Source organism: Mustelus asterias, chromosome 26, assembly GCF_964213995.1.
Source record: "Mustelus asterias chromosome 26, sMusAst1.hap1.1, whole genome shotgun sequence".
NCBI lineage: Eukaryota > Metazoa > Chordata > Chondrichthyes > Carcharhiniformes > Triakidae > Mustelus > Mustelus asterias.
The window spans coordinates 9,149,752-9,262,074 of NC_135826.1; the positions used below are offsets into that span (position 1 = coordinate 9,149,752).

The 112,323-nt window shown below is 42.1% G+C and overlaps 2 protein-coding genes and 1 pseudogene across 2 annotated transcripts; 2 read left to right on the forward strand and 1 right to left on the reverse strand.

Annotated features, from left to right (window-relative positions):
- Window positions 1-1,230: 1,230 nt before the first annotated feature.
- On the forward strand, window positions 1,231-5,775 carry LOC144479385 (perilipin-2-like). The gene is made up of 7 exons (XM_078198006.1): window positions 1,231-1,293; window positions 2,538-2,727; window positions 3,140-3,222; window positions 3,516-3,732; window positions 3,950-4,137; window positions 4,405-4,548; window positions 5,419-5,775. The coding sequence occupies exons 1-7, from the start codon at window positions 1,231-1,233 to the stop codon at window positions 5,773-5,775; spliced, it is 1,242 nt and encodes a 413-aa protein (XP_078054132.1).
- Window positions 5,776-22,409: 16,634 nt separating this feature from the next.
- On the reverse strand, window positions 22,410-90,233 carry hdgfl2 (HDGF like 2). The gene is made up of 16 exons (XM_078198150.1): window positions 90,014-90,233; window positions 72,870-72,946; window positions 72,146-72,284; window positions 58,572-58,718; window positions 52,722-52,841; window positions 51,783-51,854; window positions 47,641-47,851; window positions 47,172-47,250; window positions 46,476-46,785; window positions 44,802-44,917; window positions 44,032-44,102; window positions 42,750-42,820; window positions 40,134-40,235; window positions 28,826-29,033; window positions 27,147-27,306; window positions 22,410-23,792 (listed from the first exon to the last, which is right to left on the reverse strand). The coding sequence occupies exons 1-16, from the start codon at window positions 90,083-90,085 to the stop codon at window positions 23,696-23,698; spliced, it is 2,052 nt and encodes a 683-aa protein (XP_078054276.1). The 5' UTR covers window positions 90,086-90,233; the 3' UTR covers window positions 22,410-23,695.
- LOC144479781 (U2 spliceosomal RNA) lies at window positions 81,402-81,568 on the forward strand (annotated as a pseudogene).
- Window positions 90,234-112,323: the final 22,090 nt, after the last annotated feature.

A 112,323-nucleotide genomic window follows, 5' to 3' on the forward strand; every position in this document is an offset into this window, starting at 1 on the left:
TTAACTTAGGGACAAAGTAAAAGGGGCAGCTCCCCAAAAGGAAGGGGGGAACAGCCCGAACCAAAAACAAAGTCGAAAGGAAACTTAAAACGTCAAACCAAAAGGTGATTATCGAGGTCGATAATACACCCCAGCCCCTGCGGCGCCCAGCGGTCGCGGAAGGCGTCAACCGCGCCCGTGGACACCGCATGCTCCCTCTCCAGAGACACCTGGCCGCGAATGTAGCCGCGGTAGAGGGGCAGACAATCGGGATGGACGGCCCCGTCGATCGCCCGCTGCCTGGACCTATTGATGGCGCGTCTCGCCAGGCCCAGGAGCAGGTTCACGAGGAGGTCGGCATCCCGACCCGCCCCTCTCCGCACCAGGTGCCCGTAGATCAGGAGCGTGGGACTGAAGTGCAAACAAAACATCAATAAGAGGTGTTTGAGGAAACCAAAAAGGGTGTGCAGCCTAAAACACAGAACGTAGACATGGTCCACGGACTACACGAGGCCACAGAAAGGGCAGTCTCGGGAGCCCGTGAACCGGAAAAACCTACGGTTGCACGGCACTGCTGCGTGCAGCACCCTCCACCCCAGGTCCCGAGATAATTGGGGGAGATCCCTCCGTAGAGGGACCTCCACTGGGGACCTCCGCCGCTCGGCGGCAACAAGGCCCGCCAAGGTGTATCCGGGCGACGGGCAAGGACGCGGTAGTGAAAGGTGTGCAGCAGCAGCCCGTACAGGAGCAGTATTTCTTATATTTTCACTTGCTTGAAATGCCTCTTAATAATCCAATGAATTTTATTGGAAAAGTCTGTGTGTGATTAGTATGTGATTAAAAACCCTATTTGTGATACTCACTGCAATTATTAACTGCAAGATTGGTTGTTCTATTATGTGAATTTCAATTGGTTAGTTTAACAAAGTGCCTTCGCAAGCTGATCGGATCAGGTGTATAAAAGCATTGCATATGCCACTGATTGGAAGGCAGATCAAGTTTGTAGGAAGTAAGGGTGTTTCAATGGCTTTAATTCAGTGTGGGAAACTGAAGGCGAGCTTTAATATTGTTAAATTTCTGCTAGATTGAGGCTTAGTTTTTTTAAAGTATGTTGTAGCTATTGTTCTGATAGGTACATTGTAGATCAGTTTGTTTAAATTTCTAGGCTGTAGTAGTTTTGGGGGATTGGAGTTGCAGTAAATTTGAGAAATGGTTGTCTCTTTCTTTCTAAGTAGATTTTTGCAGCTCATCATGGCATCAACAACAGCAAATGTTGCCAACACTACAGAGGGCCAGGAAAATGGAAGCCAACAGGTACAGCCTGTGTAGAGAGTATTAGCTTGTTTAATCAGTCAGTAAAGCTGTTTCTCTAAGTATAAGCATGTTAGCAAAATTGCAATGCTAGTTTCAGTAATACTCAATTCTTGACCTCCCCGAGGTGTATAAACTGACTGACTTCTGCCAAATTTTGATTCTATTGGTAGCCCCACAATCTTCTGCCTGATTACCCTCCCTATATTTATTTAAAAGAAATAATAAATGCAGCTGTGTAACTCACTAGCTTGTGCATTTGTCTTTGATTGGAGGTAACTTGGGATGATTGCAAGTCAGTTGATTTTTAACTAAGGAGGTGGTGTTGCCAGTGGACTGGTAATCCAAGGAATCTTCTGGAGACCTGAGTTTGAATCTTTCCATAGTAAAATGTCTGGAGTTAAGTCTTGTCAGTTAGATTCGGAGGTTTACAGCATGGAAACAGGCCCTTCAGCCCAACTTGTCCATGCTGTCTTTTCAACTAGGCTAGTCCCAATTGCCTGCATTTGGCCCATATCTCTCTATACCCATGTGACTGTCTAAATGCTTTTTTAAAAGACAACTTTACCCACTGCTACTACCTCTGGCAGCTTGTTGCAGACACTCACCACCCTCTGGAAAAAATTGCCCCTCTGGACCCTGTTGTATCTCTCCCCTCGCCTTAAACCTATGCCCACGAGTTTTGGTCTGCCCCACCTTTGGGGGGGGGGGAGAAGTGAGCCTTATCTATGCCCCTCGTTGTTTTATAGACCTCTAAGTCTCCTATGCTCCGGGGGGAAAAAAAGTCCCAGCCTCTCCTTGTGGCTCAAACCAAGGCCCAGTAGCATCCTAGTATATCTCGTGCAGTCTTTCTAGTTTTAATAATATCTTAATTGTTTTTTAAAACCCATCTTGTTCACTAATGTCCTTTTTTTGGGGAAGGAAATCTGCTGTTCTGGTCTACATCTGACTCCAGAGCCACAGCAACATAATTGACTCTAAATGCCCCTGGAGATGGGCAATAAATGCTGGCCAAGCCAGTGATGTGCCGTGCCTCCCCTCCCCTCCCCTCTCATTCCACAAATGTATTAAAAAGACTTATTTGATGTTTGCCTTGCTGTCAGAATTGAATAGTGGTGGTCCATGTTTTTGTAGAAGCCATTTTTCCAAGCAAAATCATCTGTTTTCAAATCCTGGCTAGATTTCTGCTAAATGGTCATCATTAATGGAGGCCAAAGCTAATTTTTTTGAACAACCCTATATTTCAGAATGTGGTTGATCGAGTGACGAGTCTGCCACTTGTGAGCTCTGCATGTGAGCAAGTATCTGCTGCATATGTGAGCACCAAGGAGAGCTCTCCTGCTGTGAAGGCCATCTGTGATATGGCTGAGCAGGGAGTGAAGACCATCTCTGCTGTGGCTGGTGCTAAACCAATTCTCAACAAGCTGGAACCTCAAAGTAAGATGAGTCGGGGTTTTGGAAATACTAGGCTTGCTGTCCAAATATTGCAGCACAAAGTGGTACAGTGAGTGTGCAGTTGCTAATGCCTGCATTCTCTTGTAACTATTTTAGGATGTTTCTAACAAGTAAAGCTACTGGACAGTTTTGAGAAATCTAGTGTTAACTACCTGGTCATGACTGCAACCGAGTAGACTTGATGGGTCAGCTGCCTGTCAATATTTTGTATGTTTCTGGGTACACCTTGCTTAAGTAAAGTAGACTGTTTAAAGTCACTAGTTCTTGGCTCTAGATATATCATGTGATTCATGGGCAGCACTCTTGGCCAAATTGCGAGCTAGCATGGAAGACTATTATTCCTTCCTGATCCAAGAGCAATATAATAACACCATTGATCATGTTCTACGTTCAGTTGCAGTAGCTAATGAATATGCCTGCAAAGGCTTGGATAAGTTGGAGGAGAAACTTCCAATCCTTCATCAAGCTACCGATCAGGTTAGTGCTATGATTCACCAGAGGGAAAATACTCCCCATAAGGAGCTGACAATGTTAGTCTCAATTCACTATTTTAGTATCATTCTATATTTAGATACTATTAATGTTAAATCTACCTGTGTTTATTAGCTTCTAGTCTTTTGAAGGATAGCAAGTGCCCCTGGTCCCAAGCCATCTTGGCTTCTAGTAAAAGATGGCGCCTCTACTGTAAACATAAAGGTTCTGGAATTTTGCCTGAGATGACAAATGCTCTTTGTAATCTAAGGGAAAGTAAACTTGTTGACCTCTTGCAGGTCCTTGCTGAAACCAAGGAGCTTGTGACATCTAAGATGACTGATGTTAAAGAATCGGTGATGGGGGTTGTTGACATGACGACCACTGCAGTGCAAGGCAACCTGGAAAAAACTAAAGCTGCTGTGGGTCAACTTGTGGCTACTGGTGTGGATACCTCTTTCCTCAAATCTGAGGAGCTGGTTGATTACTACCTTCCTATGACCAAAGAAGAACTAGGTAATATAACGGTTATATAAATGTTGTCTATTGGCTTCAGTGAGCCTAATGCCAGATTGAAAACTGATCTAATAAATATACATTTTCCAGAAACCCTTGGGGCAGCCCTTTGGGTTTTCTGCTGTCCCTTCTATTGGCTTTACAATATCCTACTAGCTGAAATTGCAGGTGGGAGAAAAGTAGTTACTGCAGCCTGAGATGTTCACTTTTCTTTCAGCTAAAGTGGCTGCTTCCACTGAAGGCTCTGCCTCTGCAGCAGCACAAGAGCAGAGTTATTATGTACGTTTGGGATCTTTATCATCTAAAGTTCGTAATCGTGCATACCAGTATTCCATCACCAAGATGCATAGAGCTAAGCAGAATGGCCAGGAGACCCTTTCTCATCTCCACAATCTTGTAAACCTGGTAAGGAAACAACAGATTTCTGGATGCTGTATTGGCTGTACTCTTCAGATCAATATTGTGAAGCAATCAATTTCTGTTTCTAGTCTCCAACCCTGGATATGTTTGCTTTTATGATTCCTGACAGCTTCCCCCGCACCCCCCCCCCCCCACCCCACTGGAAATGTTCACATCTTCGCAAAATTTACTTAGTCACTAAGCACACTTCACCCCCTAGAATACTTTTGACATTAATTCACTTTATTCTCTATATAAATTGTGCTGTTTTAGATTGAGATGGCAAAAAGAAGCACTGAATCTGCACACCTAAAACTTGAGGATGTTCGAGCAACTTTAAATCCGATCCTGTCTGAATGGAGAAAGCAGCAACCTGAGCAAGGCCGAGCAAAAGAGGAACTATCTGAAAAATCTGAAGTAAGTGCCCCAGTATACAGTCTGCCATAATGTGTCCACTTCCATCCCCCTCCATCACTCAGCATTCACTTTTTTGTGAAGAAATGATATTCCTACCTGCAACTGCGTCTGTTGGGCACCACAGGGGTTGGGGTGCGTTATTGACCCTGACAATCACATTTTAATTTGATGTTTTTAAGTTTCCTTTCTACTTTGATTTCTGTTCGGGCTGTTTTTCTCTTCTTCTCCCCCCCCCCCCCCCCTCCTCCTTTTGGGGAGCTGCCCCTTTTTGCTTTGTCCTGACTTAATCTGAGTTTGTTTATTTGGTTTCCTCTAAAGAGGACAATTGCCTACCTATGACCTGTTCATCCTTAACTCTTGCTATGACACTCACCCCTACCTGTGACATTTCACCCCTTGGAATCTATCTAACTGATTGGAATTTTCTTTAGAGCACTAGAAGCAAAAAGACATCCTCAGAATTTCCTGTCTTAAATGAATGACCCCTTTGCCAGAGCTCTAAATTGCCCACAGAACATTCTCCCACATATCCAACGTTTTTTTTCTGATCGATGTTAAGTCAACTGGTCTGTACTTGTTTTGTCTCCTTTCCTGCTCAAATTTCCTGAAATGCCTTGGGACCCATTCTGCTCCATCATAAACTAGACAAAATTCAATAGTATACCTTTGCCATCATTGATTTATTGTACCATATATTAGGCATTAACTGACTTAAATGATCTCAGACCTTTATACCTGACTTTTCTGACAACTTCAAAATTCCTAAATTATAAATGCAAACAATTTTAGTATTTTCTGTTCCCTTCTGCTTGCCAATGGACAAATACTGGCTGAAATGGGTCTGGACTAAACTAGTTTTCTTTATTCCAGCAAATTGAATCTGAAACACTGGCTGTGACTCAGAATTTCTCTGATCAACTCCAAACCATCTGCCGAACGCTGGCTTCAAATGTTCGTGGTTTGCCTCAGAATATTGAGGATCAAGTGCAGCATGTGTGTAAACTGGCACAAGAGATCTACAGCACTCTTTCGTCAGCCACCTCTTTCCAAGATCTCTCCACACAATTCCTGACCCAGAGTAAAGAGCAAATGCTGAAGATCCGTGAGGGACTGGATGGGGTGATGGATTACCTGCTTCACACCATCCCTCTTAACTGGCTGGTGGGACCCTTCATCCCCCAGGTCACTGAAGATCAGGAGCATCTGGGTTCAACTGAAATGCAGTAATCTGCTATTGATGTAACTTAATAGGTTGTGGAGTTTCACTGCTCATCTAAATTATTTGTTACCACTTATTGTAGAACACACTTGTATCTTGAGCCATAAATGCTGCCTTTAATTAGTGGTGACAACTTGGAATGTATTTTTGTAATAAACAATTGCATATTTAAAACCAATTCAGCACTGACTGTTATTTGCACTGGTAGCAGCCTATGTTGGCCACAAGATCTTGAAGGTTGCTTGCACTCCCAAATATTCAGTGGGTGGGGGGATTTGTCGTGTGTGTATATAACTGTTGTCCTATTTTGCTTTAGTACCATCTTTCCTACAGGATAATCAACTAATACAAACCTTGCATAACATTTTAGCTCAGTACACAAATTTGAGGTTCACTCCCTAAATTAGTGTAAATGCTTGGCTGAAGACTTGAACATCCACATTGTAGAATTTAGATTGAGCTGGGGAGAGAATACCTTCAGGCAGTACCACTGAGTTTTGAGACACAAACTGTCATAGCACAACTAACTAGACAATAGAATTGATACAAAAACAATGTTGGAAAATCTCAACAGGTCTGTGGGGAGAGAATAGCATTCTGGTCCATTAAAGACCAAAAAGTGGACAAGGACAGATGTGGGAATGGTTCATGAATCCAGCCTTCTCCAAGGGGGGGTCAAGTGTCCTGTGTGTAACTAGCCTCAAGATTATAATTATTGCCTTGTGCATGAGTGCACAAATGTTCCTTTGCCCTCCTTGGGGAGGACTGCGTGTCTAATACTAAGTCATTAGCTTAGTCTGAGATCACTGAAGGGAGCCAAAGGTTGTCTAATTTAGCGAAGTATATTTGGGTTTTGTCCAGTTTTTTTTTAGTACTATGGGTTATTTCAGGTGCTGAGAGATGGCACTTCTGCCAGAGAGTAGTGTAGTCCTAGGCCTCATGTGTACATTCAGTGAAGCATAATTAAAAATTTTAGCAACCTATATTTGAAGAATTTGACACTGACCCAGTAGAAAGTCTGTTTGGAAATGATCCTGCACCCTGTTCTATTTTTGCACTTAACCACAGGACTGGCACAAGTTGAGGGGGCGAAACCACATGCCAAAGATTTGTTCAGCTTGTACATGATAGCTACCAGTTGGCAGTTCTGTAAATAGAAACCTGATTCACTTAGAGCTGTAAAATTCATTTGGTAGCTGTGCTGTATGCAATCTTTGCCTTAACTGTTCATTCAAAGCACAATCTCTTTAAACAGGGATTTAAAAGTAGCAGCTGTTTCCTACATTGGTAATTGCAGCTGATAAACATTATCTCTATCAAGAGAAATGGAGAGACAGCCCTGCTCTTGGATCTTTCATGGTTATTTAACAAGCAGGTAGTTTTGAACAACTGAGGTCAACACGTGTGCACATTACAGCAATGCACTCCCTCCTTATTCAAGTTCTGGAGTAAAGCTTTAACTTAGCTTCCTGTCACAAACAACCCTGATGTTACAGGTATGGGTGTCCCAAATTGAAAGTTGTTTGGGGTGGTGCATAATCTTTTTGGAATATTGAGATGTGTAAAAGCCCAGTGAGGAACCAGTCCAATCATTGCATAAATTATTAAAGAATATTTATTAACTGGGAAACATGCACCACAAAAGGGATTAGATACTCAAGACACAGGTACATGAATAACAAAACACATAGTTTATGTATGTTCCAAAATATATCTACAATCCTGAACTCACTATGACTTCCCTTTCCTAGATGTCCAAATTAAATCATTCTATAGTTACCATACAATACAGGGCCGATGATCCAAGTTGGGAAATGTCTTTTCCTCATTCAACAAAGATATTTAAAACTGCCTTCATTCAGTTTTCTGCAATATCCTGACTCTAAGATGGGGATACAACACTATAACATCTCAGAAGTAAACAATATCACAGGACCCTTTGGCTGTGAAATGGGTCCTAGTCTCCTGGCTGAGTGCCGGACTGGCTTCTGGCTGTGAGGTGTAGACTGGCCTGTCTGCTTCTGAGGTAAGATGGAAGTTTGGTGGTGGGTGGGGGGGCCTTGGGGGGTCTACCTGTTACTGTTTCCCCTTTCGTTATTTCAAACTCAAGGGTTGGCTGTCTACAGATCTCAAATTGTTCCCTTTTGTGGAGTTAAGCATTTCTATAGCCCTGAGTGATCCAGTTTTTTAGGTAATCCTGTTTCTGCCTGGGGAACTTAACGTTTCTATAGCAGTCATCTAAGTAATCTGTTTCTACTCCTAGAGCAATTCACAACTGATCATCTTTAGATGCTCTCATGCCTTTGGAATGCACTTTCAGAGGCTTGCCTGCCCCTGGAAATGCTGGCTGTTACTGTTGTTAGGCAGATTTATATCTTTCAGGCCTTTTTAAATTCTTGTTCCTGTTGCTAGGCAGATCCCTGGCATTCCAAACAATAATGTTACCAACTAGATTTGAGAGGAACGGATGCACAACTAAACCTTGAGACAAAGTTTGTTCAAGTAAAATTTTACACTTGAAGGCAATGAGAGAGAGAAGATTTCCGAACCAAAGAAGTTTGAGTACTGAATTAACCTTTATATCATCACATATGTTAATGACATTAAGGCAATGATGGCATTTAGAATCACCCCAGGTCAAATGGCAACAACTCTCGAGCAGTATGGCTCTGAAAGGGTCAATATAGTTGTTGAGGACACAAGGATTACAGTTGCCCAATGATGACTATTAAACCAAATATCCAGTGCTAGTTATTTTACAGAACTTCAATTCCCATCAGTAAATTTTAACTCAACTATAGAGGATTGAGCACATTCATCTGTTTTGTGTATTGGATCCTAATATACTAACTCTTAATCTGCTAAAATCTAAAGATTTCTCTCCCGCTCGCTCAATGCGCTGCTACCAAACCTTATTTTCAGCTAAACTGTGTGCACAATGCAGGAGTGGAATTTGAGTTTAACATCATTATAAATTTTTATGACAGTATGTGCTTCTATTTGTGGGAACACAAAGATCAAACTTAAAAGCGGGTTTTTTTTAGCTATTATCTCACAATCCTAGCAGTTTTGCAAGGTAGTAGAATAAGTATTTAACTTTGCTGCCTTGGTCCAAAGTGCTGGGTGGCAGGTGAAGCAACAGTGACTATCAGATGACAACTTTTTCAATCCCTGAAGGATTTAAAAAAGCATTACGTTAGCTACATTTAAACTGCATTTAAACTTGGGTGGCATGGTGGCATAGTGGTTAGCACTGCTACCTCACAGCGCCAGGGACCTGGATTCGATTCCCGGCTTAAGTCACTGTCTGTATGGAGTCTGCACGTTCTCACCATGTCTGCGTGGGTTTCCTCCGTGTGCCCCGGTTTCCTCCCACAGTCTGAAAGATGTGCTGGTTGGGTGCATTGGCCATGGTAAATTCTCCCTCAGTGTGTCCGAACAGGCACCGGAGTGTGGCGAGTTGGGGAATTTCACAGTAACTTCACTGCAGTGTTAATGTAAGCCTACCTGTGACTAATAAATAAAACTTTAAATAAACACACATTATGCGTGAATGTGTATCATCTTTGATTGTACTGTTGGACCTGCCCATATTGTATTTTAATTTCATAGAAAACAACTGAGTTGCCTCGCAATTGTTCAGTAATGTATCTTAAAACAAGGAATTCAATGCATCAACAGGAATGAATTATAGAATCATAGAATTCCTACAGTGCAGAAGGAGGCCATTCAGCCCATTAAGCCTGCACTGACAACAATCCCACCCAGGCCCTATCCCTGTAACCCCATGTATTTACAGTGCTCATCCCCCTGACACTAATGGGCAATTTAGCATGGTCAATCAACCTAACCCACACATTTTTGGAGTGTGGAAGGAAACCGGAGCACCCAGAGGAAACCCACGCAGACATGGAGAGAATGTGCAGATCCACACAGACCCAAACCAGGAATTGAACCTGGGTCCCTGGCACTGTGAGGCAGGAGTGCTAACCACTGTGCCATCGTGCCACCCTAAAGTGGAACTGGTCAAGAGCCTCAAGTTTCTAGGTGTCCAGATCACTAACAACCTGTCCTGGTCCCTCCATGCCGAAGCTACAGTTAAGAAAGCCCACCAATGACTCTACTTTCTCAGGAAGCTTGTGACACTAATAAATAAACTTTAAACTGTTAACTAGCAATGTAGACAGGAGATAGGCCAATGTCACTGCTGCTTATTTTTTTATTAAACTGAGGCATACCGATCAGTGTCCTCGACTTTACTAAATACTTTAGCCATATCCTTTGACTCCCGACCCACAGTATTCAAACCAGCATCCATTAAATGGCTGCTGGTTACACCGCCTACATTTCTGGCAGAAGGGCGAGATTAGAGAACATTCGTGTAAGAAGTAACGTTGCCTTCATTAGAGCATCATTCAATGTGTACAGTTCTGGTCACCCTAAATAAAGAAAGGATATTATAAACTAGAAAGAATGCACAAAAGATTTACTAGGATGCTACCTGGATTTGATGGTTTGAGTTATAAGGAGGGGCTGGATAGACTGGGACTTTTTTCTCTGGAGCGTAGAAGGCTGAGGGGTGATCTTATAGAGATCTACAAAATAATGAGAGGCACAGATCAGCTTGAGAGTCAATATATTTTCTCAAAGGTAGGGGAGTCTAAAACTAGAGGGCATAGGTTTAAGGTGAGAGGAGGGGGGGATACAAAAGTGTCCAGAGGGGCAATTTTTTCACACAGCGGGTGGTGAGTGTCTGGAACAAGCTGCCAGAGGTAGTAGTAGAGGCAGGTACAATTTTGTCTTTTAAAAAGCATTTAGACAGTTACATGGGTAAAATGGGTATAGAGGGATATGGGCCAAATGTGGGCAATTGGGACTAGCTTAGGGGTTTAAAAAAAAAGGGCAGCATGGACATATTGGGCCGAAGGGCCTGTTTCCATGCTGTAAACCTCTATGATTCTATGACTCTAATGCTTGCTGTGTAGCGAATAGCTAACCTAACTTTAAGGCCAGGAATCTTTTGGTACAGATTTTGTGCCAGTTCCTGTTTTGCACTTGATGGGCACACTGGGTATCACTTGGCAGAATGCTTCAAGTAAGCATGTGCCCTCTGCATAATTAAGTACATTGAACAGCTGCGCCTGCATTATTGGCAACAGTTTTAAATTGGCCTTTTACATAGGAATTTGTTGTTGAGTCCAGAACCCCTGGCCTGTCTCTGGCTTCAGGCCAAATAATTATAGCAACAAGGGCAATCTAAATTTAAACATGTCTCTAGAACTCTGCTATCAATCCAACCCACTAGATATTTCACACACTGATGCAGCATAGGGAATGGCTGTGCAGGATTCATTGTGCTCTTGCTGCTGCTAATAGTGTAGCTATCCAATTAACACCAATTTCTGCACATAGCCCTTTCTTTAAAAAATCCCTTCAACTATTAATCCAATGCTACTATTGAATTTGATTCCTCCACCTTTCAGGTAGTGGATTATCTCACTGTTTATTTTTTTTTAAGCTTGCCTCGTGTTGCCTCTTGTTCAACAATCAAAGTAAATCGGCGTTCTCTGGTTGCTGACTTTAACTGAAAACAGTTTTGCTTTGTTTACTTCATCAAAACCCTGAGGGTGGAATTTTCCAGACCTAAGTTTAAGTTTATTTATTAGTGTCACAAGTAGGCTTACATTAACACTGCAATGAAGTTACTGTGAAAACCCCCTACTCACCACACTCCAGCGCCTGTATATTGAGGGAGAATTTACCATGGCCAATGCACCTAGCCAGCACATCTTTCAGACTGGGAGAAAACCAGAGCATCGGGAGGAAACCCATGCAGACACAGGGAGAACATGCAAACTCCACACAGACAGTGACCCAAGCCAGGAATCGAACCAAGGTCCCTGGCGCTGTGAGGCAGTGTTGTGAGGCAGCAGTGCTAACCATTGTGCCACAAACCCCCAGTTCTCTGGCAGTTGGGCAGACGAGCTGTACAAAATGCCATTGACTTCAGTGAGACTGGAAGATCATGCTGGCAGCTAACGGTGAGCCGTCCCTGTCATTGGAAAACATGCTGCAAGGGCCGGGGGGGCAGAAAATACCTGGCCTCTGTGATTTTGAGTACCTCTATCAAATCTCTAAACCTCTAAACATGACTTAAGTGAAATGGATGTTTTCCAAGGAGAACCACCCACATCCATTTCACTTAAGTCCTTCATCCCTGGTTACATTCCAGTAAATCTTTTCTGCACTCTCTTCATGGCCTCAACACTCTTCCTAATGGGACTGGCCCAGAATTGAACCATCTGAGATTTAACCAATTTTTAAAAAATTCTTTCATGGGATGTGGGCATCACTGGCGCAGCCAGCATTTATTAAACGAGTGTCTCACAGCCATTTCAGAGGGCATTGCTGTGGGTCTGGAGTCACATGTAGGCCTGACCAGGTAAGGACAGCAGATTTCCTTCCCTAAAGGACATTATTTTAAAAAGGTTTAGCTAAATTGCAATTGTACTCTTTCTAAATTAAAGTCAAAGACTCCATGTGCTTTTTTTGAAATCTTAACTTGTCCTTTCACCTTCAAAGGTTTGTGTATGTGCATCCCTAGCTGAGTCTGTCCTTTACTGCATCCTCTTTAGAATTATCATCTTAGTTTATGTTGCCTCTCTGCATCTTTCCGCTCAAAGTGCACCACTTCACACCAATTTTCATATGTTGATGTCCTTCTTGAGTCTTACTGTCTGCTTCATCGCTTATTATACTTAGTGTGTTTTGTATCGTCTGCACATATTTTTTAAAGATTCAGAGTTACAGATCATCACAACATGTAGTAAACATCGAAACCAACCTTCATGGAGTCTTTTATGCAGTTGCTGCCACTCCCTTTAATTAGTTGAATCTCTTTCCCTGGTTGACACTAGTGTGTTAGAGCCGGTTACAATGAGTGACTGGGCTACTCCCATCGTACCTGTCAAGAAACCAGATGTTTCAGTTTGTATTTGTGGTGATTTTAAAACAACCATAAATCCAGTGCTGTGTACAGATCAATATCCGCTTCCTTCAATTGGGGATTTGTTTGCTGGGTTATCAGGTGGGCCGAAACTCAGCACGACGGATCTTTTACAAGCATACTTACAGATGAATGTAGCTGCTGAATCTCAATCATTGCTTACCAGCATTACTCATAACGGTTTATTTCATTATAAAAGATTGTCTTTTGGAATAACATCTGCACCAGCCCTATTCCAAAGATTGATGGATCAGAATATGGATGATATTCTAACTACAGGGTCTAGTGAACAGGAGCACTTGAGTATTAAGTTTTTAAAATTTGCTTATTAGTATCACAAGTAGTCTTACATTAACGCTGCAATGAAGTTACTGTGAAAATCCCCTAGTCGCCAAACTTTGGCGCCTGTTCGGGTACACTGAGGGATAATGTAGCATGGCCAATGCACCTAACCAGCACGTCTTTCAAACTGTGGGAGGAAACCAGAGCACCCGGAGGAAACCCACGCAGACATGGGAGAATGTGCAAACTCCTCACAGACAGTGACCCAAGCCGGGAATCAAACCCAGGTCCCTGGCATTGTAAGGCAGCAGTGCTAAACACTGTGCCACCAAGCTACCCACGGTGAATATAGAATATATAGAATATAGAATAATATTTAATATAGAAGAAACATGAGAACATCTTCATGCACATGGTCTGCGTATCAAGAAAAAAAAGATATTTTTCCAGACTTCAGTCCAGTATTTAAGTTACATTATTGATAGTAAAGGCCTTCATAAAGCACCTAAAAAGACGGACATTATTTGAGAAGCACCACATCTGATGAATGTGGTGCAATTGAGGTCCTTTCTAGCATTAGTAAGTTATTATGGTAAGTTTGTTCCTAACTTAACTACATTATTGAAGCTCTTACATAATTTACTGTGTGTGAAACAGTCATGGGACTGGACAACAGACTGTGAAAAAGCAAACAAGGATGTCAAAGATTCTTTGCAGAAGTCTGAAGTATTGGTTCATTTTAATCTGAGGCTACCAAACTGCTTGCTTGTGCTGCTTCATCTTATGGAGTGGGGCAGTCATTTCACAAATGTGCCTTCAGGAGAAGAACAACCAATAGCTTTTGCTTTTCGTACTCTGACTAGTGCTGAATCTAACTATGCTCAGCTAGAAAAAGAAGCATTTAGTATAATTTTTGGCTTACAAAGGTTTCATCATTTATATGGTCATCATTTCACAATATTGACTAATCATTGGCCCTTAAGTACTATTTTTGGGCCATATAAAGGCATACCTTCGTTAACTGCGAGTCGATTACAAAGATGATCACTTACCTGCATATTCCTACCATACAAAGTATCACCAATCAGAGTGTCATGCTAATACCGATACGTTATTATGCTTACCTTTACCTATTGAGCACACGCCACCAACTAGTTTTGCTAATATTCTTCATTTTTCGCTAGTAGATCATTTGCCTGTGACAGCTTCTCACATTTAGACACATTCCAGCAATGATTCCATGATGGAGAAGGTGATGGATATGGTATTGAAAGGAACGATAGCTGGAACACATCATCTGCACCCTGATTTGAAACCATGTGTGTAAGAAAGTTTGAGTTGACCATCCAAGGTGGGTGTCTATTGTGGGGAAACCGAGTGATCGTTCTTCCTAGTCTACATGGAAGAGTTCTTGAACAACTACATGAAGGACATCCTGGTATAGTCTGGATGAAGGAATTAGCACACAGTTATTTTTGGTGGCCAGGTCTGGATGCTCAGATTGAATAGTGGGAGAGTGTCAATCCTTTCCATGTATAAGAAATACACCATCATTTCCTCCTTTACACCCTTGGAAGTGGCCTGAAATGCCATGGCAACAATTCAAGGGTTGCATATTTTTAGTCATAATTGATGCACAATCAAAGTGGCCAGGAGTTGTCATCATGAGATTTGGTAAACCAGAATAGATTGTTAGGGATATTGGTTCACAGTTTAAGTCAAAAGAGTTTGAGGATTATTTCAAAATAAATGATATGCAGCATATAAAATCTGCACCTTCTTCTCCATCAACCAACACATTAGCTGATTCCTACAATGCTTGAAACATTATTTTAAAATGTCAAAAGAGCAAGGTCCGTGATCACACTGTGTGAATAGCTTTTTGGAATCTTGTAGAAACACTACTCATGTGACTACCCAAAGTTCACCTGCATTACTACTCTTAAAGAGAGAATTGTGAACTATGTTTCATTTGTTATTACCTCCATAAACTTCACAGATAAGTGGAGAGACAACAACAATCTCAAGTTGCTAGACGAGAAGTGAGGGCAAAGCAACATTTCAACAAAGAGATTATGTGTTGGTGGGTAATTATGCCATGTGTGAGAAATGGGTACCAGCCATAGTTTTAGCAAAAACAGTCCAATTTCTTACACGGTTCAAACCGAAGGTAAACTAGTTTAGTGACGCTGTGCTGTCCAATTGTTGTCCTCTTGAAATGATTTCTCAGAATCATTTCCAGGAGTGCCGACATCTTAGTCCCTAGTGTTGTGAATGCTATTCAGAAGACTCAGCTGAATCTGAGTTGCCTGATGATTGAGTCATTGAGAATTATAAAATCATAGAATCCTACAGTACAGAAGGAAGCTATCCAGCCGATTGAGTCTGCACCGACCACAATCCCATCCAGGCCTTATCCACATAACCCCATGCATTTACCATAGCTAGTCCCCTGATACTAAGGGCAATTTAGAATGGCCAATCTACCTAACCCGCACATCTTTGGACTGTGGAGGAAGCTGGAGCACTTGGAGGAAACCCCGCAGTCACGGGGAAAATGTGCAAACTCCACACAGACAGTGGCCCAAGCCAGGAATTGAACCCGGGTCCCTGACGCTTTGAGGCAGCAGCGCTAACTACTGTGCCACCGTGCCGCCCTTGCCTTAGTTACTATACCAATTGAGAATCTGTTCCAAGAGAAGTGTGTACTGATATTACAAATCATACCTCTAGGGCCAAGAACAGCCAGATTCTAGAACATTGTATACAACCAAAGAGGAAGAGATGTCCTCCAGATTAACTTTCTTATTGACTGTGTATAATGATTAATGATGCATGGTACTGTGTCTACAATATTAGTGATTCTTTGTATAATATTGTATAGAACCCCTACAGTGCAGAAGGAGGTCATTCGGTCTATCGAGTTTGCACCGTCTCTCCAAAAGAGCACCTTACCCAAGCCCTATCCCTGCAACCCCATGTATTTATCCCACTAATCCCCCTCACCTACACATCTTGGGGCACTAAGGGGCAATTTAGCATGGCCAATCTTGCACATCTTTGGACCAAGAGGAAACCCACACGAACACGGGGAGAATGCAAACTCCACAGACAGTTACCCAAGGCTGGAATCAAAAGCAGGGTCCCTGGCACTGTGAGACAACAGTGCTAACCACTGTGTCAAGGCCACAGAAGTAAAGGAGGGATCTTATATATTTAAAGGCATTGCATGATTGCTTTAAGTGCTGATCACATGGTTTGATGGTGATGTCATTAGAGTGTTGCAGAGGCTGCTCTTTTACTTTCAATTTGTAATCTGCAGTTCAGAGAATATCTCTTTCAATAAATCTGTTGTTAGTTTCAATCTACGTGTGCAATCCAAATCTTTTCTTTTTGCCAGGGACCTGGGTTCGGTTTTTCTGGCACCAACTTGATCCACATGGATCTATCCAGCCAATTGAGCCAGCCGACCTTCAAGGAGTCATAGTTGCTGTGGGAATGTACACGTTTAGATCAGACCACATCTGGAGTACTGTGAAGTTTTTTGCCCCCTCATTTAAAAAAGGGTACAATTACATCAGAAGCAGTTCACAGAAGGTTCACTTGACTCATTCCTGGGATGAAGATCTTATTTTATGAAGAAAGGGTGACCAGGTTGGGCCTATACCTGTTGGAGTTGAGAACCGGCCTCTCCAAGGGCTGGCCTGAAGATGAGAATTGGCCTGTGAGGTGGAATGATACAGCCTACCAGACATTGGACTTAGCACTGAAGATTTAATTGATCCCGATTTGAAAAATGCTATGCAGAGCAATGTGTGGTGATTGCAGGGACTGGAGCAGCTGCAGCGGGATGGAGGCAAGTTGGGCCTTGGAGTAACTTTGAGTGGGGGATAATCTCAAAATTTGGGCAGGGCCCTGATACAGCATGTGGGGTGGATGGGGATGGGTTGGGATGTGCAGGGCAAGGGCTGCAAGGGAGGGGGGGGAGGGTCACAAGACCCCTAATCAGGCACTGCCATTGCTATAAGGGAGGTTGATAGAATACTATATACTGAGAATGTTACCCATGTCTACAATGTGTACATTTTCTTACTCCTTGAAGAGCTCATTTCACTTGCACTTACTCGTTTCAGTCCATGTATTTGTCTAGTAACAACCAGATCCAGAATTAATAAAGGGAATTATGGGATGTAATCCACTGAGCAACTGGGGAAAAAATGCTTGACAATAGCAGTAGCCCCCATTCAAAGGGGCTGATGAGATGCATTCTTTTTCCAGTAACAAGGTTAGCAGACACCTTGGTAAAATCAGATATAAATAGCCCTATCATCAGCGAGTTTACCAAAATGGTTGTGAGATCAGAAGAGGCATACAGATATTAATTTTCAAGAATAAAGAAATGTAGTCAAGACAAATGGCCCAAAATACAGTGAGCAGAATCAAGCGAGCCAGCGGGATAATTTGTAACTCCTGCGGAATCAGGGAGGCTAGTTTAGCATCTCATTGAAAGACCAGGGTACCTTGTTTAAAGTGGATGTTGTTTGGGGAAAGGGATATTCTTACTGAGTTCAGGTATCGTAGATATAGTTTAGAACAAGGGGTATTTTGAGATAAAACTGTGTGTATTTGCATTATTCCACTGTTCGTGCTTTATAGAATTATAGTCCTGTTCATGTCTTTTCTTTCAATTACTAAATAGCTTTTAGTAATTGGTACACTACAACTGGGCTGCTTATTTTCACGAGTGGTTTCACGTGGCTCCTCACACCATTTCAAAAACAATAATATACACAACAAACCGGTGTCTTAATGTTGAGATGTCCTTGCAGATTATACTTGCATGTCACAAGAGTGATCTTGAGAAGTAAGATTTATACTCCAGGCCTGGAAATTATCTCCATTAACCACCCAGAATACTTATCAATTGATAATGGTGAGCCCCTCAGGACCCCTGAGCAAGAAGAGGTGGATTGAATTGGAAGGCCGAGTCTTTGAAGGTTCCTGGACTGGTAACCTCTTCATTATTGAGCACCATGGGGGTGAGAAGAAGATAGCTGTTTACAAGGAGTGCAATACCAAGCGTCATTATTTTGTACAAAACATGTTGGCAGATTTGACAGCTTCAGAGGTCAGGTGAGAATCACCAATTGAACTTGTTGAAGCAAAGCATCATCAGGCAGCAATCTCTCTTGAAGGCTGCAAACCTTCAATCTCTCTTGAAGGCTGCATAAACCAGAGTTTATCTCTCATAACCAGAGTTATGAGATAGTATCCAAGGTCACTTGCTTGGTAGTTGATGCAATAGCCAAGTGAGGGGAGTAATTGGTCAATGGGGAATTTATGAAAGACTGCTTGGACCTGTTTGTATCTGTGGTATTCTCTGATAAACAGTCAGTGGTGGAGGGAACCAGCCTTTCACACCAGAGCATTGACAACCCTAGCAGCCAATATTTAGAATTCTCTAATCAAATGACTGAATGTCTTTGAGTTTTACAATCTATGACTCGATGACAGCAGATGATACAGCTGAACTCTCAATCTCTGCAACAGGAGTCACAAAAATCTTTGGAGTTTTTAAGGACGACCTCTGCCCAATGAAAGGCATGACAACAGAGCAAGACATCTTCACTGAAGTGCCTGACAACTGATGGAGTTCCTTTGATGCCAGGCAAACACAATAGTTTTGTCAGTCTGATGCTCAAATCAGTGCCTCAGGGAGTCATCACACATCATTCACCAAGATAAGCTATGTGCAAAGACCCTGAAGAGGAGACATATGAGGGACAAGGTTCGCTCAACTGACAATTTTATACAGTGCAAAGGGCTTAATCAGACAGTTATGAACCTTCCTTGCAGATGCAGGCTCACAGCATAAGAGGCTTCATTTACTTCAGCCAGGTGCACCAGCTAAGGAAGGCGGCCACACAATTTGAAGGTGAAACTCCAAGGATCAGTTTGTCAACAGACTGCACGAGCATGTCCATGTGTTCACTGAGAAGTTAGAACCACACCAGAAACAATTGGCCAGGAAGAGAGCTGTCCATCTCGCAACATTGTCATCAGAGCATGCTGAGCTAGTGAACCATGAGAAATATGCTGCACTGATTGGTGGCTTGAGAGTTAAATTCAAGCACAGGTTTGTGCATTTCAGGAAGCACTTTGGAACTGATGCTACTGATGTGTTTCAGATGGAACTAACACAGATGGAGATGACAGTGATCTGAAGGGTGCTTTTGCAGACCATAACCATCTTGACATTTTACAGGCATTATGTTCCCACTGAATCACCCAAACCTGTTAAGATATGCTGGTTGCTTCATTGCAAGCAGCCTTTTTCATGAATAGAGTATCAAGTCAAAATCAAGATCACTGTTGACAGACAGACATCGACCTGGAATACTCTGCATCGTCTAAAGTGTGCAGGTAGACATTGACTCCTTGCGCAAGCAATAGCATTGCCAGATGGGATGGGGTTACTGTGCTGTGGATAAAGTGATAAATTAGTCCCCTCATGTCGACCTTACACGTGAAGATACAGATTTTTGTTGCGCGAGATAAATTTCAAATCATGTGGTTGTTTCCCTTTCCTCCCAGACCTTGTACATGGGGCCTCCTGCAAGCGAGGAAAGAATGGGAATGTGGTCCCTCACAAGAAGAGGATGGACAAGAATAGTGAATTAGGATCGTTCCTGACAGATGGGAATCTGGTCTGGGATATGTCATGGTGTTACATCAAGGACATGTGAAGACATTAACATCTTGTAGCAGGGAAAAACAAGGTCAGATGTCTCACTGAATCAGTACTCAATGGACAGAAGTTGAGGCAATAAATTAGTGTTCTCATCTGCAGTTTGTTTATAGAGATGCAAATTGGTATTGCTTGGAGTAACAAGATAAATTTCCATTCCTCTGAGCCAGCTTCCTTTTCTTCCCAAGCATTGTTTCATCTCCCCACCAAAAAAAGTTAGACAAGCCTGTTTTAGAAGAATGAGGGGCGATCTTATTGAAACATAGAAGATCCTGAGGGTACACGAGAGGGTGGATACTGAGAGGATGTTTCCTCTTGTGGGGAGACTATAACTAGGGACACGTTATGATCCTAGGCCAGGTATAAATTGGTAAGATTAGGTCTGCTTTGAATCTTAATTCTTAGGGTGTATGTATGTTCATTTGTATCTCTGTTATCAATGTCACAATGCTTGTTTGCATAACTCAATTGATTTCAAGTGCTTGGACTTTGTGAAACTTCAAAGGGCCTGGATGATTGACATTTTATTATCTTTCAGTCCTAACCTTTCATGGAGAAATCTATCAATGGAGTATATTTTTTCAAAGCTTTTGTTTAAAAAACACATCTAATTTTAGACAGTGATGTTAATTGGTTCTAGAAAATAACAATGGGTCAGTTAGCACGGAGCTTGGTATAGGGGGCATGGGTGGAATATCAGACTGGCATTGGTGACATGAGGGGATCTTTTGAACTTGCCTTGTAAAAGATCCCCTCAGGCACAGTACGATTCACAGTTCCCCTAAGGAGCCATGAGCCAGGAGTCTTTAAAAACCTGACCCACCTCAATGAAAATTGCAGGAGGAGATATCTATCTCTGCAGTAGCTGGCCAGGTTGGGAGTGCCAGGTGCGGGCTCCTGGCAGGAAGCAGCCCACATCCTTTAAAGGCACACCCAAAAACCAAGCTGCCCAAGAATGGGGTCAGGAACCTCGGGAATCAGGATCCACACGCTATTATTAAAGGGCTCCCGAGTCAACCCGACTCTGAAAATCCAGGCCATTGTTCCAGAACAAACGGTTTTCCATTTAAGACTGAGAAGGAGAAATTTTCTTTTCTCAGAAGTTTGTGAATCTTTGGAATTCTCTAGCACAGAAAGTTGTGGAGCCGGAGTCATTGACTATATTCAAGGCTGAATTGCAACAGAGTCAAGGGTTATAGATACAAGCAGGAAACTGAGGCCAACACACTGTACATTTTCAAGAAGTAGTTAGATGTAGCTCTTGGGGCTAAAGGGATCAAAAGGTATGTGGGGGAAAGCAGGAACAGGTTACTGAGTTTGATAATCAGCCATGATCATAATGAATAGCAGAGCAGGCTCGAATGGCCAACTCCTGCTCCTATTTTCTATGTTTCTATGATGTTGAGACCAATATCAGAGCAGCCTGGATCTTGAAGGATGCAGAAGTTTAATGGGACCGAATGGCATACTCCTGCTCCTATTTCTTATGTTTGCGTCCACAGCCTCATTGACCAAAAACCTAAATTTTTTTTAAAAATCGATGTTCTGTAATGTTTCAACAACTCCATCAACAATTTAAAGCAAATAATATATAAAAATATAGAGAACCTCCAACATACCAAAACTATATACATGTCCTTTTCTTTCTTCCTCCCTCGCAATCATATTTCCCGAGTGGAAGGGTGTGACTATTTCACTTTTTCTGTGCATCGTCATCTATTCAGAGCTTTCTGGTCCATACAGACCAATTACAAATTACCCTTTGTTACTGAGCCCTCAGAGGGGCATGGGCATTGTTGGCATCCTTGAAAAACTGGCGCCGCTATTGTGTCCAAAGTGATTGCGGGTTTCTTACAATTGCCACAGCAGTTAGCACTGCTGCCTCACAGCACCAGGGACCTGGGCTCGATTCCTGGCTTGGGTAACTGTATGTGCGGAGTCTGCATGTTCGCCCCACATCTGTGTGGGTTTCCTCTGGGTGCTCCAGTTTCCTCCCACAGTCCGAAAGACGTGCTGATTAGGTACATTGGCCATGCTAAATTCTCCCTCAGTGTACCCGAACAGGCGCCGGAGTGTGGCGACTAGGACATTTTCACAGTAACTTCATTGTAGTGTTAATGCAAGCCTACTTGAGATGCTAATATAATAAACTTTAAACTTTAGGGAGCTAGCACTTTGATACAGTAACCTCTCAGCTGAAGCAAATTTGAGATACAGATAGGGAATTATCGGACCCTGAACAATCAGTTTTTCCTAGTACTTCAAATGTCTATACATGATTTATGTAGTGAGGAGTTTCCATTATGGACAATAGCTTTTTAAAAGATTTTAAAAATATATACTGTGATCTGTTTTCTGGTCCATATCTCAACTGCAGCAAAATACATTCATTTGAAATTTTATTTGTTGTTTGAGCTCAGGTAGTAAGCTGAAATGGTCACAAAGTATGTGTTTCAGAGCACTACTATAACATTTCTAAGATGGGCAAAAGCAGTCACCAAGACAAATAGTCAAGTTAAGAGTCTTCAAATTTCCACAGAGGTCAGATTGATGTTATTCATTAATCTTTGATAACTAGTAGGAAACAAACTCAAAAGAATACTCCACACAAAATGTTTTTTTTAATATATAAAAGTTTGCATTTTAAAACTTTCTAGATTAACCTGCTAAAGGCCATTTTTCCTTGGTGGTCTTTTACAACAGATTTGATTTTTCTCTCCTTTAAATTATTAACAAACAAAAGCCAGAGGTCAAGGCTCACAGTGCAGACCACCACAGTTAAGACGAAAAGCAACGATGAGGTCGATCAAGACGTAGAAGTTAGGCAATGTCAAAATGGAGATTTACAAGTATCTGGATTAACTGAGGAACGGAAGACAAAGAATGATAAGGAGTCCCACAGTTTTGAGGTCATGTGGAAGAATTAGAGTCGGAGATGATGTGACAAGTGTTGATTTCAATATAGCAAGGACGAAGAGTACACAGAATGGCATATTTGGAATTTAGAAGGAATGAGAGGGGAAGACATTCAGAGGATCAACATCCGTAAGGAGTTGCTGCTCTTCCCTGCAGTGCTACTCTCTCGCGCCCTATTCTTAACAAAGTAACTTGAGAAGGAAGCTCACTACATCTGTATCAACATCACATTAAAAACTCCCACAAGGTCAAACTTTAATAACTGGTACTGATAACAAAGTTGCACTTTACAATGACAAAACTGCAATCTCTACATAGTCATTCTTCCCGTAAAAAAAAAATTAGGTTAAATGCTGAGAAATTAGCTATTTGGGGAAATCATGTAATGTAACATTGCAGCTGGAAGAGGTTAAAGAAGAAAATGAAAGAAAACGCACTTTCTTTGTCTAATTCTGTGAGCCAACCCATCATGGAGAACATACTTCAGACTGACAGAAACTTTAAACAAATAACTTCATGAGAAGTGAAAGAAAATATACGCTCTGAAGTAAAGCATCCGCCATTAATTTCCTCGAGTGCTCTCCCAATTGGCCACTGCAGCAAAAACCTGCGTACATGTCTATCCAGGATTTCCGCTAGTCAGGAGAACCCGGAGGAAATTCCTGGTGATAAATTTAATCCACCAAAAAGCAGCCATTTCTGCACTTTGCGCCTCATTCACTTCCTCTCTCTGCTCAAGGTCAGAAAAAAAGATACATTTAATGTGCAGATCTATATTTTTGTTTTTCTTTTTTTTCAAAAAAAATGAAGAAATACAGAGTTCTGCAAAGTAAGTGACCTCATTCAGCTTCTTCACGTGGGCAGACAACAAAACCAGTCTTTACTAGGTTCTAGGACGATTCAAGTGACAAGTGTTCTTCTTTGAAAGCAACCCAGATTTTAAAACGTGTCCCATAGTTGATTATGGCTCAAAGCCTTAGCTCTCATTAGCTGATTCCATCTCCATTGGAACGGTCTCTGTATTGGTGGTGTGTTGATCATCTGATTGAAGCACTGCAGATATGTATGGAGCACTGCAAGAGTAAAACACACAACCTCATGATTTCAATTCTACGCAATGTTAAACTCATTGGAACATGCCTGAATCTTCCAAACTTAATCGCTTCATAAATCTAGCATCTTGTAGCAATAAGCACTTCTGCTTATTTATTTTCAATGACTTGTAATTTCAAAAACTGATTACCAAAACATTATCAATGCTAAAATGGGTGGCTTTATCAGTGATGGGCTGCTGATCTATACAAAATAGGGATGTTCATGATTTGATCTTCAGTATGTTAGTTATTCTCAACCTAGAAGGCAGCAACAGGGCACGACAATTAGTTTCCTTTGGGTCACATGAGGTGGAGGAAAGGAAATCAGTTAGACTGCCCAAATATTAATTACTATTGACTGACTGACCTTAATTCTAACAGGGTTAGACTGGGTAGATTCAGAAAGAATGTGCCTGATGGTGGCGGACTCCAGAACTTAGGGGTCATAGTTTGAGGATGAGGGGTAAACCTTTTGGAACTGAGGTGAGGAGAAATTTCTTTACCCAGAGATGGTGAATGTGTGGAATTCACTAACACAGAATATAGTTGAGGCCAAAACATTGTGTGATTTCAAGAAGAAAATAGATACAGCTCTTGGGGCTAAAGGGATCAAGGGATATGGGGGGAAGGGGGGAAATCAGGATATTGAATTCGATGATCAGCCATGATTATAATGAATTGGCGGAGCAGGCTTGAAGGGCTGAACAGCCTACTCTTGCTTCTAGTTTCTATGACTTGTGCTGACCAGTATCTCAAACAGTTGAGAGAGCTACCAACATCAACTTTGGGTCTCTTCCCCTGCAAACATTTTCCTCGGCAGATAGGTTTGTAGCAGATACCTGTCTCTAGTTTGAGAGGGCATTATCTCTACTGTACGATTCACATAATTCCCTTTGCATGAGTAGGTTTAGAGGAAACTTGAGGAATGGGAAAAAAGTGACAAGACGTAAATGAAAGTTACAGGTAAAAAGTCAAGGCTGAAAACGAAACAAAAGATTGGCCCATTTAAAGTCCAATATAATCCAAACTAACAATTTATTAAAAGGTTGGCAACCCATGAATTGCTTAACAATTAGAGAAACTGGTGATATAGTTTGATGCAAATCAACTAGTGATGCTCTTGTGCCTTTTCACACACAAAAGAGAATTGGGAAGTGAAATGCAATAAGAGACAAACTGGAAGAAACAGATTACTGACAAAAAGTAAATACAAATGATTTAAACCCAGAATCTGCCAAAAATAACCAGAGAAAGTGTAGAAAAAAGTACAATCACTTGTCGAATAAATTAATTGTTTACTACATTTGATCAAGTGAGTTTACCTACCTAAATGGGGTTACTGCATTCTGGAAATAATTCACCTGAAGCATCATGAAACATCTCAACCACATAAAAAGGCAGTTAATACAATTAAAGACATTTCCGGCTTAATCAGATGGAATCCAGTCATGTAACCAATCAGCTCCAGTGAAGGGAGGCAAATGTACCGGTTCAATCAGAAACACCCTTCTGAAGTTCAGCACCCACCCCTTAGTTCCAGTGGCCTTCGGACCTCCCTCCCGAGACCCTGATCGTGCTACATTCAGGCCTTCCCAACCTTCCCTACCCTGGGACTCCATGAACTTCCCTGGGCCTCCGGTGTCCTCGAGCAATTCTTTTTCTATCCACTGAACCCCTGTTGCTGCAGGGACTGGAGAGCTGCTGCCCAATCAGACTGGCCCGCAGCTCTCGAAGATGGGACTTCCTCCTGAATGAGCTGCGGGAGGCCCGTCTGCAGGCACTTAATGTGCTTTTGAGTGTGAAACGGCTGCGCAACATTCTGAATCGGCGGGGATGTGTTCCCAATCAACTCCTTGGATAGTGGAAAGCGAGATCCTGCCATCTGAAAAATTCAGGCCACGGTGGCATGGAACATTATTTCAGTTACACAAATACCAACACTGAAGACATGTTTAATGCATTTTTAATTAGGGAGGGAAATCATGTAGATTTAATTAATTAGGGGGAAGCAATGGCCGATCGGTATTATCGCTAGATTATTAATCCAGAAACTCAGCTAATGCTCTGGGGGCCCGGGTTGAAATCACGCCACGGCAGATGGTGGAATTTGGATTCAATAAAAATAATGTCTGGAATTAAGAATCTACTGGTGACAATGAAACACATTGTCGATTGTCGGAAAAACCCATCTGGTTCGCTAATGTCCTTTAGGGAAGGAAATCTGCCGTCCTTACCTGGTCTGGCCTACATGTGACTCCAGAGCCACAGCAATGTGGTTGACTCTCAACTGCCCTCAGGCAACTAGGGATGGGCAATAAATGCTGGCCAGATAGTGATGCCCATGCCTGAAGAATTGTTGCTCAGCACCAGTAACAAGTTTCACATTATGTAAAACAAAAATAGTAAATACATGTTCAATTGTATAACTAATTTTCACAAAGAAAAAATAATTGTGTTTTGGGGATCAGTGAAATTTCATTTTTGATCGTGGGACCTTGCTCATTTCCCCACAACTATGACTATAATTTAAAACCACTCCATTGGCTGTAAAGCACTTTGGATCTCCTGAGATGTTATCGAAATTCAGTAAAAGGCTCCTTCAGTTACACTTTCTACATTGTTTTGACACCTAAATCCCTAACCTAACTCTAGCAATATCTCAAAAGGTCTTCTGCCCAACAAGGCTTATTTTGAACACTTTCTGATGCATGTTCTACATTAGGCTCATACCTCAACTGGTATGGATTTTGCCTTTCAGGGTCCCCTGCAAAAGCTGAAATTGATATAGATCTTTGGTCTCCAGTGGAATGGTCTATATTCCGTACTGACTTGAACAAAAGAATGAAAAAACACAGTATTTATTTGCATCAGTGCCACATCTTCAAAAAAGATGTCCCAACAAATTTTGTAACTGATTAACTACCTTTGAAGTGCAGTCATTGCTATGCAGGGAAATGCACCAGACCATTTCGTGCACAAGGACCCAGATAGCAAATGAAATGAACAACGAGTTAATTTGTTTTTGACGGTGGTGATGTTTTTTGCGTGGGGATCATTGGCCAAAACACGGTGAGAACTCTTCAAGTAATGCTACAGGATGGTTTGTGTCGTCAAACAGGACAGTTTCAAAAGCACAATACTCCCTCACTATTGTAATGGTTAGCCTAGGTTGTGGGCTCAAGTCCACAATGAGACTTGGTTCTACATACACCTGGCACAAAGTTTGATATTTACCAACTAAGCTGAGCTGATTGGAACTGCTCATGGTTCACGTGCAATGCAGTGTCAAGTGTGTGGATGAATCACTTGCTGTTGCTTATTCAGAACACTCACCTATTCGGTTTGCCAACCAATATTTCCTCAGCATTCTTCTCCTTCTCTGTCTGTGACTGATCCTGTTCTTGGTTTTCTGGAAGTATTTCATTCTTCTGGTTCTCTGGAAGTATTTCATCCTTCTGAGATGCTGTCTCTCCATTTACTGCGGTAGAGGAATCTGCAGATCGTTTATCAGGGAAAACAGAACAGATTAACTGTAGATCTTTTTTCCCCCAAATGAACCTAGCTCAGGGATAAACTATCAATAATCTAATAGATATCATCTTGGGTGTCCACATATTCAGATATTCTCTTTTAGAACAAACAGCTAGCAGGTTAGTTAACCACAGTCGGCAACAAAGTAAGGTCTGATCTGTCCTTGAAATAAACACAAACAGTGACTTTCCAGTATGGGCTGTTGGCGGGGGGCGGGGGGGGGAGAGAAGAGGTGAGCTGTGAGGAGGATGCAGAGATACTTCACGTGATTTGGATAGGCTGAGTGTTATTCACTTTGGTATCAATAATAGGAAGACAGATTATTATTTAAATGGGTGTAAACTGAGAGAGGTGGATACTCAGCAAGTCCTTGGTATCCTCATGCATCAGTTGCTGAAACTAATATGCAAGTAGAGCAGGCAGTAAAGAAGGCAAATGGTATGTTGGCCTTCATAGTGAGAGGATTTGAGTGTAGGAATAGGAATGTTTTACTGCAATTGAATAGGGTGTTGCTGAGGCCACACCTGGAATATTGTGTGCAGTTTTGGTGTCCTTATCTGAGGAAGGATGTCCTTGCTATAGAGGGAGTACAGCAAAGGTTTACCAGGCTAATTCCTGAGATGGCAGGTCTGTTATATGAAGAGAGACTAAGTCATTTGGGGTTATTTTCATTGGCGTTTAGAAGAGTGAGAGAGGATCTCATAGAAACTCATAAATTTCTAACAGGGTTAGACAGGGTAGATTCAGAAAGAATGTTCGCGATGGTGGTGAGTCCAGAACTAGGGGTCACAGTTTGAGGATAAGGGCTAAACCTATTAGAACTGCAGTGAGGAGAATTCTTTTCACCCAGAGAGTGGTGAATGTGTGGAATTCACTACCACAGAAAGTAGTTGAGGCCAAAACATTGTATGATTTCAAGAAGAAATAAGATACAGCTTTCGGAGCTAAAGGGATCAAGGGATATGGGGGTAAGGGGGATCAGAATATTGAATTCTATGATCAGCCCTGATCATACCGAATGGCAGAGCAGGCTCAGAGGGCCGAATGCCCTACTCTTGCTTCTAGTTTCTATCACCCTCTCCTTCCAAAACCCAACTGCACTGCCCCAACTGCTGGTGACCAGATAACACACAAACACGAGGACTTTGATCCGTGCGACTCAGTGCCAAATCAAAGAATACAATTTTACCACTGAGCAAAGATACAAACTTTTAAAATTACATTCACAGTGAACTGCAATCCATGCCGAAATTATGACCACCAGAACATTAATGAATTGTACAAGTTAATGGCTGTAAGTGATATGGTGAGCCCCAACAAATTGTATTTATATGGAGCTTTCAACATAAAAATATCTCCCCAAAACATACAAAGAGACAGAGAAATGAACACTAAGTCACGGAAAGAGATTAGATGGCTAATGGACATCATTGAAGCCAGCTGTAGTCTGCACCACCGTATCCCACCTAAAGAATGCTCACCAGAATCCTGCTTCTCCTCCTTCATGCTGTTCTCAGCTTCTTTCTCCTCCTCTTTGGTTTTGTTATTTTGCTGCTGCTCCTGGTCTGAAGGAGTCTTCTTCAGTGTACTATTGCCAGAATCATCTCCTCCCATAAACATGGACTTTAAATGACTGTAGATCTCACCCGCTTTTGCCATGACTTCCTGACTGGCTTTATAGCGGCGTATCTAGAAAACATTGCCAACAATATGTAGACACATGAGTTATAGCGGTCTTACATATGAAGGACAACATTTCATGTACTTCTTAGGGTGGTCTCAGAGTTCTCACTGAGGAGATGGGGAATGGTGCAGGACAACACCTCCCAGTTCTCACAACACTCCTTTCAGCACTCAGCTTCATTCTATGACTGTTCAAACAGCTTGGGTGAATTCAGGAAAAATAAGATTACAAGGGAGAACTGTGGACAAAAGTGAAGCGTAATTTCTTGCTGTGGCTTCGTATAGGTTCTTTAATTCAACTCAGAAGGAATTTTTTAAAAAAGGTTAGAATTTTGTCTCAAGTTTAAATTAAAAGCTAATTTGTCAGATGTTATATCAGTTGTTTATAGCCCTTGAGGGAAGATCCAAATGACTTTGTTATTTGCTTGCTTATTTGCATAATTGTCACTTACTTTTTAAACGTGATCAATAGCTATTCAAATGCAGGAATTTCCAGTAACCATTTACAGGACTTCAGCTCTATTGGTTGGAGAGAGTCAATTTTGAATTTCCAAGCGATATAGTTCAGACTAACAAAGCTCCCAAAGTGATTTATGGAATGTAAGAAATACATTGCCCGTAAAAGTTATCAGCAAAGTTATTCGTTTAGCACTGAGATGGTGTGACATTAAAGTACCTTTAAGAATTTTTTAAAAAAAATCATGTTCTCTGCAGTTGTAAGCAGACTTTTTCAGTTATTTTTTCTCATTGTTGCCAGGCCATCTGCTAGAAGTCCTTTTATTGCTACTTCAATGGCTTAAATGGAGTTTTGTTTATTATTACGCTGGGATCTTTTATGTATTCTAAGAGGGAAGATTGGCTGACAAGTCAAAGTCAGGTGGTTCCTCCCCAGGGAAAGATCTAAGGATTCATTTTCAATTTTTAGTTTAGAAGAGAGTGGCCATCAGACTGGAAAGCAGTGTCTTTCTCTCTCTCTCTCCCCCTCGTATGCTGGCTAACTGTAAGCAAGGTTCTTGTCCTCCCTGGAGTGGAAAATCTGATGTTGGTGGTTAGCTTGCCAAGAGTCTCTCCCTGATGTTTTGGGAAGCTGTTCTGACTCCAAGCTTGTCTGCGTGTGCCAAGAGAACTGTAGCATTCAACCAAAAGACTAACTTCCAGTATCAGGTGAGCATTAGTCTTTGCTGTATCAAACCTGTGGCAACGGTTCTGTTTATGGGATTTGTTTCGTTGGAACTGTGTTTAGCTGCTAAGGTTTACATGTTTGTTTTTTTCTTGTTTGTAATTGGTAAAAGGTATTGCTAATTTTCGTTCTATACATATTACCTTGGGTATACTTAAATAAACTTTGTTTGATGAAAGCTCCTTAGTGGATCAGTTGAATCATACCTGAAGTGAAAAATCTCATGCTCACCCTAGCCAAATTCAAAGTGCAAAACTTATGATCCAGGCGGGTTTCATGAAACACTTTGGAGTTTCTCACCTGAATTATAACAATGGCAATCTTTTGTGTTGAACAAGGACATCTTGTAATCTTACGATTGTATAGACTTGCGCTAAATCTTCAAAACAAATCCTTTCCAACACCATTTACTTCCAGTTTCTCAACAGAATCAGCTCTTAGCCCATCCAATGCTGAAACACTTTGGAATATTGTCACTTCTAGATTTGACTATTCTACTGAGCCCTTTACTGGCCTTCCATCCTCCTAAAACTCTAACTTGCTCAAAACTGGGCCCACTTATCAAGATAACTCTATCTTCACTAATTTACTCTGGCTCACAATCTTTGAATGCATTACATTTAAATTCCTTACTTGCATTTATAAATCTCTTCATGGTTTAGTCCACTCTAGTTCTGCAATTTTCTCCAATGCAGCAGCTCTTATCAAATACTCTGACCTTCTGGTGATTCCCAACACTGTTGTAAGTATGTAAACCCCTCTGCCACATTACCTTAAAAAGAACCACAAGCTTGCCAAGCTTTCAGTCACTTAAGCCTCTCCTTTCTGGCTCACCATCTGTTTTCTTAATACTTATTTCTTAAACACTTTGGAACATTTTGTGTGTTAAGGTGCCATACAAATACAACTTGTTTTCCTCGATTAGAGTTACTTTGAAGGATTTTTCTCTCTCACTTCATAGATATTTTACTTTATTTGTTACATTCATAATTCACTGAATTGCTAAATATTTCATTGTTCAGCACAATTCTCAGTGACATGGCTCAAGATAAAACCTTTATTCATACTCAAACAGTAAGTACATGTACGATATCACCCAACTATCTTCAACACTTTAAATCAAATGCACAAGTATTTTATAGAAATGAATAACATTTATATGACATAGTTGTATCTCTTATGTTGTGCCAGTTCATATACAATAACTTACATCTCAAGCACAGTCCAGTATGATTTTTGTAAACAAACCTATGCTGTTGGCCAGGACATTGGGAAATATAATGATATGGGATCGTTTACAGCCATCCGTGGCACTCCAAAAGCCACACAAGATTCCAATTTAGTTTCTCAACTGAACAGCAGCATCTCTAACTAACTGTGCAGCACACTCTTGTATATCAGATTGGAATGTCAGCAAAGATTAATGCTCAGGTCCCAGAACGGGCTTTAAGGCTACAATCATTTACAGTCAACTCACACCGTTTGCGACCCACTCTATTACGAATTTGTTTACCCGCACAAAAAAGTGTTTGTAGACCTGATGGTGGTTCGCGAACCCAAACTTTCGCCCAACTGAGATTTAATATTTAAAACTTCTCACCTAAACATGTGTTGGTCCTGAAATAAATAAAAGACTGAATTTCGAGGCCATGAAAAAGTGATTGTTCAGTGTTGAGTTACCCACATAGAAAATGTGCACTGCGCATGGTTTGTTGTGATTTACAGGATACAGTTAACTCCCAACCAGTATTTTGGGAGTACAGGTACAGTACAACACTTTACTAAAATTTAGCAAGTCAGCACCAAGCCTCAGGAAAGCAATGACACTTGAACAAAAAGTCACAACTTTAGATAGGCTGAAAAATATTGCAAATGCCACCAAAGGAATAGTTTGTCAATGAATCCACAATCAGGTGCATTAGGCAGTCTGAAGGAAAAATAAGGGACGGTGTTAGTGTTTCTGGTAGTGGTACTGCGAGGTTAACTTTTGTGAGCAGGAGAGGAAATGGAGAAGTTGCTCAATAATTGATAGAGCACCAGCATCAAAGGAGGACCCCAGTTAATGGTCTAGTTATGTGAAACAAACCACTTGAATTGTACCAGCAGATAAAGAGTAGTAAAGAAGGTAGTGCTGGTGTCACCAGTGATGATGAAGGTGGTGTGAAAGTACCTCTGCTTCGACTTTGAAAGGATTCTCAGCCAGCACAGGGTGGTTTGATCATTTTAAAAAGCGTTTTGACTTGCATAATGTGAAGTTGGTGGGGAGGCTGTTTCAGCTGACCGTGCAGCTGCAGGACAGTTTTCCAAGGTGCTGCAGGAATACATTGAGGAAAGTGGCTACCAGGCAGAGCAAGTCTTCAACAGAGACAAAGCTGGCCTGTTCTGGAAGATGATGCCAAAAAGTATCTACATTTTGAAAAAAGGTGGCAGCTCCTGGTTTTACAGCAACAAGAAACAGGTTGATGCTTCTACGATGAGCTAATGTGACTGCCTTTAAATGTAAATCAATGCTGGTTTATAGGTCAGAAAACCCTTGAACTTTTAAAGGGTAAAATAAATCTCATCTGCCAGTCTTTTAGAAGGGTATTAGCAGTGCCTGGGAAGGGTTATAGCAGCAGTCTTTGAAGACTAGTTTGCCAATTACTTTCTGCTGGAGGTTAGTGCTTATCTTTCAAGCTCCGTTTAATCCTCGATCATGTACCGGACATCTGCACTCTCTCACGTATAGCCATCCAGCTGTTGACATTTTACTTTTACCCCCAAATATGACCTCATTTATCCAACCAATGGACCAGGCAATCGCTGCCTCATTCAAGGCTTACTACACATGAAGTTTCAGCCACATCCTTCATATGATGGAAACAGACCCTTCAACCACAATCCATCATTGCTGGAAGCAATTCAACATCCTCTTAACAATAGACATACTTACAGACTCCTGGGATGAATTTAGAGCTTAAATCATAAATGCCTGCTGGAAAAAAGTTTGACCTGAGGATGTGATTTATTTCATAGAATTCCCCAATGTTGATGCTGAGCCATAGAAAAATTACGGTGCAGAAAAAGGCCATTCAGCCCACTGCACTAGTCAGTCAAAAAGTAAAGGAAAAAATAAACTAGCCGCTCATTTTAATCCCATTTTCCAGCACCATAGCCTTGCAGGTTATAGCAGTTCAGATACAGATCCAGGTATCTCTTAAATAAGTTGAGTGTTTCAGCCTCAATCACCAACTTAGTCAGTGATTTCCAGATGCCCAGCACCCTCGGAGTGAAATGTTTTTCCTCACATTCCCTCTAATCCTTCTACCAATCATTTAAATCTATGCCCCCCTGGTAACTGAGCCCTCAATTAGGGGAAATGAGTCTTTCCTGTCTACTCTATCAAGACCCCTCATAACTTTGTACACCTCAATTAGGTCTCCCCTCAGCCTCCTCTGTTATATGGTTTAGGTGTCCAGATCACCAACAACCTGTCCTGGTCCCCCCATGCTGACACTATAGTTAAGAAAGCCCACCAACACCTCTACTTTCTCAGAAGATTAAGGAAATTTGGCCTGTCAGCTACGACTCTCATCAACTTTTACAGATGCACCACAGAAAGCATTCTTTCTGGTTGTATCACAGCTTGGTATGGCTCCTGCTCTGCCCAAGACCGCAAGGAACTACAAAAGGTCGTGAATGTAGTCCAATCCATCATGCAAACCAGCCTCCCATCCATTGACTCTGTCTACACTTCCTGCTGTCTCGGCAAAGCAGCCAGCATAATTAAGGACCCCACGCACCCCGGACATTCTCTCTTCCACCTTCTTCCATCGGGAAAAGATACAAAAGTCTGAGGTCACGTACCAACTGACTCAAGAACAGCTTCTTCCCTGCTGCTGTCATGAATGGACTTACCTTGCATTAAGTTGATCTTTCTCTACACCCTAGCTATGACTATAACACTACATTCTCCACTCTCTCGTTTCCTTCTCTATGAACGGTATGTTTTGTCTGTATAGCGCGCAAGAAAAAATACTTTTCACTGTATGTTAATACATGCAACAATAATAAATCAAATCAAATCAAATATAAGTAAAACAACCATAGCCCATCCAAACATCAGGATGGCCAGGATTATTGACTTGGCAAACAATTTGGGGGGGGAGGGGTGCGAAGACCTGACTACAGATGAGTTGCTTTGATCTCATCAAGAGGAACTGTCTGTACAGGAGTTGGTTGAACTGATGAAATTAAACGAATCTAAACAGGAGTAGGGAGAAGAAACTCTATTCGCAACTATCATGGTAGATCTCATAAGACCAGCTGAAGATGTGAAAAAAATAGATGGCAGATCATGCCAAAAGCATGGAAAGAACTATTGTCTTTGTAGAACAATTGACATTGTTATTTCTCCTTACCAATAACTTTACAAAATTGAAAAGCAAAAGGCAAAGCAGTCAGCAATATCAATCTTTTCATCCACATCAATGCCTGCATCAATCATGTCACCCACTCCCTCTACCTCCACTCTCAAGTATCTGCACTGTACAGAAATGTAATGTAACTTAACAATACCATAATTGACAAATCCTATATTGCTCTCATTTTCTTGGTTGTCAAACAATTTCTGCAGTAAAATTGTCATTAATTTACTCAAAAACGTAGTTTTTATGTTCTCTTTTCCTTTAAAAACGTCAAATTTTGGGATAGCTGGAACCTATCTAATTCACTCCCATTATTAAACATATTCAATTTCACACTTTGCAAAATTCCACGGGAAGTAACCCCCTTGAATGGCGGGACTTGACCGTAACTCAAAGACAAACTATCAACTAAACTCAGCTGACAGGATACAAAGTGGATTCGATTTTGCTTCTACAGAAAATACATCAGAATTTAATCATAGCACCATCGCTCACTCCCGAGCTACATTTAATGCAAGTGCAATTTTGCACCTGCTGTGCAACTGGTCTGAAGGAAATATTGGATTTTTAAGTAGTATTCACACATTAATTTTATGAAGTCACATTACATTGACTACTCATTGTTGGTGAGAGGAATACGTGTCAATATATCAGGTTTTTTTGGCTGTACTTGCACCAAGGAAAATGTGGATTAGCACATTCAGGTAGCTCGTTTGGATTTAGTTTCCAGAGGTTAATTAGACCCAGAGTTGAAGGAGGAGGTCTTGAATTCTAGTGCTACATTACTGTCATTCAGTCATATATCTGTTATTGATGTTACTGTTTAAAAATAAGGAGTCACTATTTAACACAGGGATGAGGAGAAATTTTTTATTTCAGAGGACCATGAGTCTTTGGAACTCTCTTTCTCAAAAGGCAGTGGAAGCAATCTTTAAACATTTTTAAGGCAGAGGTAGATAGATTCTTGATAAGCAAGGAAGAATCATAGAAACCCTACAGTGCAGAAAGAGGCCATTTGGCCCATCAAGTCTGCACCGACCACAATCCCACCCAGGCCCTACGCCCATATCCCTACATATTTACCCACTAATCCCACTAACCTATGCATCTCAGGACAATAAGGGGCAATTTTAGCATGGCCAATCAACCTAACCCGCACATCTTTGGACTGTGGGAGGAAACCGGAGCACCCGGAGGAAACCCACGCAGGCACGAGGAGAATGTGCAAACTCCACACAGACAGTGATCCAAGCCGGGAATCGAACCCAGGTCCCTGGAGCTGTGAAGCAGCAGTGCTAACCACTGTGCTACCGTGCCGCCCAGTGAAAGGTTATTGGGGGTAGGTGGCAATGGGGAGTTAAGGTTACAATTATATCAGCCATGATCTCATTGAATGGCAGTGCAGGTTCGAGGGGAAGAGTTGTCTATTCCTGCTCCTAATTGGTATGTTCACATATATTAAATAATCAGACACAAAACAGGATCTAATATTATGATACCACTAAGAGCACAGCTGATGGTAAACAGCAGGGTTTTCCTCAGGGTTTTCCAAATCCCAGAAGGGAAACTTCAAACACCTGCTCTCATCTGTATTTTGTCAATTTGGTGTAAAATGAAGAAATATATGAAAATCAGAGGAGGGTGTCCCAGACGTCTTTCTGATGCTTTCAAACAAAATAAATGTTTATTAAACAATGAAATACATAAACAATAAAGTTAACTAGAAATACACTTTACAAACTCAATGGCTATACACTGTATCCCTAAATTTACCCAGTTCCAAATCCCTTTATTCCCCTAACTTCAGAGCAAATCCTCCCCAAACAACGTCCTATAAGTTTTGAAAAAAAAAGTAGACAAAATCCAGCAATAGTTACCACACCAGGCACTTTTATCTTTGAGGATTACTTCTGGTGTAGGGCAGAACAACTCGTTATTCAAATAGGCTTTTCTACAGACAGAGCTTGCTGGGAGTTCACGCAGCTATTCCTGCTATGGGCTGAGTTCTCAAAACAGCCAACTTGCATAGGTTAAAATTGCTCCTGATTTATCATTTTTCCTTTTGATCTTCCCTTACCTGAGCTAACCTCCTCAGAAGCCACACTTAATTATCTTTATTTCATCAGTCCACATTTAGAATGTAATTGTAAAATTCACACCTTGTCTGCTTTGAACTTCTAACTATTGCTCTAACCCCTTGACATTCTATTCTTGTTACCCACTTGTCTCAGGTAAACATCTATTTACAGGGTTGCAAGGCTTATCAGTATATAAAAAGCACTAGTTCCAACAATCGAACACAGCTATCTCTGCTACACTGGGGCAATCTTGAGCCTGCGCTCACTGACGAGATTACGATTTCCAATTTTTGCCACCCGTCACTGGCGAGGTAATCAGGTTCACACCTAAAATGGGCGTGAACCTGATTTTAATATCTTTTAATAAATTTAAACATAATTAAAGACCCTCCCCCTCACCACATATTTCCCCCAGGCATATTTTCAAATCTTGCCGACGTGACTTTAGAACAGGGGCACCCAGACGTGAACCTGCCGTGGGCATCTCTTCCACCCCCCCCCCACCAACCCCAAAGGTGTAAAGATCAGTAAACCCCCCAGGGATGTAAAGGTAAGTATAGCCCCCGGGGGAAAGGGACATGGTCAGACAGTGCCCTGGCACTGCCCCCAGGCACAGGTTGGCACTGCCAGGTTGCACCATGCCAACCTAGTGCCAGACTGGCAGCGTCAACCTGTGCCAGGGAACAGTGCTTGAGGCGGACACCAGTGGGAGCTTCATGGGGGCCTAATTTATTTGGGGTGATGAGGGGCGGGGGGGAGCGGTTGGAAAAGCGGACATGGGGGGTGGGGAAGCAGATGTGGGAGCTGGGGCTGCCGGTCTGGGGGGGTTCAATGCCGGTGATATTTGATAATTGGGGGGGGGGGGGGGGGGGGGGGAGGAGATAGGTCAGTTGCCTCGACGTTCAGGGGGAAGGGGGGTGTTGGCATTGACTATTTGGGGTGGGGGTGGGGTGTAGAGCCCTTGATACCTCCGTGATGGGGTGAGGGAGGGAGGTTTTTTCCCTCTGATCGGGACGCCTTTTAAACAAAGGGTCAGAAGCTCTGGAGAAAAAACCGGTCTGTTTGCCTGGAGAAACAAACTGGTTTTCAGTCAGACCCTGACACTTTAACATTTTTTGGTAAGATTCCGTCCCCCCAGATTACATTTTAAAATATATTTTTTTTAAAAGCATACAATGAGCAGAAAATATTCCCAATTACTGGGTCTTCTTGATTTTTCATATTATCACAATTTCCTGACAATACTTTGTGTCATAAACATGAGACCACCCCCTCCCTCACCTCTCCCTCAACTAATTCTAGTAGCTAAGGAAAAGTTCTTCTGTTTATAATCCTGGGAATGGTACCAGAAGCTCATCTCGAAATCAAGTCCAGTGAAGTTGCTCCTGAAGGCACAGGGACTTGATACTCACCTTTGATAGTGATCCCAGAGGATCTACTTCTCGCAGAGGGTATTGAATTTGTGGAACTAGCTGCCCCATAGTGCAGTGAGGTCTGAATCGTTCAATGGTTTCAAGAAGGAGATAGGATATATTTCTAATTTTAAAAAAAGGATAAGGGGATATGGGGAACAGGTGGGGAGGTGGATTGGAGACCAGGGATAGATCAGCCAAGATCTGATTGAATGAGCAGGTTTGAAGGACTGAATTTACCTACTTCTGCTCCTAATTGCTAATGTTCCTATATGGATACAGATGTTATAAAAATGTAGAGCAAGAAGAATAGAAAAAGACCAAATAACATAAAGGGCACAATTGAGTTTTAATTGTCTTTGAATGCCACTAGCAAGAAGAAGAAAAAAATTCCCCACTCCAAATTTTCTCCTCCCCTCGAAGGTGGTGACTCTTGCTGGGGTGTAGTACTACAGATTTCAACTGCCTCCTGGTGTTGGGGATAAAATCCTAATAGGTTAGTGAAGATTTTAAATCATTAGACGTTTGACAGAACTACCAGCATCAAGGTAAATGATTTTAAAATCAGACTTATAAGCAAACGAGGGAGCAGTCTGCACACATATGAAATGCAGTAAGAAATTTAAACAAGTGATGATGGTTTAAAAACATATATGTTGATATTTTGGAATGTATTAAATTACTTTATAATGTATTTTATAAAGATCATTGTTCACTTTAGCCAAAGGCAGATTGCCGCAAGGTATGATGGTAAAGGGCATTCAGACAGAACCACATTCTAACGGAATAATGAAACCGTGAAAATATGTAAGTTTTATCAGCAGAGTTTCTAATGGTGGAACACTCAGGGCAACTTTATGAATAGCTTTATTCACTGTCCAGATAAGATGGATGCATGATAATGTGTTAGTCTGACTTGACAACGACCTGGAGGGAAATTTGTGGGAATGTTAACTTTGAACTTAGTGGCCAGGCTTCCGGTTACTAAGGGATACAGGATGTTGAGTTAGCCAAAATGGAAAGATACATCCAATTTTATGGACAAATGAAATACCATTATGCCAGAAGATAAGGTGCAACTGGCTGGAGTATATGACAGGTATTATTGTTAATTTATGTATATCGAAGATGATTGATTCAAAACTAATGAAAGGCGGATGTATCTGATTCTAAAGTGTATAATTGATCCATCTTGAACTGAATATGCCAGGACTTACTGGAGATGTCTGGCTGCTCTACATCTGGATGGGCCTAGGACTCTTGGATAATTTCTCCCCATGATCGTTTGTCAAATAAAGTTATATCTAACTGAGACACTGGCTTTCATGAGTCTTGTATTGTCTAAAGTTTCGGCAATACCTGGCTACCTCGCAAACCCTGCAACACCTGTTTTTTTTTTCAAATGACAATTCTTTGTATTTAAATTAATTAACCGAGGTAGGAACAGTCCACAATGTGGTTCTGCATATGATGGTGCCATTCTACACAAGACCTCTTGGCACCCAGTACTTTGCCTCTTTGACATATTTTGCAATTACTCTATTAAAAAAACAACTGCAACCATAAGAGGCATGTTATTCTTTTTTTCACTTTTACCTGGGCTGAACAAACTGTTCTCCATTCCCTATACCAGAGAGCACCCCGGTTTTGCTTTGAGACTCACAGCTCAGGCTGAGAACTAAGTAGTCGTGGTACAACCTCTAGCACCACCTCGTTCCATCAAAATCTTATCCCCTATTCATTATCTTGTAAACTTCCAAAATCAAGCTGTCCATCTTAAATGTAAGGCAGCAATGTTGGAGACATTATTGTACAAGTAGCCCACCCACTACTCTAGAACATTGAGATGGAATCAAAAATTTAAATCAAATGCATCAGCAATGCCAAGTAAGCACTATAAATAAAGTTATTTGATTATTTAGCCTAAACTTTCAAACAATTTAACACACATTACTAGACAATGACAGACTGACCTGAATTAGGATCAAGCACTATAGACATCAATAGAAAGCACAGTAAAGCAAACGTACCTTTTTTAATGTTGCAACCAGATCACTGTGTTTCTGCAAGAGTTGTGTAGTGACTTGCAGTGTTCGCAGTTCTTCAAGTGCCTCCACACACTTCTTGACATCCTACAAAACAGCAGCCATTAAAGCATCTGGCAACAGTCTAGCCTCTGTATATTGTTTGCTTAGCTTTCAATTACTTTTCAGCGGAATCTTTGCATTCCTCTTTAAGATCCTAAGAAATAAGAGCAGGATTAAACCATTCAGCTCATTGAGCCCGCTCCCCTTTTCAGCAAGTTCATCTGATGGTGGCCTTAAGTCCCACTTTCCCAACCTGTCCTCTGTAGTCCTCAACTCCCTTGTCAATCAAAAATCTTTCTATCTCAGCTATAAATGTATTCCATCACCAGAGAGAATAAATTCCATCTCCATCCGAAAAGAGGGTCATTTTATTTTTAAACTGCATCTTCTGGTTCTAGATGCCCCCACGAGAAGAAACATCCTCTTAGCATCTACCCTATCTTTGTTGAGAGTCATGAAATAGTTCCTTAAACTGAAATTCTAATGTGTTATGATCACTCTTACCTAGAGGATCGTTTACTAAGAGGTTATTAATTGATCCCGTTTCATTATCCATTACCATGTCTAAAATAGCCTGGTAGGTTCCAGATCATTTTGTTCCAAAAAAATTGTTCCAAATACACTCCATGAACTTATTCTCGAGGCTACCTTTGCCAATTTGATTCATCCAATCTATTTGAAGATTAAGATCGCTCATGATTGTTATCTTACAGGCCCTTGTTATTTCTTGATTCATAATCCACTTTTGTCCAAATGCTAAGCATCACAAGCTGTTATGCATCTCTAGATTCAAAGATTGTCGACTTCCTTGATATTTTTCATTCAGTTCTTTTCACACATAACTGTACCTAGCAATATATAAATGATATTTTCTACTACTTCCTAAGCAAGACCAGCCATGCCTGTGACTTTCATACACAAAACCAGAACAATGGTGCCATCCAGTGACTTGCTATAAACTGTGTATCTGAATGGCCTGAACATCAAAACTTTCACATCCAATAGTGAAGTCATTTGTTCTGTTCTCAATCTTCTCCAAGAAAATAATTGCCTTCTTTCCATATAACAATGGATAGTGCAGTAGCAATGTTTAATGTTACATTTCACTTGCACAGCTTCAAAGCTATTTCCTACCTAATTTTCATTTTTATGTTGTAAGTTCTGTGTTTGATAAGGCGAATGATACTACTTCCACAGAAATGGTGCAGGAGGGAGGTGTCAGTGGTGGTGGAGGAGTCTCAGTGCTGAAGCACAACTCTTGTCTTTCTGCATCAGGAACTTGCTCTCTGCAAATTTTGGGTTTGCACTGTACAATATAGTGCTTTGGGTTCAGCATTTTGCAGTATATTCCTCTGGGTTCACTTCTGTGTAATTGGATCACCACTGAACATGCATGTGAATGGGATCCCGCAATCTTGTATAAGTCCCTCTATTTTCTGGAAGGCACCTGCATGTTCCAAGCAAGGTCAATTGCGAAACAATTTAGCATGGCCAATCAACCTAACTTGCACATCTTTGGAGTGTGGGAGGAAATTGGAGCACCCGGAGGAAACCCACGTGGATGAAGAGAGTAGTTATTACAATGATTTTAAATAACTTTCTTAATAGTTCTCTTAACATAGGGACTCCACATTTAGTGGGCTAAATGTTTTCTAATTAGCATTCACCCAGCGTCTAGTCGTACTAGATCTAAAATGAAACTCTCTTTTTCTTATTTACTTCCTTACTCTTGCAGACCGTCATTTCACTCACTGTGCTTCCTTAATGGGGCGTGAAGCAGAATCTCTGACCCTTATTGTCACTATCCGAGGCATCAGTTTCCTGGGCATTATTTTCACCACACCCACTCGACCCCCCCCACCACCCCAATCCTTATTGTGCCCACATGAATAAAGCCATTGAGCATCACACTCAATTTTCTGCAAGACGCACTGGAATAATCTAATTTTCTCAAACTAATGTGGTAGTTGAAATACATTCTGGACAGGCACCAATTCTAATTCTTTATGTGCTGAATGATAATCCACAGTTTCAAAAGTTGCAAGTTGTGAACCTAACCTCACTCAACTGCATATACAGCAGAACATATTACTAGATGTTACCTGAAATTCCTCCAGTATTAAATCATTCCCAAAATAAGTTATTTGGTTAACTGGGAGTCTCACCTTTTGTGTGGTGGGCCTCCCTTGGGGGTCTCACTTAGTTAGCTTGACATATGAATTTGTCCCAATTCAAGTGATTGGATATTCTTGGTTCAAGACATTGGATCTTAAAATAGGATTTATTTTTCCTAATCTGAATTGATATAAATAAATGCAAGCATAAACTATGAAGTGCGTGGGCTGGAAAATAAATTCAGCACAATCAAAAAAAACTATTAAATGGAATAAAGAAAAGCTTTACATGAACTGGTTTCCACTTTGAAATTGCTAGAATCTTTGAAGTGCTTGGAATTAAAAACAAATTATTTTAAATTCTATACAAGCTACATATCAGCCCCAACTTCCCTAAGGGAAATACGAAGCCTGGCCTTCAACGCGAATCTTTACTGATACTCACAGGACTGTCAACCTTTAGAGCATGTTTAATGTCTGTGTGTATCTTCTGAAGCTTCTGTTCTGCGGTCATCTCTGTTAAATAAAAGAAATGTGTTGGACCTTCCACAATAATCCTTTATAAACCACAAGAGGGAGACAGCATGAAGACAGCAGGCCTGCCAAATTATCAACTCAGTCTCTATCATTCAAGCTGTAGGGTTGATGTGTGCACATCACAGATCCTACTTCAGCCTTTGTAAAGAATGCTGCTTTTTCTCCATTAGGTTCAGGAGACATAGTCCACGGGTTAATGGTCTGGATAGAACCATAGAATTCATACAGTGCAGAAGGAGGCCATTCAGCCCATCGAGACTGCACCAACAACAATCCCACCCAAGCCCTATCCCCGTAACTCCATATATTTACCCTGCTGGTCTCCCTGACACTAAGGGACAATTTAGCATGGTCAATCAACCTAACTTGCACATCTTTGGAGTGTGGGAGGAAACTCACGCAGACAAGGGGAGAACGTGCAAACTGCACACAGTCACCCGAGGCCGGAACTGAACCTAGGTCCCTGGCGCTGAGAGGCAGCAAAGCTAACCTCTGTGCCACCGTTTTATTTTGGTTACTTAAAGGGAGCAAGGTGAGTTTGATATTTTGATACCATCCTGCATTCAGGTACGAAAACAAGCCTCTGCAACAACAATCAGATCCACAGATGCTCTATACAGTCTACTCCACCACAAAATATTTGCAGTTTTAATGACAATGATATTATTAGCGTTTAGCATCATTAACCTGGGCCTGAACTCTACCACCTCGCCTGCCACAGAATCGGCGCGGGCGAGGGTCCGTCAATGGAAATCTCCATTGACCTTGTGGGAATTTCCTGTCTCGCCCGAGCGAGGCCATAAAATCTTGCCCCAGGTATCTTCACATCTCAATTTTTATTTTGCTTGTAAAATCATAGAAAGAGAACTGTAAAGCCTGATTGTTACTTCCTGGTTTGCTGACTATGAGAATGCTTCAAGATGATTGGCTGCTTAGCCTGCTTGACAACATAATTCTTCCTTGATGCCAAAAGTTCTCACGAGGGTAAAATTCACATTGGGGAAGATGAAATCCATGCCAGACAGATCACCAGATCTTGTGGGCAGCTTTTTTAAAATTTAAAACAAAGGTCAGAGGGGAGGTGCTGTCACTTCAAGCTGACTGCCAAATCTGGGCTATCATATTCCCTTTAGATTGCGTGGTTAAGTTGTTTGTTTCCAACAGGAACTTAAACCCCACGAGGTACGTACCTTTTTTCTTCTCTAGTTTCCGAGCTTGCAACTTTTCTTCTTTCTTCTTTTCCTTTTCTGCTTTGGCTGCCCTGCAGAAAAATGAATTACTTAAACATGAGAAAAGAAAGACTCTTCGATCAGTAACTTCAATCCTGTGTTTTCAGGAGTGGTATATTTCTTCTCTTAAACAATAAAGGGAAAGACTTGCATTTGTGAAGCACCTTTCTTGACCTCAGGGCATTGCAAAGTGCTTTGCGGCCAATTAAGTACTTTATTGAAGTGCTCTAACTGGTCCAGTGTAGGAAATGTGGCAGCCACTATGCACAGATCAAGGTCCCACAGTCAGAGATGTGATAATGACCGATTTTAATTTGCTGAGGGATAAATATTGACCAGGAGCACTCCCTTGTGACTCTTTATAATATGATAGTGTCACCTTTCATGTCCGACCAAGGATTTGGCTTTAATTTGAAGTCTCAGGAACTTCTTACGGGCTGTGGTTGCATTGCACTGACAGCCCGCCAGCAGATTTTTTTTTGTGAGATAAGCGGATTCTTAGTCAAGGATATTACATTCAAGTTGAATACTATTTTTAGCTGAGGCACTGCAAGTGCACTGGGTTATGACTGCTGTGAGGACTGATTTTGCCCTCCTTAGCCCAGGGAATTATGCAATTGCTTCTTTGAGATCAGTCATGGACGACTTCCTTCAAGAATGAGAAAGCAGCATTTATTGAAAAATTGGATAATTAACAGATTCTTGTTATACCACAACAAAACACAACTCGCCTTTCTTTGTGACGTTCTTCCAGCTTACGTTTTCTTTCTTTTTGTTCTTTCTCTTTTTTCTGTTGATTCTGTTTATTTGTGGGCTCGGGATGTGGTTTCTTGGACTTTTTCTTCACCTGTAAACAATAATGTGACATGTATTCGCTTTTGTTTAACTGCAAAACAGAAAACCAAACCATGCCCACTTATATGTATCCTGGTTTTCCTAAATTTTCCTCATTTCCATACATTTTAACCTTCCGTAAGAACGGTTCGATTTTTCTGGTACAGAGAGATGTTCTGCTGACTAACTTGCAGATAAAAATCCTGCTCTATCAGTGCATCAACTCCCTCTCTTCTCTCCAGGTGTACCCCACAACCAATACAAATATATATTCATAACCAAAGCATCCTAGACTGCATTTATTCTACAATTTAGCATCAATTCAGACAGTTTGAAGTGTAAATCCAGAATCCGAGCCCAAACTGAAGGTAGACAAAAGGGGACTCAGATCCGTTCTACGGTGTGAGGTAGAGACAGTGCAAGACTTTCTCGGCCAGAGTGCACAGTCAATGCAATGTCAAACCAGGTTAAAAAGTCCACAGTTCTTCAACTTGCATACAATTAATTTAAATGTTTAGAGAGTGGTGACACTGCCTAATTAAACATTCAAAATTTAACTGCATATATTTGCAAGCACACGTCTTCAAGCATGAGCAGCAGAATTTAAGTTTCAACCAGGCAATGTAAACAGAGTATGACCAAAACAAAAGCTGAAGCTATCAGACTCAAACAGATAGCTGGAGTGAAACTGCTCCGCCCAAGTTAGGGTTGTGCTAATTCTTTTCACTGGGCAGCACAATCCAAAGGCTGGTTAGTAATATATTTCTATTATTTTCTTGCTTCTCCCTGAATGCATCTCTGCATCAAAAACTCAACAGCATAGCAAGTTCCATAATTAACCAGCTGTCTATTATAATTCTCAATGTTGAACCTTGTAGTTGTGTCAACAGTTATTGCATACATATTAACTGATGCATCTCTGTACCTTGCTATCTTTGATGAACTAGCTCATTTGTAATGTGGTGTGCTTTGTTGTGATCAGTACAGTTCACGGAATATCATTTTGACTGGGTAACAAACAATACAGTTACATGGGAAGCCTAAATTTTGTAATCTAAATATTGATGGATATTATTCATATGGACTTGCAGAAGGCATTTGACAAAGTCCCTCTTATGAGACTTAGCTAAAGTCAAAGCTCATGAAATTGAAGACTCCTGGCTGGGAAATTGGCCAAGTGACAGGAGAAAGTGCGAGGATATTAGGCAAGTATTTTAATTGGCAGAGTGTGACCTAGTAGTGTCCTGCAAAAATGATCTTATTGTGTGGCTGATCAGGCTCGAAATACTAAATGGCTTGCCCGGTCCTATGGTGTCTAAAGGGACATTTTGCTTACACAATGTACAAGGTGACAGTTCCCATCATTATTATTACCCAGTCAAACAGCTTGCTAACATTCACACTGTGGACGCATATATTAAGTATAGCAACTTGGATGCGTATCAGTTGGCAGCTAATGGCCATAAAATGGCACCCCAAAACGAGTTTGCACCTTCAACAATGTTAGCAGGATCATTTAAACAAAAAAATATTTTAAAACTAAAGAATAATGAATATGAGAAGACAGTCACCTCCTTTTCCACCTCCGAGTCGGAGTCAGAGGCATATTTCAACTTATTCCGATTTTTTTTCGTCTTCTTTGAATCTTTCTTCTTTATTTCATCTACTTCATCAAGTATTTTGTCCTGTTCCTCCTCTTTTTCTTTCTCTTCTTTCCGTTTCCTCTTCTCTTCCTCCTCCTCCTCCCTTTCCTTTTCTCTCAACTTTCTCAGCTCTTCTTCCTGCTGCTTCTTCCTCCTTTCCTCTATCTCTTTCTTTCGTTCCTCATCTCGTTTTTTCCAGTCACTGACCTTGGCTTCAGTACCGCTGTCACTGTCACTGCTAAAATTAGATACTAGATGTAAGGTACATTTGTCTTTTCATAGGGAAATTCTAAATAACTAGCACAGGCGCAATGGGCCAAGTACAGAAGCTGTAATTGCAACAATTATAAAAATACAAGTGGTGTTTTACCAATTCATGGATTTACTAATCAATTTGTGTTCTTCAACACAAGTCATTGATCCTTTTGTATTTATTATTCTGCTCATATCAAGATAAGCTACAAGACAATAATAAGCAAACTTAGTCTTTATGCGGATAACTCGATATGATTTCCACCAGTTATTTTCCTTTAACACATTAATATACTTCATTCTATTGCAGTAAGTGTGGAAATCCAGTTGGGCCTATTTGGAAAACCAAATATTTTTGGCCATTTTGCTAACCTGAGGCTGCTAGAGACAGATGGTAACCTTTCAATCTTTGGCTTCCTCCCGCGGGGTTTTGGAGTCTTCTTTTGTGCTGCTGAATAGAAAGAAGACAATGGAGGAGGTCCTCTCTAAATCGGGCTTGTGGTTAATCTGAGATTCACAACTTATTTGTCGGTTGTACTAAGCTCTGTATTTTCAACATAATAAACTAATCACGTTATAGTATCTTTGGAAAGTTACAGACATTGTAAGCCTCAAAATAGCAAGCTAAATAATTCATTTTGTCTAATTAGCCCATCATAGGAAAGATAGGTTACAAATGCTAATAATACTTGTGACAAATCATAAATTGATTAATGTTTAATTGTAAGTACATAAATAATGAAACCAATAATGAACTCGGCCATTCCCCAATGCTTGGACATTACCAGTGGCTATGAAAATGAATGCCAAATGCAGAAATGATTGTCTCTCATTGTAATACCTGGTTTCCTGCCTCTGGCAGGTTTCTTTATAGAGTCATCAGAGTCAGATTCTCTCTTATATTCTTCATCGTCATCCTCATCATCTTCTTGCTTAGCTGGTTCCTGCTTCTTCTGTTCCTCCTCCTCTTCCTCCTCCTTATCATCATCTTCATCCTCTTGCTTCTCATCTTCTTCCTCCTCCTCCTCCTCTTCCTCTTCAGAATCATACTTCTAGAAAAGTTTATAGAGAAAATAAATAATTTGTCTCTTAATCTGGGGTGGGGGAGGGGGGGGTGGAGGGGAAAGAGAGATAAAGAGCAGGGGCAAACTGTACAAAATCTGAGTGATTGATAAGTCATCCAAAAATTGGATGGCTGCTTGCAAATCACTCAACAATAAATTACATTTGCATATAGCACTCTTAACTAATAAGATGTCCCAAAATGCTTCACACACTGAGAAAGCCAAATTAAAATAAAAGTTTTGAGGAGATTTTTAAAGGCAGAGAGGGAAGTAATACAAAGAGGTTTAGGACGCAAGTTCCAAAAGTGGTGAAGACTGTGCCACCAATGGTAAAGCAAAGGGAGGGATTGAGGGAAGATGCATAAGAGGCCACAGATGAAGGAATCAGAGGGCGAGAGAGAGAGAGAAAGGATTGCAGAGAGATGGTGGAGCACGTTTATGGAAATGATGATGTCGTGATAATGTCACTGGACCAGTCTAGAAGATTAATCCAGAAGCTCAGGGCAATGCTCTGGGGCTATGGGTTCAAATTCCACCACAGCAACTGGTGGGATTTAAATTGATAAAACAATGAAATTAATATCAATCTGGAAATGAAAGCTAGTCTCAGTAATGATAACCATAAAACTATCAATGAATGTCATAAAGACCTATCTAGTTCACTAATGCCCTTTAGTGAAAGAAATCTGCCGTCCTTACCTGATCTGACCTAGATATGACTCCAGGCCCACAGCACTATGACTGACTCTTAACTGCCCTCTGAAATGGCTGAGCAAGCCACTGAGTTCAAGGACAAATTAGGGAAGGGCAACAAATGCTGACCCTTCCAGCGACACCCACATCCCATGGAAGAATAGAACGATTGCTGCACGGGTTACAGGGAGCCAGTTGAGGTCAGTAAGAACTTAGTGTGGGTTAGGAAACAAGCACAGGATTTTGAAACAGCCGTGCAACAAAGTAAGAATAAAGGATAGGAATACAGGTAGACAATATTGTGACAGTGCTAAGTCTTCGTTATGGACAGAGTACAGGATTGAAACTCAAATCAAGGTCAAAGAGGTCATCTGTGTTGCATCGCATGTTTCAACCTCACCACTGTGGGTAAAGAATCACAGAACTGTTACAGCGCAGAAAGAGGCCATTTGGCCCATCATGTCTGCACTGGCTCTCCAAACAAGCATCAAGGCTTGGTGTCATTCCTCTGCCTTTCTCATGGCCCTGCGCATTGTTTCTATTCAAGTAATCATCTAATGCCCTCTTGAATGCCTCGACTGAACCTGCCTCTCCCACACTTCCAGGCTGTGCATTCCAGACCCAAACCACTTGTTGTCTAAAAGTTTTTTTCTCACATCATATTTGTTTCTTTTGCAAACTGTGGCACAATCGTTAGCACTGCTGCCTCACAGCTCCAGGGACCTCGGTTCGATTCCCGGCTTGGGTCACTGTCTGTGTGGAGTTTGCACATTCTCCCCGTGTCTTTGTGGGTTTTCTCCGGGTGCTCCGGTTTCCTTCCACAGTCCAAAGATGTACAGGTTAGGTTGATTGGCCATGCAAAATTGCCCCTTAGTGTCCTGGGATGCATATGTTAGAGGGATTAGCAGGGTAAATACGTGGGGTTTCAGGGATAGGGCCTAGGTGGGATTGTGATCGGTGCAGACTTGATGGGCCAAATGGCCTCCTTCTGCACTGTAGGGATTCTATGATCATCTTCTAAATCACTTTAAATCTGTGCCCTTTTGTTTTTGGTCCTTTTATGAGTGGGAACTTTTCACCCCATCTACTCTGTGCAGCCCTTTCATGATTTGAACATCTTTATCAAATCTCTTCTTAGCCTTCTTCTCTCCAAGGAGAACAGACCCAATCTCTCTAAACTATCCTTATAACTGAAGTTTTGAACCATTCTTGTAAACCTCTTTTGCACATCCTTCCTCTAGTGTGGCGCCCAGAATTATGCACAATATTCCAGCTGAGATCTAACCAGAGTTTCACCAATACGGAGACTCATTTTATATTCCAGAATTATTAATTAATTGAGTTTTGGTTCAACCAGCTGCCAAGGTAGGATTTGAACCAATGTCCCCAGACTATTAATCTGGATTTTGGATTGGTTGAGCCACCATCTCTCGTAAAACAATCCAGCATTTAACTTTACATACATGTCTGTAGGTTAAAGCTTCTTCTGAAATTCTCATCCCACATCTTGGTGACTAATCTGATTTTGTTAGTCTCTAGCTCCTCCTTACAAATAGAAACACTTTCTCAGTGTCTACTTAATCAAACATTTTCATAATTTTAAAGATCTCTATTATCCCTTAGCCTGCTCTTTTCATGTGAAGAGACCCGATATGTTCGATCTTTTCCAATAAGTGTAACCTCACAGTTTTGGTGTCATTGTGAGTCTTATTGGCACTCTCTCCAGTGCCTCTGCATCCTTTTTATATGATATCCATTTCTATACATAATACTCTAGTGCAATCAAGGTTCAATGCAAGTTTAGCATAACTTCTCCACTTTTCAATTCTATCCCTTTAGAAAATGAATCCGAGTATTTAAGCTTGGTTTTATTATTGACCTGCATTCCTTTGCGATGTGTATTTGTACACCCAGATCCCTAACCACCCAGATTCTCATCTTCCAAGTAATATGTGACCCCTTTATTTTTCTTACTAGAATGCAATTCTTCACTTATGTTGATATTCAATTGTCAATTATACGTCCGTTGTGCAAATTTATTGTAATTTGTGCAGCCCTCCTCGGTGTTGACTATTCCTCTCAATCAGAGTTACCCACAATTTTAGAAATTCTGCTTCTAATTCAAAGTCTAAATTGTAGCGGCCCACTGCATTGATCTTTGCAAGTCACCATTTCCTGCCTTCTGCCACTCTGATGAACTAATCTTTATAGGAGATTGAGAGATGATCAGACAGAGGTGTTTAAAATGTTAAAAACATTTAATAGGGAAAATATGCAGAAACTATTTTCTCTTGTGGGGGGGGGGGGGGGGGGGGTGGAGCGGCATGGAAAGAGAATTGAGAATAAGAGGACATAATTGTAAAACTAAAATTAGGCCATTCAGAAGCGAATCAGGGAGAACTACTTCACACAAAGGATAGGAGAAACACGGAATTCTTTTCTCCCTCCCTTTTCCCTACTCCAACCCCCCACCAAAAGCTAGTGGTCAAGTAGCAATTTGAATGTAGAGAGAGAGATAGGTATGCTGCGAAAGGATATGGAGAAAAGGTGGGAGAATGGAGTTGTGGTGCAGATCATCTATGATCTAACATTACAGCTGAGTAAGACTGAATAATCTGACCGTCTTGCAATGTTTCAAAAAGCAAATGGAGAAAAGCCTTGGCTCATATTTGGTGAAAAATGTGAAATAAATATTTTAAAAGAGGGCTAGATAGTAAATATATTGGGTGGGAGGAGGAGGGAGGACTGAACATCCATTTAATGGATGGATCTAGTTGCAACTAATCCATCTAGTTGCATGCATTTGCATACCAAAACTTAATGCATGGCATTGGTGCCTTGTTTGGGTGTTTCAGAACCCAAATCCATCATCAAGAGTGTTTACTTCCATGAAAATATTCTATCCCTTAATAACACTCTCTTAATCTCATAATAGAAATCCACTCTGGCTTCTCAAGTTCTGCTCTATAAGCAAAAAGCCTTTGCATATACTGGTAGAAATGTAGGTGGCTAAATGGCAAATAAATACATTCCTTTACTTTATATTTCAGAGCTTAAACGTATAAAGATTGGGACTTGGAATTGACTCATTATACAGAAAAATTACACCTTTGGGTCATTAATCAATCAGGGATTTGCCAATCTTCATAAGAGAACTCAGTTGTTCTGTCACAAACAGACACTAATAAAGCACAATTCAAGTATCCAAGTTGAAAATGCTGATTACCTTTTTCTTCCTTCCAGCTGCAGGGCCGCGCCGAGGCGTTCTGGAAATTACTTTCTTTTCTAGCGTGAATTCCTAAAGGGAAAAACGTGAAACAAATCAAAAATATTTATCACAGAATCCCTATAGTGCAGAAGGAGGCTTTTCGGCCCATCGAGTCTGCACCAACCACAACCCCACCCAGGCCCTATCCCCGTAACCCCACGCATTTACCCTGTGAATCCCCCTGACACTAGGGTCAATTTAGCACGGCCAATCAACCTAACCCGCACATCTTTGGATTGTGGGAGAAAACCGGAGCACCCGGAGGAAACCCACGCAGACACGAGGAGAATGTGCAAACTCCATACAGACAGTGACCCGAGGCCAGAATTGAACCCGGATCCCTGGCGCTGTGAGGCAGCAGTGCCAACCATTGCACCACTGTGCTGCCTTCCCTGGGGAATTGTCCGTGGCTGCTGTGCATTCAACGTGGGCAGATTCTTTCTCACTAACTCAGAAGCACCAAGTATCATCGCAGTAGCAGTCAGTTAATTTACCACAAACTGGGACAAATTGGAGCCCTCTCTGGTCTATAAAGCTTAACTATTCGCTGGATAAACTCAATGGACCATCAAGAGATATAGATTGAAATGGTGAGGGAAGCGAGGGTGAGGTGGGGAGGGCCAGAGTGCGAAGACTGTCAATGGATGTTCCCGAGACTGTCAAGACTGAGATTAATAGATTCCTATGTATTTAAAACATCAAGGGATAGTGCTGGAAAATGGTGTTGAAGAAGATCACCATGATCTCATTGAATGATGGAGTGGGCTCAAAGGACTGAATGGTGTATTCCTGCTCCTCTTTCTGTTCTTATGTTCTACAAAAATTGCACACAAGTATGAAAAGGTAAAAACCCATTTTCATTATTTTTCTCTTCGATGAATCAATATTTATACTTACTTGGTCACTATTTTTCTCAGATTCTGAAGAACTTGCTTCAGAATTCTCCTCCAGCGAGTTAGAGCCACTTTCCTCTTCCTCTTCATCACTTGATTTACGAGCTCGTTTTGGAGGCGGTTTCTGCAGATTTATAAAAGAGCAAATTTAATTTTTTTCCCCATTGATCAGCATTTGATTGCTACTGGTTGGGATTTGCTGCTTTTAATAAAAAAGGCAACTTTGATGAACTTCAATTAGAGGTAAAAACGCTACAATGTGAGTTAATCTGGACACACTTTCATTAGTTTGCCATCATAAGAACTAGGAACAGGAGAAGGCCATTCAGCCCTTCAAGCCTTCTCTGGATTTAACACCAAGTCCACTTTCCTGCCTTATCTCCATAACCCTTAATTCCCCTACTGATTAAAAACTTACCGACCTCAACATTGAAAATGTTCAAGGACTACCTCCACAGCTTCCTGGGATAAAGAAATCCAAAGTTTCATTACCCTTCGGGAGAAGACATTCTCCCTCAAATCTGTCTTAAATGATCACCCCCTTATTCTGCGACTGTGTCATCTGGTCCTACACTCTTCCATGAGTGGAAACATCTCCCAATATTTATCCTGTCTAACCCCCTAAGAATCTTATATGTTTCAATCATATTACCTCTCATTCTTCTGAACTCCAAGGAGTACAGACCCAACCTGTTTAATCTTTCCTCATATGCCAGTTCCTCCATATCCAGGATCATCCTGGTAAACCCATCTGTACTGCCTCCAATGATAATATATCTTTCCTTTAATAAGGGGATCAAAACTGTACATAGTATTCTAAATGTGGGCTCACTAGTACCTTGCACAGTTGCAGCAACACCTCTAATTTTGTATTCCAGTTACCTTGAAATAAAAGCCAGAATTCTACTTCCCTTCCCTATTACCATCTGCGCCTGTATGCTAGCTTTCTGGGTTTCATGAACAAGGACACCAAGTTCCTTTGTGCTACAGCTTTCTGCAGTCTCTCTCCACTTAAATAATAATCCAGCTTCTCATTCTTTCTTCCAAAATGAACAATCTCACATTTTCCCACATTGAATTCCATTGGTAACTACATAAACAGATACAAGGGCGGCATGGTGGGACAGCGCCAGGGGCCCAGGTTCAATTCCAGCTTTGGGAGACTGTCTGCGAGGAGTTTGCACATTCTCCCCATGTCTGCGTGGGTTTCCTCCCACAGTCCAAAGATGTGCAGGTTGGGTGGATTGGCCATGCTAAATTGCCCCTAAGATGTGTAGGCTCAGGGGGATTAGCGGGGTAAATACATGGGGTTACGGGAAAAGGGCCTAGGTAAGATACTCTGTCAGAGAGTCAGAATGGACTCGATGGGCTGAATGGCCTCCTTCTGAACTGTAGGGATTCTATGATACTAAGATTGGAAGGCACTATTTATACTGGCTACAAACTTTAACTGTCCCAATAAATTCCCCAATCCTTCAAATGTTCTCAACTTCTGCTTTGCTTGAATGATTTTTTATATTAAATGGTTCAAAAGAAAACTTGCCACAAAACAGCAGTGTAATTCTAATATTTTAGACAAATACAGCCAGACTGGGACTCCAGACAAGTTTGATTTTTGTTATTAATGCTCATTTTTGCTTCAATTTTGAGAGAATATTCAAACCCTTTAAAATGTGATAAAAGGCTAAACTGGGCCAAAGGTATAATACAAAGATGAGTAATCAATGCACATTTGGAATTCCCATATTAGGATAGTACATCCTATTCGAGAGATCTGGAAAGCAGATAAAGTACCTACAACCTGTTTGCACAAGGAACGACAGCTGCATCATCAATGTAATATACTGAGGATAGGAGACTGGTAATCCTAATTTGAAAAAGACGATCAACACTGCTAAAATTGTAACTATGTTTGAGAAATCCACTTAGGATGAATCAGACCTTTTTTGCTACCTTGTGAAAAACCAAAGTTATAGTATTGTGGCTTTGTTCGAATTAAGCCCCCGATCTTTTGAATTTAATGCCATTAATTTGATAGCTGGTGATTTTTCTATGACTGGAATTCTCCGGTTCTTCACACTGGCTGGATTCTTTGTTTCCCGCCAGCAGTGCACCCCTGCTGCGAGTTTTCCAGTGGCGTGGGGTGGCTTCAATGGGAAATCCAGGACCGGAGGAGTCTACCACCAGTGAATGGTGTGCTGCCCCGAAACCAAAAAAAAAACAGAGGAGGCACAGTGGTTAATGCGGTTACGGGGATAGTGGGTAGGATTGTTGTCATGTAGATTCAATGGGCTGAATGGCTTCTTTCTGTATTGTAGGGGTTCTATGGCTAAAGATGGTCTGCCGAACTCTGTCCGCCATAGCTGGCAGAAAGTGGGGGATGTTGAGAGGATCTAGTGGGTGGTTGAGAGGGGAGGAAAGGTTTAAAAATAGGGCGCACATTGGCACAGTGGTTAGCACTGCTGCCTCACAGCACCAGGGTCCGGGTTCAATTCCAGCCTCGGGTGACTGTGTGTGGGGAGTGTGCACGTTCTCCCCGTGTCAGTGTGGGTTTCCTCTGGGTGCTCCGGTTTCCTCCCACATTCCAAAGAAGTGCAGGTTAGGTTGACTGACCATGCTAAATTAACCATTAGTGTCAGGGGGAATTAGCAGGGTAAATACATGGGGTTACAGGGATAGGGTGGGATTGTTGTTGGTGCAGACTCGATGAGCTGAATGGCCTCCTTCTGCACTGTGGGATTCTATGATGATTCTGAGGCCAGAGAATCTGGCCCAATAGGTTTTGTTTACTTTGAACAGAGTCCAGACCAGGGATGTTACGGATAATCTGTTTTGGAGGTAAAGGTCTTGCTTGCTCATGGGAGCATTTTGGGTTTTAATTGAACAGCATTTATTTTAATTTGTAAGCTTTTTTTATAACATCAAGTGCAATGTTTTGACTCAAAACAACCATTAGTCATAAAAATATGTTGGCGAACTTGGCTGTTGCAGTGTTAATTAAGTAGCATATTAGCCGTCAGATTTTCATCTGTATTTGTATCAAAACATGAAGTCGATCTATCAAAAAGACCCAGCAGTGAGAAACACCTTGGGCTTAGCAAGAATGGGCTTCATTCATTGTTGTTGACAGACTACTTACGTTTACTGAAAGATGTATTGGAAGCAATTTTAAGTGGAAAATTAAGGCATCAACATTTTCAAATCCACCAATTACTGGTTTTAATGGAGTCAGGATAAGGGTCAGTTGACCATTCCACCCTACTGTTAACTCCTGTCGGATGACTTTCAGATCATCAGAAAACTGGCAGGTAAAGAGGGGTGATTTGGGCGTGATCCAGAAGTCAAATGCCTTTACAGCACTGCTTGTGGGCCAGGAGAAGCAAGACTGTTTCTTCCAGACATAAACTGATCCCACAACCTATCCTCCCAAACTGTCTGACACAACTCCGTGATCGCTTCACCATTCCTCCTTCCCACCACCCTCTCACTAAACCTACCTGAAGATTTTCCTACTTAACAGCTAGACAGCCAGCTTGTCAATCAGGCTGGCTGTTGGTTGGATACCTAGCAAATACCACCTGGCTAGGTATATGTTTCCTAAACAGTTCAATGGGACACAAAACCAATATCTTACAGGTCCACCATTTTACTTCACTGGAACCGCAGATGATACATGGGTTAAATACATTTATATTTAGCACCATAAAATTGAGGTGGTAACCCCAAATAGTACTTCTATGTCAATATTGTTCTATTCAATCCTTATTTAAATTTGGGTTGACTTCCATTGCTCCAAGGCAATAATTTGATTTACAATCTTAATTGTTAGCGAACGCTGCATGGTTACTATTGAAATTCGTATATAACAAAAATGGAGGACAGGAAAAGCAGGATCCATCAAGCCTGACATCGTGACCCCATCTGCCTCACTTCCAACCCACTCCCCTGCCACGCAATCTCCTTGTGGAGACCAAATTCTGCTCATTGTTAATGTAAATATGAATAATTTGAATTAAAGAAATGTTGTAGCATCTAAAATATTGCCATGTGTCCATGTTCACAATATCCAATGGACTTTATTTGGTTCTTATGCACCATGATAATTCATCATCTTTGATTATAGCATTGTTGTTGAGGGACTGGATTATTTAATACTCTTAAACCATTGCTTCATTACACCTTTACTGCATTAATACAGAATGCCAGAGGCAGTAGTAGACGAGGCTCCAATTTTGCCTTTTAAAGAGCACTTAGACAATTACATGGGTAAGATGGGTATACAGGGATATGGGCCAAATGCAGGCAATTGGGACTAGCTTAGTGGTAAAAGCTGGGCAGCACGGGCAAGTTGGGCCAAAAGGCATGTTTCCATGCTGTGAACCTCTATGACTCTAGAATTGAAATTGCACATTACCTAATGACAGCAGCATTAATGTTGAACAAGAGCCATTAGTCACCATTAACAGTGCAATTTTACTAAGGTAATTAATAAAGAACACAATGGTACCTATTTGTAGCAGTACAAATAATAGTAAAAGCGTTTGAACATCCCTCGATTAATGCTGGAGGACACATTTCATGGCATTTTGTTTTGTTAAATGTGCTGTTGTCAGTAAGAGTACTCTGCAACTGCAAGGCAGGATAAAAGAGAAAGAAATAAAGGGAAAGAGAGGGAAGGAAAAAGGGACTGAGAGAAATAGGGAGAGAAATAGCAGCAAAAGGGAGCCCTGGGGAGAGAGAGAGAGAGACCTTCCACCTATGTAAGTCATTTCACATCATCTGAATGTCCGAAATGAATCAACATTAAAATATTTTAAAATAGTCACTATTTATGCAGGCAAAAGTGGCAATCAATTTGTACACAAAGGTCCCACAAATTTCTATGATGAAGTTGATTAATGATTTACTTTATTGTTTTTAAGAAGTGGTGTTGGCTGAGGTATAGATGTTGGCTCTGTTGAATTCCTTGCTCTTCTTTGAGAAGGGTTGTGAAATCTTTCATATAGACCTGAACCAGCAGGTGGGTCCTTGGTTTAACCCCTCATCCAAAAGACAAGCCAACACTCTGGGGGGTGATTCTCCCATCCCGCTGCACTGATTTTTTAGGGCCAGGAGATTTCAGCAGGGCCGGATTAGTGCGATTCGCACTGGGCATTCGGCGCCATCAGTTCCGCACCAGAAATTGTAAAGATTTCAATGTTATTTAAATACAATTAGCGGGACCGGGACTGAAATCTCCGGGCCCGCTAGCCTCCACCATAACCTTCAAATACTCCAGTGGGGGGAGCGGGAGGCAGCGATTGAGCTGGCCAGCAATCAGTAGGCCAGCAGTCAGGGGGCTCTGAGCATACGCCAGTCTTGGCGCTGACAGATCGACGCATGCACAGTGGCCCGCTCAGCGCTATGCTGCCGGACTCCCGGGCGGGAATAAGCCCTGCCCACAGCTTTTCAATGTTATTCACTCTAGTGCACTCTAGTACACAGAGTGTGGGAGATTCATTTTCAAATTGCCACTGAGAATAAACAGTTCCAGTACTCCAGTTTTCATGTGAATTCGACACTTAGAATTGTTTTTGGGAGAATCCCAGCCTCTCTTTGGATTGGATGGGAATGTCACCCTAGAGTATGCGTCAAAGTTGATGTTGACCATCTAACTCAGGCGAGCATGCTGCCAGTGAGACAAGCTGACACAATGTTAGAGCAAATAGTCAAAATGCAACCAGACCTCAGCATCTTCCAGAGAGAAGGGGCTAATGCGGGGAATCGCAGCAGAAAAACAAGCATCGTTCTCAAAAAGGCTAGATATCTAAAAAAGCACAACAGCCAACCAACAGCTTCACTTGTAAGGATGTACCTTTGCAAGAACGGGCTTCCTCTTGATTCCACTCTCTTCAATGCTACCCTTCTCGGATTCCACATCACTCGCTTCTTTCTCCACTTCCGCCCCACTTCCTGGGACTACTTCATTTTCTGGAACTTCACTGTCTGAGGAACTTGATGGCTAAAGAAAATAATTAGAAATGTGGTCAGCTACCAAATCTTGGCAAAACAGAAAATAAAAGCTCTGTAGTCACATCTTATCCATTGTCTTCTTTTTCAAGGAAAATGCACCCCTAGCCAACAACCCTGGAAAAGCGGTATAAACGAACAGGTTACATTCATATAGCACGTTTAATATTGTAAAACATTCCCAAGGTGCATCACAGGAGCATAATTAAATAAAAAACTGAATGAACTGAAAAAGGAGGTATTTAGGATGGATGACTATAAACTTAATCAGAGGTAGATTTTAAAGAATGTCTTAAAAAAAGAGATGTGGAGAGCTTAGTGAGGAACTGCTGAGTAGCAGTTAAGGGAGATAAGGTGTTGGTGCTACATTTCAGGTTTCACCAGATACTTTATCTTGCATACAACCTGAAGTTTAGCTTGCATACACAAGCCCTTGGCCCTCGTGCGAAGCAAAGCAAGATCTCATGTGCCTGCAGTACTTTTCGATAAAATGCCTTTGACAAACAAAGGCTTATTATCTCTGGATTACACAAAGACTTTCTGAATGACGCCTGCGTCACTTGACTGATATCAGTCACATCAGACACTTTAAAGTGAAATATTCACAGATGAGTCATTTGTAGAGGCTACATTAACAGCCAATTACGGTACAAATATCAGCCCGTAAAGTTGTAGAAAAATTACAACACCCTTCTAAACAATAAAATGTTGCTAAATTCTTGCAGGAGAGTTCTGTGTAATTAAGTGTAACTTGATTATTCCACTGCTCCTGACTTCAACTGCTTACTGAAACTAGTTCTTCTGAAGGCTTTAATTAGGTAAAACTTGACTGACTATCCCCACTCTCAGCTTTAATGTATGAATTGAGACAAATAAATATCTAAAGCTATATTTTCACAATTAAATAAAACTGTTAATCAAAACTAAAGTTAAGGGCATAGATACTGCCTTATTGCTTTTTCAAATCTCTGGTACAAAAAAGTTGTTTTTCCCCAATGGGGGATGACCTGCATCATTCATGGTACAATACTGATCACAGGCAGAGTGGCAGCAGACCCCCTTTCACCCCCACTGATCTCAGGCAGAGTGGCAGCGGACCCACATTCTCCCCCCGCCCCCAACTGATCTTAAGCAGAGTAGCAGCAGAAGAAGAAGAACTGGGGGAGATAAATAAGCAAGACGAAATACAGATCCCTGCCGCTTTACAAAGTGGCCCAGCAGGTCCATCAGCGAGAGTTCCTCCAGAGCCCTTGGAAGCATGCTGCAACTTCCCATTTTTGACACAAGTGTGATACTGGAGGTTACAGTCTTGTCATGGTGCCATTGCAACCCTCCAACAGTGGCAAACTTCTCAGCATTCATCACTACGGGGGGGGGGGGGGGGGGGTCCATAAAATCCACTTAAATGTCTACTTTAATTCTCTTTACCCATGTTTTTATATTTTTCCTTTTGAAATACTTATTTGATTCTCTCTTGAAAAAAATGTTATAGCCTTGGTCTCGATAGCCATTTGTGGAATGGACACAGCGGCCGGAATTTTACCAGCACGCCTGCCCCGATTCCAGGGGCGGATGGAGCTCGGAGAACGGCATTCTCTGTTGGCCTCGGGTGGGATCGTACAAACCTCAGGCGGACGTGCCGGTAAAATTCCACCCAGGGAATCAGGAGCAAGTCTATCTTCAAATGAAGTGGGATTAGAATCTGAGGAGTAACTGGATCAGGATTTTTAGATGTAATAACTTTTGAAAGTTATGCATTCTGCCCTTTTTTGGCAAGGACCGATTAGGGACAGTCAGCATGGCTTTGGAACTGGAAAAATCATGTCTCACAAATTTAATTGAGTTTTTTGAAGGGGAAACCAAGAAGGTAGATGAGGGCAGTGCAGTTGATGTTGTCTACATGGACTTTAGCAAGGCCTTTGACAAGGTACCGCATGGTAGGTTGTTGCATAAGGTTAAATCTCACGGGATCCAGGGTGAGGTAGCCAAATGGATACAAAATTGGCTTGATGACAGAAGACAGAGGGTGGATGTAGAGGGTTGTTTTTCAAACAGGAAGCCTGTGACCAGCAATGTGCTTCAGGCATCGGTGCTGGGTCCACTGTTGTCATTTATATTCATGATCTGGATGAGAATTTAGGAGGCATGGTTAGTAAGTTTGCAGATGACACCAAGATTGGTGGCATAGTGGACAATGGAATCTTGATCAATTGGGCCAGTGGACTAACGAGTGGCAGATGGAGTTTAATTTAGATAAATGCAAGGTGATGCATTTTGGTAGATCGAACCAGGACAAGACTTACTCAGTTAATTGTAGGGCAATGGGGAGAGTTATAGAACAAAGAGATCTAGGTGTACAGGTTCATAGCTCCTTGAAAGTGGAGTCACAGGGTGAAGAAGGCAGTCGGCATGCTTGGTTTCATTGGTCAGAACATTGAATACAGGAGTTGGGACATTTTGTTGAAGTTGTACAAGATATTGGTACGGCCACACTTGGAACACTGTGTACAGTTCTGGTCACCCTATTATAGAAAGGATAGTATTAAACTAGAAAGAGTGCAGAAAAGATTTACTAGAATGTTACTGGGACTTGATGGTTTGAGTTATAAGGAGGGGCTGGATAGACTGGGACTTTTTTTCTCTGGAGTGTAGGAGGCTTAGGGGTGATCTTATAGAGGTCTATAAAATAATGAGTGGCATAGATCAGCTAGATAGTTATGTAAGAGTGAACCAGTGGATGTGGTGTATTTGGATTTTCAGAAAACTTTTGTTAAAGTCTCACATAAGAGGTTAGTGCGCAAAATTAAAGCACATGTGACTGGTGGTAATACCTTGGCATGGATTGAAGATTAGAAGACAGGAAACAGAGAGTATGAATAAATGGGTCTTTTTCGATGTGGCAGGCAAAGACTAGTAGATTTCTGCACGGATCAGTGTTTGGGACCCAGCTATTCACAATATACATTAATGATTTGGATCAGGGAACCAATATTTGCAAGTTTGCTGACAACATGAAACCTGGTGGGACTGCAATTGGTGAGGAGGATGTTAAGAGGCTTCAAGGTGATTTAGACAAGTTGAGCGAGTGGGCAACCACATGGCAGATGCAGTATAATGTGGATAAATGTGAAGTTTTCCACTTCAGATGGAGAAACAGAACAGCAGAGTATTATTTAAATGGTGGCAGATTGGAAGTGTTGACATACAAAGGGACCTGGATATCCGAGTACACCAGTTACTGAAAGCAAGCATGCAGGTACAGCAAGCATTGAGGAAGGCAAATGGTATGCTGGCCTTCATTGCAAGAGGACTTGAGTACAGGAGCAAGGATGTCTTACTGCAATTGTACGAGGTCTTGGTGAGACTGCAGGCGGGATAACACTTTTAGGATGACAAGCGATTGGCAATCGCCATCCCGAGAGTCAGCACATGTAATGTTCTCCCACCGACTCTCAGAAGTCCACTGCCAATTAACACTCAACTGAGCATCGATTGGCAGTGAGCAAGAGTTCTACTTACGCATGGAAGGAGAGCCCGCCTTAGAGATGTTTGCCAATTTGATTGTCAAACAGGTCTCCAATCCCTCCAGGCACAGCATTCCAGAGGCCAGAAGAGGTAGTACTGCAGTGCTCTGCCTGGAATGAATTCCCAGGATCATTCCCAAGGTAAGTCCCGGGGGCAAGATGGCTAGAAATGCCCTGGGGGTCCAGAAGTGGGGGAGGGGGGGGGGGGTGCCTCAATCAGGAGAGATGGAGGGTGCCTCAATTCAGAAGAGACCTACTGATGGAGGTGCCCCTCCCCCTCTTTCCTGCACGAGATGGAGACTAGTTGGAAAATGGATTTCCCACTTGCCCGTCCTGCTTGTGCAACGACCTAAAAATCACATGGGCAATATAATATTCCGGACAATAGGGCAGGTAATCCCGTCAATTAACTCATTAACTGTTGGCAGTGCTGATCCTTGCCTCTGCCTGCTGAACGAAACATTGCGCGAGTGCAGGGTAAGGTCAGGATGCATGCCTGACATCAGACATAATCACGTTCTATTTTACATGTGCCACTCGGCACATGTAAAATTCTGCCCCTACAGTACAAGTGCAGTTTTGGTCTCCTTATCTAAGGAAGGATATACTTGCTACAGAGGGTATGTAGCCCAGGTTCAACAGACCGGTTCCTGGGATGGCAGGAAAGTCATATAAGGAGAGATTGGGTTGACTAGGTCTTTGTAATTTGGAATTTAGAAGAACGAGGAGGAATCTAACTAAAACCTATCAAATTCTGACAGGACTGGTCAGACATGGATGCAGGGATGTTGTTTCCCTGACTGGGGGTTTAGAACAATGGGTCGCAGTCTCAGGATACAGGCCATTCAGGACTGAGTTGAGGAGAAACTTCTTCACTCAGAGGGTAGTGAACCTGTGGAATTCTCTGGCATAGAAGACTGTAGAGGCCAAGTCACTGAATATATTTAAGAAATAAATAAATAGATTTTCAGACTCTGGTGAGGGGCATGGGGAGAGTGCAGGAGTATGGTGTTGAGGTAGAGGATCAACCACGATCATATTTAATGGCGGAGCAGGTTTGAAGGGTCAAATGGCCCATCCCTGCTCCTATTTTCCTTGTTTCTTTATTTCTAACAAACCTCACAACAGCATTAAACCAGATATTTAACACTACAGAGAGTGCTTCCTAAACATAATCATATTAAAATTTATCTGCAAACCTCTATTAGCAGAAAATTAATTATGCAAAATCAAAGAACTGCATGTCTAACTGCACAGCCCATGTAGATTCGATTCAAGCAGAGAGCATCACTGCCCCTGCCCATCACAAAAGCTAACTAACAGATTATGACGGATGTTCTGTTACTGGATAATTACTTTTGCTCAAGTCTGACTTCAAATGTGCTTCAATCACATTTAACCAACTCCATTCACCAATGCATTTAAAAATGATTAGCCTTTTCCAACCTTGCTATTTAATCCTCAAACTATTCTCCGAATACAGCCTCAATTAACTTACATGGATTTTTGTTCTTAAACTGTGCTTGGACACAGAATTGCAGTGCATTTCCATTCAAATTTATTAGTCCTGGACAAAGAACAAAGAACAATACAGCACAGGAACAGGCCCTTCGGCCCTCCAAGCCCGTGCCGCTCCCTGGTCCAAACTAGGCCATTCTTTTGTATCCCTCCATTCCCACTCCGTTCATATGGCTGTCTAGATAAGTCTTAAACGTTCCCAGTGTGTCCGCCTCCACCACCTTGCCTCGCAGCGCATTCCAGGCCCCCACCACCCTCTGTGTAAAATATGTCCTTCTGATATCCGTGTTAAACCTCCCCCCCTTCAACTTGAACCTATGACCCCTCATGAACGTCACCACCGACCTGGGGAAAAGCTTCCCACCGTTCACCCTATCTATGCCTTTCATAATTTTGTACACCTCTATTAAGTCTCCCCCTCATCCTCCGTCTTTCCAGGGAGAACCCCAGTTTACCCAATCTCTCCTCATAACTAAGCCCCTCCATACCAGGCAACATCCTGGTAAACCTCCTCTGTACTCTCTCCAAAGCCTCCACGTCCTTCTGGTAGTGTGGCGACCAGAACTGGACGCAGTATTCCAAATGCGGCCGAACCAACGTTCTATACATCTGCAACATCAGACCCCAACTCTTATACTCTAAGCCCCGTCCTATAAAGGCAAGCATGCCATATGCCTTCTTCACCACCTTCTCCACCTGTGACGTCACCTTCAAGGATCTGTGGACTTGCACACCCAGGTCCCTCTGCGTATCTACACCCTTTATGGTTCTGCCATTTATCGTATAGCTCCTCCCTACATTATTTCTACCAAAATGCATCACTTCGCATTTATCAGGATTGAACTCCATCTGCCATTTCTTTGCCCAAATTTCCAGCCTATCTATATCCTTCTGTAGCTCCTGACAATGCTCCTCACTATCTGCAAGTCCTGCCAATTTTGTGTCGTCCGCAAACTTACTGATCACCCCAGTTACACCTTCTTCCAGATCGTTTATATAAATCACAAACAGCAGAGGTCCCAATACAGAGCCCTGCGGAACACCACTAGTCACAGGCCTCCAGCCGGAAAAAGACCCTTCCACTACCACCCTCTGTCTTCTGTGACCAAGCCAGTTCTCCACCCATCTAGCCACCTCCCCCTTTATCCCATGAGATCCAACCTTTTTCACCAGCCTACCATGAGGGACTTTGTCAAATGCTTTACTAAAGTCCATATAGACGACATCCACGGCCCTTCCCTCATCAACCATTCTGGTCACTTCTTCAAAAAACTCCACCAGGTTAGTGAGACATGACCTCCCTCTCACAAAACCATGCTGACTATCGTTAATGAGTTTAATGGATATCATGCAACAGGACCCGCTATCCTCGGAGGTCAAGAATTCCAAAGATTCATAGCCCCGAGCGAAGTTTATTTCGATCTCGGTCTTAAAATGGATGGACGGCACGGTGGTTAGCACCACTGCCTCACAGCGCCAGGGACCCAGGCTCAATTCCCGTCTGTGCGGAGTCTGCACATTCTCCCCGTGTCTGCGTGGGTTTCCTCCGGGTGCTCCAGTTTCCTCCCACAGTGCTGGTTAGGTGTATTGACCATGCTAAATTCTCCCTCAATGTACCCGAACAGGTGCTGGAGTGTGGCAACCAGGAGTTTTTCACAGTAACTTCATTGCAGTGTTAATGTAAGCCTACTTGTGACATTAATAAATAAACTAAACTAATCCCTGATCCTGAGACTATGTAGCCAGGCCTAATTCTACATTCTTCAGTCAGAGGAAACAGCACCTCAACATCTAACCAGTCAAACCCTCTGAAGAATTTTATATGTTTCAATAAGATCTCTCATTTTTACTAAACTCAAGAATATATATATTCTTTGGACAATCTATTCATCCTAGGCTTGGTTCTAGATCTTGGCATTGAGCACAAGGAATCATGGTGTTCTATGGGACAGTTGCTGACTTATACATATCGCACCATTTGCTGGATTTAACCATCCCATTCACAACAGTTTATGTTGGAACAATGTTCTTCATGTTCATTACTCTACGCAGAGAGTTGAAATCCAAAAGCACAGTCAGAATATATTACAAAAGATTCCTTAGTATTTAAATTGTTCGTAGTTTTCTGGTGATTTTATACAAGCTAAAGATTTTCTCACACATACTTGGCTAAAATAGTGTTGAAATTTCATCCTGAGCACATAACCCACTACATTCTAACCCTTGTGCGAGTCTTCCACAATCAAGTCTCTTTGATCATGGTTAATAATCTGCATATTTGGCATCAGTATTATAGCTCAAATGGCAGGAATCCAACAGAATCTACTGCAGCGCCTAATGCACAGAGAGCAACTATTTAATCCAGTTCTCAATGCCCTAAGCTCCAGAATTCCCTTTCTAGATCTCTACACGACCTAGTTCTTCTTTAAGATGTTCCTGAAGACTTACCTCTTTGATCAAGTTATTTTCCTTATTTAGATTGTTGTCAGATTTTGTTTGATAACACTCCATTCTACATCATTATAGAAACACTTGTGGTGGTCTTGTTGAATTCACAGTAGGCAACATCCCTTTCAGGGTGCCATTTACACCATTGCATATGTCAATTTGTCCAAAGATGGTATTGGGTAGAACAGAATCATAGTACCTGGTACTACTCCCCTGAGTGTGGCATTAACAATTCCAGCCTTGGGTAATTGTGTGGAGTTTGCACCTTCTCCCTGTGTCTGCATGGGTTTCCACCGGGTGCTCAGGTTTCCTCCCACTGTCCAAAGATGTGCAGGTTAAGTGGATTGGCCATGCTAAATTGCTCCTTAGTGTCCAAAGATGTGTAGGTTAGGGGGATTAGCGGTGGAGTTACAGGGATAGGGCCTGTTAGAGAGTTGGTGCAAACTTGATAGGCTGAATGGCCTCCTTTTGCAATGCAGAGATTCTATGCTTAACTGGGATATCAAAATAACAGTCAGATTGACAGAAAACCAAAATCTGGAAACCAAATCTAGGTGAACATTTCTAACATAGCCATGGATGTTGGTATGTATTAGCACCACTGTATCTGGATATCAGAAAGTAATAGTCTGCTATTGTTCAGTATTTATACCAGGGTTTCCATTGCCACCCAAGGTTTGAAAGCATTCACCACAAATACGAGTACACAGAACTATCACAAATACCTAATCTTTCTGCTGACCTGCAGCACATGTTCTAATTTCTGATTCACAGAATTCAGTGATTCCATTCTGTAAATCAGAAATCAGTACTGTACCTGCTAGAAGTTAGTTTAAACTTTCACAGGGCCAGGCAGAAAAGCTTAGTGATGTTAGCCTCCTCTAGTTTCAGTCATTTCCAATCTTCTCTCACTATTCTCCACAATATCCTGACCCACAAGCACCAGATTCCATGCCCCCAACCTCATGTCATAATCTTAAACCATCTATATCCCTGTTAATGTGAACAACACATCTGACCAATGGAACAAATAAAGAATATGAATTGTGCAGGGTAATGCATTGTAGTTGATAGCCAAGAAATTCAGTAGGAATTTAGGAAAGCAGGAGCATGTGATTGCAGGCACATTGTTGATCATTTATATTGGAATGAGTGGGAAAAAATTTTAAGTGGGAAGGAGTTATAATATTCTTCTCATACAAAACGTTTGCACTAATAATTCCATCACAAACATTTTAAACTGCTCTCCTTTCTGATCAATTGTTGAAAAAGCACCAATTGTCCTGCCAACCTGTTTAACCTTGTGGTTGATCTACTTCCTTGTCAGCCTACTCCAGTAACAGTGTGTGGACAATCATAGAATCCCTACAGTGCAGAATGAGGCCACTTGACCGATCAGAGTCTGCACCGACATTCCAGCAGAGCATCAAGGCCCATCCCTTTACCTATCCGCATAACCCCACGTATTTATCCCGCTGATCCCCCTAACCTACACATCTTGGGACATCAAGGGGCAATTTACCTAGGCCAATCCACCTCACCTGCACTTCTTTGGACAGTGGGAGGAAACCGGAACACCTGGACAAAACCCCAGCAGACACAGGGAGAATGTGAAAACTCCACACAAACAGTCACCCAGGGCTGGAATCGAACCTGGATCCCTGACGCTGTGAAGCAGCAGTGCTCACCGCTGTGCCACCCTGCTGCCCCCTATGGATATGTTTGAACTCCTGTATTCTTTCAAGGAAGAAACATTGGGTCAGATATTTGGAGCTCGGAAGACTCCGGGAACCTTTAAAGATGGGTGGGACCTGGATGTGGAAGTTTTGCCCCCTTTCCAACAAATTCTGTTGGTAGGGGAAAGGGGATACTGCATGATTCATGTGGGAGAGAAACCAGAGCTCAGTAGGGCCACTTGAACTCAGCTGTGGGAGTCACAAACGTATAAAGAAAACACTTGAAGGGTGGATAAGCTATTTCCCAATTATAATCTGAGGTTTTTAAAATCCGCCTCTCTACAAATTGTAAACTGTAACTGTCAGTGATATTTTAAAAACACCTCAGCTATACTGTTTTGACTGGCAGACCAGCTGGTGTAGCATCTGTTTGAGTAATTTCGATAGAGCCCTTTGTTGACACTTGCCCAAGAGTTATTTATTTTGAATGCTTGGCTGAGTTTTAAAGGTGATAATTATCTTAGCAAGGATTCCAAGTTCACAGTTTGACAGCTTAAAATAAGCTGTTAAATAATTAGAGGCATGAACAGACGTTTGTTCTTACAGGAGCTTAAATACTTGAAGGAATTTAAAGGCTTTGATGTTGTCAAAATGGGAGTTTCCCCCCCCCCCCCCATAGAATCCTACAGTGCAGAAGGAGGTCATTCGGCCCATCGAGCCTGCACCAACCACAATCCCACCGAGGCCCTTTCCCCATAATCCCATGCATTTGCCCTAGTTAGTCCCCTGACGCCAAGGAACAATTTAGCATGGCCAATCCATCTAACCTGCACATCTTCGGATTATGGGAGGAAACCAGAGCACCCAGAGGAAACCCACTCAAGACACTGGGAGGACATGCAAACTTCACACAGACAGTGACCTAAGCCAGGAATCGAACCCGGGTCCCTGGCTCTATGAGGCAGCAGTGTTAACCAGCCATTGTGCCGTCCATCCAGTCTGTTTAGTGAAATGCATTATACTTTCAGAACTTTTTTCTCATCTCTGCATCACTTCTGAGGTCTGCCCATGGTGGGGACTGGGTGAATTGACATGGGGTGCATGAAGACTATTGGGGATGGATGGGGCATGAGTTGGCATGTGATGTTATCCGAGGCCATGGGGGTGGGGGAGGGGGGTTGTGACGGGTGATGAGGACTTAAAATCTTTTAAAACAACTGAGACCCAGTCCAGGAAAATAAGGTGGGCCTTCAAACCAGCCAGCTTTGGCACTTGCACCCATGTCCTCCTAGCACCTGCCTCCGGAATTGGCAGGCCTGACTTCATTCTGCACTTGCCCAGAGTGAAAATTTCGTAATTTGGGACATCTGTCACAGTAGCCAAAATCCGGCCTATTGACTTAGACATTATTAAACCACAGTTCATAGAATCCCTACAATGCAGAAAGAGGCCATTCAGCCCATCAAGCCTGCACCGACCACAATCCCACCCTGGCCCTTTCCCCATGTATTTACCCTGCTAGTCCCCCCGACACTGAGGGGTAATTTAGCTTGGCCAATCAACCTAACCCATACATCTTTAGACTGTGGGAGGAAACCGGAGCACCCAGAGGAAACCCATGCAGACACAGGGAGAATGTGTAAACTCCACACAGACAGTCACCCAAGGCCAAAATTGAACTCGGGTCCCTGGTGCTGTGAGGCAGCAGTGCCACCGTGCCACTGGCAGTACATATTTCTGTCCACTCAACAAATTTAGTACTTATTTTCCAATACTCACAACAGAACAATCTGTTACACATCCATGGGCTCCCCGTCCTCTATCCCATCAAAAATGTCAGAAGACTTGATTAACATTTCAATCAGATCTTTCCCCGAGATCTAAATTCAATGAAATAACACTAAATATTTTGGTGTGAATACTTTGGTGAATTCAGCATTGTTTCTTCTGCAGCACTCAAATTATTTTTATTCTTTTACAGGATGTGGTTGTTGTTGGTTAGGCCACCATTTATTGTCCAGCCCTAATTACCCCTGAGAAGGTGGTACTGAGCTGCCTTCTCGAACCGCTGCAGTCCATGTGGTGTAGGTACAACCACAGTGCAGTTAGATAGGCAGTTCCAGGATTTCAGCGACACTAAAGGAACAGTGATATATTTCCAAGTCAGGATGGTGTATGGCTTGGAGCAGAACTTGCAGGTGTTGGTGTTCCTATGCACCTGTTGCCCTTGTCCTTCTAGGGTGTAGAGGTTGCGGATTTGGAAAGTGCTGTTGAAGGATCCTTGGTGAGTTGTTGCAGTTGATTTTGTAGATGGTAGATATTACTTGCCACTCTGCTCCAGTGGTGGGGTGAGTGGGTGTTTTAAGGTGGGGGGAAATGAGTTGCCAATCAAGTGGGCTGTGACATCCTTGATGGTGTCAAACTTTGAGTGTTTTTGGAGATTCACTCATCCAGACAAGTGGAGAGTATTTCATCACACTCCTGACTTGTTCCTTGTAGGTGGTGGACATGTTTTGGGGAGTCAGGAGGCGAGATGCTTTGCAGCTCAGCCTCTCATCTGTATTTATATGGCTGGCCCAATTCAGTTTCTGGTTGGTCCCTTCAAGTACAACCTATTAACCTGCAGCTGTCTTTTCAGCAATGACACTAATGAAAACAAAATATCAAGTCAGAATGAAAAATGACGTGCGTGTGCTTGTTGAAAATAATTCACCTTGAGAGAATTGTTATTCAGCACCAGCAACAACTTAAACATAAGTAAAACAAAAATATGCCCAATAGTAAAGCATATTCTGCTATAGAAAAAAAAACTTAGGTTACAGGGGGCCTGTGGAATGTTTATAACACTAGAAGGTGGGAGGGCAATCTCAGAAATAACAAGGATGAGAACCCCTGATGTATCCCTGATCTACGTCCCATGAAGTGTGGACTCCAACACATCTCTTCTCACCCCTTTTAAAATATTTTATAATAAGGAGTAAGAGCAGAGTCAGCTCCCATATTCTACAATATTCAACTCATATCACCGGAGGTAGACAGCTTAGAAAAGTGTTGCAACAATCTGTTCTTACTGCACTTAACCCTGGGCTCAGCAAGTGGGTGTCAAGAGCTACTTTAGATAGTCATTAGCAGTACAGCCAAGGAAGGACTACTGGTTGGAACACTGCCTCCCTTGTCAAATTGAAAAGCCCTTTCTTATAACTCCAATGGACTTTTCAGTGCCCTGATGACCTGTGCTACCCAAGCTGACCAGGTTTTGAGCATAAAGTCAGTCTGCTGAACTTACTAAGGCTTCCCTAGTTGGTTGTGTGCAGGGACATTTCATGCAAGAAATCCTTGTCGGCTTCAGCAGAAATCTCCCACCCGCTGAAGCCGGTGACCAAGCTGGGTTTTGTTGTGCAATCCCTTGCTGCATCAGGTGGCAGCTGCCATTCGCTGGCTTGAAGCTGCTTCACCCTGGTTTTTCTTTCCAGCCTTTATCCAGCTCTGAATAGCGGACTTGCAAACCCAGATTGATGCTGTTCCCCAACAATGCATCACAGAATAACATGTCCTACTCTTGTGTACACTTCTACCTTTCCAAAATTTAGTTGTTTAGGTGAACCTCCTATTCCCCTGAGCCTGCTGCAGAACAGTCTTCCCCTTCAGGTACTGATCATTCCATATAGTTTGTCTTTTCCACACTGTGACAATTAATGTGATAAGAGACAAAAGGGGGAATATTCCTGTCCCACCCACCACAGGAATCGTAGCGGGTGAGGGAAACCATGCAAAGGTCTGTTGACCTTGGGCGGGATTTTCCAGTTTTGGGTCGAGCGCAGTGGGAATATCCCGCCCAAAGTCTGATTGGCCAAACTCTTCTTCTTTAAAACAAATATTAACAGAAAACACATTTTAAAAGGAACTGCAAAATAAAAACTGGTCATCCCTAATTCCTCTATAATGCTTGCAGCAATTCGATATTGTAACTTACAATGTTTCAGCAACACAGGTCATTTTCATCTCCAATCCCAAATTTCTGGAAAATTCACCAGTGTGAACTGCACTACAGCTTACATAGTTAGACAAGTGAAAGATTCCCCATAGTTAATAACATAATCTGGCTATTGAGAGAATATTTGGAAATATTCTTAAATCATCACAAAGTTTCACATGCAAAAAGGCCACATCTCTCACTGATAAGACATAACAGCCGCATGAATTTGTTACGTCACAATGGAATTAAACACAAGACAGGATGATGCCCAACTCACCAGTGGTGCTGTAAAGCTGACGTTTGGGTTGTTTTGTATTTCCCACAGTCCTTCATTGAATCCTTTTCTCTTGTTTGGTTTTCCATATTTGTCTTTGTATTTTTCAAAAAGGAAAATATCTTTTGGTCCCAAAAATGCCCTGGATAACCAAAATACAAGAAATATAAACTAAGCGACGAAATAGGCTAAGAATCAGTATGATCTTCAAAAATCATCTATGCACCCATGTACAAAAAATAACATTATTTGAGGGCAAAAAAATGGAAAAGGGTAATTTTCATAAGAATAAAATCTGAAGAATGGCAAATCAGGGACCATTTTCCCCAGATAACCCTTCTTTCTCTTTTCCAATTTTGCCTGGTTTAACATTAGAAAAACTAGATTGGAGGTTGCTTGCTAGCACTGTATCTCTGAACTGTACTTGCAAGGCTGCTGTGCAACCACGCACTATAATTAATGACATTTACTAAACTTTCTAAAATACTCTAAGCCACTCAATTATCATTTTGAACCCTACACATAATAAAGCATCATTTTTAGTCAACCAGGTTTACCTGCTTTTACTCAGCAGAATAAAGACACGCTCCTGTATACAAGCATTATGTTGATGAAAAGTTCGACCAAAAGCAAAAACAAAAAACAATGGTCTAGCCTGGCAAACAAATCCAAATCCAATCTGAGGCTAATTATACATTACATAGCTGTTACAAGCAGAGATACGTACGTTTCATGAGTGCCATAGAAGAAAATTGGGTATTTATTTGATGGAGGTTTAACAGCTCCCTCCGCAACATCATCAATCTGTAATGGAACAATATGGAATTAATATACTGCTGGATTATCATTCAGTTATAAATTTCAAAAATCCACCAACACCAATAGCTCATTTTACATGTTTGAAATACACATGCCGGATGATTTGTTCCTGTCATATGATCACTGTGTCCACTTCAACCTGTACATTATCTATACATTAATAATGGGGGAACAAATTTTGTAGCATAGTAACAATTATCAGTGTTAACTGCACCCATTTCTGAACTTAATGCTTACCATAATCTCTGAATTCAGTGACAGCTTTGAGCTTTTAATTCTCATTTTTTCCCCCTCTTTTAGGCATCCGCTCCTGTCCTCGACTACTCAGCCATGTAACCAACCAGGCACTAGAAAATGCCCATGCAGGCTATCGGATTCACCAGGATTTTGCCTCCCTCCCACAGCACTGTCTAATCTTAAATCAACAGAAAACAAACCTAATTCCCAGGAAACAAGTTTCTGCACCTTCCGGTGAAGGGCTTGCATTTACATAGCACATTTTATGATCTCAGTAAGTCCCAGAGTGTTTTACTGCCAGTGGGGTATTTTGGGAGTATAGTCATAACTGTATTGTGGAGGAACGCAGCAGCCAATTTGTTCACAGTAGGGTCTCACAAATTGCAACGAGATGGATGACCAGGTTATATGTTTGTGTGATGTTGCATGAGGATAAACACAAGTTAGGGCACAGGAAGAGATGCAACAATTTGGGTACCCGGCCTAAGTCCAAACTACCAACAGAATTCCTGGCCTACTAAACGGCAATGACACAACCATCAGCCCTCCAAAAAACACACACATCAACTGTCACAATTAAATTCAGGCTTCTTTCTTCGCCTTGTAAACACAAAGAAAGTATCAATCTGGATCTTGCAACAAACACATATAAGCAGCTCCATTCTCAAAGCAACACATGTAGTTTAAATAATCTATATTGAAGGACCTAAATTTGTTCGAAAATGTGGTGGAAGCAGATTCATTAGTAACTATTAAAAAGGGACTGGATTAATATTTGAAAAGGGGGGGAAAAAGGCTGGCAAAGTAATAGGACTGACTAATTGGTTATCCCGCTTTCAAAGAGATGGCACAGTGTGGTGAATAGTCTCCTTCTGCGCTGTCATACTAGGATTCTAATTTAAAATAATTTACTTGGCTGTATAAAACTGAATCAGTGTTCGAAACACAATGTAACCTTGCAGTGTTCTTTCACTCTATACAGGATCCGCTATATAGTTTCTTTCAGATCAGGTGGCTTGAAATATTCTCATTACATGAGAGATTTTATTTAATGATTTAAAACTCAGCATAATGATAATTTTCACTTATCTTTGCATATTTTAAATATATTTTCAAACACTGAACCGAAAATAAACATTTTGCAAGGTGCATATTTAAGAGGATCACAGTGCAAAGACAAAATATATGCTGCAGGCCTGAGTACAAGTTCTCTCTCAGTGTATAGCTTCCAGGTCCAAATCTAGTTATTACTCTCTCCAAAGTTCCCGCTGAACTTGTGAGAAAACAGCAGATATCCCATGTATTATTATTTCAGATGATTGCAGGTCCAACACATGACCTATTCAGTCAGTTGATCTTAGTCATTGTAGCAACAGGGGTGCTACAACTGGCCTCAAGATTGTGGAGGTAATATTACTTAGTTTGATATATGCATTTTCCCCAGTCTTGACTCTTAGCATTACCCAATAATACCCGTTGTAAAATGTGCACAAGTACAGATGTTAGGAGAATATATATCGCATTTGGATTCAACTTGTTGTACAGCTTGCTCATAACTATTGCTGGGCTCAGCATCTGAGGAATGTCTGTACCCCCCCTCAGGGATCAGCAGGTTCAGAAAAGGAGGGATGAACATTGAAAAATACATATCCTGATTCTCAGTTAGTGGATTTAGTTGGATTTGCAGGTGTGGTAAGGGGGCTACAGATGATCTCCTCAACATTGGGTTGGGAAATTGGAAAAGATCTTGACCCCAAGCAACATTGTTAAAAGAAATTAGTAAAATAGAAAGCATTCTTTCTGGTTGTATCACAGCTTGGTATGGCTCCTGCTCTGCCCAAGCTTGCAAGGAACTACAAAAGGTTGTGAATGTAGCCCAATCCATCACGCAAACCAGCCTCCCATCCATTGACTCTGTCTACACTTGCTGGTGCCTCGGCAAAGCATAATTAAGGACCCCATGCACCCCGGACATTCTCTCTTCCACCTTCTTCCTTCGGGAAAAAGATACAAAAGTCTGAGGTCACGTACCAACCAACTCAAGGACAGCTTCTTCCCTGTTGCCGTCAGACTTTTAAATGGACCTACCTTGCATTAAGTTGATCTTTCTCTACACCCTAGCTATGACTGTAACACTACATTCTGCACTCTCATTTCCTTCTCTATGCAGAGTATGTTTTGTCTGTATAGTGCGCAAGAAACAACACCTTTCACTGTATGTTAATACATGTGGCAATATTAAATCAAATCAAACCAAAAAGTGCAGTGATGCCCATGTGGTTAGAGAGCTTGAGAACACTCCCATGTAAAGCTCCTATTTGAATAATGGCCATTTGACTGAGGAATTGAAGGGCAACTAGAACCCATGACACTGTACACTGATAGGAATTAATGTTTACAATAAAATTGAAAGCTGGCTAGAAAAGAACATGCCCATGCTTCCGCTCCTTGTTTCTTTACTGTAGCCAGGGAACTTTCCATTCAGGCACACCTTCAGTGACAAAAGTTTTTCCACTATTTATTTTCCTTTAGTCTGCAACGTGTCAAATTTCCATGGCATTTCAGATACACATGCAGCCTTCAGGTGAAATAGGGTTAGAGGGCAGGGAATAGCTGGAATAGAATCATAGAATCCCTACAGTGCAGAAGGAGTTCACTGGAACATGTAGCTGTAATTCAGCCCCACTTTCAAGTCACATGTTCTGTCCTTACATTTCCACTATAAATTCCTACATCTGTAACAAAAATTGTGCATGTAATCTTGAATCATGCCTCAGACAAGTCAGGGTGAATCAGCAGGGGTGATTTTCCAGCCATGTAGCGCCTGGCACAGATCGCGCCCATCCCAGGAAATAGCGTGGGCCTAAAAGCTACTTTCGCACCCGGCACCAAACAGCTTGCAATCATCCCGGTCCCTTTCTACTGACGCAAACCAGAAAGGGCGCGAGGCCGATTAGCATATTTAAAGTAGCATAAATATGCATAGCCCGTTCGACGCAGATTTGCCCGGCTCTGGGATCTTCTGACCCGCAGGTGCAGCATGAACCTGGCGAGAATCACTTCAGATCATGGCTATCTCATGTTGGCCATGTCTGGGGGTGTCGGGGCAATGCCAAGGGGTGAAGCTTGAAGGGGGTGTTGATGAAGGGTTGAAGCATGAAGTGGGGACATGTCGGGGGTCACGAAGGGGGACCCATTGGACCAACTCCAATGTCCCAATGCCAGTGATCCGTGTCAGAGAGGGGATGGGGAAACACGCTGCCAATGAGTGGGGGGTAGTCCTGATGTCCATGGGAGAAGGGCAGTGTTCTTCCATTGCACTGTGAGATCGGGTGCCCTTCCAAAATGGCGCCCAATCGCATTGCATCCGGGCTCACCAGTGTGTTTAGGCCCTGCCCCTCCCAGAACCGGCACGCAACTCACCACTCTCCAAAAACTGACTAAGTGTGGGGCAATTGCAGCCCAGTCCGTGCTGAACAGACTGGCACAGATCACTCTGGTTTTCTCGCCGTTATGACACTTAGGCACTTTTTGGGAAAATCGTGGCTAGTGTCTCCATTGGTGAGAAGATGTAAACTTTACATGAGCATTTTCCACTATATTCAGCTACAGGAATTTATAAATGAAAAGGTTGACAGGAGCTGAGAGCAGAGATGCATTTTTAAAAATATATATAAACTATATGTAGGTGGATTTTCTGCAAAAATTATAGTAGTCTAAAATGTCTCTGAATAAAACTCCCATTCACCTTTTAAAGTATGCAGCATTTGTACTTCAAAAGGTACCATTTCTAAAAACAGAGCTTGAAATGTTTATATCAGTTATATCCAACAATCTGGCAAGGTCACCAACTGCGTGGCAGTATCTATAAAGCTAAGTTTCAATAGCAGTGCGCAAGTTAAAAAGACTAATTCACAGTGTTGTCGCCTGCTCACAATTTGCATAAAAATCTGGTAGCATGATATCACCATAATCTCAATTAGGATAAACAAATTTCCACAGTTCTTCAAAGTCTTTATGACCTATCCATCGATATTGGGGAGAACGAGTCTATTCTAAGTGCCAAGTTTAGGGCCGTTTAGTCGACTACAGGTATGTTATGGAGAACACAACATCACAGTAATGTGCGTTTTGCATGATTTACAAATAGTTCTGCAAACAAATTTCAACAGGGATCTCAATTGCTTTTATAAAAGTTAAAATGCACTTGCAATTTTCAATATAGCAAGCATGCATGTGTAGGTTCCCTCCATTCTTTCATGGAATATGCGCATCACTGAAAGCCAGCATTTGCTGGCCATCCCCAACTGCCCTTCAGGTGTTGGTGAGCCACTTGATTTGCTGCAGTCCACCTGGTGTAAGTACACCCACAGAGCTGTTAGGAAATGAGCTTTTGACCCAGTGACAATGAAGCAATGGCAATACGCCCCAAGTCATGATCGTGGTGTTCCCATATTTTTGCTGCCCATGTCCTTTTAGGCGATGCAGATCACAGGTTTGCAAGGTGCTGTCAAAGGCATTTGGCAATTTACTGCACTGCATCTTACAATACACACTATTACAACTGTGTGCCAATGGTGGAGATAGCGAACTTTGAAGGTGGTGCATAGGATGCTAATCAAGTAGGCCACTTTGACCTGGATGGTGTCACACTCTTCCAAGTGTTGATGGAGCTGCATTCATCCAGGCAAGTGGGGAATATTCCATCACACTCCTGACTTGTGCCTGGTAGATGGTGGACAAGTTTTGGGGAGTCAGGTAGTGAGTTACTTACGACAGAATTCCTAGCCTCTGACCTGCTCGCATAGACATGGTACTTATATGGGCTAGTCCAGTTCAGTTTCTGGTCAATGGATATCTAGGGTGTTACTGATGGAGTTCGACTGATGGCAATGTCACCGAATATGATTATTGAGTCTTGATATTATAACTATTGAGAGCTAACTTCAAAATTATTCAAGCCTTCTGTCTGTGGCTGGGAGTTATTAATTCGGATGAGTTAACATGCATTGCGTTGTCACTGTATTTGCATAGCAGGCTATTGCAATAACAAGTGGAAATAAACATAGTGCAAGTGAACCAATAGTTGAAATTCATCAATAGCTACAGGTTTCAAATTCAGTCACAGCATCTACTGAAAGCTGCAGCTGACACCTGTGCTGCTGCAGGGGCTGGTTTAACATCACTTGAAAATACTAAATACAAATCTTGCTCTCCTGATGTTATCAGATCAAAAGGTACTATGCAATATGTTGATAGCTTGCAGGTTAAATGCAATAACATGCTGAACAGCAAATCAAACTGGCTGTCTGCATGCAAGTTACGACTGCCAATAAGAGTCTCTCAATTTAGTAAAGCAAGCTTATTGCTAAAACAGTAACAGATACATTCTTGCAGCTAATGACTAGAACTAATTACCCACAACAAATTGCAGGAACGTACTGATTCTATCCTGGGACAGAGAACCTTGTGTTAGCACTCTTAGTCCCCAGGCAGACAAGAAGTCACAAAAAATCGTTAGCTCATGCAAATATTGGATTAAGACGTAGGGCCCACAGTCCCCACTGAGAGAAAAAAATGAAGGCACAAGGCGCTGGGGCACCAATCCAGAGTATCAGAGTGAAGAAATCCTTCACTCCAGATGTGTTGTACTATTACAGGAGACACAAATGTGAGAATCTTAGTGAGGCAAAACAATCATAACCATTTCCCATTCAGAGGAATTCCTTTCTTTCACAATTAAAACAAAAAAGGATTACCATTCATACAACTAAGCTTGTCATCTGAATTCTGTAAGTCACAAAAGAAGAAACTATCTTACACTGGTACACAGTGTAAGAAAACAGGTTCTTTTCTAGGCCCGTCCTTTATCTCTCCTTTTAACTTTCTCATTACAATCTTTCCAACTTGGCTTTTTCTCCTCTTTCAAGTTTATGTGTCACTGAATAACTTCTGCTGGACTTGATCTAACAAGGTCTTAGTTCAGCATCGTTTGAAGTGATAGGAATGCATCATACCTCAGTTATAAACTGTAACACAGTACACCAAAACACTGAATCATGCTTGCTGTTCTGAATGCACAAGAAATCCAAGGGATAAAGTTTACATTATATAAATATTTCTAAATCAACTCCAGACAAATACACCTGAGCAACGAGTGTAACAGAGGATTATTTCAATATTATACTTTATACAATCCATCTTCATTTTCTTTTGCCTAACTGAAAACAACATTGCAGACACAACATTTCCTCCCATACTCTCTGTGTATAAGTTTCTCTCATTTCCACCCCCCCCCCCCCCCAGTGTTTCTTCCAACATTTTAGAGCTATGGCCTCTGGTTACAATCCATTTGCCAAAGCAAACAGTTTCTCCCTACCTAAGAAAAACCTCTCAATTTTTGTATCACTCTATTAGGTCTGTGATTTTTAGGTTTCTTTTACACATTACCCAATAATTTTTCTCACATCCTCCCTTTACCCTTCTTAAACCCTTTTTCAATTTCCCCCTGCATGCTCCGCAATCTCCACCTGATGTTCATCATAAAGTGCCTATTTTTGTTTTATTTTAACTATTTCCTTTGTGATCCAGTGAGATCTTGCTCTGGATATGCTATCTTTCCTTTTTAGGCAAATATACCTGATTTTAACCCAAGCCATCCTGCCCTGAAGACCTGTCATTGTGTTTTCACAGTTGGTTGTTCTGTTGGTTGTTCTGTGTCCCTTTCCAGATTTTCTCTCACTGAAACATGGCCTGCTTAATTTCCTAGATTTAGATTCAACACAGCCTTTTTTTCATTGGGACAGAAACTCGTACAAAAAAGTTTTCAGCCTCCTTGTCCTTTATCCTTCCAGCTCACATTAGGGTCATGAAATTCTCTGTGCTATATTACATTTTACATTCTTTCAGACTTTGCCTACAGATTTGCTCCTCTACTCGTTTGCACAATTTGTGGTGTAAACACCCTGAAGTGGAATAGCATTTTTTCAGTTCCGCAACACTAACAAAATATTTACTAAATGAATACTTTGCATTACCATTGATCAATACTGCCATCCATTTAGCTCCAACTACTTACTTTTCTTTTCCAATCCCTCCTAAATATATTACAGCCAAGAATGTTAAGCTCCATTCCCGCCAGGATTTACGCAAGGTCTAGTTATGTTACAACAGTTACTACACTTCAAAAGTTCTTCATTGGCTGTAAAGAACTTTGGAATGCCGGATGGTCATCGAAGGTGCTATATAAAATGCAAGTCTTTTTTGTCTCTGTTATAGCTAATATATCATAAACCTATGAGACAACTTGGGTCTGCAACTCATCATCATTATTTGTAATACTCCTCTTTTAATGCATATGCTTCCCAACATGCTAGTCTGTCTTGCAATTTTCCTCCACTTACAGGGATCCTTTCCCCTTCAACATTATGTTTTATTCTAATGTTTTTTTCCCTCCTAGTTTTCTAAGCATAGTCTCTCTTCTGTCACAACCTAGTTTGTCCTTGTCAAATTTGTTTAATCCCTCCCCAATAGCACCAGTTAACATCCGTGTGGTTCCAAACTTGTCCAAGTTAAACCTGTCCAGCGATTAAATCCATCCTGCCCCAGAACTGGTCCCAATGGTGCAGGAATCTGAAGCTCTCCCCTCTTGCACCACTTCCCAACTGCACATCCACTTGTACTATCTTCCCATTCCCAAGTCTATTGCAGTTGGTGTAATCCAGAGATCATGTTTGAGTCCTGTATTTTTCCTAGTCCTGAAACTCTACCTTTTCTTGCTTAATCCCCCCTCCTCAATGCAGCCAAGTCTCCTACGATGCCATGGATTTGCTGGTGACTGCACTCCTCTGTGTCAGCCTTGCCAATGTATAATATGAAAACATATTTATCTAATCAAATAGTTTTAAGCCCTAAATTCACATGTTATGCAAATTTATTCATTCTGGCTTCAAGTTAAGAAAACACATACTGTGAAAGTGACCTTGAGATTTGGGTACAGGATCACTTTCACTTAAATTCTAGTCAAAGACAACCCACCTCAAATACAGAATAAGATTTAATTTGGGACAAATGAAACTTCCACAACAGAAAAGAAAAACCAATTAAAAGGAGTAACTGCAGAGACAAAGCACCAGATTACAGAGAAAGTCAACTGCTATCAAACTCATAACAGAATACACGTTTAAAGAAAGTACAAAGGCACATCGCTTCTCGGCCTTTTGGCTAAGATCAAGTGTAGTATCGACATCCTGTGCTTGGTTGAAGTCATTAGGTTACATTTTAGCTTCATTGGAAGCAATTCTTTTTAAAATTACTTTTCCAATTCAATCAAATCAAGTCCAATTCAGAGTCTCAACAAGTTGAGACATTTCCGATCCAGGCTGGCAAGACAGGGCAAGCGACCATTTACCCTGTCCTGGGCCTGATCTACATGAGCCAAGCTGATTGGAGGAGGGAAAGCAATTTTTAAAAGCAGTATCTCGGCCTTTTGGCTAAGATGCAAATGAGATCAAGCCTTGGTGGAGGAGCAATGCCTACTCCAATCAGCTTGGATCATATAGATCAAGCCCAAGACAGGAGGTGAGAGCCCTGTCTTGTCAGCTTGGATTGGGAATGTCTCAACTTGTTGAGACTCTGAATTGGACTTGATTTGATTGAATTGGAAAAAAAATACAAAGGCACAATTAAGACATTTAAGATTTTTTTAAATTTTGGGTCCAATTTTGACCTTTCACAACAAAAGGCATTGCTCATCTACATATATTTTGCCACAAAATTTGTAATATGGGTTACTACATTGTCACACTAAATCAGTGGTTCCCAAAGGGTGCGGCGAGAGAGGATGGCAAGTGTGGCGGGAAGATTCAAGGACAATCAAATAAACATTTAAACATGGTTTAAACAAGCATTGTTTTATACTTTCTGGATGTCCCATGATCATATTATAAAGTAATCTTCTATGTTATGAATCAAGCACTGGTAGGAGGGGTTTTTTTTGTTTTTGAATGTATTTATCATCAATAAAAAATTTGGTGTGGCATGAGCAAATTTTTATTCCAAAAATGCGGGCCATTGAAAAAAGTTTGGGAACCACTGCACTAAATGAAAGCTATTGAATGCTAGTTCTCAGAGATTGATTCAACCACGAGCAATATTATGTAGAGATAACATGTCTTAAATACTTGCTTGCAACTTGAAAATTAAAATATTTTAACATGAACGTTGAAAATTAGATGCCCAGTTAAGTTTCAAGTGATTTTTATTATGATCTTTAATATCAAAAATATCAACAACCTGATCACTTAAGATAATGAAGTATGGAGATGATTTTAATCCTACCTGCCTAATGGAAACTGGATGGGTAAGCAGTTAAATGTCATTTAGTTACCTGGCCCGAAGCTGCCTGTTGTGATTTTAACTGACTCTCCTGAGCAAATTGCAAGGACACCCAACCAAAGCTGGTGGGATCCCATTTTGCACAAGCATGTTAGGTCCCATTAAGGTCACCAGTACCTGACTGAAATTTTAAACAAGGCCTGAGCAAAGCTGCTTTGGCTTTCCACCAGGCTAGCACACAATTAGAGAATTAGCCCTGGAAGATAGTTTTTTTTAAACTCTCCTTTGTGGGAGTGAATTAGAAGTGCCATTCAGAGCCTAACAAGGGGAGCCTGGACACCCCTGTACCAGACTAGAATTCCCTACAAGATATCCCTGGAACCAAATTCCAACCGCAGCTCGAGTTGATGGGCAGTAATTTTTTTTGCCAGGAAGTCAAACGAGATGGGAATTAACAACCAAAACAGAAAATGCTGGAAAATCTGATAATGGGATATCATGTCACTCCCACCACAATGTAACAACCGGTAACTAGTAATTCAGCTTAGTTTCATGCAGCGTACAATGCTCCCTTCTGTAATAACATTGAATTTTTAAAAATCAAACACTCAGCATTATGCTTTAACAGCATCCTAGTGACCAATGCCTATCTTGTTACATGGAAGACATCAAAAGACTCCAAATTTGTTGCAATGGTGATTTTGGTAACAAATGCCACAACTGGCTGTTCCATTAGAGGCAAATTTACACAACAATTTACTGGTAAAATAATTAGTATATGTCATAACAAGCACAGCGGTGAATCAGTCGATAAGCAGTTCACGGCCAAAATAAAAACAAATTTCAGGAAATGTTGGAAAAAATGCCTTGGATGTTTCAGGATGTGATTCTTGGTAGACTTGCAATTAGTATTAGTTTATTATATTAGTTTGCAGGATAGGTGCAGAGTGGAACAAAGATTATCCGAAATGCACCCTCACTGGGAGGCAGGAAAATCGGAAGTTAAAAACATAGTGGTTACGGAGAGTGATTGATTTACACTCAGTTGTATTTATTGCTTGTTTAATGCATTTAAATTATTAATATATTTTATAATAAAATGTTAAATTATTAGAAAAAAGGTGCATTTTTGTTGAGAAAGTGCTTTGTTGACAATATTATAAATGTATTGTTGAGATGAGATGATGCTCAAATCAACAGATTGAGATTTTCCTTCTATTCCCATTTCTGAATGTGATCAATGGGAGTCGATACCAGAATTGTGTAGATATTGGTTTGTTAGTAATTAAAACACTGCAGTAGCACATTTACAGTATATGCCTATATTATGCTGTACAAATCCCAGGATTTGTACAGCATAATATGTTGTACAAATTATGCCATTATGTGTACCATGCTGTACCATTGCCATTCTGCAATGGTCTCAGCAAGTCTGGCAACATCTGTGGAGAGAGAAAATTGAGTTAACGTTGAGTCCATTTGACACTTTGGAAGAAGTAATTGACTCAAAATGTTAACTCTATTTTCTCCCTCCACAGATACTGCCAGAACTGCTGAGATTTTCCAGCATTTTTTGTTTATTTCAGATCCCAGCATCCGCAGTATTTTGCATTTATTTTATAAAAACAAATTGCAAAGTGACGCTATTCAACAAAACAATTTGTTTTATACGGTGCGTTTAGCATTGCAGGATATTGAGGGTGTTTCACATAAGCATTAGCAGACAAAGTCTGAGGCTGAGCCACACAAGATGATATTCATAGAATCCTACAGTGCAGAAAGAGGCCATTCAGCCCATCCAGTCTGCACCAACCACAATCCCATCCAGGCCCTATCCCCATATTTATCCGCAAATCCCTCTAACCTACGCATCCCAGGACACTAAGGGGCAATTTAGAATGGCCAATCAACCTAGCCCGCACATCTTTGGACTATGGGAGGAAACCGGAGCACCCGGAGGAAACCCACGCAGACACGAGGAGAAGGTGCAAACTCCACACAGACAGTGACCCAAGCCGGGAATCGAACCCAGGTCCCTGGAGCTGTGAAGCAGCAATGCTAACCACTGTGCTACCGTGCCGCCCTGAGTGTGGCGATTATTAGATTAGATGACCAAAAGTCTGGACAAAGAGCTAGGTTTTAAGGAGTGTCTTAAAAGAGAAAAAAGAATCAGAGGGATTAAGGAGGAATTCTAGAGATTTAGATCTTAGAGCCTAGGCAGTTGAAGGCATGAAAGAACACCAGTGGTGGAGCAATTAAAATCAGGGAGGCCCAATAAGCCAAAATTGGAGGATTGCATATATCTTGGACGGTTGCAAGGCTGGAGGCAGTTATAGATAGAGAAAAGGGCAAGCAAGCCCATGAGGGATTTGAAATATGTGGTAGGCAGCTCATGCTGAGGTCAAAGATGACACCAAGGTCCAGAAGTGTATAAGATGCTGTTTAATGATTGAATAGATGGGCAGAAATAAGCACACATTTGCCTTGAGGATATTTTTTATATCCGCCTGGTTGCTTTGTAGGATGGTGCCGTGACCCTCCCATTGAAAATGCAAGAATAAACCTGAGTGGGGTTTTGCAATCTGTAATTCTTGTGCTATTTCTGTTTTACTCGTTAGATCGTCAGAAGGTGCAAATTGGCATGTTGTAATCAGTTCCATTCATAATACAATGGATAAATGATCAAAATTACATTTTTAAAAATGAGTTCCATTTGAATGGCAGCTTAATGCCGGGAATGAAAAACCTGCACTGGCTGTATATAATTGATGTTTGTTTATACCAGAAATCCTAGATATAGTTGTAACTGCACCAATGTAACAATTAAAATAATTAGGGAAACAGATTTAACATATACAGTAAATAAAAGGTTCCTAAGGTTCCAAACATATTGACCCTATAAGCACCATTCTGCAATGGTCTCAGAGGCTGTGGAGGTCATAGTGGTGTTAATTTAGCAAACTTAATGTCCCCACTGATTTTAATGAAAATCAGGTCTATGATAATTAGCCATTTACCTTATTTAGCCGGGAAAGTAACATACAATTATCAAGAAATTATGGCATGGTACACATAATGGCATAATTTCCTGGGATTTGTACAGCATAATATAGGCATATACTGTAAATGTGCTACTGCAGTGTTCTAATTACTAACAAACCAATATCTACACAATTCTGGTATCGACTCCCATTGATCACATTCAGAAACGGGAATAGAAGGAAAATTTCAATCTGTTGATTTGAGCATCATCTCATCTCGACAATACATTACATTTATAATCATTGTCAACAAAACACTAGCTCAACAAAAATGCAACTTTTTTCTAATTACAATTTAACATTTTATTATAAAATATATTAATAATTTAAATGCATTAAACAAACAATAAAATCAACTGAGTGTAAATCAATCACTCTCCGTAACCACTATGTTTCTAACTTCCGATTTTCCTGCCTCCCAGTGAGGGAGCATTTCAGATAATCTTTGTTCCACTCTGCACCTATCCTGCAAATAAACTAACATACAATTAACTAATACAGGTAATTGTAAGTCTACCAAGAATCACATTCCGAAACATCCAAGGCATTTATATCATCAAGTGGATCGTGCCAAAAAATGAACAGTACCCCTGCTCCCAAACAACAGCAAAAAACACATTAACATCAATACAGGTTTGGCAAAACTTTAGGTCTTCTTTCCAATTTTCAGACAAAATGGAAAGCTCTTGTGCCGCTAGAGCAATTAATTTGCCTTCACGTGACTCAGAAGCAGAAGTGCTGTGGGTCAGCCTAAAGCTGCGAAAGATGCCATATAAATGCACAAGTTCCTTTTTTATCACATCCCCTCAGCATGCTAAACTGCTTCACAACTAATGAATACCCTCTTGTTAGACTGGCAAACATGGCAGTGTTATGGAAAACAAAATGATTTGTATTCATATATTTGCATTTCAGAATCTCAGGATGTCCTAAAGCACTTGACAAGCAATGATGTTTTCACACAACTGAGACTCTTCCCCAAAAGGGCTGTGGATGCCAGGACAATGACAGCTTTTATGACTGATTGACAGACAAAAATTTTCATCAGGTAAATGTGCCAAGGGAGATGGAGCAAAGGTATGAAAATGGAGTGTAGTTCCTATTGTAATGTAGGAAACATGGCAATTAATTTGCATATAACAAAGCCTCACAATCAACAATTAAATAAACGACCGGGTCACCAGTGTTGATTGAGAGATAAACATTGGCAGGACACCAAGAGAACTCTTCTTTAAATAGTGCCATAGAATCCTGATGCAACATTTCATCCGCAAGATGCATTTCCAAAACAGCAACACTCCATCAGTGTACTATTATTGTTTTTATTACTGTCACAAGTTGGCTTACATTAACACTGCAATGAAGTTGCTGTGAAAATCCTCTAGTTGCCACACTCTGGCACGTGTGCTGGTACACTGAGGGAGAATTTAGCATGGCCAATGCACCTAACCAACACATCTTCCGGACTGTGGAAGGAAACCAGAGCATCCGGAAGAAACCCATGCAGACGGGGAGAACGTGCAGACTCCACATATACAGTCACTTACGCCAGGAATTGAACCCAGGTCTCTGGCGCTGTGAGGCAGCAGTGCTAACCACTCTGCCACCCGTGCTGTGGAATGTCAGCCTAGATTATGCTCTCAAATCACTGGAGTGGGGCATTGAACCGACAATCATCTAACTCAAGTCAAGAAATGCTACTTAGATAAGACTCAGATGTGATTGCTACATGAGGGTGTAAAGTTGCTATTGATCACCCATTATGTTAATTAATAATTTTAGTTGAATCCAGTTTCAAATACCTGGGCAGCACAATGGCTAACACTGCCACCTCACAGGGCCCTCTTGGGTCACTGTCTGTGCGGAGTCTGCAAGTTCTCTGCGTGGGTTTCCTCCCACAGTCCAAAGGACATGCTGGTTAAAGTGCATTGACTATGCTAAATTCTCGCTCAATGTGCCCTAACAGATGCGGGAGTGTGGCGATTAGGGAAGATTCACAGTAACTTCAGTGTTAACGTAAGCCTACTTGTGACATTAATAAATAAACTTAAAACAATCTTCTAACACAAGTTGGTAGGGTGGCACAGTGGTTAATACTGCTGCCTCACAGCGCCAGGAACCCTGTTTCAATTCCAACCTCAGCTGACTGTCTCTGTGGAGTTTGTACATTCTGCCCGTGTCTGCATGGGTTTCCTCCCTTCGACATCTGGATATAAATTGTCCCACTGGGAAGATGCAACATGGGTTCATGAAGGGCAAGTCATGTTTGACTAATTTGGTGGAATTCTTTGAGAGCATTACGTGCACAGTGCACAATGGGTAACCTGTGGATGTGGTGTATCTGGATTTCCAGAAGGCATTTGACAAGGTGCCGCATCAAAGGCTGCTGCATAAGATAAAGGTGCACGGTGTCATGGGTAATGTATTAGCATGGATAGAGGATTGGTTAACTAACAAAAAGCAAAGAGTGGGGGTAAATGGATGTTTTTCTGGTTGGCGATCAGTGACTAGTGGTGTGCCTCAGGGATCAATGTTGGGACTGCAATTGTTTACGATTTATGTAGATGATTTGGAGTTGGGGACCAAGTGTGGTGTGTCAAAATTCACAGTTGACACCAAGGTGAATGCCAGAGCAAAGTGTGCAGAGGACGCTTAAAGTCTGCAAAGGGATATAGATAGTCTAATTGAGTGGGCAAGGGTCTGGCAGATGGAGTACAATATGTTGGTAAATGTGAGGTCATCCATTTTGGTAGGAATAACAGCAAAATGGACTATTATTTAAAAGGTAAAAAATTGCAGCATGCTGCTGTGCAGAGGGACCTGGGTGTCCTTCTGCATGAATCACAAAAAGTTGGTTTGCAGGTGCAGCAGGTGATTAAGAAGGCAAATGGAATTTCATCCTTTATTGCTAGAGGGATGGAGTTTAAAAACAGCGAGGTTATGTTGCAGCTGTATAAGGTGCTGGTGAGGCCACACCTGGAGTACTGTGTACAGTTTTGGTCTCCTTACTTGAGAAAGGATATACTGGCACTGGAGGGGGTGCAGAGGAGATTCACTAGGTTGATTCTGGAGTTGAGAGGGTTGGCTTATGAGGAGAGACTGAGTAGAGCGGGGCTATATTCATTGGAATTTAGAAGAATGAGGGGAGATATTATAGAAACATATAAGATTATGAAGGGACTAGATAAGATAGAAGCAGGGAAGTTGTTTCCACTGGCAGGTGAAACTAGAACTAGGGGGCATGGCCTCAAAATAAGGGAGAGCAGTTTTAGGACTGAGTTGAGGAGGCACATCTTCACACAAAGGGTTGTGAATCTGTGGAATTCCCTGCCCAGTGAAGCAGTTGAGGCTCCCTCATTGAATGTTTTTAAGGCAAGGATAGATAAATTTTTGAACAGTAAAGGAATTAAGGGTTATGGCGAGCTGGCTGGAGCTGAGTCCACGAAAAGATCAGCCATGATCTTATTGAATGGCGGAGCAGGTTCGAGGGGCCAGATGGCCTACTCCCTGCTCCTAGTTCTCATGTTGTGTTCTCCCACACTCCAAAGATGTGCAGGTTAGGTTGATTGGCCAGAATAAACTGTTCCTTAGTGTCAGGAGGATTAGCAAGGTCAATATGTGAGGTTACAAGGAAAGGGCCTGGGTGGGACTGTTGTCAGTGCAGGCTCAATGGGCCGAATGGCCTCCTTCTGCATTGTAGGGATTCTATGATTGCAAGAGATGTTACTGGGGGGGTAAGACCCAGGAGGAGATTGCTACATGAGGATGTCAAATTGCTAGTGATCACCCATTATATTATTTAATGATTTTAATTGAATCCAGTTTTAAATACCTGAAGAAATTTTGACCTGAGCACTTTTTCTCCAGGTAACCTGCCAGGTAAATGAGGAGATACACTGGCAGGAGGAGAAAGCTTGTGTGGGTGGCTGTGCGTGCACGCGCGCGCGGGCAGACTCGGCGCGCCGCATGCTGGGAGTTGTAGTCCTCCGGGAAAACCCCCGGCCGCTTTGCGTCATTGAGGTCCCGAGCGACCAGGACTACAACTCCCGTCGTGCGCCGCGAACGTCAGGCATGCGCACTATCACCAGTGCGTCCAGAAAAAATCCACTGTGCATCCGTTCCCCAACAAAAAACTTTCAGCCACAAATCCCACACGCCAGAAAAGAGACCCAGCATTAACACTCGCTTAAAAAAAATAAAGTTCATCCGAAAAGAGGAGTCCAAGGCTTCACCTTTTCCATTAAAGGGAAACAAAAGAATTAATCGCGAGGGGGGGAAAAAAATATGCAAATGGAAGATGGGTTTTCATTTACCTCAGACTGATCCCAGCACCGTGTTCAGAATAGGAAAAGTTTGGATTGTGCTTTGTTCTTTCCCTCCCCTGTCAGACTCTCGCTCCCTCCCGCCAAAGCGCCATCAAGACAGCGGGAATACTCACCCGAGCCGGCCAGTGAGGGTAGCCCTTCATCTTGGCGAACACCAGGTCTCCAGCTTTGAAACTGTGAGGCATTTTCTGGCCGATCGGCTCCGATTCAAAAATAAAACCCAATCTGCTTTCACCGGCCCCCCTCCCCCCGCACACAGAAAAAAACAACAAGCCCGCGACCCCTTCCCCGCAGCGCAATTGTCAGCCTTTCCAATACTGCACAGGGCCCGAGGGGGGGGAGGGGCAGGCTGACGGGTGGGGGGGGGGGGGGGGAAAGGGAAGGTAAAACCAAACCTGCTGCCAAGAAGTCCCGCCTTCCTTCCCTCCTCCGATTGGTCGCTGCCCCTCGCGGGGCCGCGCTGACGCTCCCTGGGTGGAGGGCGCGGCTGTCAGTCAGATGACGTCAGTGGCAGGTTAGTGTGAGAAGGCAGAAAAGGGGCTGGTTGGGCTGGATGTGCTAGAATGAGCCATGGTCTCTGGGTCGGTGCCTGGATGCTAAGTTCCACAAGTACTGGAAGAAACTGACCTGTGCTGCACTTTGTGGCACGTCAAGTTTCAACTGTTATGCCATGTACTTTTATGAATAAAGTGGAATTTTGGGCAGAAGCCCAATCTATCATGCAAACCAGCCTCCCATCCATTGACTCTGTCTACACTTCCCACTGCCTCGGAAAAGTAGCGAGCATAATCAAGGACCCCCACGCATCTCGGATTATACTCTCTTCCAGCTTCTTCAATCAGGAAAATAGATGCAAAAGTCTGAGGTCACACGTACCAACTGACTCAAGAACATTTCCCTCCTGGGCAGCACAGTGGCAAAGTTGTTAGCACTGCTGCCTCACAGTGCCAGGGACCCATGTTCAATTCTGGTCTTGGGTCGCTGTCTGTGTGGAATTTGCATGTTCTCCCCGTGTCTGCATGGTTTCCTCTGGGTGCTCTGGTTCCCTCCCACAGTCCAAAGATGTGCAAATTAGGTGGATTGGCCATGGTAAATTGTCTCTTTAGTGTCCCAAGATGTGTAGCTTACATGGATTAGCCATGGGAAGTGTGTGGGGTTACAGGGATAGGGTGGGGGAGAGGGCCTATATAAGATACTCTGGCAGAGAGTCGGTGCAGACTCGATGGGCCGATTAGCCTTTTCTGCACTGCAGGGATTCTATGATTCTATTCTATGGTTGGCTCTATTCTCTTCCACAGATGCTGTTAGACCTGCTGCATTTTTCCAGCATTTTCTGCTTTTGTTTCAGATTCCATTATCTGCAGTAATTTGATTGGCAGTTGGCTGGCGGCTGTTTTGTAAAAGGGGAGAAGTTGGGATACCATCTTTTCATGCGGGGGGGGGGGGGTACATGGGATTGACTGGTGATTTTGATAAAGGGCAATCCATGACCGTCACATGCAGTTTTTGCTTATGTGCACTGCAGACCCCTCTCATGTAAGTACTCAGTATTTGCAAATAAAATGCTATCTTAATTTTGACTGAATAAACATGACAGCTCTGCACTTGTCCCCAGTGATTATTCTTTAGGTGTAAGCCGAAATCTTCAAACATTTCTGGGTAGAAGATCCTTTGCAAATATTGACACATTTTGGAGGGCCCTTTGTCCTAACTTCTGAAAGGCAGAGGCAGCTGTCAAAAGATAACAATGCTACCATTTAAAAAATAAAACATTTATTCATATGCAGCAACTAAAATGGCATATTACAATGTCAGAAAAATCGAGCATTCAGAATTCTCAAAAGTCTGCTGGCAGGGCATGGTATTTCAGGATGGGCAGTCATGATCCATTATGAATAGGACGGTACGGTAGCACAGTGGTTAGCACTGCTGCTTCACAGCTCCAGGGACCTGGGTTCGATTCCCGGCTTGGGTCGCTGTCTGTGTGGAGTTTGCACATTCTCCTCGTGTCTGCGTGGGTTTCCTCCGGGTGCTCCGGTTTCCTCCCACAGTCCAAAGATGTGCGGGTTAGGTTGATTGGCCATGCTGAAATTGCCCCTTAGTGTCCTGGGATGCGTAGATTAGAGGGATTAGCGGGTAAAATATGTAGGGATATAGGGGTAGGGCCTGGGTGGGATTGTGGTCGGTGCAGACTCGATGGGCCGAATGGCCTCTTTCTGTACTGTAGGGTTTCTATGATTTCTATGAAAACTCTGCATATGTAGCAAAGTGCTGTGAGAATTGGGTACAATATACCCATCTTGTTGCAAAGTTACAGTAAATTACATTACATGATGACCACAACACTATTCAGATAAACAAAAGTTAAGTTCAACACCTAATTTTAGGAATAGCACCTTCCACCACTGCAGCACTACACAGAAGTGGCAACCTCAGAAAGGAATCTGCAACCTTTAATGATAAAAAGAGACATTTTAAAAAATGCAATCAAAAACGCAATATCTTAAGAGTCACGTGGTGTTAGTCAACAATAACAAAAAACTAGACAGAAATTTATAGATGTCTATGAAACACAATTTACAGATGCTCATGAATGGGAATGTATTAATTTGATTTGATTTATTGTCACATGTATTAGCATACAGTGAAAAGTATTATTTCTTGCACGCTATACAGACAAAGCATACCGTTCATAGAGAAGGAAATGAGAGAGTGCAGAATGTAGTGTTACAGTCATAGCTAGGGTGTAGAGAAAGATCAACTTAATGCAAGGTGGGTCCATTCAAAAGTCTGATGGCAGCAGGGAAGAAGCTGTTCTTGAGTTGGTTGGTACGTGACCTCAGACTTTTGTATCTTTTTCCTGACGGAAGAAGGTGAAAGAGAGAATGTCCAGGGTGGGTGGGGTGCTTAATTATGCTGGCTGCTTTGCTGAGGCAGCTGTAAGTGTAGACACAGTTAATGGATGGGAGGCTGGTTTGCATAATGGATTGGGCTACCAATAATGAAAGAGGATGTTTGATTATCAACATTTTGAAGATTTTGACAAGAAATTGCTAACTGAATGCTTTTCCACGATAATAATGCTAATACAAATTTAAAACAATGAAACAAGCCATTCAAGTAACACCAAAGAGTTCCTAAAATGAAAAAAAAAATACTTTAATGCTTGATAGCTTAACAATTTGCTGTCATTTTCATTTTCAAGTCAACTGTAATGTTTCATCGTTCAGCCATAATCAAAATGAATGGCAGAGCAGGCTCGAAGGGCTGAATGGCCTTCTCCTGCTTCCATCTTCAATGTTTCACTTTAGTTTCTCAACTTGCTTTTTTATGAAATTCATACTTGAAAACACTTACTAACACTGGAGCTGAATTTATATCAATCTGCTGACTGATATCTGTAGCCACTTTCACTATTCTGTCCCTCACATCTTGCAGATAAAGGCACTGTCTTTAATTTTTTTAAAAACTGTTTCCATTTTGTTTCTAACATGACTCTACAGGGGCTCTGAGATTTTGATAAAGCACTCTTGCCTACTTGCCATTTGTGAACAGTTTTCCTCATTTCACAATCTCTTTAGCTGCCACAAAACCAGTAATAGTTGAGCTACCTGATGATTTCACCCACTCAGTGTATGTGTTCCTCAATTTCTCTGCCTAGTTCATCAGCTCCTGCACTGCTTTCGTTTGGGCTTCTCCAGCCAGACAACTTTCAGCTAAGGCACTGTGCTTTTTAATGAAAAGCCTTGCAAGATCTGATTTCTTGTTGTTGATGAGTTTCTCATTGCAAATAAGACACACAGCAAGGCCAGCCAAATTTGGGATGACTGCGAATGAATCAGTCCATTCATCCTGAAATTCTTGATTTTCCTCTTCAAGTCGTCTCTTCTTTGCAGCATTTCTAAAGCAGCCTCAAAACAAGGACCAGAGTAGGTTTGTCCCTTCAATGATTTATCTGCTTGCCTGCACACGACCCACATGTTCACCAGGGCCAGAGTGTGTGTGCTCTTTTATTGATTATTGCATGCTCACCAGCACAACATCAAGATCATCAAGAGCATTTGTGTTACAATTGATGATTCAGCACTAACCCATTATTATCAATTAATCAGATTCCTAATATGGTGACCAGAGTGTGCCACTTCGGGTCAGCTTTTCGTATAGAACCAACCAGAGCCAGCGTGAGTGCAATGTTTTATTGATTATGTATCTGCCTGTCTGACCCACATGATTCGATGGCAGGCAATAGTGCAGGACGCCAATATTCCTGGTGAAGCATTTGACAGACAAAAACTTTTAGTTCGCTGATGATTTTTAAAAATGTTTCTGCACCGGGAGCAGATTGGGGAACAATTCTCTGACAACTCTTTTAGTCATTGTTTAAAAGTTGCATTCGTGAGTTGCACATCAGAAACCTGGGAACCGCATGCAGCTCCAGAGTTGTGACCTAGGTTATGCGATCAAGTTCTGGACAGTTCCTGGACCCACAGCCTTCAGATGTAGAGATGAAGATTGCCATCAATTGATTACCTTTCCAATGGTGCAAATTTCACATAAACATGTTAGATTAAACACTAAAAAAAGGTTCAAATGAACAAGATATCATATTCGCATTATTCAATCTATTTATTTGCTTCATTGGTTCGACATGGCAACTAACAATTAATTCCATAACTTTATGACTTTTTCCAATTTTCTCAACTATTCCACAAGAGTCATAGATTTCATAGATGTTTATAGCACAGAAGGAGGCCATTCGGTTCACCATATCTGCACTGGTCAACAAAGATCTGATTACACTAATCCCATTTTCCTGGAGGTTTTGGCAGCTCTCTCTCCTGAAGGAGCTAAATTGCTGGCTTACAATTCTAGCAACACTGATTGCCAATATCTATCCAAAATGATGGTTCCTCTTGGGACATTGACCTTTAGGATTTTTTACAATGGACAACATTAGAGCCAAATTGCACTCATCGAACATTCATACAAGTACATTTTCCAGAAGAGGTCAATGCATAGAGATGAAGTGGGAATGCTGGTTGATTTTTCCTCTCTGTAGTGCAAGGACACTTAAGCCAGTTCAGGCATCCCTATCACTAGACGTGGCCAAAATCAGACCATCAGAAGAAAACTACTACCTCTAACTTTGATGTTCTCAGTGAGACAGCATTCTTACCTAAATATTAAAATATGCAGTAAAACACCATTTTCTGAGATACTTGCTAGATTTTGAAGCCTTAATTTCATAATTGGAATATCTTTTGTCAGGACACCTGCTGATACTATGATATAATTTTGCTCCATGTTTAGTGGCCATGAAGGACACGGGGACATCATCAAACGATCTCCTCATGAGCTTTGTGAAGTACAAGTTTCCCTGTTGAGCGAGCAGGAGCTTGCACAATAAGAGATGAGCAGCGGGAGCTTAAAACCCATGGTCTCAACTCAGACTGATATATTGTAGGCTCAGAGCTCAGGACTTGTGTTACTGTAAGCCTTTTCTTTGTGTTAAATAAAGCGGTGTGATACCGGAAGACTGGCCTTGGTGTGATTATTACATTGGCAATGAGAGAAACAGGATTTTGTTTTCCTCTCCGCCTGGCAACCTTCATCATTGAGCATAAACAGCTTCTCTCCGGTAAGAAAAAGAAATGCCTCTCCTTGGTAAACTTGAACCCTATGATGTAAGAGGAGAAGGCTGGGCCCAACACGCAGAGCACATATCTTCTGGGCAAATAATATTGAGGGAGATGAAAAACAGAAATTGTTCTTATTGACAACATGCAAGGTCTCGACATTCAGCATGATAAAATACCTGACCAACCCAGAAACCTCTGACTCAAAGACTTTTAATGAACTTGTAGACTTGGTTAAAACCCATTATGATCCAAAGCCTTCTGTTATACTCCAGAGAGATTGCTTTATTACAACAGGGAGAATCCCCCGGGGAACCTAATTCCGAAATTTTGGCAAGATTATGAAAATTGGAAAAACATTGTGAATTCGGGCCATTCCTGAACAAAATGTTCGAAACAGGTTGATAACCATCCTGATCATCCAAAAAAAAGCTATTGGCAGAACCTGCTCTGGAATTAAAGAAAACTATTGAAATAGTTTTACCACGAGAAATTGCAGAAAAGGAAGCTCAGGAGCTACAAGCGGAGTGGCATCCAAAGTAATGTCCTCCAGTTGAGGAGAGGAGCCTCGAGTAACAGTGACGGTTTCTCAACTGGGGGTATCTGTGCAAGTAAGGTATCAGAGTTTCCATTACGATATCAGAGTTCAGCTCGCTTTACCAGGCAGTGAAGGAAATGCAATGATGTCCCCAAATGTGGTGGGGAACATATTCTGGAAGGTTGTGAATGTCAGATGACGGACTGTTGTAGGCACAGCCATGTGGCTCAGCCAAAGCATGGTTACAGGAGCAGACAAAACACATGTTATTCCAGGAAGAGCCAAGTCCAGTGCTGCCTGTACCATGCAGGTACGTCTGCTGCCAGGAGGAGGAACAATGCAATTAAATCGCATTATTACAACCAAGGTCGCCCCAATAATGGTGGAGTTGCTGGTAAATGGACAATCATTGAAAATGGAGGTGGACACAAGAGCTGCAACTTTTATTATCAGGGAGCCGACCAACATATGATAATTTCCAAAATGGTATTCAACTCCTGAACTTACAAAACACAAAGGCCAGACTAGTCACCATAATGGGGGAACCATTAAGAATCAGGGGCACCACATGACCCCTGTGACCTATGGACAGCAATCAGTTTGACTCCCACTAATTACTGTGCAGGGGCAAGAACTAATGGGGAGAGATTGGTTTCAGTGAATCAAACTAAACTGGTTGGAGATTTTCCAGCTGGGCATGGGAGGAGCTACTTCTGGTGGCCTGGTTTTGACTCAGACATCATGGACTTGGTAAGAAAGTGTGATCTATGCCAGGAGAACCAAAATCTCCCTCCCACCACCTCTCTACACCAATGGGAATGGCTTGGAGGCAATGGGTGTGAGTGCATGCTGACTTCACTGGGTCTTTTATGGGCTCCACATTTTTGATCCTGGTAGATGCATACTCAAAATGATTAGAGATACACTGCATTAGCTCCGCTACCCCTCATGCCTCCATGGAGAAGTTACGACAGAGTTTTTAAACGTACCAATTATCTAAAGTCTCAGTGTCCAACAAAGGCATCGCCTTCACCAGTAGTGAGTTCCAAAACGTCATGCTTTCCAATGACATCAGACATAGCAAAACAACACCTTACCATCTATCATCAAATGGGCTGGTGGAATGGGCGGTACAAACATTTAATACCAGCCTGAAGCTACAACCTGTAGCATCCATACAGACCATGGCATGTTTTTTATTTAATTACAGGACCATCACACACACAACAACAGGAATCGCTCCAGCAAAACTGTTAATGGGATGTTGGCTTCGTACGAGACCAAACCTATTATTCCCAAAACCTGGTGGGGATGGTGGAGTCCAGACAAGAGGACCAGAAAATAAATTATGACTCTGCAAGAACAGAGAGGACATTCAGAGTAAGTGACCAGTTTACGTGAGGAACTTCAGGGAAAATGGGGCCAGTGTCCTACAGGGTGAAGGTTCAGAGTAAGGTAGTAAAGAAACACCTGGACCACCTCAGGAGTAGAGAGTTTACCCCAGAGGCCTCGTTACTGGTTGTGGAGATGACTGCCACCAGTACAGGGCAACAGCTCGAAGCTCACCTGACATCCATTCCTCCAGATGACAAGGAAATGGACTCAGAGATGGAAGCTGAGGAAGCAGGCACCCCGAGTGAAGCAAACCCCGAAGAGGAATCTGCGTCAGTAACACTTCAGTGCTCCCTCTGGAAATGAAGGACCCCCATGTGGCCTTTTCTTTGTGTTACATAAAGTGGTGCGATACCGGAAGACTGGCCTTGGCGAGACTATTACACTGAGTATTTCTGTGCTTCCACAAAATACTAGGATCAAATTCGTGAGCCATCGCTCCTCATTATGATTGTCTTTATTTGCACTTAAAAGAGAGAATTGTTGATTCTCTTCTGATGTGTTCACACCAATGATTTCTTAATGAATTTATCAATGCTTTATTTTAAATGCGTGAAAATGTCCCTCAAGCTTCACTTTTGTATAAAAACCAAATCAACATCCCTAATGTTCTCATAAAAAATTCAGTGACCTGAAACATTAAGGCCAGAATTTTACCGGCATGCCTGCCCCGATTCCAGGGCAGGCGAGGCTCGGAGAACGGCATTCTCTGTTGGCCTCGGCTGCAATTAGAACAAAGAACAGTACAGCACAGGAAACAGGCCCTTCGGCCCTCCAAGCCTGTGCTGCTCATTGGTCCAACTAGACCATTCGTTTGTTTCCCTCCATTCCCAGACTGCTCATGTGACTATTCAGGTAAGTCTTAAACGATGCCAGCGTGTTTGACTCCACCACCCTACTTGCCAGCGCATTCCAGGCCCCCACCACTCTCTGTAAAAAACGTCCCTCTGATATCTGAGTTATACCTCGCCCCTCTCACCTTGAGCCCGTGACCCCTCGTGATCGTCACCTCCGACCTGGGAAAAAGCTTCCCACTGTTCACCCTATCTATACCCTTCATAATTTTGTACACCTCTATTAGGTCTCCCCTCATTCTCCGGCTTTTCAGGGAGAACAAGCCCAGTTTACCCAATCTCTCCTCATAGCTAAGACCCTCCATACCAGGCAACATCCTGGCAAACCTTCTCTGCACTCTCTCTAAAGCCTCCACATCCTTCTGGTAGTGCGGCGACCAGAACTGGACGTAGTACTCCAAATGTGGCCTAACCAGCGTTCTATACAGCTACAACATCAGATTCCAGCTTTTATACTCTATACCCCGTCCTATAAAGGCAAGCATACCATATGCCTTCTTCACCACCTTCTCCACCTGTGCTGCCACCTTCAAGGATTTGTGGACTTGCACACCTAGGTCCCTCTGTGTTTCTATACTCTTGATGGCTCTGCCATTTATTGTATAACTCCCCCCTACATTAGTTCTTCCAAAATGCATCACTTTGCATTTATCTGGATTAAATTCCATCTGCCATTTCTCCGCCCAATTTTCCAGCCTATCTATATCCTGCTGTATTGTCCGACATATTCATCGCTATCCGCAAGTCCAGCCATCTTCGTGTCATCCGCAAACTTGCTGATAACACCAGTTACACCTTCTTCCAAATCATTTGTATATATCACAAATGGCAGAGGTCCCAGTACAGAGCCCTGCGGAACACCACTGGTCACAGACCTCCAGCCGGAAAAAGACCCTTCGACTGCTACCCTCTGTCTCCTGTGGCCAAGCCAGTTTTCTACCCATCTAGCCACCTCTCCTTGTATCCCATGAGCCTTAACCTTCTTAACCAACCTGCCATGAGGGACTTTGTCAAATGCCTTACTGAAATCCATATAGACGACATCCATGGCCCTTCCTTCGTCAACTGTTTTTGTCACTTCCTCAAAAAACTCCACCAAATTTGTAAGGCACGACCTTCCTCTTACAAAACCATGCTGTCTGTCACTAATGAGATTGTTCCGTTCTAAATGCGCATACATCCTGTCTCTAAGAATCCTCTCCAACAATTTCCCTACCACGGACGTCAAGCTCACTGGCCTATAATTACCTGGGTTATCCCTGCTACCCTTCTTAAATAACGGTACCACATTTGCTATCCTCCAATCCTCAGGGACCTCACCTGTGTCCAATGAAGAGACAAAGATTTCCGTCAGAGGCCCAGCAATTACATCTCTTGTCTCCCTGAGCAGTCTGGGATAGATGCCATCAGGCCCTGGGGATTTGTCAGTTTTAATGTTACCTAAAAAACCTAACACTTCCTCCCTTGTAATGGAGATTCTCTCTAATGGGTCAACACCTCCCTCTGAGACACTCCCAGTCAACAAGTCCCTCTCCTTTGTGAATGCCAATGCAAAGTATTCATTTAGGATCTCCCCTATTCCCTTGGGTTCTAAGCATAATTCCCCTCCTTTGTCCCTGAGAGGTCCGACATTTTCCCTGACAACTCTTTTGTTCCTAACATATGAATAAAATGCCTTAGGATTCTCCTTAATCCTGTCTGCCAAGAACATTTCGTGATCTCTTTTTGCCCTTCTAACTCCCCATTTGAGTTCTTTCCTACTCTCTCTGTATTCCTCCAGAGCCATGATGTGGAGATGCCGGCGTTTAACTGGGGTAAACACAGTAAGAAGTTTAACAACACCAGGTTAAAGTCCAACAGGTTTATTTGGTAGCAAAAGCCACACAAGCTTTCGGAGCTCCAAGCCCCTTCTTCAGGTGAGTGGGAATTCTGTTCACAAACAGAGTTTATAAAGACACAAACTCAATTTACATGAATAATGGTTGGAATGCGAATACTTACAACTAATCAAGTCTGAATCACTGAAACAACTGTATGGTGACATCAACAAGTTCCATCCCACCATCAGACTCACCATAGACTACTCTCCGGAATCGGTTGCATTCTTGGACACACGCATCTCCATTAAGGACGGTCACCTCAGCACCTCACTGTACCGCAAGCCCACGGATAACCTCACGATGCTCCACTTCTCCAGCTTCCACCCTAAACACGTTAAAGAAGCCATCCCCTACAGACAAGCCCTCCGTATACACAGGATCTGCTCGGATGAGGAGGATCGCAACAGACACCTCCAGACGCTGAAAGATGCCCTCACAAGAACAGGATACGACGCTCGACTCATTGATCAACAGTTCCAACGCGCCACAGCGAAAAACCGCACCGACCTCCTCAGAAGACAAACACGGGACACAGTGGACAGAGTACCCTTCGTCGTCCAGTACTTCCCCGGAGCGGAGAAGCTACGGCATCTCCTCCGGAGCCTTCAACATGTCATTGATGAAGACGACCATCTCGCCAAGGCCATCCCCACACCCCCACTTCTTGCCTTCAAACAACTGCACAACCTCAAACAGACCATTGTCCGCAGCAAACTACCCAGCCTTCAGGAGAACAGTGACCACGACACCACACAACCCTGCCACAGCAACCTCTGCAAGACGTGCCGGATCATCGACACAGATGCCATCATCTCACGTGAGAACACCATCCACCAGGTACACGGTACATACTCTTGCAACTCGGCCAACGTTATCTACCTGATACGCTGCAGGAAAGGATGTCCCGAGGCATGGTACATTGGGGAAACTATGCAGACGCTGCGACAACGGATGAATGAACACCGCTCGACAATCACCAGGCAAGACTGTTCTCTTCCTGTTGGGGAGCACTTCAGCGGTCACGGGCATTCGGCCTCTGATATTCGGGTAAGCGTTCTCCAAGGCGGCCTTCGCGACACACGACGGCGCAGAGTCGCTGAGCAGAAACTGATAGCCAAGTTCCGCACACACGAGGACAGCCTCAACCGGGATATTGGGTTCATGTCACACTATTTGTAACCCCCACAGTTGCCTGGACCTGCAGAGTTTCACTGGCTGTCTTGTCTGGAGACAATACACATCTTTTTAGCCTGTCTTGATGCTCTCTCCACTCACGTTGTTTTGTTTCTTAAAGACTTGATTAGTTGTAAGTATTCGCATTCCAACCATTATTCATGTAAATTGAGTTTGTGTCTTTATATGCCCTGTTTGTGAACAGAATTCCCACTCACCTGAAGAAGGGGCTTGGAGCTCCGAAAGCTTGTGTGGCTTTTGCTACCAAATAAACCTGTTGGACTTTAACCTGGTGTTGTTAAACTTCTTACTGTGTTTCCTCCAGAGCTCCATCTGTTTTCAGTTGCCTGGACCTAATTGTACGAATCTCGGGCAGAAGTGCCGGTAAAATTCCGTCCTAAGTGTTTTTCTCCACGCAGATGCTGTCTGATCTGCTGAGTATTTGCAGCATTTTCTGATGTAATTTCAGATTTCCTTTATCTACAGTATTTTGCTTTTTTCCACTAATTATTCATCTGTCGGTTGTTCAGTTGGCTGTATGGCTGGTTTGTGATACAGAGCGACACCAACAGCACAGGTTTAATTCCTGCACCGGCTGAAGTTATTCATGAAGGCCTTGCCTTCTCAGCCTTGTCTCTCGCCTGAGGTGTGGTGATCCTCAGGTTAAATCACCACCAGTCAGTTCTTGCCCTCAAGGGGGAGAGCAGCCTACAGTCATTTGGGACTATGACAACTTTATTCATCTGTCTATTATCTCTTCCATCTTATATTATAGCAAAGATTACAATGATTGATCAAGAATGCCGAAATCCCTCTCACTTCACCAACTCGCATTGTATCGTCTTCAGTCACTGTTGCTGGTTCCCTTTTCTCTTCTATCCTAATATACTGAAATGTTTTAAATAATTATGGTTGCATAAAATCTCAATAACCTATCTTTTCTCTGTGCAGGTAGAATCATAGAATCCCTACAGTGCAGAAAGAGCCCATTCGGCCCATTGAGTCTGCACTGACAACAATCCCACCCAAGCCCTATCCCCGCAACCCCACATAGTCCCCCTGACACCAAGGGGCAATCCCTCCCAGACCTGTTCCCTGTAACCCCAAGTATTTACCCCGCCAATCCCCCTAACCTACACATCTTGAGACACTAAGGGGCAGTTTAGCATGGCCAATCCACCTAATCTGCACATCTTTGGAGTGTGGAAGGAAACCAGAGCACCGGAGGAAACCCATGCAGACACGGGGAGAATCTGCAAACTCCACACAGACAGTCACCCAAGTCTGGAATTGAACCCGGGTCCCTGGCTCTCTCCCCCCACCCCCAGATGATGACTAACCTGCTGTAAACTTCTAACAATTTCCATTTCCTGTACAAGCTTAGCCTCGGTAAGAGTTTTAACAACACCAGGTTAAAGTCCAACAGGTTTATTTGGTAGCAAATGCCATTAGCTTTCGGAGCGCTGCTGCTTCGTCAGATAGAGTGGAAATCTGCTCACAAACAAGGCACACAGCGACACAAAATCAAATGACAGAATACTGATTAGAATGCGAATCTTTACAGCTAATCAAGTCTTAAAGATACAGACAATGTGAGTGGAGGGAGCATTAGGCACAGGTTAAAGAAATGTGTATTGTCTCCAGACAGGACAGCCAGTGAGATTTTGCAAGTCCAGGAGGCAAGCTGTAGGGGTTACCGATAGTGTGACATGAACCCAAGAACCCGGTTTAGGCCGTCCTCATGTGTGCGGAACTTGGCTATCAGTTTCTGCTCAGCGACTCTGCGCTGTCGTGTGTCATGAAGGCCGCCTTGGAGAATGCTTAGCCTCCCATACTTCAGCCTACATTCTTGACCAACTACTATATGGCAAATGCTGACTGATATGTTGTGCACCTCCAACATATTTGATTTTCATTTCAGGTCTCCAGCATTTGATGTTTTTCCTTTAAATATGATCTGTCCTCTGTTCCTTCCACCCTTACCTCCAACAACTATGAGGAACTTGTGGACTTCTTTGCAAGAAGGCTGAGGCCATTCCTTAATTTGCTTCTGCTACCCTCCAATTCTTGACCATCAAGCCAAATCTTAATCAGGCTCCCTCCTGCCATAAGCCTGATCCTGAATCTTTCCCTCCCATCTACCCTTATGTCCTCTCCGAGCTAATCTTGTTGAATAGATCCATCTCATGTTCCCATGTTCCAATACCACTAAACAGTTGACCATTCAATTTCCCTTTCATCCCCATGCTAGCTGACATTAGAAATGGTTCTCTTTCTCTTCAGATACAGTTTTCTCACTTTCAAATCTGCTATCACATCTCAATGTCTCCCCTTTATCCCTCTGAACTTGCAAATTACATTCCCACCTCCAAATTTCCTTTTGTGATGATACTGTGCCAGTAAAATATTTTTTGTTTAAGAGGGACTGATTTAAGATCCATTGTTTTGTTACAAGGAGTTGGTTTGTGTGGCAGGAATGCAGCAGATGCTGGAAAACAGGATAATTACTCATTTTAGCCATGCAAGTATTTATTTAGCAAGAAGCTTAATGGCTTTTGTTTACAAAAGAAAAAGACCCCCGGATTGTATTTTTGATTAAAGTAATGAAAGGTGAGTTAGGTATACATCATCATACATTCATGTGATATAAGAAATGGGAGGAGCTAGGTTTATAGCAGATAGAAAAAGCTTTCTGTGTTCAGTTGCTGGAGGGGGCTGTTAAAAGATAAAAGACCTCAAGTTGCTGTCTGTCTTTCTCTCCCTCCCAAATGTCTCTCTGCAAAGATTCTCTGGCACCTTCATGGCTGTTGCCCAAGTCAGAGCCAAGTATTTCTGGGATTGCTAATTATATTTAAAATGTGTTTTAAGTCTATAAGAGAAATATTGCTTAATTGGAACTGAAATAGTGATAAGTAGAAATTAGAATTATTTCTTTTCATGTTTAAAGATTGTTCAACTGCTAAAAGTTAAACTGCTTAATTTTGTTAGAGTTATATTTAAACTGTGTTATGAAAAAGAACCTTAATTTGTCAGTAGAATCACACCTGGAGCGAAACATCTGATCATCACATTAATGGTAAAATATAAACATTTTTGGGGTCTGGTCTGGCTTCATAACATACCTTGGGGTTCGGGTCCAGCATCCTAACAAAAATTGGAGGTTCATCCAGGATTAAAAACTATAATTCTTTGTTTGGCTTGGGATTATTGAATTTAAAGACAGTGGGAGTTGAAGAACTGATTTTTTTTTAGGTGTTGTATTTGGTTACTTTAAATGGGAAGTGCCTTGTGGAAAAATGGCTCTTTTCAGTGGCTAAAGATTTGCTGGGTGTGGAAGAGATCACTCAGAGTGGTTTACAAAGGTTGGTTAAAACAAAGCTTTTGGATTTGGTGAACAAGTTACAGTTGACTATTGCTGGAGGAGCAAGGAAAGCAGAGATAATTTCACTGACAGCACAGCATTTAAAATTGCCTTCGGTGTGTCATTTGCCACATGGATGATGTCCTGGTGTACGGGGTCATGCTGGAAGAGCATGACAAAAGACTCATAGCAGTTCTGGAGCAAATATAAGAGGCAAGGCTGATGCTGAATGATAATAGGTTCACTAAAACATCCATCCACTCGCTTCCTGCACCATGTCATTAGCAATCATAGTACAACCACACAAAACTAAGGTGATCATGGATTTCCCTACTCCCTTCATCCATCTCAGACTCCAGTGCCTCTTAGAAATGGTCAACCAACTGGCGGAGTTCTTACCTCATTAGGCACAGAACCATTGAGACACCTGCTCAAGAAAGACATGCGTGGTATTGGGACTCCCAGCAGGAGCAGGTATTGTTTCCATCAAGGACATGTTACTCTCCACTGACATTGTGGTCCACTATGACCCAGCCCAGCCCTGATGCTTCATTCACAGGTCTCAGGAAAGTTGTCTTTCAGGAGCAATTGGATGGCACAAGACAGTTATTCATAAACCTGGTGTGCCGTCATCAAGAAGAAAGCGATGGTGGTCACATAGGCCTGTGGGAGGTTTTCCCACTACATCATTGGCCTCAAAATCACAAGCAAAATTCACCAGAAACCATTGATCTCCTTGTTGAACAAAAAGAAGCTGACAAAGATGCCTCCGCAGATCCAGAGATTTTGTCTGCACCTCATGCAATTCGCATACGAGACCATTTATGTCCAAGAAAAGAATCAGATGCACTTTACAGGGCCAGGGAGGGACCTATAATCAAACACAATGTTGCCTTCTCCATTGAGCTGGAGGCTTATTCTCAGACCATTACCACACTCCTACTGGCAAGTACAACCTAACTCCAGCAGCTTTGTAAAAGCAGCTCCACAATGAGGAATATGCCTGCATCCACTCCTACTGCCAACAGGAATGGCCTTATCAGAGGTCAAGCATTACTTCTGCCAAAATGTGATCCAAGTAACAGAGCCACCTCATAGTCATCGACACCCTCCTGGTCTATGATGACCAACTAGTCATTCCGGCTTCTCTTGGGTAGATGTCCTTTAGAAGGTACACCTGGAAAATCCACCGTAGCCAGGCAGGCCAAAAGCAATAGAAGAGACCATTGCAAATTGCCAGGTTTGCGTGCTGCTCTGCCAAGGTCAGAGGGAGCCACTTATTCCCATGCCATTCCTGAACAGGCTGCGGGAAAGGCTGGCCATCGACCTATTTGTCTACAAAGGCAGAACCTTTCTAATGGTAGTGGACTACTTCTCCAAATGGTTGGAGATAAAGCAACTTCATATAATTGCACGGAGATGGTCATTAAAGCACTTAAAGAGATATTTGCAAGTTATGTAATTCCGTTTGAGTTCATGTTGGATAAGTGCCCACAGTTTTCTAACACATGCTTCGCACCCCATGCAACTGCAACTGATTCCGCCTCTGGACCAACTCCACAAAATACCCGCAGTCAGCAAGGGGGAACAAAGGGACCATACGGCAATGGCCCTTCTGAAGAAAAATAAAGATTTCCTCACCACACTGCCCACTTACAGGTCCACCCCCTTACAGTGCAGTTTGTTCCCATCTGAGCTCCTGATGGGCAGGACACTTTGCACACAACTCACGATCCTGCTGAAGGAACTCCTTCCAGGGTCCAGTAGTCAAAGATTACCAGGCTGCATAAGCCAAAGAGCAAACCTAGACAGAAGCAAGCTCCTGCCTATAACACGTGACACTCAGTGTACTCCCCACCCAAAGTGTTCCAGCTGTCTCTATTTATTGGACGATTTATGGCACATGTTTAACTAACAATTCAGTTATTAAGGTAATTGCCATACACTGTGATTAATAGTACATTGACAGGTTAGACTGAATGAGGACAACTGATTTTTAAAAATTCATTCCTGGAATGTGGGCGTCTCTGGCTAGACCAGCATTTATTGCCTGTCCCTAGTTATCCTTGAGAAGGTGGTGGTGAGCTGCCTCCTTGAACTCCCGCAGTCTCTGAGGTGTAGGTACACCTATAGTGCTGTTAAAGAGGGAGTTCGACCCAGCAACAATGAAGGAAGGAATGGTGATACATTTCCAAGTCACTTGCAGGTGGTGATGCCCCTAGATATCTGCTGGTTTTGTCCTTCTCGATGGTAGTGGTCGTGGGTTTGGAAGGTGCTGCCTAAGGAACCTTGGCGAGTTCCTGTGGTGCACCTTGTAGATGATACACACGGCTGTCAATATTTGTCGGTGGTAGAAGATTGAATGTTTGTGACAGGGGTAGCAAAGCGGGGTGCTTTGTCTTGGATTGTGTCAAGCTTCTTGAGTGTTGTTGGAGCTGCACTCACTCAGGCAAGTGGAGAATATTCCATTAAACTTCTGACTTATGCCTTGTTGATGGTAGACAGGCTTTGGGGAGTCAGGAGGAGAGTTACTCGCCACAGGATTCCTAGCCTTTGACCTGTTCTGGTAGCTACAGTATTTATATGGCTAGTTCAGTTCAGTTTCTGATCAATGGTAACCACCAGGATGTTGATAGTGGGGGATTCAGCAATGGTAATGCCATTGAATGTCAAGAAACGTTCGATCTCTTGTTGGAAATGGTCATTGCCTGGCATTTGTGTGGCACAATGTTCCATGCCACTTGTCAGCCCAAGCCTGGATATTGTCCAGGTCTTGCTGCATTTGGACATGGGTTGCTTCAGTATCTGGGGAGTCACGAACGATACTGAATATTGTGCAGTCATCAGTGAACATCCCCACTTCTGACCTTATAAAGGAAGGTCACTGATGAAGCAGCTGAAGATGGCTGGGCCTAGGACACTGCCCTGACGACCTCTTGCGATGATGTCCTGGAGCTGAGATGATTGACCTTCAATCACCAGAACCATCTTCCCTTGTGCCAGGTACGACTCCAAGTAGCGGACAGTTTTCCCCCTGATTCCTATTGACACAGCTTTGCTAGGGCTCCTTGATACCATATTCGGTCAAATGTTGCCTTGAAAGTCCTACTCCTCAACTATGAACTATATTGACTTTGGGTCCCACAACTCCTCCAATTAAAAATTCTCATCTTTAGTTTTTAAATCCCTTCATAGGTTTGTCCCTCCCTAAGACTGCTAGGTCCCGGCAGGGGGGTTGGGAGGTGGCTGTGGTGGATGGGAGGTGAATTGGAGTGGAAGGAAGCAAATGAAGAAAACAGGGGAATATTTTTCCATTCATTTATGGAATGTGGGCGTTGCTGGCTGCGCTAGCATTTATTGCCCTTCAGAAGCTAATGATGAACTGAAAGTGAATGCAAAAATGGAGGTATCACTGGATGGAAACGGTTTCAATGCCACTGGGCCAGTGTCAATTTCCCTTTCAGTAAGAAGAGGAAGCATAACTGGGTCACGGCCCCATATGAGGAGCATTTTTCCTTGAAAAGAATGTAGAAGGGGAAGAAAGAGTTTCTATTTCGGGTGAGGAGAAGAACTTGATGCTGATGTAGGGTGCATCAAAGGCATGCTGCAGAATGATGGCTGAAAAATGTCCAGTAGACCTCAGATTACCCTGGAAGGTCAAATATTCTAAAAATTTGAGAAACAAGTGGAACTAGCTGTTTCATGCTGCTACTATGCAGCAGTGACACCAGTGGTATTCACCACTAACAGGATGCTGCCATCAAGCCAAAAAGACCTCTGCCTATCACACAAATGAGTAATGTGGTATATGAATTTCAGCACCAGTGTGATACTAGATATATTGGCTGTATGTCCCCATTGACAGCAAGAATGGAGCATTTGACGCTCAGCCAAATTTCCATTCACATCAGTGTGACCCGAGAATCCCAGGTGCAGGCGAGGTCAGAGAATTCCGGCCACAGTGTCCAACATGAGATGTAATTCTGTGATTGGCCAATATTCGATAAATAATCCTCAGTGTGCTAAAAATTACACTCACAGCCCATTTAAGATTGTTAGTCGGGCTCACATTCTGGCACATTTGCGTGTACAGGAAGCTACATATATTAGTACAGAGAGCCCTGTGCTTTACAGGTAGAAAGAATAGATACACGCATTATGCCCATTTCAGCTAAGCAAAGTAAGTGATGGCCAATCACTGGTTCATTCCTCAGGGAAAAGTCTTGACCAAGCAGAGTCAAGCTGCCTGGTTTAAATTTCAACTAATGCTTGGCAGTTAACTATCAGTCATCAACTGGTGCATTTTGTATGGCAATGCCTTTAACAATCAGAGTCTACTTGCCAATTAATCAGCACTCTCTTCTTGTATGGTATAAATTTGTTGATTTCCATTACATTGTACTCTTGCGGATGTCCTGATGGGTGCAAGGTGAAAAACTTTGACAAAAAAAGTCTTTGTTCAGCAATACTCAAGAAATGCTGTATTGATTCTGCATGGAGGGCTGTGAAACACATGTTTTTACTTGGCAACTCGTAGGAGAAAACTTTGCTTCCCAATGGTTGGGAAATTTAATTAAGGGAACAAAAAAAAGTCTGGATTTGTTAACAGACGGTTCAGCTGAAGGGGTGAGGCAGAGGACTTATTCTTAACTTGTTCAAGCACCATTTGTGCTCAGAGGTGCAAGTAAGGCCTATTTTGTTCATGGTGGTGTGAAGAGGATAAAGATGCCCTCAATGGAGGGAGAAATGCTGAATATTTATTTGCCAAAATAGGCTTAGATCATCCCTTTCCTCGCTTGGGTGGGTTAACAGGTTCATCCTTAGTGGAGGGCAAAGAAGTCCATGTTTTCCCTCTGTGGGAATTGGGTTTTAACTAAATTTCTAGTAATTGTGGAAGCATGGGAGTTAGCTGGATTTTTATTCAGTGGCGGATGTTCTGATAGCATTTCTGTTCAGGACGGAAGGGTTGTTAGACAAGGGACAAACTTTGGTCCTGTGTAGTGAAGGTGAGGGTGTGAGTTTTATTGCCACATTTTCTGCTGCTGAGGGGTATACTTTGGGAGAAATGGTGCACAATGTTATTGAAACCCTCATCTGTGCCATTATCATTTCCAGACTTAACTATTCCAACACAAAAGAAAGTGCCGGAATTACTCAGCCTGTCAGGTAGCATTACGGTGAGAAACAGTTAACATTTCGGGTTGATCATCTTTTGCTTCTGGGTCAATTATTCCTCTCCATAAACTTCAACTCATCTAAAGCTATGCTGCATGAAAAGGTTAATAGTCACACAGGCTGAAAAACAGAGGTCTTCTTATAAGAGCCTTCACAGACAGACACCAAGCCATTAGTCTGTCAAAGCACATAAATCAGACATCTGTAACAGGAAAATAGGAGTGATCCACAGATACAGAGCTGTACTATGAAGTTTTCACATTGATTGGATATTATGAAGCAAGTGTAAATTGATTGTGATTGGTTTATGTTAATTACTTGTAATCAATTTTGAAAACTTTAATTGCCTTTGTATCTTGGAATAGGCCACTGTGGCTAGCTACAGGAATGTGCCACTGTGGCTAGCTACAGGGATGTGAACTGTAGCTTCCCAGTATCTTTGCTATAGCTTGTATTAAAACATCTGTTTAAGAGAACTCTGTTACTTGTCTGGTTACTCGAAGGGTAAAGTTGTAACCAATTAAAAGGCTGACATCAAAGCCTGCAACACTGCACATAACCTATCCAACATCAAGTCCTACTCGCTGATCCTGTCCTTTCTGACTGATTTTGGCTCCCAGTGTCCAATGTCTCAAATTTACAATGCTCATTCTCATGTTTAAATCCCTTCAGACTTGACCCCTCCAATTTACTTTTCTCTTTCTCTTGCTCTGGACCTGTGCATCCCTTACGCACCACTCTGCCTTCATCCATCTTTCCTCTGAAATTGTTCCCCAAACCTCTCTTCCTCTCTTTTAAGAATGTACTTAAAAACTCAACTTTGAGTGATCTTTTAGTCATTCCTATTTTTTTCTTTGATATTCCTTGGAATGTTTTCCTATTTTGAAGATGGTAAATAAATGCATTCCCTCCATGAGTCGCCACCTTAGCGTGGTGCACTGGCTTGACACGGTGATCTCTTGAGTAATGTCATCACAAGCTCTTTCTTCCTGGTAGGGCTCCCATCGTGGCAAGGACAGGAGGAGGTGGCAGACAAAGTGTGGTCGAAAACGATCATAATGGCAGAACAGGCGAAGAAAGACTCTGGCCCAGATTTTTGTCCCCTGGTCGGCTGCACAGAGAATTCCCAACTCTGCGAACGCGACCTCTAAAAATGTCTGCCCGAATGAGATTTTTGGTTCAGGGAGACAGGTGAGATGGGCTAGAATAGGAGTTGGGGTGGGCCTGGTACAGGTCATTCTTCCCAGCAAATTGTAAAATATGAGTAAGAGCCTTACATTTATTAGAGCATGCCTTGGACGATTGTTGCCAATCAACAGCCTGATTTTTTTTTTAGATGCCTTAATTTAGCAAATACTATGTCCATGTTCACTTTGACACTTTCATATTTAGCATCAACTGTACAATATATTATCATTCGTAACTAGGCATCATCTTCCATCATGAAGACTGAAGTTTGTTATTCCCTGCATCTGTGTTATCACCCTGTCTGGAGGTGGGTACCATGTTATCCTATTTCCAATGCTAGTTTTCCCAAGCACTTTAGTTTTTCATCTAAATTCTATATCTGGTTATCTCCATTTCCAATTATTCCCTTTGAGATCTGGTTCTCGTCTGTTAGACTGATGTGTGATTCAGTTACTGAGTCTTGTTCACCCATCTTTGAAACTTCATTTCTTATGCACAATGTTCCACAACAAACACCCTCCCGCCTAGTTATAATTCTTTATGGTGCACCTCTTTTAATTTTACTTCTTTCAGTTGGTCCCATTTCAATTCTTGGTCTCTGATTAGTTGGTCTCGTTTGCCACTCGGAGAGTTCTGCAGATTGCACCCCTCCCATGGCAAAATGCTACGTTGTTTTTCATACTTTATTCAACTTTATCTTCAAGCTCAGACAGCTCCATATGTAGTCTTTCGCCCACTTTTAATCTGATGTTGACTTCTTATACTTTAGTGTTAGTGCTCTTGATGATGCTACATTGCCTTTGAAGATCTGAAAAGTCATCTCCAGAATCAAACACATCGACCATCATGATTCGTGTCACTGAGTTACCTTGTTACATGTGACCTAGGGGTCTCTGATTGAGATGCTTGAAATGGGCAAATGTTCCATTTCAAAAATGTTAACATGTTTCATTCTGACATGCACAAAATAGCTGCTGAAAAAGTAGTGGAGATGAGAAGGCTTCAACGCTATTACATATTATGGACAGTAGAGGACTAAGGATTTAACATTGCAGCTTGACCATTGTTGCAGCCATTTGAAGTACCTTTCGTGATAATGCAGCTGCTCAGAGTTTCAAAGCAATGTGCTAACTAACTAAGCCAAATTGAAACTGATACTTTAAGATATGACGGAGGTCGCAGACTCCAGTTTGTTGCAGCCTGTGTAATTCTTTACTGAAATTAAA

Coding starts and splice junctions, on each gene's coding strand:
- LOC144479385 (XM_078198006.1), top strand. CDS start 1,231: ATGGCATCAACAACAGCAAATGTTGCCAACACTACAGAGGGCCAGGAA. Junction 2,728..3,139: donor CAACAAGCTGGAACCTCAAA/GTAAGATGAGTC, acceptor TTCTACGTTCAG/TTGCAGTAGCTAATGAATAT. Junction 4,138..4,404: donor TCCACAATCTTGTAAACCTG/GTAAGGAAACAA, acceptor GTGCTGTTTTAG/ATTGAGATGGCAAAAAGAAG.
- hdgfl2 (XM_078198150.1), bottom strand. CDS start 90,085: ATGCCTCACAGTTTCAAAGCTGGAGACCTGGTGTTCGCCAAGATGAAG. Junction 44,918..46,475: donor ACTCGGAGGTGGAAAAGGAG/GTGACTGTCTTC, acceptor TATTGTTTACAG/GTGAAGAAAAAGTCCAAGAA. Junction 42,821..44,031: donor GAAACTAGAGAAGAAAAAAG/GTACGTACCTCG, acceptor TTTATTTAACAG/AGATGACCGCAGAACAGAAG.